Genomic DNA, 115,316 nt, shown 5'->3' with positions numbered 1-115,316 from the left:
GCGCGCCGCCGCCGCCGTCCGGTTCGGATATGATTCTTTTTGGACCAAGTTCAGGTTAACAATTTGTTGGGCCAAACCAAATTTTTTGTGTTTTGTTTTTTCGTTTTTTGAAATTCGAAAAAACGAACATACTTTAAAAAATTCGAACAAAATCTTATCCGGATTTTTGGCCCAACGATCTCTCCCTCTCTCCGCACGTTGAGCAACTTCCCGAGTCTGTCGCCTTGTGCGCACGTGCCTTCGTTTGCTGAACCAACAGAGCTCTCGTTTCCCTTTATAAACAGAGCGAATGTCTTCCTCATTACTTAATTTTTTTTCACACAAAACCAACAGCGAAAATCCCTTAACGTAAGTCGTAAATAAGAGAGTGTTTCGTACAGTTTATAGTTCGATAGGGCGATCACGAGTGAGCCGTGATTCGTCTGCCATGGTTGTATCCTGAGACTCTATATTCGTACAGTCTCGTCTCACTAACGGAGCGAATATTTTGAGTTAAGGAAAGAGATCATATCTCGACTCCATGTCTCTTTGCGAATACGATTTTTTATCGTTCTTGTATTCGCCTTTTACATTCGTCTATTTCTTTAACATCACTTTTATTTTATCGTGTATGTCAGTCCGGTTTTCCGGCTTCTACGAGGTTTGCTTTATAATGGGTTTTGGTAGGATAAGTAGTAAACGAGAAAAAGAGTGTTGGCACCAATCAGTTAAACGTAACAACTTAGAATAAAATGACAAAATTTGAACAACAATAAAAACGAGAAAAATATGTATTTCTTAACAACAATCAATGAACAAGTGTCACAGAGAGAACCCGAGTATTTGGGTTTAGTTAAACGTAACAACTTACAATAAAAACTAGAATTCAATAGATACATTTGGATGATATTTGATTAGTCAAATATTAAAACAACAAAGCAGCGTAAAACAGTTGGTTCCAAGTATCAGGAAGACCAGGAAGACACCAATGGCTACAATCCGATGAACAGTCAGGAAATCTCTTTAGAGAAATGATTGAGATCTCCACTGTAGATTGAATGACCGCCTATTTGAAGAGCAGAGAGCATAGTTATATCCATCGGTGAGACATGGGGATTCATCCCTTTCACCACTTCATCAATCACTTTCTTTAATCCGAGATCCGGATTCGATCCAAAAATCCGGATATTCAGAGGGGCCGAATCCAGATTCAGATATCTTGATTTTTTAGTCACGATATCCGAATCCGTAAGTTTTATTAATAACTATTTCAAAAATAGTAATATCTATATATAAAAACTAACTTTATTTAATATATGTTCATTTTTATAATAGTATATATAAATTTTGTAATATTATACATATATATAATTAAAAACATTAAATATTTTTTTAAAAATTATTTTTAATATTTTATATATATTAATATTATTTTTTATTTATTTTAAGCATCCAAATCTGGATCCGGATATTAAAATTATTAGAAGGATATCCGACACCAGGATATCCGAGAACCCCGAATCCGGATAATAATAGTAAAATTATGGATCCGCCGGATAATGATCCGGATCCGGATCCGGATACCATAAAATTGCCCGGATAACCGATCGGTCACAGGCCTAATGAATATACCTCAGCTCAATTCAAAATCTTATATATTAAAATAGAAGTCACAACCTTGATTCATGTGTGATTTTTTAAAAATTAGACCTAATGGACCTATTCCTAGAAAATCATGTTACATTTAATATCTAATCTTATCATTTTAATTTTGGGCCTACAAGAAATGTTTATTGGGCTATTAATAATTAGATTTAAACAATAGATGATCCATTGGACTTATAGATAATATAAATTAAATAGATATAATTTAATGTTGTAATACTATACCTCTATATGCTAAATATTTAAATATTTGTCGATGTTAATTTTTAAAATTATAAAAAAAAAAAATTAAATAACAAAAATCATATTATCTAACAATGATTAATCTTTACTACCTTAAACCAATGAAAACAAATTTTAAACTATATAGTTTATTTTAAAAATTAAACAAAAACTAAATATTTAATTATTTACTCGATAATATAAATCTATGAAGCGAAAAGTTTAATTTTTTAAAAACTTTCTAAATTTGTGAAATGTTACAATATCTTTGAATATGACAATAAAACAATATTTTATTAATCTTTATATATATAGTTATGATTGTAATAATGAAATAATAACCGAAAATATATATATAGAAGAAGATACAAATACATGTGAAAGTTTGAAACAATCTATTCAATGAAAAAATATACAGTAAACTTATTATGTTTTAAAAATTTATAGACACATATATATTAGAGAAAAAGACAAAAATAGCACTAAATCAAGTTTATGTTCCCAAACTAGCACTTAAGGTCAAAAGTCACAAAAATAACACTTAATGTTTTATCAAAAGTCACAAACTTAGGGTTTAGAGTTAAAGGGTGGGGTTTAGGATTTAGGGTTTAGGGTTTAGAGTTTAGGGTTTAGGGTTTAGATTTTAGGGTTTAGGGTTTAGGGTTTATGGTTTAGGGTTTAGAGTTTAGGATTTAGGGTTTATGATTTAGGGTTTAGGGTTTATGGTTTAGGGTTTAGGGTTTAAAGTTGAGAAATGAGGTTTTGAGGATAAGATTTTAAATTTTGAAAAATAAAAAAATTAAAATTTTCAAAGGATAAACTTAGAAATGTGCTATTTTGGTCATTTTAGTTTTTGAGTGCTATTATTGTGATATAAACTTAGAAATGTGCTATTTTGGAGATTTACCCTATATATTATAATAAATACTAATTTAGAATTGAAAACAAAATATTTATATAAAAATAAATGAAAACAAAAATCTGCGCAGAAATCTAGTTTATAGGTAAAACTTTATATATTAACTCATTTACTTTTGGTTTTGTGCCACGTCGGATTTAATAAAGAAAAATTTCGACTTGGCGCTTCTGTAGAACCGAAAATTTCGCACTCTTCACTCCGTCCCTCCAAAGGCACACGCGCTCACCAAACAGATCCTTCTCCTCCGCGTGCTTTCTCTCTCTCTCTCTCTCTCACCGTCGATCATAACAAGGAGCTTCGAAGGTTAGGTTTATCTTTCTCCATTAGCGAAACGATTAACTTTCTAGAGAATTCCGAAGGTTTTCACGAGGAGGATTTGGTTTGTTTCTCCGTCGTTTCGACTCTACAATTTGGCGTTATGATTTTTTCAATTTGACGTACGAGTTAGCGAATTTGTTTCGTATCGAATTCGGGGATGAAGATAACGTTTCGCATTAGGTGTCAATTGCGAGAGGAATTAATACTTGGAGGTTTGAGACGCGAATCCGTCGTTTGGTGAAATTAGGGTTTTGGAATCGCAATCTGGGTACCCGTTTATGTTGACGAGGTAGGAAATTGCTGAGGTAGCATAATCTGAAGCGGTGCAAAGTTGGTTCGGAGATTGAGAATGGGGGCAAAAAAGGGTGAGATTATATATATATAGTGTACAGGAGGAGGAATAGAGCGAGCGTTGATCAACCACCATGTAGAGAAGACGCTGAGGATTGTACGAGTAGCGCGGGCCAGCAGAGTTAAGAGTGGTTCCGTCGAGGTTTGTTGACGCACAGACGTCGCAAGGTCGAGTCGAAGGAGTCTGACGAGGTTCATTTAGTGCTGATTCAACTTTTTTCTCTTATAGGGCTCATGTCATTTGGACGTAAGGACCTGGGAGCACAGTATTGCACGAATCACTAGCTGAAGAGCTTTTATGCAAGCACTGTTTTCTTTGGCCAGATGAAAAATTGAATCCAAATTTGTTGTTACAGTTGTGGAAATCCAGTCAGTATTGTGGCATTTGCAAGAGATCATGGCACTCTTCAGATTGGGTGAGAATATATTTGTGAACATGCTGGGTGATACTGGTCTAATTGATAAAATTATTACATCCATGTAGCTAACTTGATAGATGTAATACGTATATTGCGATGGGTGTGATATATGGTTACATGCTGGATGCGACAACATCCTTGAATATCAACTTTTGTTTTTTAAGTACTTACTACTATTTTCTAAGGATTGGACTAATTTGATTATCATCTTTAAGGAACTGGAGCACAGCAATTACCATTGCCCCTCATTGCAGACCGCAGCATGAGTGTGCACCGACAGTATCAAATGACCAGTTACCGACAGTATTAAAAGAACAAAACTCATTGTTCAAGTATGTTGCTCTCGCTAGACTCTTTCACAAAATATCGCTTATCCTGCTTCTGTTGTTTGCATCACTTTGTTTCTAACACCTTGATCTGAAAACTGTCCGCATAATTTTTGTGAGACAGGTCTACAGAAAAAAGTGACTGAGACTGAGCTGGCTGATGAGATTACTGTAGTCTGCAATGGCATGGAAGGGGCGTATATTCGAAAGTTTCATGTGTAAGTGTTAGATATACCAGACTAGTCTTCAATCAATATAGTCACACATCACTATATATAATTGTTGGTATTGCATGCTTTTTAAATTGTTTTTATTTGTACACTACAATACACGCTTAATCCTAGGCTTCTGTTTTCAATTCCTGGTATATCATTTTTTTTTTTTTTTCAGAATTGAGTGCAAGTGTGGCTCATGTGGAGCAAAGAAGCAGTCACCATGTGAATGGGAACAGCATACCGGCTGCAGAGCCAAAAAGTGGAAGTATAGCGTAAAAGTGAAAGGCACAATGCTAACTGTAGAAAAATGGCTACACCCCTTATATATACTTGTAGATTTTTTTTGTCTGTACGAGATTTAATACTGACAACAAGGTACTGGAGATTGCAGGATTTAGTGCCCTCCCTGTAGAACAAAGTACCGCTGATTGCAGGATATTAGATCAGGAGATGATGCTCTCTTTGCTGGAAGGTAAATTTACAGCTCAAGTCTTATGAACAGGCTTCTCTTTTGGAGTTCATATTTGGCAGGCTTGCTTACTACTTGTTTTGGAGTTCATAAACGTCATTTTCAATTCAAAATTTTCAAAATTCGCTGTTTCCTCCGCGGGTATATACTCACCCGTCACTACGAAGCGATTCAGAGCTAAAACAATATTTGAATCATTTTTTTGGTTTTGCTTAAATAGTGAGATACTAAGTGAGCAGAGAGAGAGAGAGTATGAAGACGAGATCCAGTGATGTACAAGGAGCTAGCAGAGGGAAGAGGAAAGCTTCAGAGGGAGACGAAAATGGCAGAGGAAAGCTACGATCGGTGCAGAGCGACGAACAGAAGAAGGCTCCTCAGATGGAAAATCACAGTAGAGGGAAGAAACGATTGGCACCGAGCAACGAACAGAAGCAGGGGAAGAAGATCCTGAGAGGAATCCATAGCTGTGTATCTCCTCGGTTCTCTGCTTCTACTCGCCGTCCCAGCTTCTTCTGGTACTTTCTTCCTCTCTAGAACACACTCAGCTTCGATTTGATGAACGAAATTGATCTGATCGCGGATAGTTTGTTATGCGAGTTCGGCCTGAGCTTCGGTTTGATTTTGACCTGTTTGTATAGCGTTTAATCACTCAGTCTCTGTAAACTGGATTCATCATACTCTCTTTGTTTTGGTAAATATATTGGAGGAAAAAAATGTCATGTTAATACAAGATGTCCAACTCTCAAATCTATAGAAGAGATTTACTGTATAGAGGTATTTGACTTTGAAGTATTCTTCATTTTGTTGATCATAGCCTCTCGTTTTAGAGTTTAAGTGTTGGATGCTACAATACAGTGAGTGCTTCATGTATCATAAAAAGACATCAAAAGCTGTATGTATATTCTAGCAGGTAAAGAGAGATTCTTAATCCATTATAGCTTCTCCACAAACGGAGAAGATGTAAGTATGTAACATGGCTTATATTTATTTACGGATTTACAGCTTCTTCGTTACTACCTGTGATGGTAAAAGGTAGGGGATTAATAACTCAGATGTTCCTTTCGCCGCTTTTATATCATAACCCTTGTAGGTATACATACTTCCATCCCAAGTGTTGGACCAGAGCAAGAGAACTCCTGAGTTCCTGACTAACAACATCAATCAGAAACTTGCGATGTACGTTGGGCTTCAAAAGTTCATCTAAAAAGCCCAATAACCACTCGAGCTTAAAAAAAAGTTGCAACCAAAAAAATGCACCAGCCGGGAATCGAACCCGGGTCTGTACCGTGGCAGGGTACTATTCTACCACTAGACCACTGGTGCTTCACGTTTCAACAAGAAACCTAAACTAATATCTTCCAAAACATAGCTTTCGTGTAAGTTTATCCATAATCAAGGAGGTCTCCTCTCCTAGGTCTTCATCAGAATTGAAAGCAAATCAATAGAGAAATCAGCAAAGCTCCACGATCATAACAAGTAGAGAGATTGATTTATTCGAATTCCAAGCGAAACCCTCTTTATAGATTTTGCTTACGTATCTTCTGTCTCCGGTTAAAAAAGAGTTGAAGGAGGAGCGATGAGGAAAGAGGAGAATAATTATCATACAGATAATAAAAGTCGGGTGGATCCGAATCTTCCGAAATGGGTCTGCCAAAAATGTCACCACTCACTCACCATCGTCGGCGTCGATTCCTACGCCGGCAAGTTCTTCAACGATTCCCCTCCTTCCGGTTTGCCCCCTTCTTCCCTCTCTCTCGTGTTTTCAACATAACTTTCTATTTTTCTATGGAATCCTTTTCAGACTTATAAAGAGTCTCAGAATCAGACAGAACTGTGTGTAATGAAATTTTAGATATGCCTTATCTTGTCCTACTGACTTGTGTTATAAAATAGTTGTTACACAGGCTCTTCCATCCATGGAGCTCTAATAGATTAGAAATTACTACTATGAAACTATTAGGCTTATAGAGAGTTTCAGAATCAGACAAGACAAGACTTGTGTGCAGGGATGTTAAAATGGGCTTGTCCTACCCATTTACGTCCAAGCCCGTTTAATTTTCGTGTCCATATAAAGTCCATTTACTTAACAATATTAAACGGGCTTCGTCGGGTTTGTCCACTTGTGTCCATTTAATAAACGGGTTTTGATAAAAATAACTGGACAGCCCATTAAGTTCATTTAATTTTTTTTTCTCTTCAACCTAATCTATCGTCGTCGTTCTTCCTCCTTCTTCACCTCCTTGGCTCTTTGCCTCCTTACGAAAGATCAAACTGCTCCAAATGAGTTTCTGATTCGAATCATGAAGCTTCTAGGGTTTCGATTTGTCTTCTAGAGTCGTTGTTCTTCACCTCCTTGCCTCCTTTCATCTCGTCACGAGATTCCCGAGATTCCCGTGTCTTCTACTTCTTCTTCTTCACTCTCTCCAGCTCGTGTTTCCTCGTATCATACAATCAAGGTTCGTTTCAAACTGATTTCATAAGTGTTCTTTCAATTAATTTGTGGGTTTGTTTAAAAATGGTTTGATTTGTGAACAGGTTTCACGGACATATGCAAAGGAGTCTCAAAAATTGCAACCAAAGCTGAGATTAAAAGTGGTATGTGATTCTTTTTTTTCACTGAGTGATCATTTGACTACAATATGTGTATGGAAACAAGAACATAACCGATAACCAACATGATTAACTATGTTTTGTATGAACATCTTCTTCGCTGTGACCGTGTGAGTTAGCTTCTATGGGTTTTGTCAAGTTTTTCGTTAGCTAAAGAGTCATTGTGTAGACAAATACTATAAAGATGTATTTGGACAGAAGACTCGTATTGTAGACATATACTTTCGTTAATCCAAGACTAGTGAAGTTTTTTTACTTTGTATCCATACGCTATGCTTTATTTGTTCCTGTTTTTGAATGGTTGCCAACTTACCATCTTCTCTCAAATTTTGATAGTCCCTTGCAGCCACTAATAATTAAATATGTTTCTTTCTTTTTTTGCAGAGATGGACTATGATACTGTGCACACAATGGCGCTTCTTGAAGCTCAACGTGAATACATGGACATGAATGATGAAGATGCTGAATTTGATATAGATGAAGAAATGGCAGAAACAGAAACAGAAGCAGAAGCAGAAGTTCAGTGTGAACCACAAGCCACTGCATCAACACAAGCAGCGAAACCTCAACGTAAGCGTCGAAAAACCTCACTTGTTTGGAAAGATTTTGTACTAGTGGGGGTAGAAGAGGATGGAAAAGAAAGGGCTAAGTGCATTCATTGTGAAGACCGTTTTATTTTATGACTATATTTTTCTTATAACTAATTCATATTATACTTTGTAGGTGCCATTGAAGATCTCTTTGATGAAAATGAAGATGTTGGAAAGAAAGCAAGTAATTATGGAGTGGAGTCTTCAGCATCAAAAGATTGATATGTTTGCTGGAACAAAAGTACATAGTTTTCTGGTTCTGTTTTACATCAGTTTATAATTTTTTTGATGAAAATATATAATATGTTATGTTTTGAACATGGACAGATCCTGGTAGACGTTCAAGAAGGAAAAGAGTAACTTATGGACACTTAGTGTGAAGTGTGAACTTTATTTTTCAATTATGTTGTGACTGTGATTTGTAAACTTTGAATTTTTAGTTGAAGCAAAACAATGTAAGGTTCTGGATTCATATTTTATTTGACAGGTATTTAACAGGTTTCATCGAAAAGAAATGCTATGATATAAATAGATCATGTTCATTTTTTTTTAAGTAAACGGGCTTGAAACGAGTTTGAAACGAATTTAGTGTTAAATGGGCTTCACATAAATGGGTTCTAAATGGGTCTGATTTAAACGGGCTTTAAATGGACATCTATTAAACGGGTTTGGACGTATACGGGCTTGGACGTAAATGGGCCGGTAAGCCCGTTTTAACATCCCTACTTGTGTGTAATGAGTCTAACTTAGTTTGAGTAAAAGCTTGCTCATCATAATTTGCCTTGTTTAGAAGTTACTGCTATGAAATTATTTGACATATTTTGAGTTTCAGAATCAGACAGAACTGTGTATATGTCTTCTTGTCCTAATATGACTTGTGTTATAAATAATTGTTACATAGTCTCTTCCATCCATGGAGCTAATAGACTATAAATTACTGCTCTGAAAATATTAGACTTATAAAGAGTCTCGGAATCAGACAAGACCTGTGTGTAATGAGTCTGTCTTACTTAGAAAAAGCTTGCCTCGTTATAACTGCCTAGATTAGAAGTTACTGCTATGAAATTTTCATACTTATAAAGAGTCCCAGATTTAGACAAACTTGCGTGTAATGGATTTGTAGATATATACCTTTTTGTCCTAATTACTTTTTTTTTTTAAATGAATGTAATTGTTACATCCAGCAGCAACGCAAGGCTCTTTAATCCATGGAGCCAACAGTGTTCTTGGTTCAACACGCATGGACAAGAGCTTTGCATTTTAGGCTGGATGTAACAATTACATTACTTGTGTGTAATGAAATTGTAGATATGCCTTCTTGTCCTAATGACTTGTGTTATATAAAAAAACTAATGAAATTGTTACATCCAGCAGCAATGCAAGGGTCTTCCATCCATGGAGCCAATAGTGTTCTTGGTTCAACACGCATGGATAACTCTTTTGTTGTTCTACCTCGACACAAGCCTCAAGCTCAGGGCATTCCTCCACGTCCTCGTGGGGCTTCTTCTCCTCAGCCTCACGATGCAACCCACTGTGGGAAGGCGATGGAAGAATCGTTTGTTGTCGTGGATAAGTCTGAGTCAGCTTCTGATTCAGGAGCCGCTTCTCAAAATACGTTGTCGTCGCTTGAAGTGGGCCAGAATGGTCCGTTGCATTCGAATACTTCTGGATTTAATACGACTATCAATGTCTTAAACCGTGCATTCGATATTGCAAGAACTCAGACACAGGTATGATGCTGTGAAGCTTTGGCTTTTCGCTGATTGCTGATTGTATCTTAATTTCTGATTATTTTTTTGGTTCTCTAAGGTTGAACAGCCATTGTGTCTGGAATGTATGAGGGTATTGTCTGATAAACTTGAAAAGGAAGTCGAGGATGTGACGAGAGACGTGGAAGCATACGAAGCATGCGTCCAACGGTTAGAAGGAGAGACGCAAGATGTTCTTAGTGAAGCTGATTTTCTCAGGGAAAAGAGGAAGGTAAATATTTTCAGTTTCCAGCATATTGTTCAACTCTAATATGAATTGCATGTAATGATAAGAGTAATAAATGCTTTTGTTTGTTTTGTCCTGCTCTACTTAGATTGAAGAAGAAGAAAGAAAGCTTGTTGCAGCTATAGAAGAATCTGCGAGACAAAATGCTGAGGTTAACCGTCAACTGAAGGAGCTTGAGTCTAAGGGAAATCGCTTTAACGAACTTGAAGATCGGTAAAGCTCTCTCACTGGTCTTCTGTTGGCAAAGGATACATCTTCAATGCTCTCTTTTTGATTTTCTCACATGTTTTTAATTATTTTTCTGTGTCTTTGTTATAGGTATTGGCAAGAGTTCAACAATTTCCAGTGTCAACTTATAGCTCATCAGGTGCGTTGCTGCTGATACTCTTACGTTTCTCCCTCATATCACTAAATGATGCTTTGATTTTTGGAGAGTGATACTCTTAGGTTTCTCTCGCTTATTTCATTAAATGATGCTTTAGAGGAGTTTGGAGAGTCCAAAGCTTTCATTCCCTCACAAATTCTCGATAAACAATCCTCTTTCATTGTTTGGTATTAGTTTTAGGAGCTGTTGGTTAGGTTTATTTTATCAGCATAGTACTTGTTTTCTTAGTATTAGTGCTAAGAATATGTGTTTGAAAACAGGAAGAGAGAGATGCAATCTTGGCGAAGATCGAAGTCTCACAAGCACATTTAGAGTTATTAAACAAGACAAATGTACTGATTGATGCCTTCCCCATACGGTACGATGGAGATTTTGGTACAATCAACAATTTTCGACTTGGGAGACTCCCTAAAGCACCGGTAAGCATTGCAACTTTCTGTGTATTTGATGTCCATTACCTCTTCCTGCTCATATAAAATCTAAAACTACATGACGCGTTATCAGGTTGAGTGGGACGAGATCAATGCTGCTTGGGGACAAGCCTGTCTTCTCCTCCACACCATGTGTAACTACTTCCGGCCAAAGTTTCAGTATCCTTGTTAACACCCTATAATCATTTTTTTTTTTCTGTGTGTGTTTGATACTATTTACTGTAAATGAAGTTTATCCTTAACCAGATCCTTTTCTAAGATGCCGAGTCAAAATACAGCCAATGGGAAGTTATCCTAGAATTGTGGACAGCACCAACAGCACTTATGAGCTGTAAGTAATTCCCAATATGTGTGTTGTTTATCTTTCTTCAGCAATTTTACTAAAAAAAAGTGTGATGATGATCTTCAGGTTTGGTCCTGTAAACTTGTTTTGGAGCACCAGATACGATAAAGCCATGACGTTGTATCTGTTATGTCTTAAAGATTTTGCTGATTTCGCAAACGCAAAGGATCAAGAGAACAATATCCCACCAGAGAAATGCCTCAAACTCCCATTCAAGTAAGTCCACTCCACACTCTCGTCACCAAAACCTTAGGAGTTTCATCTTCTTGAGAAACCTCAACAGTGGCCTATCTTGTGTTGTTAATGGGTTACAAACCAGAAGCACTTATATGATGTAATCTTTTTTCGCAGAATCGAAAATGACAAAGTGGAGTCATATTCAATAACGCAGAGCTTTAACAAGCAAGAGAACTGGACCAAAGCACTGAAGTATACTCTTTGCAACCTGAAATGGGCTCTGTATTGGTTCGTTGGGAACACTAATTTCCAGCCTCTCTCTGCAACGGTCTCTTTGCCTTCTGATGTTTCAGCGGCTGGTTCCTTGTACGCCAAGCGTGGTCCTGGTTCTAATAACCCGTCTGGTAAAAACTCAAGAAACTCATGAGGAGATTCGAAATGAAACTAGAGACTTTGTGTGATGAAGCATTTGCTGTTATAACATCGAATAATAAGAAACCCTGATGCTTATAACTTATTGTACAGTCACTTTTACATTGTGTGTAATATTATATAACCCTGTTAGTTTGTTAATTTTCTAGCTTTGTGTGAATACAAGTCAATTGTTAATATTAGTTTTAAGAGTTCAAAAAGTGTGTCACCTCATCTAGCAGAAGGAGAAGCAACATGGATGGGGTCTCTTTGCAAGGAGAAGTATTCAAGAAGGAGAAATGGTATTTAGTTTACGCCGCAATATTCATGATTTTAATGGCTAAACTGAATGTGATGTGCGTCTTTAAGGAAGTACTGAATAGCAAAATTCTTGTGCAGATCATCGAGTACCGTGGGGTGAAAGTTAGGAGAAGTGTTGCAGATCTGAGAGAGGCAAACTATCGTGCTCAAGGCAAAGATTGTTATGTAAGTTGAGATTACTTGCTCACATTCATCGTTATCCCCGCTGCTTCTGATGGTCAATTTAATTTTTCTTAAAAACGCAGCTGTTCAAGATAAGCGAAGAGATAGTGATTGATGCCACAAACTCTGGAAACATAGCCCGATTGATCAACCATTCGGTAAAGTTTCCCTACACACTAAGACTAAAACCTAGTACTAGTAGTAACTAAACACTAACGATGCTCATTGTCTTGTTGTGCAGTGTATGCCGAATTGCTATGCACGTATTGTGAGTATAGGCGATGGAGAAGAGAACAGAATCGTCCTCATTGCAAAGACTAATGTTTCACCAGGCGAAGAGCTTACGTAACACTTGTTTCTTCCAGCTTCATCTTCCCATATAATTCATATTTCTCTTAAATTCTTGACCTTGACCATGAAAACTGATTCTCTCTACAGGTATGATTATCTCTTTGAGGTTGATGAATCTGAAGAAATCAAAGTGCCTTGCCTTTGCAGAGCTCCTAACTGCCGCAAATTCATGAACTGAAGTGCGAAATCATTCTTGCAACGATTGTAGCTGCGGCTGCTTCATGCTGACTTCTTTACAGTTGATACTTGATTCATTGGTTAGGCCGCCGTTCAATTGTATGTCCGCCGGTTACCTTTCCCGGTCTAGCAATTTTGTAAATGTTTAGGATTTAAACAACCCCATAGGCCACACACATGAAGACTTTACACATTTGATTTTTAATCTACAGGTCATCAAAAGTGTTGATATCTTTTCATGTTTTACATAAATATTGTTTCTTAATTTCTATAAATCAAAGTCGAATTTTTACTAGACTGATAATAGTATAGCTTGGGACTTGGGAGGAATCTTCTCGGTTTAGTTTCCGTCTGTTGATGGTAAACCGTACTGACTCTTGAGAGGTGGGCCCAGAAAGTTTGTTACAGGGTCAGAAACGTCATTTCCAATTCAAAATTTTCAAAATTCGCTTTGTCCCCTCCGCGGGTATATACTCACTAGTCTGTAAGAAGCGATTCAGAGCAGAAACAATATTTGAATCAATTTTTTTTTTGTTTTGCTTAATTAGTGAGATACTGAGTGAGCAGAGATAGAGGGAAGATGAAGACGAGATCCAGTGATGTACAAGGAGCTAACAGAGGGAAGAGGAAAGCTCCAGAGGGAGACGAAAATGGCAGAGGAAAGCGACGATCGGTGCAGAGCGACGAACAGAAGAGGGCTCCTCAGATAGGCGATTACGGTAGAGGGAAGAAACGTTTGGCACCGAGCAACGAACAGAAGAAGGGGAAGAAGATCCTGAGAGGAATCCGTAGCTGTGTATCTCCTCGGTGCTCTGCTTCTTCTACTCACCGTCCCAGCTTCTTCTGGTACTTTCTTCCTCTCTAGATTGATCTGATCGCGGATAGTTTGCTATGCGAGTTCGACCTGAGCTCCGCTTTGATTTCGAAATGTTTGCAAGGCGTTTAATCTGACTGTGTTGTATAGATCTAGGATATAGAACTCGATCAATCATCTTCGGTAACTTCTGGAACTGAAAGCTCGTAATCAACTGGATTGCATGAGAAACCGATGTTAATATCGATTATTGTTTGCGACTGGGTGTGTGGTTAACGATCGATCGTAATTTGAATCCAGCTACAACGAAGAGGAATTTGAAAACCGATTGCTATAACTCCTCGGATTTCGAATCAGGAGGATCCGTAGATCTAAGTCTCTTTGCGTCAGATTCGTGAGTCTATTCTTATTATTTTTTCTCTGCCGATTCAGGTTTGAGCAAGACGCATGGACATACATATCGAGGTTTCTGGATGGCAAATCGCTGGTGATGCTGGGAGCAACAAGCAAATGGTTTCACAAGACCGTAATGGAGGAGTCTATTTGGAGGTTTGCTTGCTTGCGTGATCTTCAGGTGCCGAGGCCGTTTCCAGTTTCTTCTAGCTGGAACAAGATATATGCTTCTGCTTTTGGTAACAATTATTATACACAATACACATCAAAAAGGAAGAATATAACTTATATAGTAATGGGCAATGCAGATGGGAGTCACTCTTACTTGTTCCATCAGAAGGAAAAGCATATTGGTCAGTCCCTGAATTTGATTCATCAATACTTTCTTAGTCATGTTAATTTGGATGTGAAGCCATATGGCAATTCTCTGGCTCTCAAAGTAGTCCATTTGCTGAGCACAGCTTCATTTTATCTGGTTTTGACACTGTCATTACAGACTGGATGCGTATTGGTGCCTTTACTCTTGATTCTCGAATGTCACTCCTGACTGAGAGTTTGAGTGGCCAACTGAAAGTCCCAAGGGTTCAAGGCACCATAGAACAGATGCTGCAATCCACTGGTTCATGTATCATAAAAGACATCAAAAGCGGTATCTGGATTGCAGGTAAGGCATCATAGGTTCTGGAACTTGTTCATAAACGAAGAAGATGTAACATGGATTTTCTTATTTACAGATTTACAGCTTGTTCGTTGCCCTGTCTGTGACCTCAGTACCTGTGATGGTAAAAGGCCATTATCAACTCAAATAAATTAGAATTTAATGTTAATGTATCAGTCTTTGCAGTGAAGAAGTTGCAGACTAAGAGTTTTCTGTTTTTCACTGTGTAGGAACAATGCAAACACTTGATACTAGGCACATTGAACTGTTCCTGAATGAAGAATACAAAGATGGAAGCTGGGACTACAATCTCATCGGATCTCATAAGTTACAGAAAGACACAAGTGCAGCTTGTGGAGCCATATTTGATCTCAAACACGTTAAGGCATCTGCATCCTCAGGTAAGTTCATGCCCAGTTACACTTCTTATCTTATGTTCCTTTTATTCTCTCCTTTGACTCTGGTCCACAACTTTCTCATGAATTGAAATCTTTATAGGCATCCTCCACCTCAAGTCTTGGACCGGAGAGCCAGACGATTCCCAACCCAAAGCATTTATCACAACCCACGCAGTTGCTGTTCACACAAGGTTACAGAAAAACGAAGGTATTACATATATGTCTATATCAATTTGCATAATCAACCATCTTTATGAAGAACACACAATTATAACTCTTCACATATCTAAATGCAGGAATCCTTGTGAAGTATCAGACGATGAAAGCAGGAACTGATGGTGACATTGTTGCCATCAGAATCTCCCAACAGCTACTCTGAGTTCCTGTTCACAGTGTGTTATCAAGGTCACACAATAGAGCCTTTAGTATATCTCTGGTATGCAAATCATTTTACTCTTCGGTAAGATAAAACTCTACTTCATTATATGACTTTACAGTATATGTTGCAAGAATATCCTGAGAGGTTATTGAACTTGTTGTCTACAAAACTTACGCACCAACTTATATATACATGTGTACGCTATCCTTTGATATTTTCCATTAAGTACAAGTAGTTATAGTGAGTATATCTTATTCACCATCACTAATGGCGTTCTCAAAACAGTTCCGTCTCCTTCTCTTCTTCTTCCTCCCTCTCATAGATGCCTCCGAACACAAAAGGCTGCGCCACTGTTACTTAAAACAATGGATAACGAGATAATGCAGATGGGATTCACTCTTACTTATTCCATCACAAGGAAAAGCATATTGCTCACTCAATCTCTGTAAACTGGTTTCATCATGGTCTCTTTTGTTTTGGTAACTATATTGGAGAAAAAAGTCATGTTAATATAAGATGTCAAGTTCTATGGCAACTCTCTGAGTCTAGAATGGATTTATTATCACATCCTCTAGCTTATCTGCTTTTAGTGCCGTAATCGTCTTAAGAGTTTGAGTAATCAACTGAAAGATATCAAGAGCGGTTTTGATAACAGGTAAGAAGTATTTCTCATTCATCATAGCTTGTCTACAAACGAAGAAGATGTAATATGGCTTAGCTTATTCACAGATTTTTACAGCTTCTTTGTTTCCCTGTCACTGACCTAGAGTACCTGTGATGGTAGAAGGGGGCTTAATAACTCAGATGTTCTTTTCTCCTCTTTAAATCAGTCTCATAGGTGTATTACTTCCATCCCAAGTCTTGGACCAGAGCCAGTATCTACTCCTGACAAAGCATCAATCAGGAACTGCTGATGGTGGGCTTCAAAAGGTATATAAAGTCCAATAATTAAAATAACCTTATAATAAACTCAAGTTAAAAAAATGTTGAAACGTAAAAGAGATGCACCAGCCGGGAATATAAAGTCCAATAATTAAAATAAACTTATAATAAACTCAAGTTAAAAAAATGTTGAAACGTAAAAAAGATGCACAAGCCGGAATTGAACCCGGGTCTGTACCGTGGCAGAGTACTATTCTACCACTAGACCACTGGTGCTTCTGTAAGTGTAACACATTTAAAATATTATCAATACTATAAAACATAGCTTTCGTGTAAGTTTATCCATAATCAAGGAGGTCTCCTCTCCTAGTCTTCATCAGAATTGAAAGCAAATCAATCGGAAGTCACACCATAGAAAAATCAGCAAAGCTCCACGATCATTAACCAGTAGAGAGACAGATTTGTATATATGTCTTCTTGTCCTAATATGACTTGTGTTATAAATAATTGTTACATAGGCTCTTCAATCCATAGAGCTACCAGGGTTCAAGCAATTGCTTAGTTTAGAAGTTACTGCTATGAAATTATTAGACTTAAAAAAACTAATGTAATTGTTACATCCAGCAAGTCAAGGCTCTTCCATCCATGGAGCCAACAGTGTTGCCTTGATTCAACATAGCCTTTTCTGTTTTTGTCTGGAATCCTTTTCAGACTTATAAAGAGTTTCAGAATCAGACAGAACTGTGTGTAATGAACTTTTGATATGCCTTATCTTTTCCTAGTGACTTGTGTTATAACATAGTTGTTACACAGGCTCTTCCTTCCATGTAGCTAATAGATTAGAAATTACTACTATGAAACTATTAGGCTTATAAAGACTTTCAGAAACAGACAAGACTTGTGTGTAATGAGTCTTAACTTAGTTAGAGGAAAAGCTTGCTCATCATAATTTGCCTTGGTTACAAGTTACTGCTATGAAATTATTAGACTTATAAATGAGTTTTAGAATCAGACAGAACTGTGTGTGATGAATTTGTATATATATGTCTTCTTGTCTTAATGACTTGTGTTATAAATAATTGTTACCTAGGCTCTTCCACCCATGGAGCTATCAGTGTTCAAGAAATTGCTTAGATGAGATGTTACTGCTATGAAATTATTAGACTTTATAAAGAGTTTCAGATTCAGACAGGCTTGTGTGTAATGAATGTGTAGATATGTCTTCTTGTCTTAATGACTTGAGTTATAAAAAAAACTTATGTAACTGTTACATCCAGCAATTCAAGGCTCTTCTATCCATGGACCCAACAGTGTTGCCTAGATTAGAAGTTACTGCTATGAAATTATTAGATTTATAAATGAGTTTCAGAATCAGACAGGCTTGTTTGTAATGAATTTGTAGATATGCCTTCTTGTCCTAATGACTTGTGTGTTTAAAGAATGAATGTAATTGTTACATCCAGCAGAAACGTAAGGCTCTTTAATCCGTGGAGGCAATAGTGTTATTGGTTCAACACGCACGGACAAGATCCTTGCATTGCTGGATGTAACAGTTACATTACTTGTGTGTAATGAAATTGTAGATATGCCTTCTTGTCCTAATAACTTATGTTATTAAAAAAACTAATGTAATTGTTATATCCAGCAGCAATGCAAGGCTCTTCCATCCATGGAGGCAACAGTGTTCTTGGCTCAACACGGATGGACAACTCTTTTGTTGTTTTACCTCGACACAAGCCTCAAGCTCAGGGCATTCCTCCACGTCCTCGTGGGGCTTCTTCTCCTCAGCCTCATGATGAAACCCACTCTGGGAAGGCGATGGAAGAATCGTTTGTTGTCGTGGATAAGCCTGATTCAGCAGCCGCTTCTCAAAACACGTTGTCTCCGGCTGAAGTGGGCCAAAATGGTCCTTTGCATTCGAATACTTCTGGCTTTAATGCGACTATCAATGTCTTAACACGTGCCTTCGATATTGCCAGAACTCAGACACAGGTATGATGATGCTGTAACGTTTGGGCTCTTCACTGTAGATCAAATCCTCGTGATAGAATGAAGCTGATTGTATGTTTTGGTTCTCCCAGGTTGAACAGCAGTTGTGCCTGGAATGCATGAGGGTATTGTCTGATAAACTTGAAAAGGAAGTGGAGGATGTGACGAGAGACGTGGAAGCATACGAAGCATGCGTTCAGCGGTTAGAAGGAGAGACTCGAGATGTGCTTAGTGAAGCTGATTTTCTCAGGGAAAAGAGGAAGGTAAGTTTCAGTTTTCAGCATATTGTTCAACTTTTGCATATAATGTTTTAAGTAATAAATGCTTTCTGATTGTTTTGGTCCTGCTCTATTTAGATTGAAGAAGAAGAAAGAAAGCTTGTTGCAGCTATAGAAGAATCTGAGAAACAAAATGCTGAGGTAAACCGTCAACTGAAGGAGCTTGAGTCAAAGGGAAATCGCTTTAACGAACTTGAAGATGGGTAAAGCTCTCTCACTGTTTCTCTGTTGGGAAAAGAAAAAATCTTCAATGCTATCTTTTGATTTTCTCACATGTCTTTGTTATAGGTGTCGGCAAGAGTTCAACAATTTCCAATTTCAACTAATAGCTCATCAGGTGCGTTGCTGGTGGTACTCTCTAAATGGTGCTTTGATTTTTGGAGAGTTGATACTCTTAGGTTTCTCTCTTGTTTCATTAAATGATGCTTTGGAGAGTCCAAAGCTTTCATTCCTTGGTATTAGTTTTAGGAGCTGTTTGGTTAGGTTTATTTAGTCAGTGTTGAGTCTGTGAAGGAATAATAGGCTTTAATCAGCATAGCTGCTAATGGTATGTCTCTGAAAACAGGAAGAGAGAGATGCTATCTTGGCAAAGATTGAAGTCTCACAAGCACATCTAGAGTTATTAAACAAGACAAATGTTCTGATTGATGCCTTCCCCATACGGTATGATGGAGATTTTGGTACAATCAACAACTTTCGACTTGGGAGACTCCCAAAAGCCCCGGTAAAGCGTTGCAACTTTCTGTGTATTTGATGTGCATAAACCTCTTCCTGCTCATATAAAGTTAGGTCACATGAAACGTTATCAGGTTGAGTGGGATGAGATAAATGCTGCTTGGGGACAAGCCTGTCTTCTCCTCCACACCATGTGTAACTGTAAATGAAGTTTATCCTTAACCAGTAACCCTTTTCTAAGATGCCGAGTCAAAATACAGCCAATGGGAAGTTATCCTAGATTTTTGGACAGCACCAACAGCACTTATGAGCTGTAAGTAATAATTCCCAATGGTATATTCTAGTGTGTGTGTTGTTTTTCTCTCTTCAGCATGTTTTACTTTAAAAATTGTGTGATAATCATCTTCAGGTTTGGTCCTGTAAACTTGTTTTGGAGCACTCGGTACGATAAAGCCATGACGTTGTATCTGATATGTCTTCAAGAACAATATTCCACTAGAGGAATGCCTCAAAGTCCCGTTCAAGTAAGTCCCCCTACTCTCGTTACCAAAACCATTTAAGAGATTGTCATATTAAATCTTCTTGAGAAACCTCAGTCAGGAGAGGCCTATCTTCTGTTGTTAATGGGTTAGAGTCTAGAAGTTCTTATGTGTAATTATCTCTTTTTTTTTAACGCAGAATCGAAAATGACATGAGTGGAGTCATATTCATTAACGCAGAGCTTCAACAAGCAAGAGAATTGGACCAAATCACTGAAGTATACTCTATTTATTTGCCCTTGTAGAATGTAATGACAGGATTATTACAAGAAGACAATACCGAAGTAACAACTGCTTTGTTCATTTTAAACCCTCTACTTTGATATTAAAAAACAACAGTAAAAACAATGCTTGCTGTTGTCTCTGAAGAAGATGGTTGTTATATATGGCCGTTCCCGTTTCAACTCAAGGCTTCTCTTCATCTAAATTAGAACAAGGAGGTCCAGCGACGGAATCCTATGTCTGAATCAGATGGCCTGGATAGTTTCCCCAAGGCTCCTATGTCTGCAACAGACACATCTTTATCCAATAACCAGCTCATGTTATATAACACCACATGTGAAATGTAAAAAAAAAAGGATATACAATTGAGATCAGAAAGGCTAAAATTCCATGGAATCGGATGAAAAGACGCATTTCTAGAACTCCCAGCTCCTCCATCAGCCGTGAACTCAGAATCAAGCACTGAAACGTCCATTACCATGTATGTCTGAACTCTGAATCAACAAATGGAAAGTGTCCACTTGATGCCACAGAAGCAGGACTCACTGCCATCTCGCCACTGCTTGGTGGAACCACATGAGGAGGAGTTGCATCTTCCACGGTTGCCACCATACAAAGATTAACAAAGAGAGATTGTTTTTTAAAGTAAAGACATCAACTGTATAAATGATCTAGTTGTTGGTTCTTACTCATTGGTTGAGTTCATCCTCAATGAATGGCTGGAGATGGGGAGGTGCAGGGACTCCGTTAACAACAACATGGCAGCTTGACATAGCCGTTGCAGCAGCAATATGGGTATGGTGGCCTTGAACATGCATTTGAGGATGTTGTAGTACTGGATATCCAATTTGCATACCAACTGCGAAGAAACAAAGGTGTTTAAGTAATAGTGAAACCAAAACTTTTACTTGAGGTAACATAAATAGACTTTATTACCAGGTGGCATGGGATGATGTATTCCGTTTGGCATAGGTGCGAGAGGAATCTTTGGAGGATAGTTCATGAGATGGTACTGGTGATCAAGCAAATGATTAAAACAAACTATTTGCTTCTGCAGCTTCAACCTTACGTAATAAGCCTGAAAAAGTCTGTGTTTCCTTCTTCTAGTTTTCTGCCACAAATGGATTTTTCATTCGATGTTTCACCCTTTGCTAGTGCTATAACTAATTCATATCGTGCAATGTGTGTCACGCTTCAACACCCTTAGTATCCTACGGAGGCCCACTTCAGTACAGAGAGAATGGAGATAATTAGGGCAATAAGAAGGTAACAAAGGTGAAGAAAGAGACTTGAAGAGCTTACCCAAGCTTGTAAACGCAGGTTCAATGCTTGCCGGTTCGGAAACGGTTTATGGATTTCGATCTCATCCATAAACAACGGCTCCGGAGGAAACTCAGAAATACACGCCGGCCCGGCGAGAGACAGCTCCGGCAACGAATACGGATCTGGGAGCAAACTCTCTGCCACGTTCGGCTTCACCTCCGCCGCAAGATCGATCGGTTCCGTTGAATCGAAGAACATACGTCGGAGAACAGAGGCTCTGGCTCCCCGAATCGCATCCGATAACCGGCGAAGGAGTCAGAAAATTAGTCAGCCTCTGAGACGGATCGCAAGCAACAGCAGCTTCCTCAAAGTCCCTAACCAAATCGAGTACGGAATCCCTTATCTCCGCAGCGAGGATCAGTGAAAGCGATTCGGACCACTCTTGGAGAGCCCGTTACTCTTCTTGTTCCTCTCTCTCGCTCTGCAATAATCAGAACTAAAGATGATTTTTTTAACTGTTGATGAATCAATCGCACAGAGACAAAGAGGGAGATATGAGTCAAAATGTTAAACAAGGGAAGAATCGCCGTTTCTCATTTGATCCATATTCTCCTTTTTTACTTTTATGGCCATTTTCTCTAATGTGATTTTTTGGAATACTCTCCTTTTTACTGTTTTTCTTTTAAATTGTGTCTTTTTTATTTATTTATTTTTGGAATGCAGTATTCAAACCGGTTTAGCAGTATTCACGTTACTACTGAATTTTTTTTTTTTTTTTTTTTTTTGTAGTATTATGGTTCTTGTAGTTTATAAACCGAAAGAGATGTTAAACCGGAAATTATACATCGGTCTTTGTCTTAGTGAAATTAACGCGGTTCGTGACCCATTGGGGACTCCAAAAACGCCTTTCCGCATCTCAGATTGAGACGTTTATATCTCTGACACGTGTTAGTTACCGTATCGAGAGTGGGGCTTTTGTTTTCCGTTCTGAAACATATAAATAACCCTCACTTGCATCAACAATCAACTTCTACTTCAAAAATACTCAAATGTGGGTGGCCTCTCATCAAATCGTCACATCTCAAAGTTGCTCTTTCTCGTGGCAGTGGTAAAAATGAACATGACACACCTCTTTAACATTTTTGAAACGCCATCAAACGTCGTAGACACAGCCTTCCGAATGATCAAAATTTCCACGGCAGAATTTATATTCATTTCCAGACTTGCTTTTTTTTTCCCACAGAGTTTAGACTCTCCTATGCAGCATATGACTGATACAACCTGTCCATATATATTGTTGGACTTTACCCTACCTTTGAACTTTGAACTCTCATAATGAAGTTGATTATGAATGTTGTTCATCCGGTATAGAACTCCTATCGAGAGAGGAAATTATCTAGAAAAATAATATGTAAAAGTTACTCGAGTTTTTAATAAGTGTATAATTTACATGCTCAAGACAAACTCTCTTTTTTTATTAATAACTAAGCTTAATAATATACAAACGTAATAAGATAGTAGAGAGTTTGCATTAAGGAAAATATCGAATGGGCTGTCTCACACGGAATCAATGATTTAACTGTTTTAACATATTAAATTACATCCACTTTGGTTTGTGGCCGTTACTTTTTGATGAACTAGAGCTTTTACGGTCTGGAATGAAATATTTTTGAAGAAATATAGTCCCCAAATTACATGACGTGCACTAGTTAATTATTTTTTAGTGAGGACTTAGGAGCTATTAAAATAAGAAATAGACTTTGTAATGAAAAATATAATATACATGGACAATGATACCATTATAGTATATACCATGCACTGATGATGATAACAGAAAAAAAAAGAATCTAGCTAGGATAACTTCTTTTTTTTTTGCTAAGAACGTTAATATTCAATTTAATGAAAATGTTAGATTTACAAAATCATTGAAAGAACCACCATGGCAAAAAAAAAAAAGAAAAAAAAAAAGGAAAAACACAGTGAAAACTATAAGACCAAACAGATCTTATCTGATCCAAAGAGACATAAGGGAGCTGAAATGCTTTCTTCTCCTCCTTGCTGTAATTATAATTAATCCGGATATCTCTATAATGTAACTTTATCCAGACATGTTTTCTGATAGTGCATTTTGTAAACTACCGTGGCATGCTTTTTGAGAGAGACTTGTCAAAAAGGAAAATTTGTTTATTGGTCATTTTCTCCGAAGAACTAGCTGTTGTTACACCCGGTCTCACGTTGTCAAAAAGGCAAATATATCGCTTTATCTCGTTGTGGTTCTGAAAAAGGCATTATTACTTTATTCCCTCAGAACCGCCTTCCCCATTGCTGCGTTTGTCTTCACTCCAGCAGGCTATTCTATTCCGTACATGCTGTTAATAGTAGACTTTGAACCTGTATATACATACATACATATATAATAAACACACAGAATCACGTGGGCCCGCCACTGTCTTTATGACTATCATTTCCAAAACATTTCCAAAATAAGCCATCTTGACAATGATTAACAATATGATTAGTCACATGTAATGTATTGTAACCTACAATTATACTCCTATTACCTTGATATACGAGTGCATGCACGTATTATGTAATAATTATATATATATATATGTATATTATGAACTTACATCACATGTAACTCATATGCATGATATTTTGGGTAAAAAATTTGATTTTCAAAAATATAATTTGAATAATCAGATTAAAATTCGGATACTTTCATGTCTTCGGATCAGATATTAAATAAAATTTTGAATATTTTCAGATATTTAAATATTTTTAGGTATTTTTTATATTTTTAGGTATGTTTTTAGGCGGAACAACGACATGATCCGAACTGAATCCAATCGAGAACCGGACGAATCTGAACCGGTAAATTCTAATTATTTTAGTTTCAAACCGATCCGGAACTGATAAGATCTGAACCGAGCTCAAACCGAAAAATTTTAATTATCGTATTAGATCTTAATATCTAAAAACTGAAGGACTGAATCTGAACCTGACAAAACCGATCTGAACCCAACTCGATCTGAATGTCCGAACCTAATCTCCATTGTTGCGCTCTTCTTTACTCAGAGCAATTATGTTTCCAAAATTACTCGATTTTTTTTTTGAACTAAAAATTACTCGAGTTTTTAATGAGTTTAATTTATTTGCTCTAGACCAACTCTCTTTTTATTAATAACTAAACTTAATAATATGCAAACTTAATAAGATAGTTGAGAGTTTCTATTAAGGAAAATATCGAATGGGCTATCTATTATACATGTATTATAAACAGACGGAATTAATGTACATAACGGTAACGCCGTCTCTATGTCCGTATAAAACACGTGGGCCCGCCACTGTCTCTTTGCCCGTATAAGCCCTCAGATAATTACTTAATTATTTTTAGGACCTCCTACTTACTATTTTAAAACCATTTGACCTTTCTACTTAACATCCACTTTGGCTGTGAGCTATAACTTAGCTTACACATGGCATCTCCCTGTGCCCAAATAATACAAAATCACATATTTCCAAAAAAAGCCATCTGATAATGATTAACCCCTCCTCATACTACTACATAAAAAATAATTTGACCTTCTTTCCATTAGAGGAGCAACATCTATTAGGTTACATCTAAATAAAAAATAATTTGACCTTCTTTCCATTAGGTTACATGTGATTAATAATATTGAAGTATAATATTATTAATCACATGTAAACTACAATTATAAGCCCTTTCTCAAAAAAAAAAAAAACTACAATTATATTAACGTTGATTCTACACGTGCATGCACGTATTATAATAATGAAAAATCACATGTAACGCATATGCATGATATTTAGGTATAACTACATGTGGCATCTCTCTATAGCATGTAATAATATGTAGACTGAAGTTATATATCGCATGTAAGTTAGCTTACATGTATGACATTATATTAGCGCTGATGTTATAGCTCATATGTAGTACTAGTTTTTGTCTTGAGTCTTTGTTCTTACTTCAGGTTTTAAATGTTAGCATGAATAAAGTTTTTCTTTTCACATTCCTAGCCCTATCTAACCCTCTTCAGGCAAATCATTTAGCTGGTCTCATAAGAAAGAGAAATGGCAAAAGAGACAGAAATAAGGAAACAAAAAATAACTATATGACATCAGTAGCTATACAAATATACATATATATTTCACACTCCTATGTAACTATACAAAATGTTATACGTATATATTTCAGAAAAGAGAGACTCACAAGGCGATCAAGGCTCCTTGGTCCCTATAAAATATTCAGAGAGTAATAACTCCCAGCTGTCACAGTATTTTTGTCTTCTTTTTTTGACTATCTTACTCTCCCATTAGAAACTTTTACCGAACCAATAGTCCAAAAATGAAAAGAAGAGTCCCAAAATTATATTACACACACCAGTGAGACCTCTCATTATATAACAACGTTTAGAGTTATACAATTTCCACGTTTTATTCCATTAGGGCATTCTAAGGTTAACTCTCTCTCTCTCTCTCTCTCTCTCTCTCTCTCTCTCTCTCTCTCTCTTTCATCTTGTAAGAAAAGATTGTGGTGTTCATTGTTTGATTATTGTAAGAACTTGTTGCATTTTCCATCATCATCATCTCAATCTACTAAACTTGTTGTTCTTCCAAATTTTTTTTTTTTAAAGGTTAAAATCAACTTCTCTTGATATGATTTTTTGCTTAATTTTTAAACAGAGAAGAGAAGATGTATTTGCTGAGGTGTTTGACAGGAAAAAATTTAATTAACAAGACAATAACACTGAGCAAGCTTAAGCCAGCAGCCTCATACTCCACACGAGCTAGGAAGCCAGATGGAATAAAGGTTAGTTTCAAAGAAAAAAACCCACTAAAAATGATTGTGTTTCGTTTTTGACCAAAAAAAAAAATTATTGTGTTTCGTTGATTGTGATCGATTAAAATTATTGTTCCTTGTGTTGTTGATTGTGGTTGAAACACAAAATCAAACGTGTTGGTTATTACATTGGTTTAACCCCTTAGAGTCCGGTTTAGCTTCCGTTAGTTATTTGGTATCTGGTTGTTGAGATTTCCGGTTTAGTCGGTGGTTTAGTGTCTCCGGTTAAGTTATCTTATTAATCTATTAAAACTGGAGTACAAACAGAAAATAAACCTTAGTTTTCCTCAATAATTACGTACCTATGCCACTGTCTTTAAACTCTGTCGTTTTATGTTCAGACCATACCAGTGCTTTTTATCAAATCGTATTTCCCGTTCTCTAGCCCACAACTTTCGGCGGTTTGGTTTGGAATAAAATCAAAAGTTTTGGGCTTATTATACATCATGACCCAGATCACAATGACAACTTATAGTATTCAAAATCAAACAGGGCTTAATGGTTGGTTTATTTACATCATAGCAACAAATCAAATAAACTTAGTGGTTAACAACTAAATGGGCCACTTATTAAGATACATGCAACAAATCAAATAAATCTACTGTTTATATTTAGGCCCATAATCATAATCTTATATTTAAAAACCTGTTTTTTGAACAAAGGGTTTTATATTTAGAAACTGTTCTTTTTTTTTACATTCTTATTATTTTTGAACGTTGTTTTTTAACTTGGTTTCATTATTTTATTTAGGGTTGGACAAAAACCCGGATCCAAAAAACCAAATCTGATCCGAAAAAGTAGTACGAAACCCGAACCAAAATTGATTAAATACCTGAACATGATCAAAATTTTGGTATTTAAAGAACCAAAACTAAACCCGATCCGAACCGAAATATTTTGGGTACCAGAAAATATCCGAAATAGATTTATAAACCTATATATTAATTATTTTTTAGATTATTAGAAAACATCCAAAATATATTTGATACTTTTAAGTTATCCAAAATATTTGAAAATATATACAAATAATCAAATATAAATGTCTAAAATAGTTAAAGTATACTCAAAACACCAAAAATACTTAAAATATTTATTTATTCTCTATCCAAATAATCAAACCAAACAAATTTATATGTTAAGCGTAGGTATTTTGACATATGTTATTCAAATTTATATGTAATATATTATTTTGTTTATAGATTTTGAGTAATTTAAAATACATAATGAATTTTAAAATTTTAAAAATAATTTAAATGGGTTATCCGAACCCAAAACGAACCGAATCCAAACCGAAATTTAGAAATAGCCGATGGAGCTGAAATCTTTGACCCCGAAAACCTAAAATCCGAATAGATCCGAACGAACCCAAATGGGTACCCGAACGCTCACCCATAATTTTATTGGTTTGTCTATATAGTGTATTTGTTTTTAAAATCTCAATACAAAATTTGAATTTTTTATTCGACTTTAAAGCAAAATATTTATAATATAATTTAATAAAACCAACAAGTATACTTAAATCTCTAATAATTTTTTTTACCAAATAAACTATAAAAGCACAATATAAAAAATTACAATCTCATAGTTTATACATTAAGGCTAATAACATTGAAAAGACACACTAATGTCAAACATGAAAATATATGAAACTATAACATAATAAGTATAAAACACATATGATTATGAAAAACAGACAACCGCGCGCCGCGCGGGTGCTAGTTTCACATTGAGGAGAGAGACAAACCTTATCGTCTTCTTCGTCTTCTTCCTGTCTCTCCCAACTACACACCATAAGCCTTGATCATCCTGTCAGATTAGTGCAAAAGAGTATTGTTTATGTTCAGAACGAGGAAGAGGGTTTTTGTTTGAGTCAAGGGAGAGTTGGGATTCAAGACGAACGGTTTTTTGATGGTATGAATTGTTGACGAGTCTCATCTTCAAGATGGACAGCAATGGTTTACCCGTGGATGCTATCAACAGTGGCAAGTTCACTGATGTTGCATCGGTCCAAGTTTGAAGCGGAGGTTGCTGCTATATGTATATGGATGTTACTGTCTGTTCCAAGATTTGACTAGTAGCTAGGAAGCTAGTTCCTGTTTTTCCATGACCTGATTCTTGAATGTTTGTTTTGCAGAAGGTTGAAGCATACCTCGACCGCTACGAAGAGGAAATTCCACATCAGATTTCTGGATGCAACAGTGTCCAAGACATGATTGACGTTATGCCTTTGGTCTCTCTCGTCACCAGTCGCTATGAACTAGCGAGAATCAAGACGGGATGGAAGGACATTGATGTGGAGAATAGACTAAGGAAGTTGGACTCGGTTGGAACTGATTTGATAGAATGGGCAGCAACACATATGAATCCAATGTCTCTCGTGATGATCTTCTTCAACCACGGGATTGTTTCTGTCAACACAATTGCCTCTACCCGCAATGTAAGGAGAGTTCATGCTTTAGCACTCACAACAGGAATGCTTGAAGATGAATGGAATCGATCAAGGATGATACCATTGTATCTACAGTCAGCTAAATCTTCTCTGGTAGACTGCAAGTTTCCTTTGTTTTATGACTGTGATTGCTCATGTGATTGCTCATTTACGTTGGTGGTCTTGGTTTTTGCAGGAAGTTGAACATTTGGCTTCTGTAAAAGATTTTTGTGAAGCTATCTCTACAGTCAACCATCTCGTTTCTCTCTACCGACAAAGTGCTGCTGAAACCGGATGGAAAGACCGTTTTCTGGAGAAGAATCTAGAGAAGATGACTGTGATTGTGAATGATCTAGAAGACTGGGTAGCATCTAAGAATCCAAACTCACTGGTTATGATTTATCTCAAGCACGGGATTGTTGGTTCTGTCAACACAATTTCCATTCCCAACAAAGTAAAAAGAGTTCATGCTTTAGCACTCAAAACAGGAATGCTTGAAGATGAATGGAATCGATCAAGGTTGATGGGATTATACTTACAGGCATCAACATGTACTCTGGTTGACTGCGAGAGACTATTCCATGGTGCAGAAAAGAAGGGATTGCTTCTCTTCAACCAGATGCTGACTGTCTATTCGAGGCATGATCCTGACAAGGCTAAGAGACTGTTCGATGAGCTGATCGGAACTTGTCCTCCTGATGGTGCTACATACATGGGCCTTTTACATGCATTAAGCGTTGGAGGTGAACCTTGGGAAGCGATTAAGGTCATTCAGCAAATGGAGAGTCGTGGGGTTCAACCTGACCCTCGACACTATGGAGTTGCAGTTGACAGTTTTGCTCGGACGAGGACACCAGATTTCATCAAGGCAGCTATCGATATTCTCAAATACTTTCCATCTGCAGAGCATGAAGTGACAATCAACAGCATTCTCAGCCGTTGTGTCCCTCCTTCTGGTGTGAAGCCTGTTTCTGCAAAAGATGAGTTGGAACTTAAGGAAACCATGAAACAAGCTCAGTTGGATCTTGAGGAAATCATCAAACAAGCTCTGGTTGAGGGGTTGGATCTTGGGAAAGTCATCAAACGAGCTCTGGATCAGGGGTTGGATCTTCAGCGAACCCTCAAACAAGCTCTCAGTGAGTTATATCATCCGGAAACCATCAAACGTTTTCAGGATGTGTTGGATCTCACGAAGACCATCAGAGATGCTCAGGTTGTATTGGATCTTCTAGAAACTATCAGACATGCGCAGGATTTGGTGGACTATCTGGAGAAGAAGGAGTCCAAGTATGCTGTTCAGGACAAGACTCATTGGAGGCTCGCAAGGTGGGGGTTGAAGTGGCCCAGGCGTGTTACCAAGAACTAGGAGCAGGTGAATCGGTCGGTGGTTTTTGGATCTTTCTGGTTCTGATTTTTGTTTTATTACTAACTCTGTGTTGTGTATTTGTGAAGGATATGACGTGGAAGATGAAGAAGTAAGCAAGGAAGGAAGGAAAGAAGGAAGATCTGTCTTGTTTTATCTGTTTGCTTTTGGAGAAACCCTTATTATCTATCCGTCTGTCTGCCTTTGGGAGGATTCATAACATTGAAACCCTTATTATCTATCTGTCTGTGTGTATATATTTGGTTTTCATGTGTTGTGTGATTGATTCCCTATCCCTTCGGGACAGTTTCTTCCCGTTTCTGATGCTCCTTTCCTCCTCTTTATAGTATTTTTGCCTTTGCTGTTCATAAGTTGCGGGACTTGACATGTAGCCCCTAGGCATTCTGAGTTTAAGGTTCTCATGTTTTATTCACTGCTGCTTCTTTCAGTGGGATGTGAATGGCTTTTATTTTCTTTGCTCGCATCAAGTTATGGACCTTCCTCGATAGCTCTTTAGTCTGCAATGCATTTGGTAAATGATAAGTTATGTTGTGGGACTTGGCATATAGCCATTTCTCAGTTATCCACTAACCTCCGCAGCTGTGTATCTCCTCGGTGCTCTGCTTCTACTCGCCGTCCCAGCTTCTTCTGGTACTTTCTTCCTCTCTAGAACACACTCAGCTTCGATTTGATGAACGAAAATTGATCTGATCGCGGATAGTTTGCTATGCGAGTTCGGTTTGATTTTGACCTGTTTGTATAGCGTTTAATCACTCAGTCTCTGTAAACTGGATTCATCATACTCTCTTTGTTTTGGTAAATATATTGGAGGAAAAAAAATGTCATATGTTAATACAAGATGTAAAGCCAAATGGCAACTCTCAAATCTATAGAAGAGATTTACTGTATAGGTATTTGACTTTGAAGTATTCTTTATTTTGTTGATCATAGCCTCTAGTTTTAGAGTTTAAGTGTTGGATGCTACAATACAGTGAGTACTTCATGTATCATAAAAAGACATCAAAAGCTGTATGTATTATTCATAGCAGGTAAAAAAAAAGGGCTTTTTGCAAAAGTGACTCAAAACTTGGAGTCAAACAGAAAACTAACCTTTTCTTTTGACTCCTTTTTTTTTTGAGATTTTAACCCCACACCTGCACTTTATCTACGAAAATGCCATTAACATTTTTTTTTTTTTTTTTTCGAAAATGGCTTCTTTACTGTCTCAACCTCATCTTCTTCAAGTATTTACAATACTGCCACTGCAATGAATAGTGGCAACAACCTTGTACGAACTGTTTGGAGCTTTTAATGCCCTTTAATGCACGTAAATCTCTTTACACTCTCTCTGTTTCAATTGTTATGAACTAAAAACAACATTTCTTTCACTTTCTCTCTATATTCATCCAAAAACTCAAGCTTTTGATTCAAAATATGGGCTATGGTTGCAGAGCCATATTTCTTTCGTTTTGACTTACGGTTGCTTTCGTTTGAGGTTCTGGGTGGTTGGAGAAGACCCTGTGTGCAAACGAAGTCATCTCACCTAGTTTAAGGTACGAATTTGAATTTTTTTTCAAGATCTGTTCGCGTAGAAGACTTACTAGTAAGTCATCTGTATGTAGAAGACTTACTGATGAGTCTTCTGGTCAAACGGACGACTTAAATTAAGTCGTCCAGCTTTGTTTGTTAAAAAAAAACACTTCAGACGACTTATATATACGTCGTCTACGAGAAACGGGCTAGTTTTGCATTTGACCGAATCGTGTCAGATCTTTGACTATTTCTGGACGACTTATAATTCAGTCGTCTCTGGGAAAGTTAAAATTTCAATATTTTATGAAAACTTGACGACTTACGTGTAAGTCGTCCTAGGTTAGTTTTGTAATTGAAAAATAAAACTTGAAATTTAACTTTCTCCAGACGACTTAGATGAAAGTCGTCCAGCTAAACGACTTAATTTAAGGTCGTCCGGGATAAGCAAGGTTTGACCAGAAAATTGGGAAAAATTCTGGACGACTTTGCTTTCCCCGGACGACTTTAAATTAAGTCTTCTGGAGGGACGACTTTATATTAAGTCGTCTGGTTAAAGTTAAATTATGAAGTTTTATTTTTCAATTACAAAACTAACCTAGGACGACTTACACGTAAGTCGTCAAGTTTTCATAAAATATTGAAATTTTAACTTTCCCAGAGACGACTGAATTATAAGTCGTCCAGAAATAGTCAAAGATCTGACACGATTCGGTCAAATGCAAAACTAGCCCGTTTCTCGTAGACGACTTATATATAAGTCGTCTGAAGTTTTTTTTTTAACAAACAAAGCCGGACGACTTAGAATTAAGTCGTCCCTTTTAATTTTCAATTGCAAAAGTGACCTCTTTAGACGACTTACCTTTAAGTCTTCTGGACGACTTAATGCTAAGTCGTCTGCGGCAATGTTTATTGAACTTCTTCATTTCCCTTTTCTCTATGTTTACTAATGTGTTTTATTTTGAATATTTGCAGATGATTTTTCAGTTACATGCAGTGTATGGAGAATGGTTGTTGAGAGATTTCCGTTGGGATTTTGTGGTTGATGATCTCAAAGGAGGAAGATTGTTTTTATTGAATGAAGATTCAACACATGCTGAACTTGTTGCAATGGCTCAAGAAGATTATAACCTGGACATGAGAACAGTGAGTGTGGAGATTAGCTACTCATTACCAGCAGAAATGATGATGGCTCCAGGCAGTCTTCCCATTCATGTTACAAGTGATAGACAAGTTCGAAACTTGCTGGAGATACTCAAAACCCATAGAGTATGTCTTTGTGTATCAAGCCGCAGCAAGGTCGAAACGGTTTCAGAGAAAAGGGATATTGATGAAGCTGGTGAATGGGAAAAAGATGTTGGTGATAATGATGAAGCTGGTGAATGGGAAGAAGATGTTGGTGATAATGATGAAGCTGGTGAATGGGAAGAAGATGGGGAGGAGGAAAATGGGGAGGAGGATGCTGATAATTCTATTGTTGGTGAAACGGATCAGAATGGTGGGGATTACAGTCTTTATGGAAAGGTTCCAGATGAGGACGAGGAAGATGATGATAATATTTGTTTTGAAGAAATCCAAAAGACATATGCTAAGACAAATGCTATTGAAGGAGGAAAATCGAATGGTACCAGTATCTATGTCAACCAGAGTTTTGTTAGCAAGGGTGCTCTGCTTTCAGAGCTGCGGTTGGCAGCAGTGAGGGGTAAGTTTTCTTTCAATTATACAAATCAACGAAAACTCTCGTTGTGGCAACATGTCCGGTTAGCTATTGTGGATGGAAGGTCAGAGCGAGTGTCAAACATGGGACAAACACGTTTTGGGTAACAAAGTATGTGGAAAAACATTTATGCTCAGCGGGAGACCGAATCGCTCAGCGGAGACACTGTACTCCGAAGTATGTAGGTAGTCTTTTCATTGATCGTGTTGGAATCATTGATGGGATAACTCCGCAGCATATCACTGATGCAATGAGGAACATGTTTGGCATGGCGCTTGATTACACCACTTCATACAGAGCACTGTTATATGCACAAAGATTGGTGAGAGGATCAGCAGAAGAAGGGTATTCGCGTCTGGCATCATATCTCGAGCAAATCTCCATTGCAAATCCTGATTCTATCACGGCGATAGAACTTGATTCTATGAAAAGATTTAAGTATCTATTTCTCTCTTTTGGAGCTTCTATCAAAGGTTTTAAGTATCAGAGAAGGGTCATTGTGGTGGATGGAACTCACCTAAGTGGAAAGTATGGAGGAACTATGTTAGTTGCAGCCGCACAAGATGGCAATTTTCAGATATTCCCATTGGCTTTTGGGATCGTGGATGAGGAAGATATACCTTCTTGGGAATGGTTTTTCACAAAATTGGCTAGTTGTATATCTCATGACAAGCCTCTGGTGATAGTCTCCGACCGGCACAAGGCCATTAAAAGTGCGTGTGATAAGGTGTTTCCTTGGGCAACCCGAGGAATATGTTATTATCACCTTCAAGATAACATTGTCAAAAAGTTTAAAGGGAAACATCTCATGTACTTGGTGAAAGGGGCTGCTTATGCTCACACGGTTTACGATTTTGACCGGTACATGGCTGAGATACGGAGTGCAAACCCGGAACTTGCAACGTATTTGGAGAAAGCCGACGTCAGGCTATGGTCAAGGGTTTATTGTAAGGGGAACAGGTTCAACATAAAAACAAGCAACATTGCTGAATCTATTAATTCCGCACTGAAGCGAGCAAGAGGATTTCCGATTACGTTCCTGCTGGAGTTCATAAGGCAGAAGTTAGGAAAATGGTATTGGAAAAGGAGACAAGATGCTTTGAGTCTCACAACTGAACATAGCGGGGGTGTTGAATACTTGCTTGCTGTTCGAGAAGAGATAGCGGGTACGATGACGGTCGAACCAATTGATGGATGGCATTTCTTTGTCAAAGGTGGCAAAATGGACTGTGTGGTTGATTTGGAACATGCAAAGTGTGATTGTGGTGTCTATGGAGTGGAGAAAATACCTTGCTCTCATGCTATAGCTGCTGGAATACATGCTGGTTTGCATATCTCCACACTTGTATGTCCACTGTACTCAAAGAATTATCTGTATGCAGGATACTCAGAGAATATATATCCTATCGTGTCACAACATATTGAGGAACGAGAATGCTTTCCTCCAGAACTAAAGCGTGGTCGGGGGAGACCGAAGAAATCAAGATGGCAATCTTGGTTGGAGCTATCTAGGATGAGAGGACACAAACCCAGGAAGAAACACAGGGCACGGAGATGCTCAAACTGCAAGGAAACTGGCCATACGAAACCACAATGTACATAACCAGTTGACTAGTTGTCCAGACGACCTAAATTTAAGTCGTCCAGTCTTGATTACCCGTCCAGACGACTAAATTTTTAGTCGTCCAGTGTATTTTATTTTTAGACGACCTTCTACTAAGTCGTCCAGTGTATTTTATTTTTAGACGACCTTCTACTAAGTCGTCCAGTGTATTTTATTTTTAGACGACCTTCTACTATCCCTTCAAGTGTATTTTATTTTTAGACTACCTTCTACTATCCCTTCAAGTCGTCCAAACCTTCTAGACGACTTATTTACGACTTATTTGTAAGTCGTCCAGTTGGAAAACCTTCCAGACGACTTATAATAAGTCGTCCAAGCCTTCTAGACGACTTATTTGTAAGTCGTCTAGTTGGAAAACCTTCCAGACGACTTATTTCTTCCAGACAACTTATATATTTACAAGTTCAAATACAAACACTAATCTTCCAGACAACTTATATATTTACAACTTATATATTTACAAGTTCAACTTATATATTCAAATACAAAGACAAGTTCAAATACAAACACTAATCTAATCATACAAGCCCACGAACTTATCACCATCCACATTTTCTTTTAGATGCTGATCAACAAGCTCCTTCCATATATCCACCGCCATATTATCCCTCATTTTCTTTGCGTTGCACCTAGCAAAGTCTTTAGGGTCAAAGGAGACACCGAGAGCATGACATTCAATGTACTTTACAGTGTACACGCCACAATCACCATTGTTGGCCGTGGGTACACCTTTCAGCGGTCTCTCATATGTGTATGGCTCCAACCCGTATTTGACCCGTATTTCGTCGGTGGCTGCGCACTCAACAAGCAGATAAGGGACCATCTGGAGAAAAGGCTCCATTATCGCATCCCATGCGTCTGGTACACTAGATGAAGGTATGCTGTCCCAGACGACTATGTGCCTCTTAGGGATCGATATCCAAATAGCAACCCAATGCTTGTCGTCCAAGTTCACTGGCGCATAGATATCATCAATGTCCTCCCCCCACTTCTTGTTTGATTGGCAAAATGAAGGTATTGATCCGTCATAAAAATACGACGCCCCACCAGGTAGAACTCTTCCTAAACCTTTGTGATCAGGTTCCGATGTTTTGAAGAGGTGATACTGCTCTCTCCAAGACTGGGAAAAGTTGTGATCCAGGAAGCACATTCGCTCGCTCCTGAAAGCTTGTGGGTTCTCCTGATACCTCTGCCTTAGCACATTAATCCAAGCATCTATATGCTGCATATTAAATATAACAAGTTAGAAGTTACCAGACGACTTAAATATAAGTCGTCTACGTGGTCGTCCAAGTAGACGACTTTCCAGACGATTTATCTTTAAGTCGTCTGGAAAGTAGTCTACTTGGACGACTTTGTAGACGACTTAAATCGTGTGCAGAAGACTTACGCAGTCTTCCAGCCATCCTCTGGCTGTCCGGAGGAAGTGGTACCACCTTGTTGGTGATGTACGTGGTTTGTCCTCGGTCTTAGTTAAATAATGACTGCAAACAAAAAAGCAATCAGTTTTGGACGACTAAATCAAGCTATTATGGGTAAAGCAATCACTTACGGATCAGTTTTCAACCAATCAGCGAGTTCCTTCAACCGATCTTTGTTTACTGGCGGAAATGGATTATAGGCTCCCACTTTATCTTTTTTTTTCTCTGCCGTATAAGGAGATCTCACAGTGGGAGCAGGTTTCTTCGCTCGTTTACTCTTTGCACGCTTGTCCAATACAACCAGGCTCGGTTCTGAAACTGGATCGCTTGGCTCGGTGGAAGCGAGGCTCGGTTGTTGATCGGTGGAAGCGAGGCTCGGTTGGTGATCGGTGGAAGTGACAGCAACAATCTCTTTGGAGGTCTTATTTACCGAGTTCGCCTCGGTTGCTGTATCCTCCGGCAACCATCTCTGCAATAAAAGTTGCACACAAGTTAACTCTGGACGACTTAAACAAAAGTTGTCTGGACGACTAGTTGGACCTGGACGACTTAAAATTAAGTCTTCCGTGGTCAACTAGTCGTCCAGACAACTTACGTTTAAGTCGTCCAGGGTCAACTAGTCGTCCAGACAACTTTTACAGTCGTCTGGACAACTAGTTAACCCTGGATTTGATACTAACCTCTTTGATTTGAGGAGGCTGTTTCTTTTGAGGAGGAGGCTGTTTCTTTTGGGGAGGAGGAGGCTGCTGCTGTTTCTTTTGAGGAGGAGGAGGCTGCTGTTTGGTTTGATGAGGAGGAGGCTGGTTACTAACCACGGTTTCATTGGCATGAGGGGTAGCCTGTTTGTTTCTACCCCCGGTTTCTTTGGCAACAGGGGTAGGTTGTTTATCTTGAGGGGTAGCCTGTTTGTTTCTACCCCCGGTTTCTTTGGCAAGAGGGTAGGCTGTTTATCTTGAGGGGTAGCCTGATTGGTGACACCAACCTTCTTCTCCACAGCTTCCAATCTATCGGACAACTTCCTAAACTCCCTCATGCACTTATTAAACCCTTTTTTCATGCAGTCAGCTACGCCCTTGAACATAATTTCCAACTCCTCTCTGGTCACCCCCCTCTAGCCTCTTCTCTAGCCTCTTCACTAGCCACTTTAGGAGCCTCTTTACGAGCTTTCTTCCGAGGTCTTGGATTGTCTTCCTCCTCCTCCTCCTCCTCCTCCAACACAACCATCTCTTTGGCCTTCTTTGATGGAGTCACAACCTTAGGTTTTGTATTGACCTTAGTACCAGTGACTTCCCAGCAATCCATGGTCCACTTCCACGGTCTCCGCTCATACATGACTTTAATGATGTTCTCCGCGGGCAGGTCCTCAACCTCAGAGTCCCATTTTGGCCACATTTCACTAATGTCCTTCTCAACAAAGTTGATCACGCGGGTCTGCAGTAAATAGAAGAATCGAGTTAGATATTTGAAAAAAAATACTAAATAGACGACTTAATTATAAGTCGTCTACTAAGTCGTCCAGCTGGAAGACCTTCCAGACGACTTATAATAAGTCGTCTAATAAGTCGTCCAGATGGAAGACTTTCCAGACGACTTAATTAAGTCGTCCGATAAGTCGTCTAGCTGGACGACCTTCCAGACGACTTATAATAAGTCGTCTGCGCAGTCTTTTGGATTGAAGTAAATACCTGACTCAAGATAGCAGCTTTCATTGATCTGCGGCCTCTGCTGCCCTCGTAAGCCAGTATCGGTGGAGACGGACTGTCTGCTCTGGGACCACCAATACTAGCACCAATTCCGGCATAGCTGTGTACGTCCAGACCTGAAGAACTTGTATAAACCCATCCACGGTGTAACAGCCAGCAATTTCTTTGTTCCACAAAGAGTCCATCAGCACCTTAAATGCGACTCTCCCCCATGGATAATTCTCAAACCGTTCTAAATCCATCACTAGCCTTGCCAGAGTAGATCGTGTAGCGGTTGAAAACTTTCTCCCTTCAATGAATCCAGTGAAGATGGAGAGGTACGCGAGCCGCTTGCGATCTTCCCTGGACCAATCCCCGCATCTCTGCAGTGCTGCTATTATCTGATCAGTAGTTGGGCCAGCTTCCAGATGAACTCCCAGCATCCCCCAGAAAGAAACCATCTCTGGGGTAACGTCACATTTTGGTGTCTCAAGGTCCTCGATGTACTCGCAGTTTAGACCAGTGAGGTTTTCAAACTCTAACAGTGAAAACCTCAAAGGTTCTGGACCAACGAGAGACCACATCTCATACTTCTTCTTAATGTCCAGCTTGAAACTGAGCATGTAGTGAACCAGCCTTGAAGCCCAACCAAATCCCTGCTCCTTGAACTTGATGAAAACTCCCAAACTCGACTCCTTGAGCTCTTCAAATTCGTCATCAGTAAGAGCTTTCCTAAGAGCAGTATGCAACTTGCTGTTATCCGTATGATACGAAATGCTATTGTGGGCTTCTGGTTCTTCCCCTGATGTGTATAACCTACGGGGGAGTTCTGGAATATCCATCCTTTTTGTCTGCAAAATAATCAAAGACAACAATATAAGTCCAGACGACTTAGTAGACGACTTATAATTAAGTCGTCTGGAAAGTCTTCCAAATGGACGACTTATATTTAAGTCATCTACTAAGTCGTCCAGTTGGAAGACTTTCCAGACGACTTAAATTACTTACAAGTCTTCCAGTCGCAGAAGGAGTTGGAGTACTCGTCATTGCGGTTATAGATCTGAAAAAATAAACGTGAAACGGTGAGAATGAGTAAATTGATAGAGACAACGTTTTATGTTCATCTTTTCCTCGAGATTGATGACTTAGCGGCGTTAGGGTTTACAGAGAAACGGCGCTAAGGTTTACAGAGAAGAAGCGGCGGCGCTAGGGTTTAGAAGAAGCGGCGGCGCTAGTGTTTAGAACGTTGGTGACCACGGTGGCGAGGGCGACGGTTTGTTCGGAAATAGTGGAAGCGGCGGCGCTAGGGTTTAGAGGAATCGGCGGCGCTAGGGTTTAGAGGAATCGGCGGCGCTAGGGTTAGAAGAAGCTGCGGCGACAACGGTGAGAATGAAGTGAGATAGATAGCCGATGTTGAGAACGATGGTTTGTTCGGAAATCGTGGGAATTCGAAATCGCCTTTGAGAGAGAACTGTTAGGGTTTCTGAATATCGCGAAAAATGAAACAAAAAAAAAATCACCTTATATATTGGGTAAATAATCCGGTTAGCTTTAAAATTACATTGGTAAACTTTAAGGTTTGGTCCGGTTTAGACGACTTATTCTGGCTGATAATGTACAACAGACGACTTAATATTTAGTCGTCTGTTTTCAGACGACAAAATATTAAGTCGTCCTAGACCCTAAAATGAACCCCTAAACTAAAATGACTAGATTAACTAACTAACCACGTTATAAAATCAAATTATACTTAAATAGTGTTTACTATACACAGAAATGAACACGCATAAGTAATTTTAAAAATTTTCAAAAACGGTTTTAATGTTTTCCAAAATCTAACCCTAAGAACACATACAATACTACAATATATGTTGATGAAACATAAACTTAAGAATATCATGACTCACTACTTTCACTCATCTATGCTGAAAACAATTGAAATTTGTTATATCTTAATTTATACCTCCTAAGACATATGTTAATTACATAATTCCCATTTTTCACTTATCAAAATATTTTTTACATAATTTTTAAATTATGTTTAAGACTAACTGTCCAGACGACTTTAAGTTAAGTCGTCTGGACAACTTATTTTCAAGTCGTCTAAACAGACGACTTGCGAGGGGTAGAAACGTAAAAAGAATTCCGTTTTTTTGTTTGGTCACAAGGGGATAGTTGTAATTTCAATAGCCTTTTAGGTTACTTTTGCCTTTGACCCAAGTTGGGGTATTGTTTTGGGTTTGACTCCAAGTTTTGAGTCACACTTGGCAATTCTCCCAAAAAAAAAATTCTTAATCATCATAGCTTCCCCTAAAAGGTAGGGGATTAATAACGATTCCCCTCCTTCCCCCTCTCTCTCTCTCTCTCTCGAGCGTTTTGTAATTTCAATATAACTTTCTATTTTCCTATGGAATTTTCAGACTTTTAAAGAGTTTTAGAATCAGACAAACTTGTGACTTCTGTTATAAATAGTTGTTACATCTAAGGAGCTAATAGATTAGAAATTACTGCTACGAAATTATTAGACTTATAAATGAGTTTCAGAATCAGACAAGACTTGTATGTAATGACTAACTACACCCTGATCCGCGCAACCGGATATTTACTTTCAGTTTTAAATTTTACTTATACTAAATTTCTTTTTGGGGGCAAGTTATACTAAATGTTATACTTGTGTTACATAGTTATTATAATGTGTTTTAAAATCCGACCCGGATTCGAGGCCGAACCGATAAATCGGGTGACCTATATGTAATCTAGTTTGGGTTTTAAAAAAGCTATTATATAAAAACCCGATAAAACTTGTAAAAACCGTTAAAATCTGGAATTTGACTACCTGATCAACCATTGCTTGACCCAGTAGATAAATCCTAGTTATTTTCTTCTTTAGATTTTTTTAATTATATTATTAAAATATGTTTTATATTCTAAGTAAGAAGTTAGTTTTTTACCATCATCTAGAATTTGATTTCCAAAACCGCACAGATATTTATTTATTTATTTAGTTTGTTTTTGTTTATACTAAATGATTCGTGTGTAAAATTTAATCTTCGTATATATTTTTTTATTTTTTTCAATAAAAAAATGAAAAAAATAGAGAACTTGTATCATGGATTAACGATTGTTTTGAGTAAAATTTAATCGTAATACTTAACGATCTTTACAAATTTTACCGGGTTTTTTATAATAAATTGAGATTTCTTAAAATGAATGTATAAATTAAGTTTAAAATAATTACAAATTAATTATGGGCTTAAGTTCGTATAAATATACATAATAATTTGGGTCATCTTAAATTAGTTGTGGCCGAAAATTTTAACTAATTATTTAATTATTCTATGAGAAAGTTAACAGTAGAAAAAATAATTTGAGATGAAAAATCTCTACAAACATATATTTACACACGCTAATTATTTAATTAATTATTTTGAATTGATTGTTATTAGATATGAAAATCGATTGTATTGTTACCAAAGCTGGTCGAAAGAATAATTCAAAATAGAAAATCCCTATAAATATGCACTTACACTTGCATTTACATGATTCAAAATAGAAATTCCTATAAACATGCATTTATTGTTGTTTTTTAAATTAAAGTTAGATTTAGGATATGCATTAATTAAACTGTAAAAGACAAGAGTTTTAAAAGGTAAGTAAATTTATTACTTCAATGGCATATGATTGTAAATAAATTGAAAAACTGAGGGATAATTTATATGGATACTTCTCTTTTAATAATATAGATGAGTCTAACTTAGTTAGAGGAAAAGCTTGCTCATCATAATTGCCTTGGTTAGATGTTACTGCTGTGAAATTATCTGCTCTATTAAAATATAGTCTTATTTTTTATCTACCATACACAAGTCTATGTTAGACAATTCATTAGAAATTTAATTAAACATCCTATAATTACTCATATATGATATTCTCCTAACAAAAACAATGTACATCTAAACAATAACATTTTTCTAAGAAAAATAAATATATTGTCATTAGGTAATTATCATTTGACTGTTTATATATTCCATTAACTAATTTTAAAATTAAATAGTATAGCCCAATTCTTTTTAAATTATCAAAATTAATTTTTATATAAAATAAAATAAATAATATTTTATTGGTTGTAACATTTTATGTTGATATTTTTAGTAAAATTAAAAACATTAAACTGAAATATAATATATTAAATAAAATAATATTTTAAAATATAACAAAAATAATTTAATTTATTCACATAAAACCATTTTGAGAATAAAAATTTCTAAACAAAGAAGCTAATAATTTTTTTTTATTAATTCATATAAAACTAATGTTTAAAATTAAACTATTAATATTGATGTTGCATTTTAAATAAATAAACAAAAATACTTCATTAATATATGATTTGTACAATATCATCAAACAAATTTCAACAAATATAAATTTTCAAAATAAATATTATATACATAAAATTGATATTAGATATATATCTTTATAACATATTTTATATTTTAAATATTAATTTAAAAATATAAATATATCCGCACGGATGTGCGGGTTAATATCTAGTTAGACCTATAAATGAGTTTCAGAATCAGACAGCACTGTGTGTGATGAATTTGTATATGATAATTGTATTAGATAAGAGTCTTATCATAAGACTATAGATTCTACATATCACAGAGATATAGAAAATAAGAAGAATCATTATCTCTTCTACCATCCCAAAATAAGACAAGACAAAATGTTAGTTCTCTATTAAAGTTCTATCTTGGTCGGAGATCAGACTTTGCCTTCGAGTTTATCGTTATTAACAAGAGGAAGCAACTCCATCTTGGTTCTTGGTGTGCGAGGAGTCCTAGGACTTTGCCTCACGTATCCATAGAATGTGCATCCCAGAAGCGTGATCCCACGTCCAACAGCATTCATACACGATATCGGATTACGGAATATCAACCATGACACCAATACAGCCACCGCAACCTGCCAAAAGTACATGAACCATGCTCTCAAGACAGCATTCTTATACGATTATTGGGTTTTAAGATTGTCCTTTTGTTACCTTGAGGTTTCCAGCTACGTTGAATGTGACTGCAGTTGTGGAATGAATGACTGACGTAGAAGATGGAAAAGTTGAGACAGAAGGCTAACACACCAGAACTGAATATAATGATGAGTGCTGACCAGGGAGACGGGGTGTGCTTCAAACCAACTCATAATCCCGTTGCCTTCCAGTAATAGTGCCGGTATCCCGAGAATCATGGTGGCGAAAGGAGACATGTAGTATACTGTGTTTATGCTACATAAAAGAGAGAACAGAGAACAATCAAATCTTTCTCCTACGCAGACAAATATTCATTGGTTAACTTCCCAAAAAAGCTCATGTGATTTACTCTTAACCGGAAAGAGAGATACATCAATCACATTTTCAATCAAGATTAAGATGGCATCACATGACCATCTAGTGCAATTGAAGTAACATCACTCCAATGAAGACACAACAAGGAGCACTGACCTGTGAAATTTGTAACCATGAAGAAGAGACTCAGCAAGAATGGTCTTCGTGGAAGTAGCTAAACACCCAAACAGAGCAGCAGCAGAATCCAAACAGCTTTGCAAATAAATCGCCATAATGATATCAAAATCTCACTATTCAATTTTACGTAACTTGCGCTCCACTACAATTCTAAACTTGCAGTAATTGTAATATTTTCTGATACATCAACGCAGCAAAAAAACATATTACATTAATGATTTCCATATGTAATTTCATGGTAGTATTCCAATTTTAGAAGTTAGAACTCGCTTAGAAGTTAGAAGTTACATCAAGTAACAAAGCGAATCTCTATTTCAAACAACAACTATTAGCTTCGATCGAATCTCTTTTTCTTGAGCAAGGAGGAGTCTTAGAGAATCTTACATCTATTTGGATCTTGCATGCATCTTACGGATCTCTTTCCTTAGGTAGCTAACAACCTGAACATGTTATACAAGAGTAAATCGTTAGAGGTGTAGGGCAGAGAGTTTGATGGATAAAGAACTTGAAAATATTACATGCAAAACTTAGAAGAAGAGGTGAAAAGGCTTATCTCTGTAGATGCGAGTTTGATCTGTGAAGTTTACAAGCCGAGATGGAGTAACTGTGGCTTCTCTGTAGCCGAATCTCCATTTCTTCTGTCGGCGACTCGTCTTTCTCTCACTCTCTCTCTCTCTCTCTTTTGTTTTTTCAGGTTCCAGATGAAATGAGGAGGCAAGAGGGTGCAGGACTTTAGGGTTGCCCGCGGTTCTTTTGGGCCATCCCGCTTTGAGCCCAATACCACACAGTACCAACCCGCGAGGCCCGCCATTTTGCGGGATACCAAATATACAGCCCAAACCCGCCCCGCCCCAAGCCTTAACGGGCCTGTCCCGCGGTCCAGGTTCTCGGTTGACATCACTATTCTGCACAAGGCGTAAATCTTAACCTAAGTATGTATCTCTTTAATAATTTTGAATCTTAAATATTTTCTAAATCTGAGGCAAAAAAATGAGAATAAATTCAAAAATCAATATTTATATCGAACACTAACCAAAATAACACAGAAAAAAAAAATTATCCAAGATAGGTAGGATTGACACGTGAATGTAAACTTCTCATAACCATAATTAACTTTTAAATTGATAAATCATGATATAAAACCGAGCTGGTATAGTTTCATTGTAACCAAATAGTAAGCATGAGATTCTTCGGTCTAAACATTAGGTTTTTATGCGATAAACATTTTTTGACCTAAAATATTTTAAAAAATGGGATCAGTTAATTAGTAAATAAATTATGTAATTAACAAAAAAGTTTTTAAAAAATTGTTTAAGGGCCAAAATTATTAATTCGAACAATAATATAAATTTTATTTTTCATACGATATTTCTTAAATAATTTTTATATAAATTTACCTATCAAAAGATATTTTACATCGTAATATTTTATAATTAAATATTATATAGTTTTATGTACATATGAATGTTTACAAGTTTATTTTACGTAATAAAGGATATTTACGGGGAAAAAAAACTTTATCAAATTTTTTAATAATTAATTAATTATTACATGATTCAAAATCAGAAAATAATTTATTATAATGATTTTTAAATTGATAATATATTTATTTACAATTTTTGTAAGAGTACTAAGCCCGCAAGTGGGCAAGACACCTATAGTTAAAACTAAAAACATAACATAACTAAAAAAGATGTACTTTGTGACGTAAAAAAAAACACTGCAGATGTAAGAGCATGATTATCCCTAGAACCCATTAGGATCTCTTAATGATTTTTTTAGTAATAAATGTTAGTTAGGAACCTTAAGTTAAGAGACACCTAATTTTTAACCTCCATTGCTAGTTTCTTAATTAAGGGTTAAGAAATTGTTTTTGATTGTTTACAAGATAGAATAAGAATGAAGAACATGCGAAGTAGAATGAAGAACAAAGGCTATCTATACAAGTTTGTGAATTACCTTGAATATATACAAGTTTGTCTCTGCATCAAATCTTCCTGTGAACTAAACATACAACAAATAAACAGATTTATTAAGAGTTTGGCTTCAAGCTCTGCAGATACTCTCTTCATATACTTCACTGCTAGTTTCACAGACGCCAATTTTATCTGAAAATCACATTTGTAAACGCTACACACTTGAATACAAACTTCCATATTCCAAAATTTCTATTTGCACAAACTTTCACCATGTAAACACGCAAAACAGAAAACACAATAATAGAGTGAAGACAAACCAATCTTCTTACATTGTCCTGCCTGTGCCAGCCAGCAACAATTCACTTTAATCAAAGAATGGGGACCATAACAATTGCTGTTTCTATTATCTTCTTCATTCATCACACTACTCCAATCAAATAGTAAGTAGTGACCACAAGTAACTAGCTAAATCAAACCATTACGATTAGTACATATACTAAGCGTGATCAAAGAGCTACTACACCAAATGTGTTTCTGTGATTAGGTATACCTGAGAATGAGCTTGTCCCAGTTCTGGAAACGGCCGGCATTGATGAGGTTCTCAACAGTGACAACCCTGTGGCTCTCTTTCCTCCCTGTAAGCAAGAAAACTCTGTACCCCAAATCTATAACTCGTTGATAAAGCTTCAAGCTTGGTGCTATAGCTGGTGCCACTCCTCTCTCAACCCACTTATCGAACTCTGAGTGATCAAACACCTCAACCCTGCAACATTGCTTGGTAGCGAGTAACAAGATTAAGAAACTAAACTTTGAGATTGAGGAAACGTGTACCCAAAGCCATGGTCGATGTAATAGGGAAGATTGGACATCGATGTCGAAAATCCACGCATCCTTGTCGTCGCCGGCGGAGAAATGACGGTGCTCGCAAAGACGGAAGCCTCTTCAGAGACTCTCTCAAGATCGGTGACATAGCCCTTGACGTAGTCGGTGCACTCCGCCGGAATCGTGCTCCACGGGGCGAGGTTGTTGGTCTCCACCGCGAATCTCCAGCTCGTGCAATGCAAATTGACCTCGTCTCCGACGGGTACTTGAGAATCGACAACGGTAATGGTTTCGAGCATCCAATCAACAGGAATCTGGAAAGTCTTGAACTTTGTAGCAGCTGATTCCTTCAGTTCCTTAATCAAACCTACAATTGATTTGTCTGGTAATCGGATGAGAATCTCCCTGATGATCTCTGGAGGAAGTTCGAAAGATTTTGGTGAGGTTTCCTTCATGATCTATTCTCTCCCCCGTCTCCTCTTCGTCACCTCAATTACTGCGTAGAGAGAGAGCGCAAAAAAACGACGCCTCTCTTCTGCCCATTGATTTTGCTCGATGGGTTTCGACCCTTTCCTTCGAACGGAGAACACTAGAAGATGGAGAGGCGAAAGAGAAGAAAAAAAAGAAAGAAAAGAAAATAGAAAAAAAAAACTTTAACTAGAAAGCTGACACGTGGGTTTAAAACTCCACTAATAATCGATCGCCAAACACTCCAGTTAAGGATCGGTAATACATCTTTTCTTTTCTTCTGATTATCACTTTTTACCCTAAGAAACCCACTAAGTATCAGGGTTAATGATGGTCTAACTAAATAAAATCTTATTAGTCTTGCTCTCAATGTGAACATATTATCAAAAATGAGTATCGAACAAAACTTCGTTGTGAACCTTTAAATTCACCTCTATTAAAAGTTTATCCTAAGTTTAAAAGTTCACCCTAAGTTTTGTTCAATAAATAAATAAATAAATAAATAGCAAAATTATGTGGCTCGATGAATAGCAAGCTTTCTTAAATTTGAAATCTTCATCTTGTTCAACATCTTGAAAGCATCATCCACTCTCCCAACCATAACGTACCCATTGACCATTGCTCTGAATGTTGAAACGTCAGGTCCCACCATCAATTCCTCTTCCTCACAGTTTGAAAACATCTTTGCAAAGAACTCCTCTGCCTCCGACATCTTTCCTTGTTCGCATAGACACGCGATGATCGTCCTATAACACGTCTCACTAGCCCACGACAACGGTATAGTCTTTTCATCACTAAAAGACTTCATCACTATACCAATCGTGTCGGGATAGCAGAATCCTATAATCTCATCGAACAGTTCCCAAGCTTCTGTTTTCTTACCGTGCTCGACCAAAACTCGCAAAACCCTATTTCCGACAATATCGTTCATCTGTTCAGACATGTCCAAAACCTTGTATATCTCCATAGCTTCCTCATCTTTGCCTTGCTTGAACCAATACTCCATCAACGATACCTTATAGAGTGCCATTGCCATGTGATATACTCTCCATGGGAGTTTACTCTTCAGTTCCTCGATTATTTGGCTAGCCTTTACGTATCTCCCTGCATCCAACAACCCTCGAATGAGTACGTCGTAGACCATGAAATAACAACGCCCCATGGACGCCACTAAAACGCAAGCTTCGTCGAGTCTTTTAGCATCAACCAAGGCTTTCGTGAGTATCACGTATGTATCCACCCCTGGAGACAAACGTCCGTCTATGACTATGTGACTGAAAAGATCAAGAGCGTCGTCGAGACAGCCTTGGTCGCAGTGAGCTTTGATGATGAGATTGCAAGAGAGCATGTTCGGGAGTGTTTGAGACTCGTTGAAAAAGTAGTTGAACAGAGAGATGGCTTCCTCGTAACGTTTTGCGTCGCACATGGCTCCAATTACTGAATTGCAGATGAAGACAGTGTCTCTTTTGAAACGATACTTTTCAGAGACAGCGTGGTGAGAGTACTCGACGGCTTTGTCGAGATTAGACAGCCCGAGCATTGCTGTTACTCGGTAGCGCAGAGATATTGGGCGGCGATCCATGTCGATGTCGTCGCAGTTTGGATTTATTTTTGGGAGTGACGAAGGGTCTCTTCCCAGTGGGAAAGGGATCATCGCCTTCCCCACCGGAACTGCTTTCGATAAGGTCGGGTTTTGGACAATGCGCCTGAGGAAGGACATGGTGGAAGCCCGGGGAGGAGGAGTTTAGGGTTTGCTTTTTCTTTATACTGCCGCAGAATCCAAATTTAGAAAAATATTGTCTCTAATTATATATATATATATATATGTATACCGTTGGGCCTCTCTTCGAAGCCCACTACCAACTATATCGCCCGGCCCGGCCCGACCCTACCCGACCCGACTATGGTAAATATTGATCCCACCTTTTATGATCATGTTCTTCACGACTAATATTTATGTGTTTTGGTGGATTTCTAGGTGGATGGATTATGGGAGGCGCATGTCTTAAAATATTTTTTTTCGTAAATACACTTTGGTATCTCTTTGTCAGTAGGACTCTTAAGCTAATAAAAAGGTGTAATCTTGGTTTTGCATGCATCCATTCATAAAATATCTGGATTACCAACAGTAGATAAGTACTTCAATTTGTTTGCTTTCATTCATCCCAGCTTGCTCTACACTTTTATTATTTCAACATCTCAAATTGTTAAAAAAAAAAAAAAGAGAGAGAGAAAAATGATTCATAATTATGTTGCTCTTTCTCCTCCATTTTTTAATCTAACATTCTGTTTCTGAAGCTTCTACTAATACATCTTCATACAACAACTCAGAAATTAGGTCTTTGATCTGCCTTCACCATTTGTGTAATCATATTTGTGTCTAAATCTTAATCAAAATTTATTTTATAAAACAATAGCAATTTAAAAGTTGACCCGTCAACATATATTCGTTTCTTTGTAATTATATACACATATGTCTTTTCTTTGTAATTGTATTAGTCTATTTTAGATCTTAATCCGTGCTTCAAGTCCGGGTATAATGTTGTTTCTATTTTTTTTGTTTTTTTTGTGTAAATATGTTACATTTTTCTGTAATTTGTTTCTTATATGTTATAAAAATTTAATTTATAAGTTTGTGTATAATATTTTTTTAAAAATATTAGTAAGAGATTTTGATAAATGTATTGAATTTGTAATGTTGCATAACTATACAATTGTGTTATAGTCATTGCATACATCAATTTTGTACTTTATTCTAAAATAGTGGTTAATTTTTTTTTAAAAAAAAATAACAAAGTATAGTTACAATTTTGTTTAGCAATTAAATAGATAAAATTATATATTTTCATTAAATTTTCATGATTTGATTTCATAATATAATTATTTATATAATGTTATTATTAGATGTCCATTAAAAATTATACAATACTCAAAATTCCTTGAGAAATTACCACAAATAGCACATTCATAGTACTACTTTTCATGTTTACACTAACCACTTTTACCCTCACTTTTAATGAAGGGTAAAAAAAAATTATACCCTTAGGGTTAACTAATCTAGACTTAGGGTTTAGAGTTGAGGGGTGGGGAAGGGTTTTTGGAATGTGAAATTTAGGATTCTAATAAATATATAAATAAATACTTAAAAAAATTTTAAAAAATAATTTCAAACATAATTTTCGTTTTTCAAAAAGAAATTTGAAAAAAAAAATTTCAAAAAGAAAAATTTATAAAAAAATTCGAATTTGAAAAAGTATAATTCAAAATTTTTTTTATTTTTTTATTTCTTTTTTATTTTTTATTTAAATATTGATTTATTATATATATAAATAACAAAGGCATAAGAGTCTTGAAGAATGTATTTATGAAAATGTCTCCTTAGTAGTGGTAAAAATGAAAAGTGGTACCATAAAAGTGGTAAACATGTAATTTTTCCAAATCTGTTCCACTTATATCCATGAAGTGATGATTAAATAAAAAAAGCTTAGGATTGAACCACGTTTAATATTTATTTTTATTTACACATTTAACCATTATATTTACAATAAATTAAATACTTTTTGTAATTTTTTTATTTACAGATTTTGTCATTATATTTAAAATTAATTAATTACAATTCTAAAACTGATGGTGTTTTTGATAATCTGGAAATATCAATATAGTATATATTATATAAAACAATTTTAAATTTAATATTATCTTATTTAGTTTAGACAAATATCAAAAAGTCGAGAGTTCAATTTTCAAGAAATAAAATCTCATAAATTAATGATAATTCATGGAAAAACTAATGCAAAAAATTAAAAAATAATATTTTATTTCATTTAAAATAAATTAACAAAAACAACAGGTTAATATTTATTAACTTGCACAAATAAAAAAATATTATCAAATATATATGAAATATTGGTAAGTGGCAAAAATATATACACTCAATCATGTATAACAAATTTTAAACAAAAAAATAAAATAAAAAATAACACATGTGTGCACGGGTCAGAATCTAGTGAACATTATAAACACTTAGTATATTCTTCTGCTTCCTCACGTTAAGACAAGCGAATAACGAAAATGTTGGGCCAAAAACCTTAACAGACACTGACATTTTTATCTTAACTAAAGTACTTACTTCTTGAAACACCATTAAAATTATAAACGAAGCAATTCTTGCGCTTCAGCGTCTAGCCTATCAGAACCGTCTACGTCAATAAACGAAAAAAAGCAAGCATACGGTCTAGATGCATCCCCGCCAATATCGTCACAAAAATCTCAGAACCAGTAAAAATCAAAATTTTAAAAAATTAATCAGGCTCGAAAAAATCGTCGACTTCACATGGAGTTGCATCGAAATCTTCATTCAAATTGAACGAGAAATCCTCCGGTTCGGAAACGGTTTATGGATTTCGATTCCATCCATAAACAACGGCTCCGGAGGAAACTCGGAATCCCAGAAATACTCTCTGCTACGGTCGGCTTCACCTCCGCCGCCAGATCGATCGGTTCCGTCTCCAGCTCCGTTCTATACTCTGTTTCCTCTTTTGACATTGATTCGAAGAACAGACGTCGGAGAACAGAGGCTCTGGCTCCCCGAATCGCATCCGGTAACCGTTTTCATATCGATAACCGGCGGCGTTTCCCCCGGCGAAGGAGGAGGAGTCAGAAAATTCGTCAGAGCGTTGTGACCTTTGAGTCGAATCGCGGCTCGATTCCTCCGCCGTAGCGAAAGTCCCTGACCAAATCCGAATGCGTGTCGAAGAATCCCTTATCTCCGCCGCGAAGGATCCCCACCGTCTCTGCCTCACGCCTCTGTACTTTCTTGGATCCGACACGTCAGCCTTTCTCTCGCCGCCACCTCTCTCCGGCTTGCATCTAGCTTTCCTCGCCGGCTTTGAGGAGGAGGGTTTGGTCTCGCCGAATCTGATCTCCTCAACGTAACGTTTCACTCTCGGAGTCGGACAAACCTTGTCGTTTTCTTCGTCGCTAGATGAGACAGTGGCGAAAGGGTCAGTGAAGGCGATTCGGACCACTCTCGGAGAGCCGTTGGATGGTTTAGCTGGCACGGGTTTGACCGTACAATGTTCCGTGAACTTTACTCTTCTTGTTCGTTTCTCCATCTCTCTCCCTCTGTAATAATCACACCAAAAGAGAGAGATACTAGAGATAGATTTTCTTTCTTCTTTTAACTGTGATGTGAATCGTGGAGACAAAGAGATTAGAGTCAAAATGTTAAAGTAGGGAAGAATGCCGTTTCTTAGGAAATATATAAGTCATGACATTTATTATTTCCATATTCTCCTTTTTTTACTTTTATGGCCATTTTCTTTAATGTGTTTTTTTGGAATACTTTTAGGCCTTCTTCGTTTGTACATTTGAAAGATGCATTCAGATGATCCATTTAGATATCTTATCCGGATGCTTCATCTAAATGTTGTTCGTTTTTTCATTTTGTCCATGCATCCAGATGAATCATCTGAATGCAGCTAAGTTCGTTTTTTTAACTTGAATATATATCCAAGTGGATGTTGGACCCGAATATGACCCTCAGGTGAGGTACCGATAAGCGTGAGCTAGCATGTGGGTTGCGATAAGCCCATCATAACAAAGGGAGCTGAAAGCCGAGCTGACGACTGGACCTGGGAGACATCATAGCAGAGGTCACGACAGAAAGTGAGCTAACACCTTAAGAGACTCGGTCAAGAGGAGCCTAAAGCGAGTTCCGTAATTGAAGCCGAATATCTCGGAGAACAGTTGAAGGGTTGCCAACGAAACCTAGACTATATAAAGACGGAGAAGATAAAAGACAAGCCATCTTTTTTCCATATATCAACTTTTGTACTAGATTAAAAGCATTACGTATTCTTTAGTAATCATCTCAAGATACATTCTTTTGTATTCATCATCTTTCAACTCATCAATAAAATCATATTCATTCTTCAAGTTTATTTACGGGATTCAGCCCACGATTCTCATTCATCTCTCTTGACCTAACCTAAATCTAAGAAGTGAAACCTTGTCTCTCACAATTGGCGCCGTCTGTGGGGACAAATAATCGAATCCCTTTCTCTAAAGCTTAAAGGATGAATCCATTAGACGGAACGAATCCATCTAACCCCGATCAATCGAACCAGAGCAATAGCTCACCGAATCGCACTGCTCCGGGGGCAAATAACCCGAGAGCCTCCGGAGGGACCAACTCTGGGTCCTCAGCCCTCAATAACCCATCGCATCAATCCGCTCCGAACCAAACGGAAGATCAGCTTTCTGAGATCCGTCGGATGATGCTCCAGTTAGTGGACAAAGCTCAAGAGACCGAGCGAACGGTGCAACAGTTAGCCGAACGGCAGCAACAGTTCGAAGAGATAACCAGATCTCAATCCGCAACGACCCAACCGTCCGTCCACCAGGGAAGAGGAGTCACTTTCCATGAACGGTTAGCTGACCCTTCCTTCCCTAGAGAGCGCCTGAACTTCTCCCCTGATAGCCCAGGTGCAGAAGGGCAGGAACCTGCTTTCCAAACGCCTCGCGCTAGGACAGCTCCTGCGTTTACCCCTCCTATCACCAGCACCATGGGGAGCAATGTAGCTACAACTAGCTCCATGCCTGATCGAAACACCGGTGGGAGCACCCGTTTGCCTCCACCGCCACCTCCTTCCGGGTCTGGAGCAGGAACCAACATACCGTCCGGGGCCAGAACATCAGCTTCAGTGTTTCAAGCTAGGGTTTCAACCCCAAGCACAGACGAATACCAAAGGACGGATGCTGATCCTGCAGCTCTCCGCACTAACCTCGCTCGGAGCCTAAGGACCAATGAGCGACCTATTTCGCCAGCTAGCTGGGAAGACGACCGAGCTCGGTCTCACCAGGAACCTGCTCGCCGAGTATCTGATAATGACCCAAATGTCCTTCCCTTCGAGGGACCTGACGCAATTCGCAGGTACATGGAGCGAACCCACGCAGCTCTCCAGAAATTGGGAGCTCAAGTTCACAAGGTAACGAGCTCAGCTCCCGAAATCGAGAGCTTAATTGAGGAGACTCGTGGAACTCCGTTCACCGATAGAATTGCCAACTCTTACATAAGAGATACTCGAAAAATTAAGATTCCTGAATACGATGGGAACGCAGACCCAAAGGCCTATTTAAGAGCCTTCCGATTAGCTATCGTTAAAGCTCACTTCACAAAGGAAGAGTGTGATGCAGGATATTGCAGAACATTTGCCGAAAACCTGATCGGAACAGCTCTCGAATGGTTCTCCAGCCTCGAGCCGAACTCTATAGACAGTTTCGATCAATTGGCTAACGCCTTTATGAAGCAATATTCAACTCACATCCTGAAACAAGCGTCTGAGGCTGACCTCTGGAAGATCAGACAAGGACTGGGAGACTCACTGCGAGTCTACATCGAAAAGTTCAGAGCAGTAAGAACTAAACTCTCGAATCCCAACGATCAGGTAGCCATTGAGGCTCTTAGGAGAGGTCTCTGGTATAAATCAGGTTTCTTCTCGGAGCTAACGCTAAATCCCCCTCCAACTATCGATGACGCCCTCCATAAGGCCTCTAGATACATTACCTTGGAGGAGGAAATGGCAGCATTAGATAAGCTCCACAGAAAACCCCAGAGTCACCCGAAAGGCGAAGCCTCCGATGGAAAGGGACCTCACAAAAGAGGTAGCTCCCGAAATAATCAGACCCAGGGAGAACATTCTTACGTAGTCGAGGAAGACAAGGAAGAAAAACCTGTCGCCGCGACAGCTAAAGCCCCCTGGTCCAAAGGTTATGACGAGAGCAAACATTGCTCTTACCACGATCGAAAGGGACATTCAACCGAAGAATGTTGGGACCTCCAACGACAACTGGCTGCTAAATTCGCAGCCGGAGAAATAAAAGATGTGGACCTCAAAAAGCCACAACCTTATCAGAAGAGAGGTCCCAGAGATAGCTCTCCAAAACGCGAGAGGTCACCTGAAAAAGAAACAGACTCACCACCCCCAGCTCCCAAAAAGAGAGTCGATATGATCCTTGGAAAGTTTCCACAAGGAAAAAGCCTACAAATCGAGGCCCTCTTGAGTAAACCACCTCCCCAATCGAGCCCTGGCTCAAGGATCGATTACATCCTTGGAGGGTCCGATGTGTGTCAAGACTCCGTTAACTCTATTAAAAGTCACGTACGGAAAGCTGTGTCAAACACTCAGTCCAAACCGACCAAGCCTGAGTCTAACACTAAGATCTCTTTCTGGGAGAGTGAGACATTAGACCTCGATAGACCTCATGACGATGCCCTTGTCATAACATTAAATATAGCAGGGTACGAGGTACCTAAGCTCATGATCGACACCGGAAGCTCCGTCGATCTTATTTTCTACAACGCACTAAAGGGAATGGAAATAGACGACTACGAAATTGTCGACCAGAAATCCAACCTCGTAGGTTTCTCAGGTGAAACAGCCACCTCATTGGGAACAATTAAGCTCCCAATTATAGCTGGCGGAGTCATGAAAATGACCAACTTCATAGTTGTCGACAAACCATCCCCTTTCCACGCAATCCTCGGAAGGCCTTGGATTCATAAGATGAAAGCAGTAGCTTCAACTTATCACCAATGCGTGAAATTTCCAACAACCAACGGAATAGCTACCATACACGGTAGCCAAAAGATTTCAAGGATCTGTTACCTGGGAGGATTCGAGATCATAAAAGAATCCCCCCAATAGCAATTACAGATCCAGGAGAGTCGCGAAATGCAACGAAATATCCGAGGTCCCCCTAAGAACCTCACCGAAAAAGTTAGCATCGACGACTCAAATCCTGAGAAACAGGTGAGCATCGGATCCGAGCTACCTCTCGAAACCAAAAAGGAGCTCGTCGAATTCCTAAAACAGAATATCAAAACCTTTGCATGGACCACCAGCGACATGAAAGGCATAGATGCAAATGTCACCACTCATAAGCTCAATGTAGACCCTACTTTTAAACCGATCAAACAGAAACGTCGTAAGCTAGGTCTAGAAAAAGCCCAAGCTGTCAACGACGAGGTCGATCGACTAACAAAGGCCGGGTCCATCCGAGAGGTACAATACCCCGATTGGCTAGCTAACCCAGTGGTAGTAAAAAAGAAGAATGGGAAATGGAGAATCTGTGTAGACTTCACCGATTTAAACAAAGCCTGTCCTAAGGACAGCTTCCCGTTACCTCATATCGATCGTTTGGTCGAAGCAACGGCTGGACACCAGCTCTTGTCCTTTATGGATGCCTTTTCAGGATATAACCAGATTATGATGGATCCTGAGGATCAAGAGAAAACCGCATTCATAACTGAACGAGGAACCTATTGTTACAAGGTCATGCCGTTTGGTTTGAAAAACGCGGGAGCTACCTATCAAAGGTTAGTAAATAAAATGTTCGCTGGACAACTCGGAAAAACCATGGAAGTCTACATCGACGACATGTTAGTCAAATCCTCAAAGGGGGAGGACCACATCTCCCATCTAAGAGAATGTTTCGAAATCCTCAACAAATACGACATGAAGCTAAACCCAGCTAAGTGTACCTTCGGAGTACCTTCCGGCGAATTCCTAGGTTACCTCGTAACCGAAAGAGGCATCGAAGCCAACCCGAAACAAATAGCGACATTCCTGGAAATGCCATCACCTAAAACGACCAGAGAGGTACAAAGATTGACCGGACGGATCGCAGCACTAAATCGATTCATCTCCAGGTCCACCGATAAATGCCTTCCATTCTATAAACTTCTGAAAAATAATAAGAAGTTCTTATGGGATGAAAAGTGCGAAGAAGCCTTCAAACAGCTGAAGGCTTACCTCTCGGAACCTCCGATACTATCCAAACCTGTAGTAGGAGAACCACTGTACCTGTACCTCGCCGTGTCGGCAGCTGCAGTCAGCGGAGTGCTAGTACGAGAGGAACAAAACGAACAGAGACCTGTCTATTATACTAGCAAAAGCTTAATAGACGCCGAGACGAGATATCCCACCATGGAAAAACTAGCCCTAGCAGTCGTGACAGCTGCCAGGAAGCTGCGACCTTATTTCCAATCGCACTCGATCATCGTAATGACCTCACAACCATTACGGACGATTCTGCATAGCCCTAGCCAATCCGGACGATTAGCAAAATGGGCTATAGAGCTCAGCGAGTACGACATCGAGTACAGACCCCGAGCAGCAGCAAAAGCTCAGGTCCTCGCCGATTTCGTTATTGAGCTAGCATCCGAACATCTAGACCAGGAAACAGAGGTTCCGAAATGGAGCCTATACGTGGACGGAGCCTCGTCAAGGCAAGGCTCCGGTGTCGGTTTAAGACTAACCTCCTCAGCCGGAGAAACCATCGAACAATCCTATAGACTTGGATTTAACGCTTCCAACAACGAGGCCGAGTACGAAGCACTAATCGCTGGATTAAAGCTCGCCCTGAGCCTCGGAATTCGGGAGCTAAACGCCTACAGCGACTCGCAGCTGGTAGCTAGCCAGTTTCACGGGGAATACGAAACAAGGGACGAAAGAATGGGGGCATACCTCGAGGTCGTCCTAAACCTCACAAAGCAGTTTGACAAGTTCGAGCTAACGAGGATCCCACGAGGGGAGAACTCCTCAGCAGACGCGCTCGCCGCATTAGCTTCCACATCCGACCCTCTCGTAAAACGAATTATACCCGTGGAAGGAATCGAGAAGCCAAGTATCGACATAGCTACCAAGGCTGAGATGGATAGCAAACCAAAGGAAAAAATAGAGGATAACAGCCTCCCGACGGTAGCTACCCAAGTTTTCACGACATTCTGGTTCCCGAAAACTAGAACACGCAGCTTTAGAAAGCACACCTCCAGGAAAGCAACCCAGAACCCGGAAAACAACGACAAAAGTGAAGGTACTCACCGAAGTTCAGACTCCCTAGAGCCTAACTCTACGAGTACCTCCGGGGGCACCATCCAGACCTCGGAGCCACTTGTCTATAAAGTCCAAACAAGAAGCCGCACCGCTCTTAAAAACGCATCTAGGAACGCTACACAAACCACAGGGGATAACGAGGAAATTGGAGATATTCCTCAGAACCCAGAACCTACTCCAACGAATATCTCCGGGGGCACCACGGCACCAGGTCCCGAACAGGAATCTCCCTCCTCTCTTCACAACAAAGTTGTAGGGAGAGAAGACTGGAGAATACCGATCATGGATTACATCCTAGAGGGAAAAATTCCACCCAACAAGTGGGAGGCTCGAAAACTCAAAGCTTTAGCAGCAAGATACTGTATAATCGAGTCAGCCCTCCACAAACGAAGTGTCTCCGGACCTTACCTAAAATGCGTTCACGGCCTAGTAGCTATGAAACTCATGAAGGAAATGCACGACGGTTCCTGTGGAAACCATTCCGGAGGCAGAGCCTTAGCCATCCGAATAAAAAGACAAGGCTACTTCTGGCCTACCATTATCGCAGATTGTGAGGTCTACTCCTCATCGTGCGACAAATGCCAAAGGCATGCACCGATCATACACCAACCAGCGGAAAAGCTGTCTAACATATCAGCTCCCTACCCATTCATGAGGTGGTCTATGGACATTATAGGTCCATTAGTACCTTCAGGGAAAGGAAAGAAGTTACTAAACCTCCTGGTCCTAACCGACTACTTCACGAAATGGATTGAAGCTGAAGCTTTCCAACAAATAAACAGATTCGAGGTCGAAGGATTTGTTTGGAAAAACATCGTATGCAGGCATGGCGTCCCATACGAAATCGTAACCGACAATGGAGGACAGTTCATATCCCACGACTTCAAAAGTTTCTGCGATAAATGGAACATCCGCCTCACCTTCTCATCACCTCGGCGACCTCAAGGGAACGGACAGGCGGAGGCTGCCAACAAATCAGTTTTAGCAAACCTCAAGAAACGCCTAGGAGCCCAAAAGGAGCTTTGGTCGGAAAAACTACCCGAAGTACTATGGGCCTGCCGAACCACCCCACGAAAAGCTACAGAGGAAACTCCCTTCTCCTTAGCTTATGGGATGGAAGCTGTCGTCCCAGCAGAAACCACCGCAGGTAGCCTCAGACGGGAGCTCTGCACCTCAAATCCCGCAGCTAATAACCAGCTCCTGATGGATAGCCTCGACTTGATCGAGGAAAGACGAGACCAAGCCTTGCTTCGCATTCAAAATTATCAGCAAGCAATGGCACGACACTACAATTCCAAAGTAAGGCCCCGACAGTTCGCCGTAGGGGACCTAGTGCTTAGGAAAGTGTTCGAAGGAACAAAGGAACCGGGAGCTGGAAAGTTAGGAACCAACTGGGAAGGACCCTACCGAATTATCCACATAGTACGACCCGGAGTTTACAAACTCCAGAAGGTACGAACCGGGGTACCTGAAATCCGATCGTGGAATGCCACGAACCTCAAAAGATACTATCATTAGGTACCTAAAACCCCTGAACTACGTTTGGCTTGATCCCTTGACTGGGTACGTAGGCAACTCCGTCATGAGTGCAGCCCCAACCTCTTCTCACCAACCTCCTCACCTAAGCCAAAGGGGCAGGTGTTACCAAGAACACTTAGCCTAAAAATAGTTACTGTGTAAATAATCTGAATCATGTATTCTCTGATATCTGATATTAATAAAACGATTGATTCAGTTTCATAAACATCAAAGGTCTTAAAACCCTCCAAGAAAATTTAGGTCCCCCTAAATCGGGACCTAAGCTCAACAATCTCGAATACATTCAGGTCCCTGAAAACCTGAACCTAAGGTCTTAAAATCCTTAATACACCCAAAGGTCTTAAAATCCTTAACATAAACTAAGGTCTTAAAATCCTTAACAATCAGCAAGGTCCTAAAATCCTTAACAATCAACCAGGTCCTAAAATCCTAATCAAAACCAAAAGGTCTTGAAACCCTTATCAAAATCGAAAGGTCTTAAAATCCTAAAGAATCAGGAAAATCCCGAAATTCCTCAATTCCATCCGTTAAACTTCAAAGGCCTCGAAGTCCTTCGAATTAACTCAGGTCCCTATGAATCTAAATCCAGGTTCCTACGAACCTGAACAACCAGGTCCCAGAACCTTTCGAATCGGACTCAGGTCCCCGAGCTAAAATCAAGAACTTCTCTTTAAGGTTATCACGACCGAATATCCATTAAGCTAAATGCTTATCATAAATTAAGACTAAAGGTCCTAATCCGACTCAACGATGACAGCACACAACTCATCTGAGATTCGCAATCACTATGATTAAATGAAACGAGGTTAAGTTCAAAAACTTAAAACAGAAATAATAGCCACGATTTAAACATAAGAAAGGGTTTAAAAGCCTCCCCAGGCTATTGAAATCCAGCAAGTGTTAAGGTTTAAAGGCCTCCTCAGGCACTAAGTCATAATGCATAACGAAACAAAGCCCTTAGGCCGAAGTCTTAAAAACACAAAACATAAAGCTAAAAGAGCCGTAGCTCTCAATCTTCCTTCTCTTCCTGAATCGGATCACCAGCACCGGCAGGAACTCCCTCATCGACCACATTGCCATCACCTCCTATTGCTGCCTCGACTGGAGCTAAGTCAGGAGCCATCAAACCCAAATTAGAGCCATACTCCCCAGAAAAGGATGGATTAAACATGTTAATCTCGAAAGTACCTGAACTCTCCGAGATCTGGGGAAGAGGAAGCTTGCTGACCGAGAAGTCAGAGACTTGAGCCTTCTCATACGCAGTTGTCGCTTCTGGTAATAAGGCCACCAATTGGTTGTACTCCTCTTCAACGCTTTGGATCTTGTTGTTCAGCATATCCTTCAAGAGGTCGGCATTAGCTTGGAGCTCCTGAGCGTACACCAAGGCGTTGACCTCATCTTTCTTCCTAGCAAACTTCTCCTTAACACAGACCAGGATCTTGCCGTAAGCTTCGGCGACTTCTTTCTTCCCTTCCCTGACAGCCAGCTTGACTTCAGCTTCCTTGTTCTTCTGGCTATCCTGGGATGAGGCAATGAGCTCACGTACTTGATGCTCAGCTATCTTTCGAGCAGCCTCCAAATCATTGATCCTCCTGCTCTTCACCTGGATATCGAGCTTTTGACTCTCGATCTCTCCTTGCTGAGCATCGGCCTTCGAGCCTAGCCTCGTCACTTCGGCTTCGAGTTCAGAAATTCGAACCCGGGCTTGGTCAAGATCGGCTTTGGCTGCCATAACCATCTCGGTAACCTCAGCAAGTTCACCAGCATTGGGGGCAGCACACAGAGCATTCTCAAACCTGAGCTGGGCCCTGTTAACAGCCCCAACCAACTGCAATAAATCCAAAAAAAAAATATATATATATCATCGTCTCCAAAGAATGTAAACAAAGAACAGATAGAGATCACGTACCTGACCCATACAGTGGGCAATATCGAGATACTCATCTCGGTTAGTCAGGTCCTTGAGCGCTGGAAGGGGACATCCCACGCTCTTCAGGTGCCTCATTATCGCAGCTAGGCCCCAAGAGTCGTCCAGGATCGACCCAGGCTTCGAATGGGTAAAGCTCCACCCAACAGTCCCTCCTCTAGAGGACGAGGAAGAAGAACGGGTGGGAGCTCTGCCCTGATCGGTCCTGGGCCTCTTGTGTCTCGACGGCTCGACCTCAGATGTACCCTTCGGAGCCTGGTAGTCAGCCTCCGGCACCTGGACCTCAGGGAGAGGAGCAGCATCCTGAGCTACAACCTCAGTTGGAGTAGTCTCGACAACAGGTTTGGATCCTCCGTCGTCCAAAACTTCCTTCATTGAGATAAGGAACGATCCTCCTTGGTTCCTGTCGCTTCCACGAGAAGCACTGGCAGCTTTAGAGGGGTTACCCCTAGAACGGAATGATGGTCGCAGAGTCATGTCACCTGGCTGAGACTTTTCAGTTCCCGAAGCACTAGCACCAGTTGAGATCGATACAACTGAATCGCCTGCCGAAACTGGAACAATGGAAATCCTTAAGTTTAAAAACTTCAAAGCGATAAAATCATTAAAAAGGTTCGAACAAGAACTTACTCTCAAGGTTCTCAGCAGGAATGGGATCTTGGAAAGAGGCGTTGTAGGTATCTGGGAATCTGGCTGCACTTATTCGAGAAGTGGTGTAGGCTACCCAGGTACAGGGACTCTGCTGCAACTTGCGGTATAGAGCCCTGGTGAGCTTGGTAGAGAGCTTCGGAGGATCTTCGATTTCTGCAAGTAAATCAGAGCAAAAAGGTTACTCGGCCATAAATGAATAAAACGGAAAAAGCATATCCCTAGAATTCCTAACCAGATGGATTAGTCCAAGTGACCCTAAGGTTCCGACCCACAGGAACCGTCGAAGGATCAACTTTAACGTAAAAATACTTCTTCCTCCAGTCATCATCACTACTAGAGAATCTGAAGATAACATGATTGGGACGACTAGGGAGGTAGTAGGTCCCGGTACCACCCTCCTTAGAGGCGCTTTCCTTCAGGGAAAAGAGGCTCATAAGTTCGGTAAGACCGACGCTAACCCCCTCCTCTTTGGACCTAGTGATAAAGCCGTTTATCACCCGGATAACCGAGGGACAGAGTTGGGAAAGGGCTAACTGATAATGATCTAGTAGATCAAGCAGTAGGGTCGGAAGAGGAAATCTCAAGTGAGACTTGGAGATGTACTTCTCATGGCAACAGAACCAACCCTCCGGAGCGGTCTCGGGGGTTTCGTCGGAATTACAGGCACGGCCAAGCTCCTTTTGGCCGAGAGCTTGAACCATGAGGTTAACCACGTCTTGATTTTTCAGCAACGAAGGCGAGTGAGGACTGCTCCCACTAGAATCGTCTTTCTTCTTCCGTTTAGAAACTCTGGTCGCGATTGCCTCCCTGGCTGTCTTTTTCCCCTTCCTCATCTTGGCTCCGACTTCTTGCTTAACTTTCAGTAGTTTAGCTCCAGAAGCAGAGGGAGGCATCCCGGATTCCCCGGAACCTTCTTTCGGATGATCCATAGTATGGGAAGGTTAAGGAGAAAATCGATTGCAAGGTTTGGGAGAGAATTTGCAGAGAAAAGTAACGAGGAAGATAAAAAAATCGCAGTAAAATAAAGAAGAGGAGAGAAGTTACCTTGAAAACCGAACGGAGGCGTGGAGAAAGTGGGAGGCTAGCAGTTAATGTTCACCGCTTTATATCCCATCACCTCTCGAGATTCGGAAAAGTCATTTCAAACCCTCTCCATCTGAACCGTAGATTCTGCCAAACGTAATAAAGACCGTTAGATCGAGTAAGCTGAATCTAAATAGGATAAGAACTAATCATTATCTTAACGAAAAGATAAGATCGATAGCTAGATTCTAGCTTCCGAGACAAAGGATTTTATTCGGAAGCTGGGGGCAACTGTTGGACCCGAATATGACCCTCAGGTGAGGTACCGATAAGCGTGAGCTAGCATGTGGGTTGCGATAAGCCCATCATAACAAAGGGAGCTGAAAGCCGAGCTGACGACTGGACCTGGGAGACATCATAGCAGAGGTCACGACAGAAAGTGAGCTAACACCTTAAGAGACTCGGTCAAGAGGAGCCTAAAGCGAGTTCCGTAATTGAAGCCGAATATCTCGGAGAACAGTTGAAGGGTTGCCAACGAAACCTAGACTATATAAAGACGGAGAAGATAAAAGACAAGCCATCTTTTTTCCATATATCAACTTTTGTACTAGATTAAAAGCATTACGTATTCTTTAGTAATCATCTCAAGATACATTCCTTTGTATTCATCATCTTTCAACTCATCAATAAAATCATATTCATTCTTCAAGTTTATTTACGGGATTCAGCCCACGATTCTCATTCATCTCTCTTGACCTAACCTAAATCTAAGAAGTGAAACCTTGTCTCTCACAGTGGACTTGTTAATAAAGTGACTAAAATATTTTCTTTTTATGTTTCGGCGGAAAAATAGCAATGTTACGGTTTCGGCAAAAAATACGTTTTTATGGGTTTGACGGAAAATATGTTTTGCGGTTTTGACGGAAAAATTATGTTTTGCAGTTTTGACAGAAAAGTTTTTTTTTCGCGATTTGCGAGTTTGACAGGAAAAGTTTTTTTTCGCGATTTTGTCGAGAAAATACATTTTGCGGTTTTGGCGGAAAATGTGCATTTTTTTACGGCCAATATGCATTTTTGAGGGAAACTATTTTTTGCGGTTTCGGCGGAAAAATTGCATTTTTCCTGTTTTGGCGGGAAAATGGGTTTCCGGTTTTGGCGAGAAAATGTGTTTTCTGGTTTTGGCGGAAACATGCGCTTTTCCGGGTTTGGCGGGAACATGCGTTTTTCAGTTTTGGCGGGAAAATGTGTTTTCCGGTTTTTGCCGAAAAATTGCATTTTTGCGGTTTTGGCAGGATTATGCGTTTTTGGGTTTTGGCGGGAAAATGCATTATTTCGGTTTTGGCGGGAAAATGCATTTTTCCGGTTTTGGCCGAAAAGTGCAGTTTTACTGGTTTGACTGAAAAGTGTGTTTTTATGAAAATATGCGTTTTATATTTTTTGAGGAAAAATGCATTTTGCGGTTTTGGCGGGAATGTGTGCGTTTTCAGTTTTTTTTGCGGAGAAATGTATTTTTCGATTATGGCGGAAAAATATATTTCACAAAAAAAAATTAGAATTTACGGTTTGAAAATAATATTTTGACTTTAAAAGGTCATTTTGTCATTTATCATTTTGGACTGAACTAGATGTATCTACATCCGGATGTACCATAAAGATTCACTTTCATTTGGATGAGAATTTGAGATGAGTTTTCAAAAATTCAGTTGGGTGATCCATCTGGATGTAGCATTATAATGCACAAAACGAATATCAATTTGTATCTTCACCCAGATAGATCGGGGTGAGCAAACGAACAACACCTTACTGTTTTTTTGTAAATTGTGTCTTTTTGTTAACTGTAGAGAGATATTAATGCCATATTCAACCCGGTTCAGCAGTATTCACAATATAGGAATGACATAATCAACAGAAATTTTAAATTGTTTCAGAGGAAGTTTTACTCTTGAAACTAAATGTAACCACGGTAAAATAAATAAAAAGATCCTTACAATTATACTGAATTTTGTAGTATTATGGTTCTTGTAGTTTATAAACCGAAAGAGATGTTAAACCGGAAAGTATATTGGTCTTTGTATTAGTGAGATTAACGCGGTTCGTGACCCATTGCCCATTGGGGACTCCAAAACGGCTTTCCGCATCTCAGACTGAGACGTTATATATCTGATACGTGTTAGTTACCGTATTGAGAGTGGAGCTTTTGTCCTACCTTAGTAGCTTGGTCTCCACGCCATTTTAAGTCTTCCACGCCAATAACTCATGCGCCAGTCTGTGGGACCTTCCCGTGTGAGATTGGTCGCGAGGATGTCACTCCAAGGCTGATGGGTAAACACAGATCTTACTCCTATCTTCATCTCAGTTCTAACATGAATAAAAACTCAAAAACTTTATATTTTCTTTCTTGCTCATGTCTTAGCTCTGCTGTTTTGAGATGGGTAATACGAAAGTCATTGCAGCTGTTTATGGCCTTAGAGAGGTACTTGATTGATTACTCATTCTGTATGATTGTTGATTCCTTTTTTATTGTATCAGAGTCAGTGAATCAAGCTTGTATCTCTTTGCTCCCCCTCAGATTCAAAACAAGAGCCAACAGAAGAATGGTCATGCATTGGTATGTATATTGTTTTTGATCTTCTTTTGTGCATATTCTCTTATTAGCGTAGATAGAACTTTGTGAATTGAAATGCGTGTGGCTTCTTCTTCTCTCTAATTTTTGTAGGTGCTGTGTGAATATAGTATGGCTCATTTCAATACGGGTGATCGTAGAAGACAGAAAAATGACAGGTTTATTACACTCACTACATATCTAAAAAACTCACAGTTTTTGCAATTATTCATAAAAACTTGAATTGTGTGTGTATTATGGAATGTCAGGCGATCAACAGAGATATCTCTTGTCATCCGTCAGACAATGGAAGCTTGCATACTAACCGAACTGTTGCCTCATTCTCAGGTTTACCTTTCTAAAATAACCATGGCAGGAATCTTTAGCCAATTCTTTTGAGTCTTTAGATTGATTGTTTCTTTTATGCAGATTGACATTTTCCTTCAGGTCCTACAAGCTGATGGGGCTATCTGTTCTGCTGTCAAGATCTCAATCTATTAACTCCCTGTTTTAGTTAATCTATGGATCTGTTGTTAAATGTTATGTTGTGGTTAATCAGGAACAAGATCAGCTTGTATTATCAATGCTGCGACGCTAGTTCTTGCAGACGCTGGGGTTCCGATGCGTGATCTTTCTGTTTCCTGCAGTGCTGGATACTTAAACAGCACTCCACTTCTTGATCTTAACTATGTCGAAGACAGCGCTGGAGGAGCTGATGTAACCGTCGGCATTCTACCTAAACTAGACAAAGTTACACTCCTTCAGGTTCATCTTTTTCTCCCTCTCAGATCATCACACTTCTCTTACATCCACATTCAAGTTTGATTTTCTGACTGTTTATAACGATGGATGCAAAGTTACCGATGGAAACATTTGAAACGGTCTTTGCCTTGGCTTCTGAAGGCTGCAAAGCGATTGCAGAGAGAGTACGCAAGGTACTTCAAGAAAACACCAAACAGCTAGAGTATCGTCGTGCTGCATAAACTTCAGAGCTATAGAAAAACGACCACGTACCAAGATTTTGGTCAACTGAGTTTTTTTAAATGTTGCAGCTAATTTTCCCAAACTCAAAGTTAGTAATGCAAAGTCATGCTGTTTTTCATTAATATGCGAATCTGAAAGCTTAAGATTGAACACCTAATGTTTCATATATTCATACAAGTAGCCATTGCCAAAGAAAATAACATAAAAGCCATATATGCATTGAAAATACAACATGAAACATCAATAAGGTCACAAGGTTTCTTGGGGATAAGGAAAGTACTACTACGATAAAACCTGAGAAGGAAACTACAACACTCATAAAACAAACAAAAGCCATAGAACTCATGATAGTGATGAAGATGAGTGATGGATGAAGGGTGTGGTGATGGTGCTGAACTGATGATGATGATTATGAGTGATTCAACCACGTTTGACTGTGATCTTGATTGAGTGAACTTTCTTCCTGATGTGAAGCATCTCACAGTGGACAGTACCATGCTCTTTAACCCTGTTCCTTCTACTATGAAATATCCAACCATCGGCATTAGATACAATGTCATCACTGTCAACACTCTGGCTGACTTCATCACCATCGAATGAAGGATCATCATCATCACCTTCTTCTTCCTCATTCGTATCAGCAACCACTGAAGAATCTTCTTCTTCTTCTTCTTCTTCTTCTTCTTCTTCTTCTTCTTCTTCTTCTTCTTCTTCTTCTTCTTCTTGGAGCTTAGCTGTTTGTGGCAGTGGGTCTTCAAGATGCTCATTCAAAGATAAGAAGCTTAGCTGTTTGTGGCAGTAGGTCTTTGAAAGACATTGGAATCGCCTGATAATCACCAAACATACAACAAGCTTATACATCAGAAAACTCATACTAAAATCAAAAGACTTAAGACGTATGAGGAGAGACAAAGGAACAAATCAAGAATCTTTTGATCACGTTTCATCCTAAGTAACTAAAGATTCTTTGCTCCTAAACCATAACTCTCCCAAACATAATCCTCTCTACTTGCTACATGGAAGAAGGAAAAATTGAAAGAGAGAAGAAGAGATGTACCATCGATTCAGAAGCGGTTTGTGAGAGGAAGACCTTGAAGAAACGGGGAAGAACATCATCTTCTTCACTTCCAGACATGGAGAGAGGTCTGTTGTAAGAGAGATTCTTTTAAAATGGGTTGGAGAGAGAGAGAGATAGTAATGAGAGAAATGAGTCAAGAACAATGGGACTTATATAGACCAAGTTTGAGTCAAAGAAGTCAAAAAGCTTTGAGAAGAAAACAGAGTTGTACATCTACTAAAATTTACAGTTTAAACCCAGTCCCCATATAATGTGATAAAAATACATTCAAGGCCGCAGGGAAGCTAGTTATGAATCGATGTTCGTACACTGACTGAGTAAAACTCATATAATGAACATTTTGACTATGGTCAAACCAAAGTACATCTTTGTTTGATCAAACTCTTTGTATCCATACACGTCACACTGACACAGAAAATGCATGTCTGAGAACTCAAAAACTTTAGAGAAAGATATAAAATAATGAAAAGTTGAACAAGCAAGTTAAGAAGAGACTGTAAATACAGCATTATCAGCCCCAGCCTTGGCTGTTGTAGTCCACTAAATACTCTGTTCTATTCGTTGGTTCTAGGGATGTTAACATGGGTAATTACCCACGGGTTTACCCAAACCCACTAATAATAGGTTGAGTTTTTACCCATCTAAGATTAATTGAGTTAACCATAGGAATTAATTTTAAAACTCATATTTACGTTGGGTAAATAAAAAAGGTTAATGACCCATGAGTTTTCAATTATATATATAGATTTTCACCACTTTAATTAAATTATATAAAATTTGTAAAATCGTTTTTTTCCGTCAGAACCAAAAAATAAATTTTTCTGCCAAAACCGTAAAAATAAATTTTCTCACGTAAACCAAAAAGAGTTTTCCCGCCGAAACCGAAAAATCGAGTTTTTCTGCCGAAACCACAAAACCGAGTGTTCCCGCCAAAACCATAAAACTAAGTTTCCTGCCAAAACCGCAAAACCGAGTTTTCACGCCGAAACCGCAAAACTGAATTTTCCCGCAAAAACTGTATAACCTTGTTTTCCCGCTAAAATCGCAAAATCGAGTTTTCTGACTGAAAACCGTAAAATCGATGTTCTCGCCAAAATCGCAAAAAGAGTTTTCCCGCCAATACCGTAAAACTCAATTTTTCCGCTAAAACCGCAAAAACGGTTTTTCCCGCCGAAACCGAAAAAATCGAGTTTTCCCGTCAAAACCAAAAGATCGAGCTTTTTCGCCAAAACTGCAAAACCGAGTTTTCCTGTCAAAATTAAAGACGAGTTTTCCAGCCAAAACCACAAAACCGAGTTTTCCTGCCAAAACCGCAAAACCGAATTTTTTCGCAAAAACCTTAAAAATCGAGTTTTTCCGCCAAAATCGCAAAAAAAGATTGTTCCCGTCAAAATCAAAAACGGGTTTCCCGCCAAAAACTAAGAAATTTTCCTGCCAAAACCGTAAAAATAAGTTTTTCGTCAAAACCGCAAAAACGAGTTTTTCCGTCAAAACCAGAAAGATTATTTTTCCGGCAAATCGTAAAAATGAGATTTCCCACCAAAACCACAAAACCAATTTACCGACCAAAAACAGCAAAAATAAAATTTTCCGCTAAAACCACAAAAACAACTTAACAAATTTTCTCATTACCATAAATGAGTTTTTCTGTCAAAACGAGGTTTATTGCTAAAACCGCAAAATGAGCTTTCCGGTTAAAATTGCAAAATATTTCTTTTTTCGGAAAAACGAGTCGTTTTTCCGCTAAACGAGTTTTTGCGCTAGAACAAGTTTCTATAAAATTGCAAAATCTTGTTTATATATTAAAGCTCACATTAATGATATTAATATTATACATGATTTTCAGAATAAATAAGATAATACTTTTGGTACCCACTGATAAACCTATACCAGATTGGCCATTGGGTTATTTTTTCGGTTTGGATTTCAACCTTGATGTTTTTGGGTTTTTGCAGATTGGGTATAAAATGGGTTGGGTTGGGCTGGATTATTTTACCCTGCATTAACATCCCTAGTTGGTTCAATCTCTCCCAACGACCTCTTCTGTTACTTTTTAGAAAAATTCACAACCACATAATATCTCTGCTGGGTCCCTAAGTTGGCATTCTGAATAAATGAACAATGCATGAAAATCTGAAGTAGTCATATCCTGTTTGACTTTTAACCGAGATTTTGTAATCATAGGTTTATTTTAAACGAGAAAAAGAGTCTTGGAACGTAAACCTTAAATCGTGTTAAACTATTAGTAATGTATGGCAGCATTTGAAGGTTGATGAACGAATATTAGTTTGTTTGTTTGATGCTTAAAAATTCAATTTAGATTAAAATAAAAAACGATAATTAATCAAGAGGAGGAAATAACATCATCATTACTAGTCAAAGAAACCACGTTAGAGTGGGTTAAACTGTTCGGAGACTTCCTTTAGAGCCATGTCGAACATTTTGTTGGAGGTTTTAAGAGCGTCATCTATTCTTCCGTCCTTTAGAGCCACGTCTATGATAGTTTTGAAAGTGGTGACTGGAATGAAACCAATTGAATCTGCAAGGAGAGACTCAGCGCTCGCCTTGTTGTAGGTCTTGATTTCCTTGCTACACCGACCCTTCGCCATTATCTGAACCGTATCAGAGTTCAAGGTTCCAGATTGAGCTGACATATCATTGTACAATGCCCTAGCATGTGATTTTTGTCCGTATTTGAGCAGAACTTTCAAAAGGGCGTTGCCAGTTTCTGGACAAAGCAGTAACTTGTTTGGAAGAACAGACTGGTTGTAACACTCCATAGCTTCAACCTCTTTACCTTGCTTAAACCAGTACTCCATGAATGTGGCCATCAGGAATGCGACTCTGTTTTCGTATCGTGGATATCCTCGATAGAAAAAATCCCATGTAGACTTGTAATCAGCAATACTAGAAGACAACGATCGTTTGAATTCTTCAAACAAGTGATTGGCCTTGTCTAAATTCCCAATATCCAAAAACCCTTGAATCAGATTGTTGAACGCCACGTGATCAGGAAACATTTTAGAGCTGCCCTTAAGCAAGGCTTGAGCTAGGTCAAATCGACCAGAGTGGACTAAACCTTTGGTCAATACCCTTAAACTAGCTTCACTCGGGTAGTCAGGGACGACACCCTTGACGGTTCGGTGGAAATCAAGAGCTTCGTCAACAAGACCTTGTTGGAAACGAGACTCGATGATGTGGTTGCAGCAACTGCTGTTTGGTTTGAGCGTATGCTTGTTGAAGAAGTAATCGTAGAGATCGTAAGCGTCCTTGTGTCTTTTAGCACGCACCATGCTTCCGATGATGGTTTCACATGTATGGACTGTTACCTCCGGTTCGTCATCGGGTTTGCTGAAGACAGCCAAACGAGAGTACCTAGCTGCCGTGTCTAAGTCGCCAACAGAATTGACGAGGTAGCTGACTCTCGAGCTTAGCTCCCAAGTACGGCAATCTGGGTTTTTCATTATGTCCTCAGCTTTTCTTGCCACGGCTGTGCAGAAGCTGCGCCGACCAAACATGCGGCGGATCAGTGACATTATTTTTTTTATTTTTCTTTAGACCAGGGAAACGAGGGCTAGGACAAGACAGAGATATATATTTATGATTTATTTTTGAGAAATTACTCAAAATAACTCAAATTTTACATATAATGACTAGAATAACTCATAAATTTTTGTATTTACTAGAATAACTCATAAGGCAAACGAAAATACCAAAACACCCATTCCCTTTATTATTCACAAAATTGCCACTGAGAATCTGATATTTATTAATAAAGAAATGTTTAATTATTTCCCAAAAAAAATTCATTTTGCCGTCGAGAGGGTCGTGGGTCGTGTTCTCCAAAGGCGACGAAAGCAAATCAGACCCTTCCTTTTCACTTCCGTCTACGACGACTTCTCCTCTGTCACAGCAGCCTTCCATTTTGTCAACTCCACCGAGCTCGCCGCCATCTCTGTTGTACAAGAGGAACCCTAAATCTGAGATCACCTCTGATAAATCCAGATTAATTAAATCGAAGATAATGAAAGTGTAAGTCCTGAATCTATGCAATTCTAAGTTATTATCACATGTTCTTAAAATGTATTGTTTGATTGAATGTTAAATTTTGAAAACCCTAATTCCCAACACCTCAACACTTTACTCACATTCTCAGTTTTTTAGCTTTCCTACGGTAAGATTATGGAATGCTTTTTTTGTGCGCCAATGCTATATGAAGGGAATAAGAAAAGGTTGTTGTCCAAAAGTTGAATTAAACCTTGTGCAGTTATCTTTCGAGATAACTGAATGTTCACTTGATAAACTCTGACCAGAAGTGACACTTTTTATATTTCATATACAGGTCTTTCAAAGAAAAAAGATCTGCATATGCCCCTGAGGCAGGAATGAGATATGATGGTGTTTATAGGATTGAGAAGTGCTGGCTAAAAGTTGGAGTGCAGGTATGTATACAGCTTAATAACCATAATTTTTCACCAGCTATGTCTGTGCAGAGAGTTGATTATTTATCTGACATGTTCTTCTGTTTTCTATAGGGTTCTTTTAAGGTATATTGTTACCTTTTTGTTAGATGTGATAACAAGCCAGCGCCATGGACCAGGTTTCATATAGATCGTCGATTCTTTTATGTTTTCTGTTTAAGTCTAATGCTGCGGGATATGCTGCAGTGACGAACATGGAGATCGTTCAAGACCTTTGCCTAAGCTTGAGGGCAATAGACATGTTTGAGAGAAACGAAACTCCGTCATTGGATCAGCGATTTTGATCTTTGGATTATACACTGTGATTTGGGGAAAAGAAAAAGAGGATTCAACTAGAACTGTAGCAGGCTCTGAGAAGTCACTGTTGTTGGTAAACACATACCTTATAAGATGTGACTGATGAAAGTGGAATACTTTTCAATGGATATGGAGCCATTAAAAGATATGGTCCCTATATTTTTTACGTGTACATTATTTTTTAACTTGTACTATCATTTGGTACATACCTTGTAAAGAAGCTCTGCAACATAAGCTAAAATCATTAGCATTCTAGTGTATATCTATGGTTCCCTTGTTATTGTTCTTTATAATATACCCTGAATAAATAAGCAAAGCCTTCTTCTACAACTTATGTGCAATCTAAGATCAGCAGCCGCTAGTATGTTATGTCTATATGAAACTATCTACTTGAATTCATGGAAGCATAACCAAAGAATTTCACTCACTACAGTCAGATATTGGTGAGGCATGAAACCTTATAACTAAGTTTGAGTATTGACTCTTACCTTAGCTCAAACTCAGTAAATAACATTGTTTCTTTGATACATCATTGAGTTTATGTTTCTCCAAACATAAGGAGTGCAACAAGTGATTAAACCACCATAAAAAATGACAACTTGATAAGGAAGAAAAGAGAAATGACAGAGATGATGACAACTACAAAAATTATCTAATTCTAATTTTAATTAATGTAAAAATAAACCAGATTCGAAATTAATGTAAACCGATCGAAATTGAATATTAAATTAAGTTTGGTTTACATAAACCTAGATTTCCGTCAATAAATCTGCCATAACATAAATTAAAAAGTCTGCCACCATATAAACAAAAAGTTTACCAACAATTTTAAGTCGGATATATAAATCTGCCATAAGAAAATAAGTCGAACATAATAAAATAGGTTGACCACAAAAATCTACCATTTATAATAAATCTGCTACCTCACTCGACAGACATATTCCTAAAAATCTGTTTTCTATTCAAATCGGACAATTAAGTGGAAATAAATCTGACGTTTCTAAGAAAGTCTGACACCACTTTAACGGTAGATTATTTTTTTATACAGATTTTATAAACAGACTTATTATTTGACAGATTTATTTTTTTGAAAATAAATCTGCCGTCGATCAAAAGTTAAGGGTATTTTGGTAATGTTTTTTTTTTGTTATAACTATAGACAAGGGCAATTTCGAGCATAAAAATATTCTAATAATTTTCAAAAAATATGAGTTATTCTAGTAATAACACAATTAGTTTGTATCATTTAAGTAAACTTCCCTTTATTTTTGGATTCACCCCTAGCAATTCATCTATTTCTTTTTTTTTTTCATCTGTTGTTTTATTAAAGATCTTAATTCCAAAAAGAACTTAGCCTAACATAAGCATCGAACAAGGCTGAACAAAACCCAAAACAGAAATTACAAAAGCTTTAACCAGGCCTTAAAGCCACACAGGACTCAACACCACCGCTTGAACACTCATCACGACCGGGAGACATGAGCTTCCTCCAACGGAACTTCACCATCAGCGAAACCATACTGAAAAAGGCTTGAATCCAGAGCTTCGATCTTCCAACAAATAAGAGCAAGCATCTTTAATGATAATAGTATCCTTGAAGATGCAGCGACCAAATACAGGAATGGAAAATCAACCGGAAACGCCACAACAAGAGACAGTAACTCATAGGACATTGAAAATCGTAGAACAACCAAACCGCAAACAAAAGCGGCGCTAAGCCGGCGAAGACGGTGTAAAGGAATCACCTCTTCCCGGAGACAAAAGCCGGCGAAGATGGTGTTATGTGAACCACCTCTTCCCATAGACTACAGCCCCATCCATGGAGAGACATAAACCTGATACCATGCGGTGAGAAAAACACAAATCGAAACCAGAAAAGAGGAGCTCATTGGGTTACCAGAAACCAGAGAAGGGGTGAGCACTAAAGACCAAAAACCCGACCACAAACGACTCACAAAACAGAGCTTTGACCAAATCTGATGGAAGAATTAACAACTCACATCAGAGACGGCATCAACCAGCACCGTACACCAGAAAAAAATACAGATCTAGCCAAAACAATCAAGGGAACCGCCGCAGCGACGATGAAATCACGGACCACTGAAGGATCTCCTCAAGACCTAAAGAGCTACACCACTAACACACACAGGCTACAACAAGACAAAGAAGAAAAGAAAAAAAACCAGGTACAAGACAGATTTTAAAAGGACCACACAGAGGAGATAGATAAACAAGACAGCACAGCTCCGACGCTATGGAAGCCGCCGGAGCTGTAAATCTGAAAATTTGAGAGTTGCTGGTTAGGAGAGAAGACCGTGTTTTTTTCAGACTCAGTATGATGTCGGCGAGGGAATTCTGACAGCAATTCATCTATTTCTTAATCGACATCTTTTAAAAAAAACAAAATAATCAGAATTTACCAAAATATTAAGATTTTTTTTTAAAATAAATACTTTAAATTTAAAATATTTTTAAAAATAGTTACCAAAAGAATCGAGAAAAAGACAAAAATAGCACTAAATCAAGTTTATGTTCCCAAACTAGCACTCAAGGTCAAAAGTCACAAAAATAGCACTTAATGTTTTATCAAAAGTCACAAACTTAGGGTTTAGAGTTAAAGGGTGGGGTTTAGGATTTAGGGTTTAAGGTTTAGGGTTTAGAGTTTAGGGTTTAGGGTTTAGGGTTTAGATTTTAGGGTTTAGGGTTTAGAGTTGAGAAATGAGGTTCTGAGGATAAGATTTCAAATTTTGAAAAATAAAAAAATTAAAATTTTCAAAGGATAAACTTAGAAAGGTGCTATTTTGGTCATTTTAGCTTTTGAGTGCTATTTTTGTGATATAAACTTAGAAATGTGATGTTTTGGAGATTTGCCCGAAAGAATTTCCGAATTTGAACATAATGTTCAAAAAATTCGGAAAACCAAATTTGAAACGTTTTTATAAGAAGGTTTGAATTTTTTTTTTTGTCAACTGTACATATTGATGGGCCAAAGGCCAAAACATTACAAGAGATTCAAACCCTATTCCCATACATAAACTTAAAGCCCAATTAATACCCAACATATACAGATTAGGTTTATAAAAAGAAAACACGTGTTCCACCATATGTCTATCGAATTACGCATGTATGACACGTGCGTCTTGGTTGGAGCATCGAAGTCTCTGGAGTCATGGAGAAGAAACAGACAGCTTCGTCGGAACTTCCACCGGACCGATCACCGTCGACCTCCTTCTCCGCCAAGTTTGAACCGCTTGCCTGCTCCCCCTTCCTATATCGCCACTAATCTTAAGAAATTCCTCATCTTCTCATTAGAGATTATAACCAGTGAGCAGAATCAAGGAGGAAGATACAAATCTTGCTAGAACGCTTTCTAAAAAGAAAACTCCAGCTTATCTGATTACGCATCAAACCACCATAGCTGAATCAACAATCTCAATTTCTTACTTGCAAGGAGACTTCGCAATATAAAACGTTCTAGAATTGATTCCTCTGCTTAGCAAGAGATTAAGCATGACTAACGAAAAGATTTAGATCCCCTAAAATCAACTGGAATAATTAACTCAGCAAAGAAAGGAGGACCAGAATTGAGAGAGATTAATAAACAATTCAAATTCAGAGATAGAAGACGAAGGCCATTAAGAAAGGCTCTGACTTGAATCGTTAACACAACAAAAATCGGCTTAAAACCGAACAAAGATCGAACGCGCATCGGCGGCTCTCTCTTAATTGCTCTACCTTCTCTCTAGGTCACCTAAAAATGAAATCGTTTCCGGTGGCCGGTGAGCACTCGCCACCGGTCGCCACCCCCTTTTGTTTTTCTGTTGTATAATAATCTCGATCACTAGATCGATCTATCTTCCGTTGCGGAATAACCTTCACTTTGGTGATCTTTGTGGACTAAAATCTGAAATGGACCAAAAAGCCAAAAAATAAGTCTCACACATCCAAAAAAAAAAAATCTGTATGGACCAAGTGATTGTAAACTACTATTTTACCTTTAATGAATGAATAATATGAACCATTGGATTCTATAATCTTTCTATAAATTAGAACCGTCGGATTAAGAGAAAAAAAGAAGAATGTTATATTTACAAAAATGCCATTAATGAAACTCCAACCAAAGTCATTGATCATCTTTTCTATGTTTTAATCTTGGCCACACGTTTTCACAGATCTCTCATTCTCTATCCTCTCCCCCCCTCTTTAATCTGGCGCATAAATAACTCAGAGCCACACGATTTTCATTATTTCATTTTCTCATTCGACTACGTACAACTAGTATGACTCATACAACTATACATGTTAAAAAATAATATAACTGGTACAACTGGTATATAAATGTTATAATTCATGTACAATTTGCAGCTACTATAATTAACTCAATTATTAAATCATTTTTAACATATGATGATAAAATTTCATCTATTTTTTCTGAGGTTCTTCAATTATTGTTAAATTATTAAATTACACTATCAATTTTATATAAGATACCTTATATTTTTAAGGTTTGTTAATTAGATTGACCATATTATTATGAAAAATAAACATCAAAAATATATTTACAAAGTTATAATGTGAATATTTTGGTACAACTCCTAAAATTAAACATATAAAAATTTGGTATATTTTTTTATTATATATTAGTTTACATGATCTACCTTATATTTTTAAGGTTTATTAACTTGTTTGTCTACACAATTTATGGAAACACATACATGAAATGTACTTAAACAGTTATGAAATGTATTTACCAGACTAGTAATACTGATATAACTAGTACAACTACTCATGTTCTGAAATTTAAATATTCCTTCGAGTATGTCATATGAAAAAATCAATAAATTGGCTAAATTGTAAAGTATTTATAAAGATTCCTTATGATATTTCATGGGTTTTTTTTTAATTTTGCAAATCTAACACAATCACATAAGTTTGCATAATCTACCTTATACTTTTAAGGTTTGTTAACTTCTTTGTCCACATAATTTTTGGAAAACATACATGAAATGTATTTTAACAAAATTTATGATTTCATTTTATTGGGGCATAGACATGTACACATAATGAAGTGGTACAACTGAGGTAAGTTTAAATTTTATGTCGTACAACTAGCTTTTTCGATTTCACTGTCAAAATATAACTATGTACAAACTGGTATAACTCAAAAACTATTACAACTATGTACAAACCGGTACAACTCGAGTACTGGTACAACTATGTTATTTCATTTTATATTGTGCATTACATTTTAAACGTGTACACGATCGAGCTCATCGATCTTCCAAAAACGATCAACTCATGTTAGTCAGGAAGAAGCTTAGGTTGAGGACAAACAGATAGAACGAATCAAGCTTGCAAATTGGGAATTGGTCGCTTCCTCCACTTTCATGGATCGAAAGATCCAAAGCTTTGCTCAACTTTGAGCTTCTTGTAGAATTGGTCCCTGCACTTTGGATATCTTCGTTTGTGGCCTCAAACTTCTAAAAGTTATAGTTTTTCTCCGCTATTTCGCCCCAGAACTTCTGATTATACAACCATACCCCTTGTATATACAAAATGTACGAATGCAACTCCTAACAATGACTAAATGTAATATTTAAACATAAAATGATCAAAATTAATAGCTAAAAACCTATAAAATTAATATACATCATACTACATTAGACTTTTAATATGTATTCACTTGTTTACCACAATATTTTAGAAAACATTCACGAGGCATATTTTACAAAATTTATGATTCTCGAATATGGTAAACATAGTATGAACAAATAAACAAGCGGTACAACTAATAAAATTATATTTTGTATATGGTACAACTATTTGTTTCAATTTTGTAGTTCAAATGCAACTATGTTCAAGCCAATACAACTCAAAACTTGGTACAACTACGTGTTAATATATTCATTAGTTGTACTAGTTTTTGAGTTGTATCGACTTGAACGTAGTTGTACTTAGACTACAAAATTGAAAAAATTAGTTGTACCATACATAAAATATAATTTTATTAGTTGTACCACTTATTTATGTGTCCATACTATGTCACAAATGTTATTTATCATATATTTTGTATAAAGACGTTCAATGTGTATTTTTTCAGAAATAATGTGGCTAAACAAGTAAATAACCACTATATGCCTTATACTTTTAAGGTTTGTTAACTTGTTTATTCACTATATTTTTGAAAAACATACACCGAATGCATTTTAACCAAATTAATGATTCGACTTTAGTGGGGCAAAGACATGTACACATAAAGAATTGGTACAACTGAGGTAAGTTTAAAATTTATGTGGTTTAACTAGTTTTTTCGATTAAACTGTCAAAGTACAACTATGTACAAACTGGTACAACTCAAAACCTAGTACAACTATGTACAATCCGGTACAACTCAAATACTAGTACAACTATGTTATTTCATTTTGTATTGTGCTTCACGTTTTAAACGTGTATCATGTTTTAAACATTGTGGTTGAACACCAATGTCGAATAGTTGTACTAATTTTACCATTCCTAAATATTTTTATGTAAATTTTTGTTGACAATTATTACACCATCTCAAAAGACTTTGGGGCGGAAGCCTACCACTTAGTTGCCTTAGTTGTATCAGTTGTACAAAATTTAGAGCTTTTGAACTAGTACACATAGTACAACTTTGTCATTTTAAAAAAATTTAAATTAAATTGTGTATTCCAAATGAAAAAAAATTAAATGGCCAAACTAGTATGTGGTAGAATTATACTAATGTTAAACCTATTGTACATGTGAGGCTATTTATGTGTTTTCTATATGAAAAAACAATCAACTGACCAAACTAATATGTATATCCTTCTATTTTTACATCATTTTTGCAGTATGCTCTTCTAAATGTCCTTGTACTGCAATTTGTCCGGCTCCACAGCTGCTTTTTTCGGGCTTCTGGTGCAAAAAGATGAAGATGATTTTTTTTGGAGAAATGATACAACTAGTATAACTAATACAACTAGTATTAATTCTGTCTTCTTGTTGATGTGATCTTCGGATGTGTTTGATTCATATTCGAGAGTTTTTACTGTCATTTTACTGACAGACGTCTTTTTCTTTTTCTTTTTACCGAAACGTGCCTGACTCTGATGTAGTGCTTTAATAAATGTGTTCTTTGAACTGTTCTTGGCTTTTCCTGTAACGTGGTGAATCATGTTTCCTCTGCTTTGATTTATGACTGATTGTGCCTGTAATGGTTTGGAACAGGTGTTCGTAGTTGCTACGACGAAGAAGGAAAGCGTACGGCTGAGACTTTGGCCATGGAATATGTTGAGGTTGGTTATTGTTTCGTTTTCACCTTGTTCAAGCCAAGTTGTGTTTATGTGTAATAACTGACGAGGAAGAAGTACGTTTCAGTGAGTAACTTCTTGTCTGCTTTGTTGATTGTGGTTACAGGTCAGGATTGCTAGGATCTTCAACACATACGGTCCAAAAATGTGTATAGACGATTGGTCGTGTTGTCAGAAAATTTGTTGGCGCAGGTTGGTTAATAATATTGTACATGAATGGGCGCTTTGATACTTAAAGTGGAAAACAACAGCATTAGTGGCTTTGATACTTAAAGTGGAAAACAACAACAGACACGAGAATATGTCTCTCGGCTATACCTTGAACTTGAATCATCTTGCTCACTTCACATTAGGATATATAGATAGTCAACCGTTCGAGAAAAGTTTTCGGTATTATTGGAGCGTCATTAGAATCTTATACTCTACTACATTTGGAGGAAATTTTCTATAGGAAACCACGATTTAAAAATTTACAACTATGTGTAGATTTTGTCATTTGTCACATAACTCTATTAGAAAGATTCATGCAAAGTACGAAATAACAAAGGAAAAGATAGGGATTTAAAGTCGATAAAAAAATATTGTTAATATAAACATTATAAAACTTCGTATGTTCTGAATAATGAAAATGTTGGGCCAAAAACCTTGTCTACTCTGTGTCTCTGCTGGTGTTGTGGATCCTAAGTTGGCATTCTGAATAAATGAACAATGAGTCATATGATGTTTGACTTTTAACAGAGATTTTTCAGGTAATCATAGGTTGGTTGGACCTAATTATTAAGCCTAATGGCTCAAATAATATATGACAAAATGTGAAAATGAAATGGGCCTACGAGTTCCTATAAAAAGCCTTGTTGGCTTTAATGAAATGAAGTTAACAACATCACACATCGGTTGCGAGAGTTGATTTTGAGGAGTATATATATATATGTCTTCATGACATGAGAGTTTAAACGGCTCAGAGGAAGAGAGAGCTTTCCACGCGCGCGCCGCCGCCGCCGTCCGGTTCGGATATGATTCTTTTTGGACCAAGTTCAGGTTAACAATTTGTTGGGCCAAACCAAATTTTTTGTGTTTTGTTTTTTCGTTTTTTGAAATTCGAAAAAACGAACATACTTTAAAAAATTCGAACAAAATCTTATCCGGATTTTTGGCCCAACGATCTCTCCCTCTCTCCGCACGTTGAGCAACTTCCCGAGTCTGTCGCCTTGTGCGCACGTGCCTTCGTTTGCTGAACCAACAGAGCTCTCGTTTCCCTTTATAAACAGAGCGAATGTCTTCCTCATTACTTAATTTTTTTTCACACAAAACCAACAGCGAAAATCCCTTAACGTAAGTCGTAAATAAGAGAGTGTTTCGTACAGTTTATAGTTCGATAGGGCGATCACGAGTGAGCCGTGATTCGTCTGCCATGGTTGTATCCTGAGACTCTATATTCGTACAGTCTCGTCTCACTAACGGAGCGAATATTTTGAGTTAAGGAAAGAGATCATATCTCGACTCCATGTCTCTTTGCGAATACGATTTTTTATCGTTCTTGTATTCGCCTTTTACATTCGTCTATTTCTTTAACATCACTTTTATTTTATCGTGTACTCAGTCCGGTTTTCCGGCTTCTACGAGGTTTGCTTTATAATGGGTTTTGGTAGGATAAGTAGTAAACGAGAAAAAGAGTGTTGGCACCAATCAGTTAAACGTAACAACTTAGAATAAAATGACAAAATTTGAACAACAATAAAAACGAGAAAAATATGTATTTCTTAACAACAATCAGTGAACAAGTGTCACAGAGAGAACCCGAGTATTTGGGTTTAGTTAAACGTAACAACTTACAATAAAAACTAGAATTCAATAGATACATTTGGATGATATTTGATTAGTCAAATATTAAAACAACAAAGCAGCATAAAACAGTTGGTTCCAAGTATCAGGAAGACCAGGAAGACACCAATGGCTACAATCCGATGAACAGTCAGGAAATCTCTTTAGAGAAAGGATTGAGATCTCCACTGTAGATTGAATGACCGCCTATTTGAAGAGCAGAGAGCATAGTTATATCCATCGGTGAGACATGGGGATTCATCCCTTTCACCACTTCATCAATCACTTTCTTTAATCCGAGATCCGGATTCGATCCGAAAATCCGGATATTCAGAGGGGCCGAATCCAGATCCAGATATCTTGATTTTTTAGTCACGATATCCGAATCCGTAAGTTTTATTAATAACTATTTCAAAAATAGTAATATCTATATATAAAAACTAACTTTATTTAATATATGTTCTTTTTTATAATAGTATATGTAAATTTTGTAATATTATACATATATATAATTAATAACATTAAATATTTTTTAAAAAATTATTTTTAATATTTTATATATATTAATATTATTTTTTATTTATTTTAAGCATCCAAATCTGGATCCGGATATTAAAATTATTAGAAGGATATCCGACACACGGATATCCGAGAACCCCAAATCCGGATAAGAATAGTAAAATTATGGATCCGCCGGATACCATAAAATTGCCCGGATAACCGATCCTAATGAATATACCTCAGCTCAATTCAAAATTTATATTTAAAACTTTATATATTAACTCATTTACTTTTGGTTTTGTGCCACGTCGGATTTAATAAAGAAAAATTTCGACTTGGCGCTTCTGTAGAACCGAAAATTTCGCACTCTTCACTCCGTCCCTCCAAAGGCACACGCGCTCACCAAACAGATCCTTCTCCTCCGCGTGCTTTCTCTCTCTCTCTCTCTCTCACCGTCGATCATAACAAGGAGCTTCGAAGGTTAGGTTTATCTTTCTCCATTAGCGAAACGATTAACTTTCTAGAGAATTCCGAAGGTTTTCACGAGGAGGATTTGGTTTGTTTCTCCGTCGTTTCGACTCTACAATTTGGCGTTATGATTTTTTCAATTTGACGTACGAGTTAGCGAATTTGTTTCGTATCGAATTCGGGGATGAAGATAACGTTTCGCATTAGGTGTCAATTGCGAGAGGAATTAATACTTGGAGGTTTGAGACGCGAATCCGTCGTTTGGTGAAATTAGGGTTTTGGAATCGCAATCTGGGTACCCGTTTATGTTGACGAGGTAGGAAATTGCTGAGGTAGCATAATCTGAAGCGGTGCAAAGTTGGTTCGGAGATTGAGAATGGGGGCAAAAAAGGGTGAGATTATATATATATAGTGTACAGGAGGAGGAATAGAGCGAGCGTTGATCAACCACCATGTAGAGAAGACGCTGAGGATTGTACGAGTAGCGCGGGCCAGCAGAGTTAAGAGTGGTTCCGTCGAGGTTTGTTGACGCACAGACGTCGCAAGGTCGAGTCGAAGGAGTCTGACGAGGTTCATTTAGTGCTGATTCAACTTTTTTCTCTTATAGGGCTCATGTCATTTGGACGTAAGGACCTGGGAGCACAGTATTGCACGAATCACTAGCTGAAGAGCTTTTATGCAAGCACTGTTTTCTTTGGCCAGATGAAAAATTGAATCCAAATTTGTTGTTACAGTTGTGGAAATCCAGTCAGTATTGTGGCATTTGCAAGAGATCATGGCACTCTTCAGATTGGGTGAGAATATATTTGTGAACATGCTGGGTGATACTGGTCTAATTGATAAAATTATTACATCCATGTAGCTAACTTGATAGATGTAATACGTATATTGCGATGGGTGTGATATATGGTTACATGCTGGATGCGACAACATCCTTGAATATCAACTTTTGTTTTTTAAGTACTTACTACTATTTTCTAAGGATTGGACTAATTTGATTATCATCTTTAAGGAACTGGAGCACAGCAATTACCATTGCCCCTCATTGCAGACCGCAGCATGAGTGTGCACCGACAGTATCAAATGACCAGTTACCGACAGTATTAAAAGAACAAAACTCATTGTTCAAGTATGTTGCTCTCGCTAGACTCTTTCACAAAATATCGCTTATCCTGCTTCTGTTGTTTGCATCACTTTGTTTCTAACACCTTGATCTGAAAACTGTCCGCATAATTTTTGTGAGACAGGTCTACAGAAAAAAGTGACTGAGACTGAGCTGGCTGATGAGATTACTGTAGTCTGCAATGGCATGGAAGGGGCGTATATTCGAAAGTTTCATGTGTAAGTGTTAGATATACCAGACTAGTCTTCAATCAATATAGTCACACATCACTATATATAATTGTTGGTATTGCATGCTTTTTAAATTGTTTTTATTTGTACACTACAATACACGCTTAATCCTAGGCTTCTGTTTTCAATTCCTGGTATATCATTTTTTTTTTTTTTTCAGAATTGAGTGCAAGTGTGGCTCATGTGGAGCAAAGAAGCAGTCACCATGTGAATGGGAACAGCATACCGGCTGCAGAGCCAAAAAGTGGAAGTATAGCGTAAAAGTGAAAGGCACAATGCTAACTGTAGAAAAATGGCTACACCCCTTATATATACTTGTAGATTTTTTTTGTCTGTACGAGATTTAATACTGACAACAAGGTACTGGAGATTGCAGGATTTAGTGCCCTCCCTGTAGAACAAAGTACCGCTGATTGCAGGATATTAGATCAGGAGATGATGCTCTCTTTGCTGGAAGGTAAATTTACAGCTCAAGTCTTATGAACAGGCTTCTCTTTTGGAGTTCATATTTGGCAGGCTTGCTTACTACTTGTTTTGGAGTTCATAAACGTCATTTTCAATTCAAAATTTTCAAAATTCGCTGTTTCCTCCGCGGGTATATACTCACCCGTCACTACGAAGCGATTCAGAGCTAAAACAATATTTGAATCATTTTTTTGGTTTTGCTTAAATAGTGAGATACTAAGTGAGCAGAGAGAGAGAGAGTATGAAGACGAGATCCAGTGATGTACAAGGAGCTAGCAGAGGGAAGAGGAAAGCTTCAGAGGGAGACGAAAATGGCAGAGGAAAGCTACGATCGGTGCAGAGCGACGAACAGAAGAAGGCTCCTCAGATGGAAAATCACAGTAGAGGGAAGAAACGATTGGCACCGAGCAACGAACAGAAGCAGGGGAAGAAGATCCTGAGAGGAATCCATAGCTGTGTATCTCCTCGGTTCTCTGCTTCTACTCGCCGTCCCAGCTTCTTCTGGTACTTTCTTCCTCTCTAGAACACACTCAGCTTCGATTTGATGAACGAAATTGATCTGATCGCGGATAGTTTGTTATGCGAGTTCGGCCTGAGCTTCGGTTTGATTTTGACCTGTTTGTATAGCGTTTAATCACTCAGTCTCTGTAAACTGGATTCATCATACTCTCTTTGTTTTGGTAAATATATTGGAGGAAAAAAATGTCATGTTAATACAAGATGTCCAACTCTCAAATCTATAGAAGAGATTTACTGTATAGAGGTATTTGACTTTGAAGTATTCTTCATTTTGTTGATCATAGCCTCTCGTTTTAGAGTTTAAGTGTTGGATGCTACAATACAGTGAGTGCTTCATGTATCATAAAAAGACATCAAAAGCTGTATGTATATTCTAGCAGGTAAAGAGAGATTCTTAATCCATTATAGCTTCTCCACAAACGGAGAAGATGTAAGTATGTAACATGGCTTATATTTATTTACGGATTTACAGCTTCTTCGTTACTACCTGTGATGGTAAAAGGTAGGGGATTAATAACTCAGATGTTCCTTTCGCCGCTTTTATATCATAACCCTTGTAGGTATACATACTTCCATCCCAAGTGTTGGACCAGAGCAAGAGAACTCCTGAGTTCCTGACTAACAACATCAATCAGAAACTTGCGATGTACGTTGGGCTTCAAAAGTTCATCTAAAAAGCCCAATAACCACTCGAGCTTAAAAAAAAGTTGCAACCAAAAAAATGCACCAGCCGGGAATCGAACCCGGGTCTGTACCGTGGCAGGGTACTATTCTACCACTAGACCACTGGTGCTTCACGTTTCAACAAGAAACCTAAACTAATATCTTCCAAAACATAGCTTTCGTGTAAGTTTATCCATAATCAAGGAGGTCTCCTCTCCTAGGTCTTCATCAGAATTGAAAGCAAATCAATAGAGAAATCAGCAAAGCTCCACGATCATAACAAGTAGAGAGATTGATTTATTCGAATTCCAAGCGAAACCCTCTTTATAGATTTTGCTTACGTATCTTCTGTCTCCGGTTAAAAAAGAGTTGAAGGAGGAGCGATGAGGAAAGAGGAGAATAATTATCATACAGATAATAAAAGTCGGGTGGATCCGAATCTTCCGAAATGGGTCTGCCAAAAATGTCACCACTCACTCACCATCGTCGGCGTCGATTCCTACGCCGGCAAGTTCTTCAACGATTCCCCTCCTTCCGGTTTGCCCCCTTCTTCCCTCTCTCTCGTGTTTTCAACATAACTTTCTATTTTTCTATGGAATCCTTTTCAGACTTATAAAGAGTCTCAGAATCAGACAGAACTGTGTGTAATGAAATTTTAGATATGCCTTATCTTGTCCTACTGACTTGTGTTATAAAATAGTTGTTACACAGGCTCTTCCATCCATGGAGCTCTAATAGATTAGAAATTACTACTATGAAACTATTAGGCTTATAGAGAGTTTCAGAATCAGACAAGACAAGACTTGTGTGTAATGAGTCTAACTTAGTTTGAGTAAAAGCTTGCTCATCATAATTTGCCTTGTTTAGAAGTTACTGCTATGAAATTATTTGACATATTTTGAGTTTCAGAATCAGACAGAACTGTGTATATGTCTTCTTGTCCTAATATGACTTGTGTTATAAATAATTGTTACATAGTCTCTTCCATCCATGGAGCTAATAGACTATAAATTACTGCTCTGAAAATATTAGACTTATAAAGAGTCTCGGAATCAGACAAGACCTGTGTGTAATGAGTCTGTCTTACTTAGAAAAAGCTTGCCTCGTTATAACTGCCTAGATTAGAAGTTACTGCTATGAAATTTTCATACTTATAAAGAGTCCCAGATTTAGACAAACTTGCGTGTAATGGATTTGTAGATATATACCTTTTTGTCCTAATTACTTTTTTTTTTTTAAATGAATGTAATTGTTACATCCAGCAGCAACGCAAGGCTCTTTAATCCATGGAGCCAACAGTGTTCTTGGTTCAACACGCATGGACAAGAGCTTTGCATTTTAGGCTGGATGTAACAATTACATTACTTGTGTGTAATGAAATTGTAGATATGCCTTCTTGTCCTAATGACTTGTGTTATATAAAAAAACTAATGAAATTGTTACATCCAGCAGCAATGCAAGGGTCTTCCATCCATGGAGCCAATAGTGTTCTTGGTTCAACACGCATGGATAACTCTTTTGTTGTTCTACCTCGACACAAGCCTCAAGCTCAGGGCATTCCTCCACGTCCTCGTGGGGCTTCTTCTCCTCAGCCTCACGATGCAACCCACTGTGGGAAGGCGATGGAAGAATCGTTTGTTGTCGTGGATAAGTCTGAGTCAGCTTCTGATTCAGGAGCCGCTTCTCAAAATACGTTGTCGTCGCTTGAAGTGGGCCAGAATGGTCCGTTGCATTCGAATACTTCTGGATTTAATACGACTATCAATGTCTTAAACCGTGCATTCGATATTGCAAGAACTCAGACACAGGTATGATGCTGTGAAGCTTTGGCTTTTCGCTGATTGCTGATTGTATCTTAATTTCTGATTATTTTTTTGGTTCTCTCAGGTTGAACAGCCATTGTGTCTGGAATGCATGAGGGTATTGTCTGATAAACTTGAAAAGGAAGTCGAGGATGTGACGAGAGACGTGGAAGCATACGAAGCATGCGTCCAACGGTTAGAAGGAGAGACGCAAGATGTTCTTAGTGAAGCTGATTTTCTCAGGGAAAAGAGGAAGGTAAATATTTTCAGTTTCCAGCATATTGTTCAACTCTAATATGAATTGCATGTAATGATAAGAGTAATAAATGCTTTTGTTTGTTTTGTCCTGCTCTACTTAGATTGAAGAAGAAGAAAGAAAGCTTGTTGCAGCTATAGAAGAATCTGCGAGACAAAATGCTGAGGTTAACCGTCAACTGAAGGAGCTTGAGTCTAAGGGAAATCGCTTTAACGAACTTGAAGATCGGTAAAGCTCTCTCACTGGTCTTCTGTTGGCAAAGGATACATCTTCAATGCTCTCTTTTTGATTTTCTCACATGTTTTTAATTATTTTTCTGTGTCTTTGTTATAGGTATTGGCAAGAGTTCAACAATTTCCAGTGTCAACTTATAGCTCATCAGGTGCGTTGCTGCTGATACTCTTACGTTTCTCCCTCATATCACTAAATGATGCTTTGATTTTTGGAGAGTGATACTCTTAGGTTTCTCTCGCTTATTTCATTAAATGATGCTTTAGAGGAGTTTGGAGAGTCCAAAGCTTTCATTCCCTCACAAATTCTCGATAAACAATCCTCTTTCATTGTTTGGTATTAGTTTTAGGAGCTGTTGGTTAGGTTTATTTTATCAGCATAGTACTTGTTTTCTTAGTATTAGTGCTAAGAATATGTGTTTGAAAACAGGAAGAGAGAGATGCAATCTTGGCGAAGATCGAAGTCTCACAAGCACATTTAGAGTTATTAAACAAGACAAATGTACTGATTGATGCCTTCCCCATACGGTACGATGGAGATTTTGGTACAATCAACAATTTTCGACTTGGGAGACTCCCTAAAGCACCGGTAAGCATTGCAACTTTCTGTGTATTTGATGTCCATTACCTCTTCCTGCTCATATAAAATCTAAAACTACATGACGCGTTATCAGGTTGAGTGGGACGAGATCAATGCTGCTTGGGGACAAGCCTGTCTTCTCCTCCACACCATGTGTAACTACTTCCGGCCAAAGTTTCAGTATCCTTGTTAACACCCTATAATCATTTTTTTTTTTCTGTGTGTGTTTGATACTATTTACTGTAAATGAAGTTTATCCTTAACCAGATCCTTTTCTAAGATGCCGAGTCAAAATACAGCCAATGGGAAGTTATCCTAGAATTGTGGACAGCACCAACAGCACTTATGAGCTGTAAGTAATTCCCAATATGTGTGTTGTTTATCTTTCTTCAGCAATTTTACTAAAAAAAAGTGTGATGATGATCTTCAGGTTTGGTCCTGTAAACTTGTTTTGGAGCACCAGATACGATAAAGCCATGACGTTGTATCTGTTATGTCTTACAGATTTTGCTGATTTCGCAAACGCAAAGGATCAAGAGAACAATATCCCACCAGAGAAATGCCTCAAACTCCCATTCAAGTAAGTCCACTCCACACTCTCGTCACCAAAACCTTAGGAGTTTCATCTTCTTGAGAAACCTCAACAGTGGCCTATCTTGTGTTGTTAATGGGTTACAAACCAGAAGCACTTATATGATGTAATCTTTTTTCGCAGAATCGAAAATGACAAAGTGGAGTCATATTCAATAACGCAGAGCTTTAACAAGCAAGAGAACTGGACCAAAGCACTGAAGTATACTCTTTGCAACCTGAAATGGGCTCTGTATTGGTTCGTTGGGAACACTAATTTCCAGCCTCTCTCTGCAACGGTCTCTTTGCCTTCTGATGTTTCAGCGGCTGGTTCCTTGTACGCCAAGCGTGGTCCTGGTTCTAATAACCCGTCTGGTAAAAACTCAAGAAACTCATGAGGAGATTCGAAATGAAACTAGAGACTTTGTGTGATGAAGCATTTGCTGTTATAACATCGAATAATAAGAAACCCTGATGCTTATAACTTATTGTACAGTCACTTTTACATTGTGTGTAATATTATATAACCCTGTTAGTTTGTTAATTTTCTAGCTTTGTGTGAATACAAGTCAATTGTTAATATTAGTTTTAAGAGTTCAAAAAGTGTGTCACCTCATCTAGCAGAAGGAGAAGCAGCATAGGAACCGAGACTAATAAATAAATAAAAAATGCTGAAGAAGCAGTTTGCAACTTTAAACTTAGTCGTTGTAGAAAGTAATAACAGGATTACAAGAAGACACTATCAAGTAACAACTGCTTTTGTTCATTCTAACCTTCTCTTATTCATTAGTACTCTGATATATATAACAATAGTAGTTATATATTTGTTATTCAAAATAAAAAACAATGCTTGTTGCCTCTCTTCAAGGCTTCTCTTCGTTTAAACTAGGAGGTCCAGGCATAGAATCCGCAAAGAACTCCTCTATTTGATTCGAAGCAAACCAAGAAAGAAAGACAAAAAATAGCTGAAATATCAAAAGTGCCAAATCTATTTCACTTTTGATTGACTAGTTATAGTGTTTACCTATGTCCTCTTGGTCAGGAGAATCCAGCAAAATCTCTGAGTCAGATGGAAGAAACGGTGAGCCTGTATAGTCTCCTAACGCTTCTAAATCTCCAACATACACATCTTTATCCAACAACCCAGCTCTTGTTATATTATACATATATATATATATATATAACACAAAACATTTGCAAAAAAGAAATTGAAACTTACCTCCCAAGTTTGACAGATCTGCAGTGAGATCAGAAAGGCTAAAATCCCAGGGAATCTGATCAAATGACGCATCTCTAGAATTCCCAGCTCCTCCTCCTCCTCCTTCTCCTCCATCTGCTCCAACATCAGCCGTGAACTCGGAATCAAGCACTGAAGTCTCCATTACCATGTCTGAATCAACAAATGGAAAGTGTCCACTTGATGCCACAGAAGCTGGACTCACTGCCATCTCACCACTGCTTGGTGGAACCACTTGAGGAGGAGTTTCATCTTCCACCGTTGTATCATCAACCACCATACTAAGATTACACACAGTGAGATATTTTTTTAAGGGATCGAGATTTTAACCAAAACTCTGGGAGTTGTTGGTTCTTACTCATTCGTTGAGCTCATCCTCAATGGCTGGAGATGCGCAGGTGCAGGGACTCCGTTAACAACATGGCAGCTTGACATAGCCGTTGCAGCAGTAATATGGGGATGGCCTTGAACATGCATCTGAGGATGTGGTAGTACTGGATACCCAATTTGCATGCCAACTACTGTACTGCGAATAAACAACGGTGTTAAATAACATTGAAACCAAACCTTTTTACTTGTAAATATGCAAAATAAACAACACAAGTTTTTGTCAGGTAAGGGGTTTTAGACTTTATTACCAGGTGGCATGGGATGATGCATTCCGTTTGGCATAGGTGCGAGAGGAATCTTTGGAGGTACAGGAGGATACTTCATGAGATGGTACTGGTGCTCAAGCAATTGATTGAATATAACTATTTGCTTCTTCAGCTTCAACCTTATGTAATAAGCCCTGAAAAAGTCTGCGTTTCCTTCTTCCAGTTTCTGCCAAACTGATTCCACAAAAGAAAAAAAGAATGGAAGAAAGGTTTCAGATGCAGAGAAACAAAGTGAAGAAAGAGACTTCAAGAGCTTACCCAAGCTAGTAAATGCAGGTTCTATCCTTGCCCGAGTCAAGAGGGTCTTCACCACCTCATCTTTGTTCATGTACAACTGAAGACATCTTTCTATCAAATTCTGAACCTACATCAATCATCAGATGTTACACAAAGACACACACACATAAATAGAGAGAGAGAGAGAGAGATAGAGGCAAATATATTCTTACGAGTTCAATATCTTGTCTTGAGACTTTCCTACTATCATTGCTTGGAGCAGATACAGAAACGGCATCTTGTATAGGAGAAGCATCTAATGATTGGTTGATTTTCTGTTCACCTTGGGATGAAGCTTGAGTTGAAGATTGTAGTTTCTGTGCGCACTGTAATTAAATAATATATATAGATTCTATTAACATTTCACTTTTTGGTAATCAAAAAAGTACTGATGAGACAGCTTACTTAGACCAATAACAACTAGTCTTAGCCACAAGAGAACTTTAAACATTGTCTGGTTCCCTATATGAAAGTACTGATCTAACATGAACTACAGTTTTTTGATACTTTACAAAAGGGGAAGGCATCTCAAAAACCAAGGAATCTTAAGAAAATAGCACAAGTTACTGAGTTTTGAAGAGCACTAGCTAGAAGAAGCTGTTACCTGTTCGCTCTTCATTACTGCTGAACCTAAACTGCTTTGATGATCCTTCAATCAGAACTCTACTCTTTAGCTCAATATCTTGGTCAGTTTCTTTGTTTTATAGTTTTGAAAATCAAAGATAAACCTGAGTAACAAGAAGCAAGCAAGAAGAAAACAATTTAGATATATAGGCCACGGTCTACATATACTAAATACCTAACAGTTTGGTAGCTAAAATCGTCAGCTAACAGTCTTTTTTTTTTTTTTTTCTCTTTTCACTAAAGAATTCATTGATTCATCATAACAAACAATCTTTGTGTATTTCTCTCTTCTCTAGACAGCTAACAGTCAAAGCAATACATTATTTTAGCATACTAGTAAAGAGAAAGTCTTTTCCACAGTGATTTGTTAATTGTCAAACAAGAATGGAAAGTGATTCCCTCAAACATTTGTTTAATAGTGTTCCAAATCCCAAGTAAAGCACATCACAGAATCTAATATAATAATATAATAGAAAAAAACTATTTCATAAAGTTTAACCACACACACTAAATCTAAACAAAATAGTTAATAGTTCATACCCAGTGTAGATCGTTTCACACTCACATCAACTACAGCATCACAAGTTATAAAGTCTCAAACTTGCAAAAACCCACTATGAAATGTATTCAGATGATTTAACATTTGTAATGAAGTTTGATAATTAGATAATTCCAGGAAGGTTTGACATTTGTGGGAAAATACAACAAGAGAATAGCTTTCTGGATTACAAAAAAAAATGAAGAAGAAATCAACTGAGAAGGAAGAAGATGGAGATTGAGATGGTGAGGAACAGAACAATGAAACAAAGATTTAAAAAAAATAGAAGAACAACAAACAACACACCCCCACATGAACAGAAACTCTCTAATTAAATATTCAAGAAAAATCAAAAAGGTATAAAGAGATTATAGTGAGAACTACCGAATAAACAAATCACAAACAAAAGATTCCAGCAGCGAATCTCACCTTGAACCCTAAATCTTACACACTCGAAAACAAAGTAGTAAAGTCGACAAATTGATTAGATCCAAAAAATTCTGTCTTTCAACAATCCATTTGAACTAGAAAGAGCAAAGAAAGAGAGAGAGAGACAGAGACCAAATGAAAAACAAGACAAAAGCTTTCTGAAAATTCTTTTTAGTAGAAAAGAAAATGAAATTCTGAAAGTAAGTCAGTAAATGTAAAATGCAAATAACAACAATAGATGTTAAGTTGACTACTGGACAAAGAAGAAGGAAACGATATCTGGAATATATAAATACATGATGCTGTTCCCTTTTTTAGTTATTAGTATAGGATAAACATTACATTACAGGATAGGATACATTAAATGGAAATTTTCCAAAAAAACTTGAAATAATTTTCAGTTGCTATAAAAATACATAAACTATTAGTTTCTTTTTAATACATAATTAATTTTTTTATACTTAACTAATATTTAAACTTTTAAAAAAAAATTATATGTAAAACTAACACCATCAACATATAACATCGTAATTTTAGCTGTACAAAACTTTCGATTTTTAAAATTTTGGTATTATTTAGATATATAAAAAGATTGTGTATTAAAAAAAACCAAAATAATTTATGTATTTTTATAGCAAATGAAATTATTTCAGATATTTTTTAAGAATTTTCCCTGATTAAATCATTTTGTGTAAATGTAAGAGAGCTTGGTTTCAGTTCAAATTTACCTTTATAAAACTGAATCGAACTAAACCAAACCAAAATTTTAGTTCAAAAAAAGAAAAACCAACTAACGTATGTGGTCAAGTTGTTGATTGTTGTGTTACGACAAAGTATGGCCATGACCTGCTTCTCTGTGTAACTCTTTGGGAGTGGCATTTTCCATAATTTTGTGGTGTAAGGACCACTTCCTCTTCTAAAACATATACAAATACTAATTTTAAAATTCATATCCAATTTACACTTCTCATAACATTTATTTTGAAAGTTACAGACAATTTACCAAAACACATTTTTTTTTTACAAATTCAGAGACCTTTATTTGTAAATTATTTTTAAAATTTTGGAAATCATAAACCAGTGTTCATTTGTTTATATACATGCTCTCATTCTATAGCATTTTTCTTGGATAAGAAAGAAATAAATACTAAGAAATGGTTATGTCAGTATTCACTAGGCACCAAACAAGATCCCAATGACTCAAATGTTGACTCCATTTCACTACAATTGTTTTATCTTTGCACTATAATATCTCTACGTTGAAATGTGTTAAACAATTCAACATGTCACTACCTCCGAAACACTTCCACAACTACATTCTTCATGTTCATATACATATTCTATTAACGATTTGTAAATATTGGCGTTTATTTATTGAGATTAAAAATTGTTCTTTCGTCGTATTCATCTTTTTCCTTTTTGTTTGGTTTCATCTGACTGATTGATCTGAAATGGTGTAGACAGCATTGTATATTATCTTGACAGTAGAGTAATACAAAGTAGATTCTGCATGAGACTGGAGATATTGGCGCAACGGGAAGGATGGGCTTGTGCTCCGTTTCACAAATTTTTCATAGGCCCACATTAAGCCCAGTATTGGCCCAAAACAAAAGTAAAGCAAAACACCCCATACTGTTCATATACCAACCCGACAAAAACTTGCCTACAAAAACAAAACAATGTCTGCTTGACAAAGCAAAAACTAAAACTGCAGCTATGAGAGTTTGGTCTGAAAGAAACCAGTGTTAACATGACACCACTCCAAGCGCAGTAATAAGGCATGGGCTTTCGGGTATCCGTTGGAGTTCAGGTCGGGTTTTTCGGATTTCAATTCTTTTTTATAACACCTCATAGGTCTCATTCTGGTAAATTTGCATGTACGGGTCGGGTTCGGATATAATACATCGGATTCGGGTCGGTTTTGTATCACATCATAGAAGTAATCATATATCATTCGGATTCGAGTTATATCGGATCGGTTCAGATATACCCGAAATAAAATCTAAAATTTAAAAGTAAAACATAAAAAATATATATTTATTTATATATAATTAAGTATTTAAGATAGTTATTTAAATTTTAAATATTTATTGTTAGATAACATATAAAAATAAATATGAAATTGAATATTTGAAGTATATATTCATGTTTCATATAATTATATTGTATATTATTTTGGACAAATGCATCTGCAATTATTGTATAAAGCATTTGGCATGTCCAACAAAGTCTAGATGAGGATTCATTCAGCAGACTGAGAATAATATCACCGGTCTCACACCAGGGCCTCATGGGTCCTCGTCGGACGGAGAACTTACGGACGGATAGTTTAGCGGTTTCTCCGGATATTTTTTTGGATTTTTCAGTTTTTTCGGTTTTTCGAGTTACCCGTTCGGATTCGGTTAATGACACTTCGGATTCGGATATGTTTTGTACCACCTTACAAGACCCATTCAAATATTTTTTACATTTCGAACCAAATACGTATCGGATTTTTCGGTTCGGATGCCCAGGCCTAGCAGTAATGATCCAACAAAGGTTTTTTTTTTAACTAACCTACAGAGGGTAATTTCTGGATAATAATCGAAACAAGCCAACAGTGTACGTTTTGTTTTCCTTTTTTTTTGTTCTAAAAGAAGCGTAGACAAATTATTTCTTAAATTTTTGATAGAAAACAATAAGCCCTGAATTCTAATAGAGTCCTCTATGTGGGCAAAATAAACTACATTTTCTATGGAATAAAATTCTAAGGAAAGAGAAAGAAAGAAAAAAAGTTACCAAAACGTAGAGTTCGCTTTGAGAAAGAGTCTTGTGTTTTTCTGTAACCAGCCAGCTTTTGGATCGCTTGAGCGATGCTTACCGAGACCTCTTGACTTGGTCTCCTTCTTTGTTGCTTTAAACAGAACATTCCAGATTGGTCTTGAGGTTGATTAAATTCGTGTCTTTGATTCTTCTTTTCACCGCTTCACAGCTTTTTGCCTTCTTTTGATTGATTTCCAAAGATCCCTAGTGACGTAATCACACTGTTTCTTCTAAGTTCTTGTCTTTATTCCAGCTTAAACTTGACCACGCCGCATTGCTGTTACTTCCCCCTGTTCGGTGTACATCAAGAAGAATAATCTCATCAAGAATGTTGTTTCGCTCTGATACCAACATTTTTGTCTGTCTGCTATCGGAAGACTATATTACCAAGCTTTACCTGGGGAAACGAGGCGAGGAAGGATCATCAGGTGAAGACATATGAGCACCACGATACCTTGGCTGATCTTCAAATGCTCCACCAGCTGAAAGGTTTCCGTCATTTCGATGTGGCGCTTCACCCGCAGGTCCATGGGACGCAAACTCGACGTGTTCAGTTGTTGAATTGTAAACAGAGTTATGATCGTGTGGATAATACATCATCACCGGTGGACCGTTATGTCCCTCTGAAGAAGTCGCATTGTTCTGCTTCATGCCCGGTGGCATTCGGTACATGCTATAAGCAACATTTCCAGGACCATCATGTGAGCGAACAGGACCGTTTCGAGATTGGTGAGAAGAATACGAGGACGATTCATGCCTATACGACGACCCCCATTGCCTATCAGATCGGTCTTGCCTTGGCTTATTATCAGCTTGGTTACGATTGCTGTGGCCTCGCCCAGAACCCCGTGCCTTTGAGTTATTCCAATTCCCTTCTCTATCGCTGTGGTGCTCGTTTCTGTCATGCCCATAATTCCCTCGCCTCATGCCGGATGTTGGCCGCTGCTCCCTAGGGGAAATCTTCTGCAACCAATTCAACAGAAGTTTAGAGCAATTTGACAAACCAAAACCGTCATGAGTTTTATATCTAAAGATACTAACAAACAAAAGATAATATAGAATCAGTAAAGGAGGAGATAGCATGTAACAAGCAGGATTGGATAAAGAGCAAACGAACAAGAACCAAAATCATAGCCTGAAACATGCCCAAAACCTCTCAAAGTAGCAGACTTGAATGCAAGTAGATTAAGCAGACAGATCATACTGTGAATTCATTCAAGACCCATACGCCACAAGACTGTCAAACATTTTATCAATAAGAAAATAACACAAAAGCTCATCTTTCATGCCTTACGAAGTAGCTCAAGTTTGTAAGTTTGTAGAAGTCTCACAAAACCTATGGATAGGGAACAACCTACACATCACAGGATTTGGAAAGCATGCACGCAAGTATTAAGGAAGGGATTCAGTTCTTACAGGATTTGGAAAATAGGTCCCCGTCCCACCTCGGTATCTGGGAGCTTCATTAGCATAACGAGGGTAAATGTTAGGTGGCCTGGTAGAAACAGGTTGTACAGGGGCAACGGGTAGAATACGAGGTCCGTAGGCCATGAGCTGATTAGCTACATTGGTGTAAGCAAGAGGTCTTCCAGGGCCATCCCATGGTAAACGCCCCTGGAGATAAGTAGGTGGCACTACGACGGGAGCAGGATACAACACCGGCGGATGTTGAGAATTTTGGCAATAACGGCCATACTGCAAATTTTGCCAATGGTTGTCAAAATCTCCATTGAGAATATCATTCTTGAGCTCTGTTGGTTCTACAGACGACCCAGCTCTGGTAGATTGCGAAGACACATTTAAATCAGACTGGTCTCCCTTTGACGAGTCAAAACTTTTACAGGAATCATGATTATCTACTCCTTCATCCACACTGAGATGGCTTGGCGAAGCATCTGATGTAGCATTACCACCAGCTTGATAGTTGTACATTGGAACCATTGTAAAGAATGGAACAGGTGGCCCAGTGGGGTAAAAAGTATATCCGGAACTATCGGCTTCGTTTTGTTGCATGCCATGGCCAAGGATAAATGGAGCAAGAGGCACTGTGGACTCTGATCCACTTGCCTGAGCTAGTTCATGACCATGTATTTGATGCCTCTGAAGTTGAAATGAAGCAACAGTTGGCCGAGGGCCCAAATCCCTTCCGATTGTTTCATTGCTTGATACAGGGATCCATTCTCTGTTATCATCATCAACCTGGATTGAGTGCTCAGGAACACTCTTCCCTTTTCCATACAGTGCAGGTACAGCACCAGAAGCTACTTTCCTATTCCGTTTATCCCTAGCTGGCTTTGAGCCCCTTGTAGTTGATCCATCCCAAGAGCTTTCAGATGAAGTCCTACTTCTAACGGAACTAGCACAAGAAACAGATCTAGAGCCTGCATTTCTCTCCTCACTCTGAATCTGACTGCCTCTGACTGGAGAGTGCGAATTTTCTAAATCATCTCCCCTTGTTGACCGTATTTTACGACTTGAGGGTACAGTAACGTGCTCTGCAGAAGATGAATGATGTTTATCGTTTGCCTGATGCATTCCATCATGACCATTTTCAAGTCTAAAACTATGAGTTCCGCGTTCTTGCTCGTGCCAGTGCTCATGGTCAGACTCGTCAATATTCACTTGTGGAGACCCCATATCTTCATTACCAGCTTTGCTCAGCTTTTCTGAGATTGGATGGGATCCACTGGGAAGATAATGGGTAAATGGTGAAGAAGCAAAGTTTTGCTGAAATTGTACATTAGTACTCCAAGGTGTCTCCATGAAAGGAAAGTTAGAAGGAACAATGCCAGGCACATTCCTCTGACCATATCCCATTGAAGCTAACATGGCTGGTGTAATTTGCAAAGGCATGTGGCCCGTAGGAAAATTAAAAGGAAAAGGAAAGTGTCCATTAAAACCTTCCCGGGTAAAAGATGCCATCGAGTTAACAAGATCTTGCTCTTCCTGTTGCATTGCATGTTCCCCTGCGGCAGAAAAATCTTCATTCACGGAAACCGAACCTAAATCATCATAATAACTGTTCACTGCGCTGCTCATGTCAGCAGTACTATCAGGACTTCGAGGGGATGGTGTATGCCTAACTGACGATGAGTCAGCCGCACATCTGATATTGCTTGACAAACTTTCAGACTCCATATTAGTTTTCCTGATATTTTCAGCCCTCATAGAATTAGGTTGGCGTTTTCCAGCTTCTGGGGCTCTACTGCGCCTTTGTTGCAAAAGAGCTTCACCACATGTCTCAGTAAGCTCAGGACTAGACCGCGTTCTGGCAAAGAGATGCCTTCCATGAAAACTATTTGTCATAATTTCTGGCTTAACAGTTTGCTGAAGTTTATCATTCGAAGCATTTTGATTAGACCGAGCTTCTTGAGAAAGTTGGTAAGCGTCGCCACAACTCTTTGGGTTTTGATATGTTGCTTTAGATGTAACTTCTGTTCCACAGTTATTCTGTTGAGAGGGCATACTGCGAGCTCCTTGAACCTCACCAGAACGGATGGAATTTTGGTTTCTTTTGCTGCCTGAAGAACTACTAGCATTTTCAGCTTGAAGACAAGGCTCAGGATCTCCCAGTCTTCTTGATAGCCATAGGTCATTTCCAGGAGCATCAGGACGACGACCGCTGCCATGTCTATCCCATGTATTCATAAAGAATCGGTTAACCTCATGAATCAAATTCTCCTTAGGGCATTCAAGTAACCTAGCCAACTTCTTAGCACCAAGAGTAAATGCACTTCGTATCCTAAAGAAGTTACCTGACACAACAATTCAACAACAAAAACAAAATCCAAGCATGTAAATAAGCCAACATGTTTGTGCATCTTCTAGCTTCATATTTGATAAATAAATAATAAATAAAATCTGAAACAGGTAGCACCTTTACTAACACTGCGTCCAAGGTTGTTGTTTTCACGCAAAGGGTCTATGACATTGAAATGCTTGGAAAGAAAAGGCTGCCCCTGTGTCTCCTGAGCAACAGGGTTAACTGCATAAACTCTACTACAATATTTGAGAAACGCCTCGTTACGTCGTAACTCTACAACATCTTTTCGAGGAGGTTCCGCTGCAAAATTACATAGGAACATAATCAGTACTATAGACAGTTAGATGCACAACTAAAGCAAAGGTGAGATAGGCAGCATTTGTAAATACCTGTTACATCTGGTAGTGAAGTAACTGGAACAGGGCCCCAGAGGCTAATACAAAAATTCTGCCAGTCGAACTTACTAAAGAACTCAAGAAAACGATAGAGAACCTACAAATGCAAGCAATCCAGTCAGACGATTTGACGAACCATTCCTGACAGAATAAAGACAGTTTGGTAATGTCACTACCTCGAGGGGTCCAGAAAATGAGTTGTTGAAAACATGAAATATGTAAAGAACCAAGGTTTCCAGGGCATATGTTGAAATAAGCCCATGGTGAGCTCCCAATATACGGCTCTCGTAATAACACCAGGCTTTAATCAATATGATACTACGCTTGAATAAATGGTTCTGGTTTATAAACTGATCAACCTGCATAGATAAAAACATAAATATATAGAAAATTAAAAGATCAAGCCAAATTCAGAAAGAGAAAGCAAGTGGAATGTTCTCTATGGTTGACCTGGTCAAGGAAGCATAGCGTACACAGCCCTCCAATCTGGTTGAAAGATATATCCACCACAATGTTCTCCACCAGGCACTTAATTAACTTCACCTGAAACATTGTACCCGCAAAATCTTAACACAGAGTCTAATATGGAGACATAGACCAAACGCAGGATAGAAGACAAGGGGAGGGGGGAAGCAATATAATTAAGGATAAAGGCGGGCATACTTCTGCCTGAATATACTGGACTTCTTTGACATGGAACTCAGCATTCTCATTCTTCTCTTCCTTTTCCAGCATATCACGAACCAAATTAGCCCAAGAATCCTTCAGATTCTGGTTAGTGCTGAAGGCCGTCAAGTCGATGTCTCCATCCGGCAAGTAAGTCTTCAGTGGCACAGATCCAAAAGTAAAGATCTGGTAGAAAATGAAGAGTGATTGGTAAACAAACCTTTCACAAGTCACAAGCTTTGCTATATGCTTTTATTCATTCACAAGTCACAAACCCACCTCAACCTGAAGAGGGAAGCATTCCATGATAAGCCTCCGCACGTATCTAGCAACAGCATTTCGACGATCTTCCGAAGGCGGATTCGGCTGTATATGAGAAATGAGCTCAGCGGTTCTTTCCTCCGCAACGGCCCATCTTTCGGCATCGAGAGGCCGTGTCACAGATACGGACATCCCCGGCAACAGCCCGTTCGGAAACAAGCCACTGGGTGACGACGGCGGAGAAGCCGCCGCCCATGATTCATTCTCACCCATGCAAATCTCTCCCGTCACAAGTCACCGGACTTGGTAAACAAACCTCACCTTCAATCTAATCAAAGACTCTACCCAACCGTTACGGTTAACTATTAGATTGTATATAACCTTCGATATGCCCAGATTATCTACCAAACACCAGATGGCTAAGAATCTAATCGATTGCGTACGATTCAGTCTCCAATCGCAAATCGGATGAGGAGGAAGAAGGAAAACCCTAGGGAGGGAGGGAGGAAGATTCTAAAAACAGAAAGGAGCGGAAATGAATAAGAACCCTAGGATTGATCCAGAGAAAATCTAGCAGAATCGATGAGTCGAGAGGGCAAATGCGAGATTCATCACTCACGGACTCGAATGAAATCGCTGATGATGTATATATTGATTAGGTTTTGTGTTATCTTCTTTCTCTATTCTGCTATCTTTTGTTTCTGGGAGAATGAGGAAAAAGTGGGAGTGTTTGGTGACGGGGATAGGCGCGGGACATCTCAGGGGTGTTTCTGTACTTTTCAAATTAAGACAATTTAATATCAGCCTTAATTGTGCTATTCCTTAATATTACATGTTTTATTAACTAATTGCAAATTTCAAAAAACTTAATTGCACTTACTGAATTGTTATTGGCTTAAAATTATGAAACAAAGATAAACACAAAAAAATATGCAAATTTAATGTGTTTTATTAAAATGTGTGAAAAATCTAGAATATGTAACATTAAAAAACAGAGGAAGTATTATAATAGATCATGTTCACCTCATCATGCGTGGATCCCATCGAAAAAAATCTGAATTTAAGTTTTTAATAACGAGTTTTATGTTTTAAGAAATTGGCTTATTTGATTTACTTTAACGTTTGTTTTAAACTTTTAATATATAGGCATAAGAAAATTTGTTGCCCAATATGCTAAACCCGAAAGTGGCCCAAATAAGCCTCTTTGGTCTTTTCTTCTTCAATGGAGATCTACCGTTTTCATCGCTTCAGACTCCTCTGAGAAACACAAAGTGACCCTTTCTGTTTCCTTGAAGCAGTTTATCTTCCTCAACCTCTACATCTCCCCCCATCTTCACTGAGTTCATCATTAATGGTTCTGAATCGTTACACCTTCGTACTTCCTCTCTATATAAACTTCTTCTTAATCGATGGAACCCTTCATCTTAAATACACTCATCGATTTATATACCCAGTGCAGATTATAACAACTCTTATGCCTCTGATGCTCCAGTTTTTCAAACCGCCGTCCACCACTCAACCTTTGACTCTCTTCGCCTTGGCCGGATTACTCAGTTTATAGTTGGTCGCCTCCTCCCCTTCTGGGATTCGGGTAACATCAAAAAATGGTAAATTTATGGGAATCAGGCTCCTCTTCCTATATGAGAAGGCATCGACATCTTCCCCTATCACCAGTAACCACTGATCTATTGCATCTGTGTTTAATCGTGATTATCTAACTTTTGGTTGATTTATCGACTCTGTCTCAATCTGAAAAATTCCGTGATCCACAACTTCATCCACGCTGGTGGTGCCAATCACTACTGTCCATCTTTGCGAGCCGGTTGATTATAACAAGTTTTGTTAGTCACAAAGATTGACCGAAAGCAATATTGTTTACTCCAGTCCTGTTAAACTTCAGGTTATAAACGTTTGTTATATTAATTTGTATATGTTCCCTGTTTCAGTTATATCTTTTTCCCCTCATATGATTGAATCCTACTTTTGTTTTCCCTAGCTAAAGATCTTTACCAAGCCTGATGGCTTCCAGCTGCGGGGTCAGCGTCTTGAAGATTTTGCAAGAAGGTTTAAATCGAGGGTATTTATCGATGCTGAATTTTGCTAGAAAGATTTATTTCTTTAGATTTTATCTTTGTTTTTTTAATTATTATTTGCAGCTATGTTTATATTTGAGATCCAAAGCAAATTAAGATCAAATCACCTACGAAATCTGCAGGAAAGCGCAAGTGTAGTGACTGTGATAGGCAAGACTCTTGATAAGTCCCGAGAATGTTCTTCTGAGGTAAGTAAACCCAAAAGATGACTCTGCTAAACCAGAGTTTGTATCAACTGAAATCAAGATAAAAAGCTCATGGATCTTATCGGGGAAACTGAAAACAGGTACATAAACCATGTTGTGTGATTTGTGAGGCATTGAGAAACACATGTCTTGAATCTGGCTAAGAATTTCAAAGGATATTGATAATCATTATGCACATGTGAATTAAATCTTACTTAAAACATAAAGACTGATGAATCTTATTGATTTGTTGATGACATGTTAATAATAACTATCCGACGTCATAGCTCTACATATCTGGTGTAAAAGAGAAGCATATAATAATAACCTTTTTCATTGAACTTCAGTAGCTCAAGCTCTTTTCGCCTTCATTACTTTTTGTTGTATCATAACAAGATTGATTTGCAGTTGACACTATCAACTGAATTGAGTGCCCAGGACATGGATGTATTCATCAACAAGAGTTAGTACTACTAAGATCAAATTGTAGTCAGAGGAATGTAGACATAAGAAGGGACACAGAAATATAATAATGGTAGATTACATGATTATGATATTGTATGGAATTGGAAAAGATAGGAATTCAGTTTGTGAGAATCCGTGATTCAAGAAACTGAAATTACATTGTAAATTGTTTGGTACTAAACCAATTTGGCAAAAGATAAAAATAATATTGGTACCCCCCTCTGCAAGAAGTTCTTTTAACCGTTGTAAGTAGAGAAAGTGTGTAAACAAAACAGAGGCGATTCCTAGGGTTTCTGCCTCGCCGTCGACGGCCTTACGCCGTTGATTGAGAATCTTCTCCCCCTCCCCCCGTTTTCTCTTCTTATTCGATGGTTTCGTCTGTGGCTCTTTCGCTTACCCCCGATCCTCCGGACGAAGACGATATGGTCTCTCCCGACTCAAAATCGCCTCCTCCTCTCATAAGCTCATCAGCTCCAGCGGCTATCCCGTCGATTGAAGCTCCCTCCTTTGCTCAGAGATTCAAAAACTCGCTCAGAGATTCAAAAACTCACTCAGAAACCTTCGCAAGATCTCATCTCCCACTTGTGAGATAGATGGGATTCCGGTGGTTCTCGCTCCAGATTCGGTGGTTCTTCAAGCCTCTGAGGCCTGGAAAGACCACATTATTGCTCATTTCCATGGTCGTTGCCCGTCTCCATCAAAGATATACGACGATTTGAATCCGGTTTGGGGTAAACATGGGAACATTACGGTTCGAACTCTTTCGCAGACGGCGGCTCTAATCTTTGTTCCTTCTACGGCATCTCGTGAGTGGGTGCTACAAGTGGGTTACTGGCAAGTTGACAAATGTGCTTTGACGGCCCTGCCTTGGACCCCTGGAGCTTCTTTGGAGTTACAGGACTTGGTTACAGCTCCCACATGGGCGGTGCTCAAGAACGTTCCTCCGCAGCTGTATTCCTTGGATGGAATTAGTGTGATTGCCAGTGGCATTGGTGAACCGTTGCATACTGAAAACTCAAGGTTGGAACCGTTCTATTTCGGTGACACGAAAGTGAAGGTGGAAATCAAGTTGGAAGCTCTTCCTCCTTTGGCAGTCATTGTTAGAGACACTCAAGGCTACTCTGTTCGAGTCAATGTGGAGTACACTCGCTTGCCTCCTAAATGTTGTAACTGTGGTAAATTCGGCCACATGCTCAAGTACTGCACCATCCCAATTCATAGGAAAAATTTCAAGCAGCACCAAAGTATGCCTCGTGTATCTTCTTCTGCGGCTCAGGTTACAGTTGAGAACAAGGACCTTTCTGCACCGGATTCGGGTTCCATTATGGAATTGGAGAAGGATTCAAACGATACCCCAATTTCTGATGACCCCTCCTTTCAGGTTCTGCCTCAGGTTGTGGAAGATGTCGCATTAGCAAGCTCCTCTAAAAGTGTTGCCGGTGTGGCCTCTCCCCAGAAGAAGCCTTCAGTACTATACTTAAGTCATAGAAAGGACAAGAATAAAAAGCTTCGAGTCCCAAGCGATCCTGCTCATGAGCAGGTGGTTGTTGATACGGCTTCAGATTCTCACCCTCAGGCACCACTGGATGTTCACTCTTTTCAGTCATTGAATAACCAGGCTCTGCCGCCGGACATTGCTTTGGAAGAGGGTGAAATCCCCTTCCAACCCTCTCCTGTTGCACTAAAGAAGGCAAGAAGGATTAAACGTCAGGAAGCGCTCCTAGCAGCAGCCTCTCCTTCTTCAGCTGTCTCCCTCTTGTTCTCATCTATCCGAGGAAAGTCCTTGGGGAGAGATACTAAGCGGGCCTAACTCTACACTCCATCTTTTATTGTAAATATGAAGGTTTTCTCTTGGAATGTTAGGGGTTTTAATCAAACAGCTCGGCAACGTTTTGTAAAGTCTTGGCTCACGAATAATAAGCCGGTCTTTGGGGGTATCTTAGAGAATAGAGTCTCAGAGGAGAATGCACCGTCAATCATGGCTTCCACCTTCCCTGGCTGGAGGTGGGACAATAATTACTCTTACTCTGATCTCGGCAGGATTTGGATTATCTGGGATCCAGCTGTATCAGTGGTGGTTTATAAAAAGACAGCTCAGTTTATTTTGTGTGGGGTTTTTGATCCGGCTACTGGAACGTCCTTTTCAGTGGCGGTTGTCTATGGCTTCAATACTGAAGCTCAGCGTAGCGAGCTGTGGCAGGACCTGACAACAGTTAATACCAACTCTCCTCTCTCGTCTAGTGCTTGGCTTTTGTTGGGGGATTTTAATCAAATCCTTTCCTCCGACGAACACTATTCTATAGAGGCTTATGATCCTCCAGTTAGAGGCATGGAGGAGTTTCGAACTTTCTTGGATTCAAATGATCTTACTGATCTCAACTGCAGGAGAACTTTCTACACTTGGAATAATTCCAGACCGGAGGATCCTATTTTGCGGAAATTAGACAGAGCATTAGTCAATCCAGTTTGGATTCATCAGTTCCCGGAATCTCTGGCGATCTTCGATCCTCCAGGCGATTCCGATCATTCACCGTGCCTAGTCTCACTATCTCCTTCAGAGCACTCTGGTAGAAAGAGCTTTAAGTACTTCTCCTTCGTCTCTACACATTCTGAATTTCTGCCCCGGTTGCAAGCCTCTTGGAGTCAATCTGTCGGTACAGGTTCTAAGCTCTTTCTTTTGGGTCAGCGATTGAAGCTAGCTAAAGAGTGTTGTCGTAATCTGAATAGAGAAGGGTTTGGTAATATTCAGCAACGTACTAAGGATGCCCTAGTAGAGTTGGAAAGGATTCAGAATGCACTACTCACTGTTCCGACACCAGACCTGGTAACGGAGGAGTCTCAAGCTCGAGAGGTTTGGTCTTTCTTTGCTTCAACGCAAGAGAATTTTTTCAAGCTTAAATCAAGAATTCGTTGGCTTAAAGAAGGGGAATCAAACACTAGATTCTTCCATCGTGTGGTTATGAACAGACAGTCTTGGAATGCTATCCGATACCTTAGGAACTCCTCGGGTCTTCGGATCTTCAATCAGGAACAAATCAAAGGCATGACTGTGGCTTATTTTAAGAATCTCTTAGGTTCAGATAACAGGGGAATTGAGCCGATGTTAGTGGATCAGATTCGCCTCTTGCATCCTTTCAGATGCTCTGACTCCTTAGCCTCTGAACTAACTCGTCTCCCAACTGATGAAGAGATCAAGGAAGTGTTTTTCAAACTGCCTAAGTCCAAAGCTCCGGGTCCAGACGGTTTCTCCGTGGAGTTTTTTCTAGATGCATGGGAGGTAGTTGGAGAAGATTCTATTCAAGATGTTAAGGAGTTTTTCTCCTCAGGGAGAATGCTTCGGAAGTTTAATGCTACTACTATTGCTCTCTTGCCCAAGATGACATGAGCTGATGAGTTATCTAAATTCAGACCGGTTTCTTGTTGCTCTACTATTTATAAGGTGGTTGCAAGACTTCTAAAGAAGCGACTAAAGATCTTCGTCTCTAAGGCAGTCCAGCTGAACCAAGTAGGATTTATCAAGGGTCGCTTCCTCTGCGAGAACGTCCTCTTAGCTTCAGAACTGGTGTCTGGTTTCCACAAACGAGGTCCAACAAGAGGGGCTGTCTTCAGATAGACTTGGTGAAAGCTTACGATAACCTCAATTGGGAGCTCATGCTCATATTCTACAGGCCTTTGATTTACCGGAAGTGTTTCTGAATTGGATCAGAGAGTGCATCACCACAACTTCCTTTAGCATTGCTTTTAATGGCGAGTTGCTCGACTCTTTTCCTGGCAAAAAAGGCATGCGCCAAGGGGATCCAATATCATCTCTGCTGTTTGTTCTAGCAATGGATATTCTATCCAAGCTGTTGGATAAAGGAGCTATGGATAATCAGTTTGGTCTTCACCCTCAAGGAAATGCTCCACTGATCACTCATATTAGTTTCGCTGATGATGTTCTCCTCTTCTTCGATGGTACTGATCAGTCCTTGCAAGGTTTGCTGTCAATTCTGGAGGATTTTAATAAATGTTCCGGTCTGGGAATAAACAAGAGTAAGTGTGCGGTCTTCTTTGATGGAGGTGATTCTGGTCGCTCTCGAGCATCTGCTCGGGTTCATGGAATATCTCAAGGTTCCTTTCCCATCAGATACCTAGGGGTTCCTCTCACGACGAAGAAACTTAGGCGACAAGATTATCAACCGCTGATAGACAAACTCCATTTGCGATTCTCATCTTGGACAGTAAGACATCTATCTTTCGCGGGACGTCTTCAGTTGTTAAAATCAGTCATTTACTCTACTATATCTTTTTGGGCTTCTATCTTTCTCCTCCCAATTGGGTGTTTGAAGACTTTAGAGCAAATGTGTAACAGCTTCTTGTGGAAGGGAGTTCCGACAGGTGCTAGAGGGGAAAAGGTCTCCTGGGATGTGGTATGTTCATCTAAAGAATCAGGGGGGCTCGGGTCACGGCGCCTCTGCCCTTGGAATAATATTATGGGACTCAAGTTGATCTGGCTCCTTTTTGCTTCTTCGGGGTCACTGTGGGTTTCTTGGACCAGGTTGCACCGAATTGGATCGGATAATTTCTGGGTTCTTGATGCAAATAGAAGAGGAAGTTGGATTTGGAAATCCCTCTGCGAGCTTAGGACTTTGGCTCGTCCCTTTGTATTATGTGAAATTAGCTCAGGACTCTCTGGAAGTTTTTGGTTCGATAACTGGACATCTCTAGGTCCTTTGATTGAACTATTGAGTGTTAATGCTCCAAGAATCACAGGCTTAGCAGAGACTACGACAGTACGTGAAGCTCTTATGGGTAATCAGTGGTGGTTAAGTTCGTCGAGATCAAGAAACCCTATTATCTCTTTCTTAAGGGACTCTTTGCCGGATCCGGTTGATATTTTTAACTCTGAAGTGGATGATCGCTATCTTTGGCAAATTGGAGGGAACACTCCTAGAGATAGCTTTTCTTCTTCAGCCATGTGGAATTACTTGTATAATCAGTCTCCGGCAGTACCTTGGTATAGGTCAGTTTGGTTTGCAAGAATCACAGGCTTAGCAGAGACTGCGACAGTACGTGAAGCTCTTATGGGTAATCAGTGGTGGTTAAGTTCGTCGAGATCAAGAAACCCTATTATCTCTTTCTTAAGGGACTCTTTGCCGGATCCGGTTGATATTTTTAACTCTGAAGTGGATGATCGCTATCTTTGGCAAATTGGAGGGAACACTCCTAGAGATGGCTTTTCTTCTTCAGCCATGTGGAATTACTTGTATAATCAGTCTCCGGCAGTACCTTGGTATAGGTCAGTTTGGTTTGCAGGTATGATTCCTAAGCATGGTTTTATTATGTGGCTAGCAGCTCTTGATAGACTGTCAACTAGAGACAGAATGAGGCGTTGGGGGGTTTCCGTATCTCCTTTATGTCTTTTCTGTGGCAGCAGCGATGAGTGTAGGCAACATATCTTCTTTGATTGTCCTTATTGTAGGGAGGTCTGGTCTTTCTTCTACTCTAGACTCCATCTTTCTCCTCCTCCATTGTTTGAGGAAGGACTCAGGTGGGTCAGAAGTCCCACTCACAGATATGGAAGGACTCAGGTGGGTCAGAAGTCCCTTGACAAAGAGTCTAACTTCGGCTGTCGTATCAAGCTTCTGTCTATATGATATGGAAGGAGAGGAACTCTAGGATTCACTCACAGATTTCACGGCCTCCTGCTTCTCTTATTGCTGAAATTCAGCGTCTGATCCGAGCCAAGTTAGACTCTTTGTCAAGGGCACAACGAAATCTTCCCTCGACTATTTCCTTTCTCTCTACTTGGTTCTCATTCTTTTAGTAACTAGCAATAGAATAGTTCTCTTTTGTAATGTTTATAAATAAAAGGAATAAAGGTTAAAAAAAAAAAAGTTCTTTTAACTTATTTTTGGCTTACTTTTTTTTTTCTCAAGGTTCGTTACCCTTGGAAATAAAGTTCGACTTCTACTACAATAACAAAAAGACCAATAATATAGCACACTCTATTATTGACAACACAGATCACACACTGGCCAGCGTGTGCGCTATAAGAACGTGCGAGAGAGGAGGTTTACGCTATGTTCACGCTCCCCACTGAACACGAAACTGGGCTGGCTCCGTACCCCACAAACGCATACTCAGACATAGTGTACCTTACTCTTGAGTAGCGACAGAAGAGTAGGTTCGGATACTTAAACAATCCAGCTCAGGAGCCTCTGTTAATGTTGTTAGCTTTGTTTGTTACTAAAAACGGTTAAACAAAAAAAAAAATCTTGACTAAAGGCTAACAAATATTTATATGGTCAGAATGTTAACATTGACCTTCTAACCTATAAATAACAAAGGAAAACTCTTCTCCACATGCAAATGACGGCAGCAAAGAAGTACAATAACTTTAAAGGTTAAAATCAATTAGCTTCATCATATTCAGCAAGTCCAATAAAATTTAAATAACCCAACTATTACCAAATAACTCTGTCAGCAACAACGTAGACGGCACAATAAAATAAATCATTACAAAAATAGAATATGTGAAATATAAAACACTAGACTACTCAGCGACACAAACAAGCCAAAAAAACATTAGAGGTAGATATAGCAGCAGTGCAAAAGATTAAAAAAAAATATTGGGGCACTCTCTGCCAGAAATTCTTTTTAAAAATTAGTATTCACACTCAAACCAAAGGTGTCACGCATGTACCTGTAATTTATTTAGAAGAAAAGATCTAAATAAGACTAGAAGAACACAAACTTATGCCAAATTGACTGATATATATATATATATGTCATCGAAAGTGAAAAGGAATCACAAATACTGAAAAACATAGAAAATACAAATTTAACACTTGATTATATGACCTCGCATATACAGTCAAATCGGAACAGAGAGGCCGAATTATAAATAAGAAATATGGACGATAGTTTTTTTTTTTTTTTTGTTTAACCTGGGGATATCTCGAACCTATGGAAGGGTCCAGACTAATCCCCAAAGGGAGGTGCAGTCCACGGATAGACCCTCTCTCCGGGTATGCAAATGGGCCCTAAAGCATGGATCCATATCCGTGTGGGGTGTCCAAAGACATCATGAGTTAGTTCCCTCTGGCAGGGTTCAAACTCGCAACCTGGATGCAGGAAGGAGCTCGTCCTTACCATTGGACCATGATGTTCCGGACAAATATGGACTATAGTTTTGAACAAGAAGAACAATAAATTGCACTCAAGTGTTTAGTGTTCATAACATTTGATCATATAGTAACCCTACTGAACATTCCATTTGAAGAAAACCAAATACGTTAGCGGAGAGAAATAACAAGTGATGATTTGAGAGATAAATGGAAATAACTGTTGAAAGGTAATTGTTGTATGAAACTAAATAGACAAGTAAATATAAACTGGGATAATAAAACATCAAGGTGCAGAATATAATATGCACTATTGTTTACGACATAGAAATAGAGCACCCTCTATCCCCGCATCCCCGCGCGCGCGGGGGTGAAAACCCCTAGTTATCATTGTAGAGTAGAGTCACCACACCACACACAATTATAAATTTTTGTTTTCATTTGTAATAATAAAAACGATTAAAATGGTGAACGTTGTTATAAAAAAACTAGAATTTTATTGTATCGAAGAAATTTAAATAAGGGCAAAATTTTATACCCGTAGGAGAAGATAACACTGATAACAAGAGATGATGTGTTATTAGAAGAAGAAGGAATGGTGTGTTTATAAACGATCGAAACGATCGTTTATATAGAAGAGAAATTAACTGTGCAAATAGTGCAACGGGCCCCACATCCTTTATAATTTTCAACATATGCGGCTCATAACACTCCCCCTTGGGGACCGGTGTCACTATCCACTCTCGCTTAACGTCTTCGTTGCCTCGTTAAAAACCTTTCTAGGAAAACCCAATGGGAAAAACCATAGTAAGGTAAAAAGAGTACAACTACGTAAGCTCCCCCTCGAATGAGCAGTCATAAATCCTTCTGATGATGCATTCCAATGTTACGAACATGTTTTCTGAATATCGAAGTCGGAAGTGATTTTGTGAAGAGATCAGCTGCATTGTCGCATGATTGGACATATCTTACTTCAATCTCTTTCTTCTTCACGAGCTCTTGAGTGTATGAGAAGAACTTCGGATGTATATGCTTCGTTCTATCGCTTTTGATATATCCGTCCTTTGTTTGAGCAACACATGCTGCATTATCTTCATATAAAATAGTTGGCTCCGTATTTTCGCCAATCCCGCTGCTTGAACAGATGTGTCGGCTCATTGATCTCAGCCATACACATTCTCTACTTGCTTCATGGAGTGCAATGATCTCAGCATGATTTGAAGAAGTAGCCACGAGCGTTTGTTTCTGGGAACGCCAAGATATAGCAGTGCCTCCGATCGTAAAAACGTATCCTGTTTGCGATCGGGCTTTGTGTGGATCTGAAAGATATCCTGCATCTGCAAAACCAACCATTTGACCTTTTGAACTTTTAGGATAAAATAAGCCTAAATCAATGGTCCCTTGGAGGTAACGAAAAACATGTTTGATCCCATTCCAATGTCTTCGGGTTGGAGATGAGCTGAATCTTGCCAAAAGATTCACAGCAAATGATATATCAGGCCGTGTACAATTTGCAAGGTACATCAGCGCTCCAATTGCACTTAGATATGGTACTTCCGGACCAAGTATCTCTTCTTTCTCCTCAGGTGGTCGAAATGGATCACTTTCAATATTAAGTGACCTAACGACCATCGGGGTGCTAAGAGGAGTTGATTTATCCATGTTAAATCGTTTCAACACTCTTTTAGTGTATGTGGATTGATGCACAAATATACCATTTTGTGAATGTTCTATTTGTAGGCCAAGACAATACTGTGTCTGTCCTAGATCTTTCATCTCAAATTCTCCTTTGAGATAGTCTGATGCCTTTTGTATTTCCTTTTGAGTTCCGATAATGTTAAGATCATCAACATATACCGCGATTATTACAAATCCGGATATTGTTTTCTTGATGAAAACACATGGGCATATAGGATCATTCACATATCCTTCTTTTGTTAAATGATCACTGAGACGATTATACCACATACGTCCAGATTGCTTTAACCCATATAATGATCTTTGCAATTTTATTGCACATAACTCTTTAGGTTTGGAACTTAATGCTTCTGGCATTTTAAATCCATCAGGGATTTTCATGTAGATATCAGTATCTAATGATCCGTATAGATAAGCTGTAACAACATCCATGAGACGCATCTCTAGATTTTTATCAGCTACTAGACTCATCAGGAATCTAAATGTAATGGCATCCATAACTGGAGAATACGTTTCTTCATAATCGATTCCAGGTCTTTGAGAAAAACCTTGAGCCACTAGACGAGCTTTGTATCTCGTAATCTCATTTTTCTCATTTCGCTTTCGAACGAAAACCCATTTGTACCCAACTGGTCTCACATCTGCAGGTGTGAGCACAATAGATCCAAATACTTTTCGTTTATTAAGCGAATCAAGTTCAGCTTGTATTGCATTTTTCCATTGTTCCCAATCATGTCTCTTTTGACATTCATAGACAGATTTTGGTTCTGGATCATCGATTTCTTCATTTATTTCACTTGACACAATATATGAGAAAGCATCATCAAGGTCATTTTGTTCATTTCTATTCCATATCCTTTTATTATGGATGTAATTAATAGAAATCTCATGATTATCTTTCGATTCATGATGCTCTGATTCATGATGCTCTGATTCATCAGAATCCTTATCATTTATTTCCTCCAAAATATTTTCTGCTATTTTGGGTGCATCATATATTTCAGCTTTCTTCTGTTTCCTAGGATTCTTATCCTTAGAACCAACAGGTCTACCACGCTTCAGGCGTGTTTTTGGCTCTCGTGTGTCATCCTCCTTTTCTTGTTCATTTGGCATTTTGATACGAGCAGGAGCATTTGCAGCTGGTATATGAGATTTAGTTACCGTCTTGGTATCTACAAATGCATCAGGTAGCTGGTTAGCTATACTCTGTAAATGCATAATTCGTCGAACTTCTAGTTCTGACTCTTTAGTGGGAGGATCAAGATATAACAATGATGGTACACTCCATTTTATATCACTTCCAACATTTTTGTTTTCTCCCCCTAGAACTGGGAATACATTTTCGTCAAAATGACAATCAGCAAAACGTGCTGTAAAGACGTCACCAGTCTGTGGTTCTAGGTATCTTATAATCGATGGAGAGTCACAACCAACATATATTCCCAACCTTCTTTGTGGTCCCATCTTTGTTCGTTGTGGTGGTGCTACAGGCACATATACTGCACAACCAAAGATTCTTAAATGGGAAATATTTGGTTCTCGACCAAACGCTAATTGTAGTGGGGAATACTTGTGGTATGCACTCGGTCTGATTCGAATGAGTGCTTCTGCATGCAAAATAGCATGTCCCCATACAGAGGTTGGAAGTTTTGATTTCATGATCAATGGTCTTGCAATCAGTTGCAGACGCTTAATTAACGATTCAGCCAAACCATTTTGCGTATGAACATGAGCCACAGAATGTTCAACTTCAATTCCCGTTACCATACAATAATCATTGAATGCTTGGGATGTGAATTCACCAGCGTTGTCTAATCTAACCCTTTTAATATTATAATCAGGGAACTGTGTCCGCAGTTTGATTATCTGAGTTAGAAATCTCGCAAATGCCATGTTTCGAGATGATAATAGACAAACGTGTGACCATCTACTGGATGCGTCAATTAATACCATAAAATAGTGGAATGGTCCACATGGTGGATGTATCGGTCCACATATATCACCTTGAATTCTTTCAAGGAACTTTGGTGATTCTTTATCGATTTTGGTTGGCGATGGTCTTACGATCAATTTTCCTAGAGAACATGCAACACATGTCATTTTATTCCCTTGAGAAATCTCCTGGATTTTCAGTGAATGACCATGTGAACTTTCTATGATTTTACGCATCATTGTAGTGCCTGGATGGCCAAGGCGATTATGCCATAATGTGAACTCTTCTGGGTTCTGTTTTACTAAAAGATTTGATTCGATCTCATCGATATAAGTATGATGTAACCCCGAAGGAAGTTCTGGAAACTTTTCCAATATGTGTTTTCTGCCACATTTCTCAGAAGTTACATACATGTATTTCTTTCCATCCTCAGTTGCAGACTGAGTATCATATCCGTGAAGATATATATCTTTAAAACTCAATAAATTCCTTTTAGAACTTGGAGAATATAGAGCATTATTTATGGAAAATTTTGTTCCATTCGGTAAAGTAAAATTTGCTTTACCAGTTCCTTCAATCACGTCTGCAGGACCTGATATTGTATTGACGACAATTCTTGTCGGTTTTATATCAGAGAAATATCTCTTTTGTCTCAGAATAGTGTGTGTTGTTCCACTATCTGGTATGCATATTTCACGAATCCGTTTCTTGGATTTTGCTTCATTACCATTCTGATCCATTTCTGAAATTGTCATAAATATTAATAAAAGAGAAACATAAAATTCATTCATATAAGGAAACACATAATTATACAATAAGATGACGTTAAAAACATCATTATTTTTTTTTTTTTTAAAACATGAAATATAATAATTATACATGGTAATACTGAAAACTATTCAATACTCTTATCATAGGCATTTCGATTCTCTTCAGGAGTAATCTAGTCCAGCTCATTAGCGAAGTCGGAGGATTCAAGGTATGAGGTCCCTTCAACATTTTCCGTGAGGTTCACCTCTTTAGCCTTTCCTTTTATGGACTCTTGATATAACTTGCACAAATGTGGGGGAGTACGACAGGTACGGGACCAATGTCCTTTACATCCACATCTGTAACATACAGTCTCACTTTTCTTTGTGGTATCCTCTTCGGTTTCTTTTCCTTTAGGAGGTTGTTCAGATCTAACCCATTTGTTAGATCTAATACTTTTAGGATAGTAAGGCTTTCCACGTTTGTTGTTGAAACGCCGACCACGACCTCGGTTGGTCTGGTTTCTCCTTCCCGAATATTCTACCGCCGTAGCATTCACTTCGGGAAATGCCTTGGCTCCCGTAGGTCGGGAATTATGGTTTTTGATTAGTAACTCATCGTTCTTTTCAGCCAACATGAGTGTTACCATCAATTCAGAAAATTTGGTGTACCCACATTTTCTGTAAATTCGGGATAAGACGTTGTGTTCTTTGTGGAAAGTATTGTATGTCTTGTCAAG

The 115,316-nt window shown here is 38.4% G+C and overlaps 17 protein-coding genes, 1 long non-coding RNA gene, 2 other non-coding genes and 3 pseudogenes across 33 annotated transcripts; 9 read left to right on the top strand and 14 right to left on the bottom strand.

Annotated features, from left to right (window-relative positions):
• Positions 1-6,135: 6,135 nt before the first annotated feature.
• On the bottom strand, positions 6,136-6,206 carry TRNAG-GCC. The gene has a single exon. It is a non-coding gene; the product is annotated as a tRNA-Gly (tRNA).
• Positions 6,207-6,280: 74 nt separating this feature from the next.
• LOC125588660 (beclin-1-like protein) lies at positions 6,281-11,987 on the top strand. 2 transcript variants are annotated; one of them, XM_048760285.1, is made up of 10 exons: positions 6,281-6,613; positions 9,455-9,813; positions 9,893-10,063; positions 10,167-10,291; positions 10,397-10,445; positions 10,724-10,882; positions 10,968-11,053; positions 11,154-11,225; positions 11,304-11,453; positions 11,589-11,987. In XM_048760285.1, the coding sequence occupies exons 1-10, from the start codon at positions 6,460-6,462 to the stop codon at positions 11,839-11,841; spliced, it is 1,578 nt and encodes a 525-aa protein (XP_048616242.1). In that variant the 5' UTR covers positions 6,281-6,459; the 3' UTR covers positions 11,842-11,987. The 2 variants fall into 2 exon arrangements, with proteins under 2 accessions (XP_048616242.1, XP_048616243.1); XM_048760286.1 differs by having other exon boundaries at positions 6,282-6,613; positions 9,458-9,813.
• Positions 11,988-13,372: 1,385 nt separating this feature from the next.
• On the top strand, positions 13,373-15,692 carry LOC125588664 (probable F-box protein At3g61730). Its single transcript, XM_048760296.1, has 8 exons — positions 13,373-13,682; positions 14,083-14,282; positions 14,352-14,396; positions 14,540-14,707; positions 14,778-14,825; positions 14,932-15,102; positions 15,200-15,307; positions 15,396-15,692. The coding sequence occupies exons 1-8, from the start codon at positions 13,417-13,419 to the stop codon at positions 15,476-15,478; spliced, it is 1,089 nt and encodes a 362-aa protein (XP_048616253.1). The 5' UTR covers positions 13,373-13,416; the 3' UTR covers positions 15,479-15,692.
• Positions 15,693-17,874: 2,182 nt separating this feature from the next.
• Positions 17,875-20,189, top strand: LOC125575710 (annotated as a pseudogene).
• LOC125588672 lies at positions 20,052-21,979 on the bottom strand. The gene is made up of 4 exons (XR_007324797.1): positions 21,366-21,979; positions 21,000-21,287; positions 20,427-20,922; positions 20,052-20,345 (listed from the first exon to the last, which is right to left on the bottom strand). It is a non-coding gene; the product is annotated as an uncharacterized LOC125588672 (long non-coding RNA).
• A 5,803-nt stretch (positions 21,980-27,782) lies between these two features.
• On the top strand, positions 27,783-30,310 carry LOC125588658. Of its 8 annotated transcripts, none has more exons than XM_048760272.1 (4): positions 27,783-28,243; positions 28,325-28,732; positions 28,815-29,998; positions 30,071-30,310. In XM_048760272.1, the coding sequence occupies exons 1-3, from the start codon at positions 28,226-28,228 to the stop codon at positions 29,982-29,984; spliced, it is 1,596 nt and encodes a 531-aa protein (XP_048616229.1). In that variant the 5' UTR covers positions 27,783-28,225; the 3' UTR covers positions 29,985-29,998; positions 30,071-30,310. The 8 variants fall into 8 exon arrangements, with proteins under 8 accessions (XP_048616229.1, XP_048616232.1, XP_048616227.1 ...); XM_048760275.1 differs by having other exon boundaries at positions 27,785-28,101; XM_048760270.1 differs by having other exon boundaries at positions 27,791-28,214.
• Positions 30,311-35,366: 5,056 nt separating this feature from the next.
• Positions 35,367-38,797, bottom strand: LOC125588657 (annotated as a pseudogene).
• Positions 38,798-42,543: 3,746 nt separating this feature from the next.
• LOC125588665 lies at positions 42,544-46,791 on the bottom strand (annotated as a pseudogene).
• LOC125588466 (UDP-galactose transporter 1-like) lies at positions 42,717-43,565 on the bottom strand. The gene is made up of 3 exons (XM_048759819.1): positions 43,450-43,565; positions 43,119-43,233; positions 42,717-42,917 (listed from the first exon to the last, which is right to left on the bottom strand). Exons 1-3 carry the CDS (start codon positions 43,563-43,565, stop codon positions 42,717-42,719), a joined length of 432 nt encoding a protein of 143 aa, XP_048615776.1.
• Positions 46,792-47,190: 399 nt separating the features above from the next.
• Positions 47,191-50,445, bottom strand: LOC106355329 (pentatricopeptide repeat-containing protein At3g60960, mitochondrial-like). The gene has a single exon (XM_048760289.1). The coding sequence runs from the start codon at positions 48,397-48,399 to the stop codon at positions 47,191-47,193; it is 1,209 nt and encodes a 402-aa protein (XP_048616246.1). The 5' UTR covers positions 48,400-50,445.
• Positions 50,446-50,728: 283 nt separating this feature from the next.
• Positions 50,729-52,454, bottom strand: LOC106403167 (ethylene-responsive transcription factor CRF6). The gene is given in 5 exon segments (XM_013844009.3): positions 50,729-51,069; positions 51,072-51,146; positions 51,149-51,212; positions 51,214-51,385; positions 51,387-52,454. Coding segments are annotated over 5 exon segments (807 nt in total). The 5' UTR covers positions 51,794-52,454; the 3' UTR covers positions 50,729-50,980.
• Positions 52,455-55,414: 2,960 nt separating this feature from the next.
• On the top strand, positions 55,415-59,859 carry LOC106382541. Its single transcript, XM_013822573.3, has one exon. The coding sequence runs from the start codon at positions 55,415-55,417 to the stop codon at positions 59,093-59,095; it is 3,681 nt and encodes a 1,226-aa protein (XP_013678027.1). The 3' UTR covers positions 59,096-59,859.
• A 77-nt stretch (positions 59,860-59,936) lies between these two features.
• On the bottom strand, positions 59,937-60,869 carry LOC125588668. 2 transcript variants are annotated; one of them, XM_048760297.1, is made up of 2 exons: positions 60,305-60,869; positions 59,937-60,223 (listed from the first exon to the last, which is right to left on the bottom strand). In XM_048760297.1, exons 1-2 carry the CDS (start codon positions 60,852-60,854, stop codon positions 60,126-60,128), a joined length of 648 nt encoding a protein of 215 aa, XP_048616254.1. In that variant the 5' UTR covers positions 60,855-60,869; the 3' UTR covers positions 59,937-60,125. The 2 variants fall into 2 exon arrangements, with proteins under 2 accessions (XP_048616254.1, XP_048616255.1); XM_048760298.1 differs by having other exon boundaries at positions 59,937-60,217.
• Positions 60,870-60,959: 90 nt separating this feature from the next.
• LOC125588465 (meiosis-specific protein ASY2-like) lies at positions 60,960-62,623 on the bottom strand. Its single transcript, XM_048759818.1, has 3 exons — positions 61,927-62,623; positions 61,674-61,847; positions 60,960-61,597 (listed from the first exon to the last, which is right to left on the bottom strand). The coding sequence occupies exons 1-3, from the start codon at positions 62,621-62,623 to the stop codon at positions 60,978-60,980; spliced, it is 1,491 nt and encodes a 496-aa protein (XP_048615775.1). The 3' UTR covers positions 60,960-60,977.
• Positions 62,624-65,176: 2,553 nt separating this feature from the next.
• Positions 65,177-66,302, top strand: LOC125588464 (exosome complex component RRP41 homolog). The gene is made up of 5 exons (XM_048759817.1): positions 65,177-65,190; positions 65,247-65,325; positions 65,589-65,667; positions 65,879-66,084; positions 66,177-66,302. The coding sequence occupies exons 1-5, from the start codon at positions 65,177-65,179 to the stop codon at positions 66,300-66,302; spliced, it is 504 nt and encodes a 167-aa protein (XP_048615774.1).
• Positions 66,303-66,448: 146 nt separating this feature from the next.
• LOC125588669 (acidic leucine-rich nuclear phosphoprotein 32 family member B-like) lies at positions 66,449-68,231 on the bottom strand. Its single transcript, XM_048760299.1, has 2 exons — positions 67,361-68,231; positions 66,449-67,129 (listed from the first exon to the last, which is right to left on the bottom strand). The coding sequence occupies exons 1-2, from the start codon at positions 67,417-67,419 to the stop codon at positions 66,724-66,726; spliced, it is 465 nt and encodes a 154-aa protein (XP_048616256.1). The 5' UTR covers positions 67,420-68,231; the 3' UTR covers positions 66,449-66,723.
• Positions 68,232-68,495: 264 nt separating this feature from the next.
• LOC125588663 (pentatricopeptide repeat-containing protein At3g60980, mitochondrial-like) lies at positions 68,496-74,478 on the bottom strand. Its single transcript, XM_048760292.1, has one exon. It carries the CDS (start codon positions 70,915-70,917, stop codon positions 69,772-69,774), a length of 1,146 nt encoding a protein of 381 aa, XP_048616249.1. The 5' UTR covers positions 70,918-74,478; the 3' UTR covers positions 68,496-69,771.
• Positions 74,479-85,321: 10,843 nt separating this feature from the next.
• TRNAG-GCC lies at positions 85,322-85,392 on the bottom strand. Its single transcript has one exon. It is a non-coding gene; the product is annotated as a tRNA-Gly (tRNA).
• A 74-nt stretch (positions 85,393-85,466) lies between these two features.
• Positions 85,467-89,244, top strand: LOC125575417 (beclin-1-like protein). Of its 2 annotated transcripts, none has more exons than XM_048760287.1 (10): positions 85,467-85,799; positions 86,712-87,070; positions 87,150-87,320; positions 87,424-87,548; positions 87,654-87,702; positions 87,981-88,139; positions 88,225-88,310; positions 88,411-88,482; positions 88,561-88,710; positions 88,846-89,244. In XM_048760287.1, the coding sequence occupies exons 1-10, from the start codon at positions 85,646-85,648 to the stop codon at positions 89,096-89,098; spliced, it is 1,578 nt and encodes a 525-aa protein (XP_048616244.1). In that variant the 5' UTR covers positions 85,467-85,645; the 3' UTR covers positions 89,099-89,244. The 2 variants fall into 2 exon arrangements, with proteins under 2 accessions (XP_048616244.1, XP_048616245.1); XM_048760288.1 differs by having other exon boundaries at positions 85,468-85,799; positions 86,715-87,070.
• A 94-nt stretch (positions 89,245-89,338) lies between these two features.
• Positions 89,339-92,711, bottom strand: BNAA07G18970D. 2 transcript variants are annotated; one of them, XM_048760294.1, is made up of 9 exons: positions 92,461-92,711; positions 91,474-91,597; positions 91,043-91,195; positions 90,852-90,957; positions 90,576-90,767; positions 90,296-90,458; positions 89,920-90,218; positions 89,725-89,829; positions 89,339-89,622 (listed from the first exon to the last, which is right to left on the bottom strand). In XM_048760294.1, the coding sequence occupies exons 2-9, from the start codon at positions 91,486-91,488 to the stop codon at positions 89,564-89,566; spliced, it is 1,092 nt and encodes a 363-aa protein (XP_048616251.1). In that variant the 5' UTR covers positions 91,489-91,597; positions 92,461-92,711; the 3' UTR covers positions 89,339-89,563. The 2 variants fall into 2 exon arrangements, with proteins under 2 accessions (XP_048616251.1, XP_048616252.1); XM_048760295.1 differs by lacking the exon at positions 92,461-92,711 and adding an exon at positions 92,034-92,433.
• Positions 92,712-95,051: 2,340 nt separating this feature from the next.
• LOC125575165 lies at positions 95,052-101,044 on the bottom strand. 3 transcript variants are annotated; one of them, XM_048760265.1, is made up of 9 exons: positions 100,366-101,044; positions 100,084-100,272; positions 99,871-99,963; positions 99,597-99,779; positions 99,415-99,517; positions 99,140-99,325; positions 96,679-99,017; positions 95,660-96,225; positions 95,052-95,552 (listed from the first exon to the last, which is right to left on the bottom strand). In XM_048760265.1, the coding sequence occupies exons 1-9, from the start codon at positions 100,618-100,620 to the stop codon at positions 95,543-95,545; spliced, it is 3,924 nt and encodes a 1,307-aa protein (XP_048616222.1). In that variant the 5' UTR covers positions 100,621-101,044; the 3' UTR covers positions 95,052-95,542. The 3 variants fall into 3 exon arrangements, with proteins under 3 accessions (XP_048616222.1, XP_048616223.1, XP_048616224.1); XM_048760266.1 differs by having other exon boundaries at positions 95,660-96,222; XM_048760267.1 differs by lacking the exon at positions 95,052-95,552 and having other exon boundaries at positions 95,656-96,225.
• A 2,414-nt stretch (positions 101,045-103,458) lies between these two features.
• On the top strand, positions 103,459-106,475 carry LOC125588463. The gene is made up of 3 exons (XM_048759816.1): positions 103,459-103,577; positions 103,646-104,869; positions 104,954-106,475. The coding sequence occupies exons 1-3, from the start codon at positions 103,459-103,461 to the stop codon at positions 106,473-106,475; spliced, it is 2,865 nt and encodes a 954-aa protein (XP_048615773.1).
• Positions 106,476-106,917: 442 nt separating this feature from the next.
• On the top strand, positions 106,918-108,726 carry LOC111204050. The gene has a single exon (XM_022698244.2). The coding sequence runs from the start codon at positions 106,918-106,920 to the stop codon at positions 108,724-108,726; it is 1,809 nt and encodes a 602-aa protein (XP_022553965.2).
• The last annotated feature ends 6,590 nt before the right edge of the window (positions 108,727-115,316 follow it).

Source organism: Brassica napus, chromosome C6, assembly GCF_020379485.1.
Source record: "Brassica napus cultivar Da-Ae chromosome C6, Da-Ae, whole genome shotgun sequence".
Classification (NCBI taxonomy): domain Eukaryota; kingdom Viridiplantae; phylum Streptophyta; class Magnoliopsida; order Brassicales; family Brassicaceae; genus Brassica; species Brassica napus.
The sequence above is the reverse complement of the archived record's forward strand: the minus strand, read 5'-3'. Positions and strand labels throughout refer to the sequence as shown.

What these genes read in the sequence shown, in the direction of transcription:
- LOC125588660 (XM_048760285.1), top strand. Translation starts at nt 6,460, where the DNA reads ATGAGGAAAGAGGAGAATAATTATCATACAGATAATAAAAGTCGGGTG. An exon ending in TTTAACGAACTTGAAGATCG is followed by an intron (nt 10,292 to 10,396) that starts GTAAAGCTCTCT and finishes TCTTTGTTATAG; the next exon opens with GTATTGGCAAGAGTTCAACA. An exon ending in GTCAACTTATAGCTCATCAG is followed by an intron (nt 10,446 to 10,723) that starts GTGCGTTGCTGC and finishes GTTTGAAAACAG; the next exon opens with GAAGAGAGAGATGCAATCTT.
- LOC125588664 (XM_048760296.1), top strand. Translation starts at nt 13,417, where the DNA reads ATGAAGACGAGATCCAGTGATGTACAAGGAGCTAACAGAGGGAAGAGG. An exon ending in TAAGGCATCTGCATCCTCAG is followed by an intron (nt 15,103 to 15,199) that starts GTAAGTTCATGC and finishes AAATCTTTATAG; the next exon opens with GCATCCTCCACCTCAAGTCT. An exon ending in AAGGTTACAGAAAAACGAAG is followed by an intron (nt 15,308 to 15,395) that starts GTATTACATATA and finishes ATCTAAATGCAG; the next exon opens with GAATCCTTGTGAAGTATCAG.
- LOC125588658 (XM_048760270.1), top strand. Translation starts at nt 28,143, where the DNA reads ATGGTTTACCCGTGGATGCTATCAACAGTGGCAAGTTCACTGATGTTG. An exon ending in GGTCCAAGTTTGAAGCGGAG is followed by an intron (nt 28,215 to 28,324) that starts GTTGCTGCTATA and finishes TTTGTTTTGCAG; the next exon opens with AAGGTTGAAGCATACCTCGA. An exon ending in AGTCAGCTAAATCTTCTCTG is followed by an intron (nt 28,733 to 28,814) that starts GTAGACTGCAAG and finishes TGGTTTTTGCAG; the next exon opens with GAAGTTGAACATTTGGCTTC.
- LOC125588466 (XM_048759819.1), bottom strand. Translation starts at nt 43,565, where the DNA reads ATGGCGATTTATTTGCAAAGCTGTTTGGATTCTGCTGCTGCTCTGTTT. An exon ending in CATGGTTACAAATTTCACAG is followed by an intron (nt 43,234 to 43,449) that starts GTCAGTGCTCCT and finishes TCTTTTATGTAG; the next exon opens with CATAAACACAGTATACTACA. An exon ending in AAGCACACCCCGTCTCCCTG is followed by an intron (nt 42,918 to 43,118) that starts GTCAGCACTCAT and finishes TACTTTTGGCAG; the next exon opens with GTTGCGGTGGCTGTATTGGT.
- LOC106355329 (XM_048760289.1), bottom strand. Translation starts at nt 48,399, where the DNA reads ATGTCCTTCCTCAGGCGCATTGTCCAAAACCCGACCTTATCGAAAGCA.
- LOC106382541 (XM_013822573.3), top strand. Translation starts at nt 55,415, where the DNA reads ATGCAACGAAATATCCGAGGTCCCCCTAAGAACCTCACCGAAAAAGTT.
- LOC125588668 (XM_048760297.1), bottom strand. Translation starts at nt 60,854, where the DNA reads ATGGTTATGGCAGCCAAAGCCGATCTTGACCAAGCCCGGGTTCGAATT. An exon ending in CCAGATCTCGGAGAGTTCAG is followed by an intron (nt 60,224 to 60,304) that starts GTACTTTCGAGA and finishes CTCCTGACTTAG; the next exon opens with CTCCAGTCGAGGCAGCAATA.
- LOC125588465 (XM_048759818.1), bottom strand. Translation starts at nt 62,623, where the DNA reads ATGGATCATCCGAAAGAAGGTTCCGGGGAATCCGGGATGCCTCCCTCT. An exon ending in CACTTGGACTAATCCATCTG is followed by an intron (nt 61,848 to 61,926) that starts GTTAGGAATTCT and finishes ATTTACTTGCAG; the next exon opens with AAATCGAAGATCCTCCGAAG. An exon ending in TCCTGCTGAGAACCTTGAGA is followed by an intron (nt 61,598 to 61,673) that starts GTAAGTTCTTGT and finishes CCATTGTTCCAG; the next exon opens with TTTCGGCAGGCGATTCAGTT.
- LOC125588464 (XM_048759817.1), top strand. An exon ending in AGAAGAATGGTCATGCATTG is followed by an intron (nt 65,326 to 65,588) that starts GTATGTATATTG and finishes ATGGAATGTCAG; the next exon opens with GCGATCAACAGAGATATCTC. An exon ending in AACTGTTGCCTCATTCTCAG is followed by an intron (nt 65,668 to 65,878) that starts GTTTACCTTTCT and finishes GTGGTTAATCAG; the next exon opens with GAACAAGATCAGCTTGTATT.
- LOC125588669 (XM_048760299.1), bottom strand. Translation starts at nt 67,419, where the DNA reads ATGATGTTCTTCCCCGTTTCTTCAAGGTCTTCCTCTCACAAACCGCTT. An exon ending in AAACCGCTTCTGAATCGATG is followed by an intron (nt 67,130 to 67,360) that starts GTACATCTCTTC and finishes GGTGATTATCAG; the next exon opens with GCGATTCCAATGTCTTTCAA.
- LOC125588663 (XM_048760292.1), bottom strand. Translation starts at nt 70,917, where the DNA reads ATGTCACTGATCCGCCGCATGTTTGGTCGGCGCAGCTTCTGCACAGCC.
- LOC125575417 (XM_048760287.1), top strand. Translation starts at nt 85,646, where the DNA reads ATGAGGAAAGAGGAGAATAATTATCATACAGATAATAAAAGTCGGGTG. An exon ending in TACTTCCGGCCAAAGTTTCA is followed by an intron (nt 88,311 to 88,410) that starts GTATCCTTGTTA and finishes TCCTTTTCTAAG; the next exon opens with ATGCCGAGTCAAAATACAGC. An exon ending in TGCCTCAAACTCCCATTCAA is followed by an intron (nt 88,711 to 88,845) that starts GTAAGTCCACTC and finishes CTTTTTTCGCAG; the next exon opens with AATCGAAAATGACAAAGTGG.
- BNAA07G18970D (XM_048760294.1), bottom strand. An exon ending in GCATCATCCCATGCCACCTG is followed by an intron (nt 90,459 to 90,575) that starts GTAATAAAGTCT and finishes TTCGCAGTACAG; the next exon opens with TAGTTGGCATGCAAATTGGG. An exon ending in AGGATGAGCTCAACGAATGA is followed by an intron (nt 90,219 to 90,295) that starts GTAAGAACCAAC and finishes GTGTAATCTTAG; the next exon opens with TATGGTGGTTGATGATACAA.
- LOC125575165 (XM_048760265.1), bottom strand. Translation starts at nt 100,620, where the DNA reads ATGGGTGAGAATGAATCATGGGCGGCGGCTTCTCCGCCGTCGTCACCC. An exon ending in CGCTATGCTTCCTTGACCAG is followed by an intron (nt 99,780 to 99,870) that starts GTCAACCATAGA and finishes TTATCTATGCAG; the next exon opens with GTTGATCAGTTTATAAACCA. An exon ending in TGGACGCAGTGTTAGTAAAG is followed by an intron (nt 99,018 to 99,139) that starts GTGCTACCTGTT and finishes TTGTTGTGTCAG; the next exon opens with GTAACTTCTTTAGGATACGA.
- LOC125588463 (XM_048759816.1), top strand. Translation starts at nt 103,459, where the DNA reads ATGGTTTCGTCTGTGGCTCTTTCGCTTACCCCCGATCCTCCGGACGAA. An exon ending in TCAGCTCCAGCGGCTATCCC is followed by an intron (nt 103,578 to 103,645) that starts GTCGATTGAAGC and finishes AAACTCACTCAG; the next exon opens with AAACCTTCGCAAGATCTCAT. An exon ending in TTCTCATCTATCCGAGGAAA is followed by an intron (nt 104,870 to 104,953) that starts GTCCTTGGGGAG and finishes TTGGAATGTTAG; the next exon opens with GGGTTTTAATCAAACAGCTC.
- LOC111204050 (XM_022698244.2), top strand. Translation starts at nt 106,918, where the DNA reads ATGGATATTCTATCCAAGCTGTTGGATAAAGGAGCTATGGATAATCAG.